Here is a 144,179-nt window from a genome sequence, read left to right as displayed (position 1 = left end):
ACATGTTCAGGTCCCAAATCAAATACACTCCATTACAGTTGGGTTAGCCTTACTCACTGAAGGCTAGTTTTTGAAAGATGAAAACTTGTGTGTTTATCTTGGACTTTTCTTGTTTGTGAACCCACGGAGATTTCACTTTGCTTGAAGGTGATCTCAGATCACATGAAAGAGAAAGCTACTGCAAACCAAATATGATGCAATTTGTCATCAAGTAATGAAATATCTTTGCAGCCATGTAATAACTCACATTTGTGGTAAAAGAGTGGTCACACTTGAGATTCAAAATTTACCTGATCTATGACAGCATATTCTGATAATAAGATGCATTTAAAAATGCTTTAAGTTGTTATTATTATTATTAAAGTCTGTAGTTTATTAATTTTGAATGTGTTATGTTGTATATATCAAAAAAACAATGCATCCTGATAAATGAAACAATTTTAGTTTGGGGTGAATTCCACGACTGCTACAGTACAAAAACATCATAAGAAGATGCCCGGCATGACTTTGCATGTGAAGCAGCCAATTTGAAGACTTCCACAGATGTATCACAGAACTGCCCATTTGGAACTGCCCACTCTTGGAACACACAGGAGTGAAGAGGAGCGACTGTGATCTTTGCAGGTAAAACAGTGAAATATTAAAATATGGTGTTTAACAGGCTTCCACTGTGGTCATTGGTATGTAACACACATTGTGGCATTATGAGGGGCGTGTTCAGTGTGGAGGCGGAGCCCTCATCTAAGGGTGACGCGTTACCTTGATAACCACAGCTGAGGCGGTTAATTTTCGACGACCGTTCAGGAGCATGCTGAACTCTTCCCCAAAGGATCGGTTAGTAGGACTCTAGTCCTGGACCACCGCAAGGGGAGAAGATTACAGCAACAGTCTCGGAGGGGATTGTGGAGGAAGAGTGTAAGGTCGTCTTTTTTTGTTTCTTATTGTTGTCTTTTTCTCCTCTCGTTCTGCTGTGTCTCCTCACCGGGGTGGGCTGAGTTTTCAGGCCTTGCTCTCCTTTTTTTCCAGTCTGGATCCTGCTGTTCCAAGCAGTGTGTTTTTCTTTTTCCTTTTTTTTCCCCCCTCTTTTGCTGACTTTTACTGGTGTTTGCCGTGGCTCCTCCCAAGAACCCGCATTGTGACAACGTGTTGTCAGTAAGCTCTATTTATTGAGATGTGATGATGCACACAGAACATACTTGAAACAACAAAGCTGGTACTGTTCTGATTGCAAAAGGTTCAGGTTGGTTCTGTGGTCCCACTTATCTGTGTGAAAAAGCACACCTACCCAACTTCTCCAATGGATGAATGAGTAACTATAGTGCTTAAAGGGCACATTAGGTTTAACCTCTCTTTACTATGACCTTTAAAAAAGTGCATTCGTGTCATGCTTCTTATGTAAAGTCTTCTACAAAATGTCAAAATGCTTATTACAAAATCCAATGTCTCTGCTTCCAATGGAAAAGGTTGTCCTTTCCACTGACAATTACAGTAGATGACTGTGCAAAGAGAAGAGTTCAAGGTAATGATGTTCTTACATTGGTGTTGTGTGCTCAAAACCTCACGTTGCTGAGAAGCCTGAGGCCCATGTCAGTCAACCAGGCCTGGTGACCTTTGGCATGTCACAAAAAATAAAGCAGATTTACTTTTTAATTTCATTTGTATCAACTATTCATAAAGAAATTATTCTTGTTTAAGTGAACTAATTAGCAGAAACCCATTGTCCAGCAAGTACAATGGTTTACTGTTTGCTGTAGGACAGACAACATTACAGCATGTTTGTTTCACCAAAATCTGCTTGTGTCTGTGTTAAATTGTTTTACAAAACCATGTCATCCTCTGACAGGACAAAAAATACAAAAAAAGAACTACTTTCCCCATCTTTATTTTTGTTCCTAATAATAAAAGTATTTATTTTTTCAGTTATTTTTACAGTACACTAGAGTGTGTGTAGTGTACCCTGTATTCCACCCATAAGGATTACTGTTGCAAATTATTTTAATGCCTCTCAATACATTACTACTCTTCCCAAACGCTCGCCAGCCTCTGAACTGCGAACAGATGCTGGGCTCCAGAGCTGCACCCTCCCCAGACGCACTCCTGTGTCTGGGAAAGATGGAGTGGAGCGCCTGTGCAGAGCTGTTAATCACCAGACACCTCACCTCCCCCAGGAGCTTTACCAGTAAGGTCTTTTTTTGTTGCTATTGCAGGTGTCGGAAGACTAAAAAGGATTGTTTCCATAATTTTGGCTTCTCCCCTGGAGCTTTCATCTTCTGCCATGCCTCCAGTCACAGGCCTCTCCTCAACAGGATCAGCACTGTTGACCAAACACTTCCTGCATCTTCCCTCACTGTTACTTCCTGACCTTGATTGTTCTCCCTCCCCCGTTGTTCCATCATTACATCGTTGTTTCTGTGTGACATCATCTTCAATTAACTCTCGGCCAATCAGAACGCAGATTACTCAATATATTAGTTGGAGGTTTTCAGAAGGAAGGGGCCTTTTGTTTGACTTCAGTCTCGCTCGGCTTTGGTTTTCGGTTTGCTTTTGTTTTTTGCTTCGGCTTCGCTTTGTTTGTGTGTGTTTTCGTATAGCTTTGGCTTTTGTTGGTTTATGTTTGTCTCTTTGTACTCTTTTGTGTTTATCCTTGTTTAGCCATTACCTTGCCCAGACATATTGCATCAACCTCTGTGTTCTTTTGTACCCTGTTACTTGTGTCTATTCTCATTTTCCCTTTGGTATTCGTAGTTCACTTGCGTATTTGTGTGAACTCTTGTGTACTGGGTTAGTTTAGGTTGTTGGGTGCATTTTGCACACGTATTTGTTTTTTAGTATCAGTAACACTTGTTTAGTACAGGTGAGTGCCTTTTGTCTCGTATGGTTTTGGGTAGTCAGTAAAGGTTAGCTAGGGTGTTTGAAGACGTCGAAGAGTGTTTCAGGTTTTCTTTTGTAGTTAGGTTAGCTTCCCCTCACTTTCTTAGCCAGCTCCATTTTTGTTTCTTTTCTTTTCTTTCGCACCACTCTAGTTCCTTTTCACTGTGTGTTATTATGTACCAGTCACTTATTCACCTTAAAATAATCACTTTTGCACCAACCCTTGTTGACACACTTCCTAGTCCCTCACCAGAACTCACCTGCATCCAAAAATCATCCTAAATGTTACACCCCTTTAACTCTAGACACTTGGGGTCGTAACACTCACAATCACCTCATGGTCATGGATGGGCTCCCTGTCCTTCTGCTATCCCTGTCAACACTGTGTTACCCTGCACCTGACAGTGGAGTCTTTTAATGGTTTAGAGATTAAATGACTTGAGAAGATGCGTTGTGGTAAAAACGTACTCCCCCTTGGAAATTGTATGGTTATTTATTTAGACATATTTGACTTTCACCTAGTCCTCACCAAGTCTGAATAGTAGATAAAACTAGTTCAAGTATGTAGCAAGTGTATGTTGAAAAGTTACATGCTGAAAAGAAAGGATGTGTCACCGGAAGAAGATGTCACCTGAATGTTTTGCAATATCCATGTGTGAAAATGTAATTGTGTCCCTTGATTAAGTAACTTGTGTCACCCCTTTAATTACTCCAAATAATACTTTAATTATTCTTTCATGTCACCTGGAAGACATTTTGGCACACTCTACCTTGCAGAACTGCATCTGTGATCTTTGAAGGTTTTCATGAGTGCACAACTACTTTAGGTTCACCACAGTATCTCTATGGAGTTTAAGTCATGACTTTGACTTGGGCCATTTCAAGACCTTGAAATTAATCTTTCTGAGCCACACTGGCATAGATTTACTTATATCTTTTGGATTGTTGTCCTGTTGCACGATCCACTTTTGGTTCGGCTTTAGCTGACGGACAGGAGGTTTCACATTTTCCTCTCAAATACTGTATACTAAGGAATTCATAGTAGACTAAATGATATCAAGGTGTCCAGGTCCTGAGGCAGCAAAGCAGACCCAAATCTTCACCCTCCACAGCCTTGCTTGATGGTTGGTATGAGATTCTTCTGGTCTAAGGTAGTGTTTGGTTTTCTCCAAACATGATGTTTTATATACTGGCCAGGCAACTCCACTTTTGACTCATTTGTCCAGAGCAAATTGCATTCTTGATTTTCATTCAAGTACTGTATTGCAAAGTTAAGCCAAACAGCAATGTTCTTCTTAGGCAGCAGGGATTTCTTCTTGACAAAGGATCCCTGAAGCCTTGGGGCTCTTTGAGGCTTCTAGGAGCATCGTGTTGTCAGATCTTGGAGTGACTTTGGCAATACAGTCACTCCTGGATAGATAGGCAGTTGTTTTGGGATTTTCTTCCTTTGTAGATTATCTTCCTTATCTTGGAATGATGAAGTTCATATTGTTTGGGAATGGCTTTGTAACCCTTCCCAGACTGATAAACAGCAACATTTCTTTCTCTAGAATTGTCACAGATTACTTTTGATTTGGGCATAATATGTTACCGCAAACCTGAGTACTTAAGGCCAAACAGAATCACTTCCTGATGATCAACTGTTCATTTGTGCCTGTTTTGGTGTACCTGATTCTACATACCCTCTTAATTGAGATGGTGGAACTAATGGTGTACTTACTTTTTCACACATATCTGTTGAATCCTGGCTGTTTTTTAGAATAACGAAAAAGTAGAATTTTAGTGTTATTTGTCAAATTAGATTAGTTTTATCTAATATTGAGACTTAGAGATGATTAGGTGAAGGTCAAATGTCTAAATATGTTAAACCATAAATTATTAAGGGGATAACTTAGTTTTTCACCACACTGTAGATGCAGTGCCTCACCATTGCTGCTCAAAGTCTTGTGCATACTCCTGCGGTTGTGTTTTTATCCTATACCATTTTGTGCATTTTGATATTTTATGTTATGCCTCACAGTTCAGGTTAGGAATTGCTATGGCATTTACCAATTTCTGCTGGGCAGGAGATGAAAGCTTGAAAACAAAGCCAAACATTAAGTTATAATTTTAAGACGTATATCAATGCTCATACACTACACTGTACAGTACAGCATGTGGTAATAGTTACTCATGACAGACACTCATTTTCATACGTTTGATTCAGATCATAAAAACTCTACCCCAGATCCTTCCTGACTTGACATTAGCTACAGGAATGCTAGGAACAAATTAGGAAAAAATCCAGCATCCCTGAAGCGGAAATAATTTGAGATTCAAGCTTGTCGTGGACATGATTTATGACCCTGTATGTGTGAATTAAAACATCAAAACAACTGTAGTTATATCAGGAACAATCACCCCAGAGTGCCCTTGGCTCTGTGGGCTGCAGTGGCAAGTAAAGAATTTGATGCCAGCTGCAGCCGATGTTTTCTAACCCTTAAAATGTTAATGTGCACGTTATTGTAAAACAATGTAAACTACATAGCAGAACTCCACGCCAGCTTAACTCTTTCTTCAGCAATCCAATTATTAGGAAGTGAGATCCACAGCGAATTGTATTGAAGGGTAAAAAGCCCCATTTGCTACCAACTCACCCTTCACCCAATGGAGCGACAACCAGAGTTACAGGAAGATTTGTTGTCCCTGTTCCAATAACTGTTGCCCACAAGCTCCTCAGTACACAGTTTTTTCCCCAACGTCTGCTCTCACAAAATTGGAAGCTTTATTAGATTCTTGAAAAGAAAAACTAGAAAAGTTTAATCCCACTAAGGAGACCTTATGAACCCCTGGACAGTGAGACATGAAAGGACAAAGTGATTTTTTATTCCTGACGTTCAAAACACAAAATCTGTGTACTTCATACAATTTCCAGAAGACCAAAGAGAAAAGACATACTGTAAGCACAAGAATAAACTTATTTAAACATGTCTATAGTGCACAATCTCGTTGATCAGAAAAAGCAAGACAGAATCTATATGTGATATGATGCTGCTGGGGGTGTGGTAAGTAAAACCCCATTGGTCTCTACTGGTCTAGAGACTTTTGTCTCCCCAAAACATTGTTGCAGTTAAAAAGCACTTTATTTACACAATAAGCAGAAAACTAAGCCCAGCGCATGGATGGAGCTTCTACCTTACTCAGATTTCTAGCTAAATATCAAGTGTAGCTACTCTGTCCCTGATATACAACAAAAAAAAAATCTTACTATAGTACAACAAAAAAAAGAAAAAGGACATCTTTGATGCAATCCAACTGCTAGCACTAATTTAATTTGGTCTGTGTTTTCAGCAGTGCTGACCTCTTCTTCTTTCCGTTCTCTCCAGTTTTGGTTTCTTGGTGTTCTTCCCTTCTCTCTCGACAGGGTGTCTGTTAGTAATGTTCAGCTTCTGACGGTTTCAGTGTCTTTTCCCCAACAGCATCGCAAATTGCACATATCAGGTAAGTACTTGGCATGTCTTTTTTTATAGTACTTGTAGCTCAATCCTAGTTTAATTACTTCCAGTAGTTTAAGTCTTCACTCATCAGTGGGATGAAATCAAAAGATGGATTTACTCACAATTCCACGTAGCGGTGGTTTAAGCTTCTGTTTTGGCTCGGTACATGTTCCTCTCTTTAGCATCTGCTTATTATCTCTGCAGTTGAGTTATACTGTCTGGTACAAGACACACACCTGTGCCTTGTTCCAGAAATGACAACATCTAAAAAATCTGACACACCTGCCAAAGTAACACTCATCTACTACCACACTCCTAGGGGAATCACCACATAAAGAGTAGGGTTTCACCCAGTATTGAACCTATTAAAAGCCTGTACCCAATGCTTCTTGAAGAAACCCCCAAAAGTAAAAGAGCATTGATGTTCTAAATGAACTAAAATAAACAGAAAACAAACCGAAAATGAACTGTAAGGAAATCCTATTAATTCATATACTTTTAATATGAGTCACCAATTTATGTAACAGATTTAGACTAATAAACAGGATCAAAGGCAATAAAACTGCACAATTATGCATTGTGAAATAATTAGGTTTTATATCAGTTGCTTATTCAGAAAATGCATATTGTTATTAAAATTTAAAATATTGTAATAATATGTTTATTATTTGAAAATTATTGTTTCTTTGAAATACCAAATCAGAAAAAAACTGAAACTGGCCTACTTCTGAGAGATGTTGCTCTAACAATGAAGTTTAACTTCTACAAGGAGTCTAGGGACTACCTAAATAGTCTAAAGAATCCAGGAAACTGACTCTGTAAAAGGCTGTAAAATATCTTGTTGTGGGAGAATCACAACACCAACTCAGTACCATATCCGATCCAGCTACATAAATATTATTATTTAATATTAAAACAGATTAACCACTGTGAATATTCCAGATACTTGAGGCTATTCAGCAGTGACAGAAATGACAAAAGTTTTACTGTAAATGTTTTTCCATTTATGCAAGCCAGAAACGTCGAACTTTCTGCAGGACAGTGCAAGTCCACAGACCTGAAGGATAACAATGAAGTACGTTTAGAAAAACAACCTTCTCAGAGCCTCTCTTGGAGTAAAAGGTATCAACAGGAGAAAACTACAACTGATGCATGGGAAGAGTTACTGAACCCCCACAGCAGTCTGTCCAGAGGCTGATCAGGTCTGTGTGTCAACTCCAAGACTGCGTAAGTGCTCTGGGAGTTTAGATCCAAAATGATGGTGTCACTTCCGTATTGAAAACTTATCACGATTCTTAGTTGGGATTTTTTATTCACGTGTTCTGTGATTTACGTTTGTTATCTGTGGCCAAAATGTGTGATTATGTCCATTAGATTGTTGCACTTGTTTTCTGTCAGTAAACTGCATGTCTATGTACTTCAAATGTTAAAAACAGCAGAAAGGGGTATTTTCAATACTGACAATAATAAGCATGCACATTGGTAATGTGATTCTAGGGATTTAAAAGTCATGAAATTTTAGTAAAATAGTTTCAAGTGTTGCCCAAACCCTCAATTGTGCCCTGTCTTGTTGTAGTTTGCAGACAAGAACAAAAAGTACAGCAGCTTTTCAAATTAAGTGGATTGTGAAGGAGTTTTTTGAAGAGCACAGAGAAGGTGGTGTTTAACCCCTGTCTCTTTTTTGCCTTTCCAACTCCCTGAGCACATTCATCATAGGAAGCAGGGACACGGGGAGTCCCAGTCGAACAGCTGCGGATTTTTAAGTGCTAGCTCATCGACAGAAACTGATTTGTTCCACTGGAGTGAAGAGACACCAAGAGATACCAAAAAATAGGAAACCTACTGTACAAAAAGGAATTAGGAATACTTGGCTTTTCAATTCAGGAAGCAAATATATGCTGTAGTTGCAATATGAGAAATAATTAGGTGGGTTTTTTTTCCCTCTGATAATTGTTAAGTGTTTTTTGTGTCTTCCATTGTCTGAAACCAGGGAAAAGTAAATCTGGATGCTTCTGGTATTTTATGTGACTCTTAAGCCAAAATAATAAAATTTATATGATAGATTTTAGTTTTTTCTTCTTGTTCCATAGGAGTTCCTCTAACAAGATTTTTTTTTACATAATAATTCCCATATTGTCAGAACATCTGACCTTTACAGTTTGTTTTTTCATTTTTACATATGATTTAATTCTAAACATAACGTTTATGATTTAAACACATTTAAAATACTGAATAAAAATCACAACATTTAAGTATTTTATAGCTATACATAATTAGCATCCTTTATGTTATTTATAAAGAAGCCATGATTTTTAAATCAGTATTTTAAGTATGTTTCTGAGAATCTAAGAAACGATCTAAGTGAAGGAAAGCCATTTAACCAATATTATAGCAATTTATAGTTACAAGGATCTCATCCAGCTTCAGTTGTGTTGCTGGACATCCACACCCCTTTGAAATATTAGTCTCTCCTTAAAGTTGTTTGACTATATTCACTTACAGTTTGAATATAGACAGAATCACTGCAGTAAAAGTGCCAATAGGATTAGTAAAATTAAAAAGAGGATCTCGGAATTTATATATACAGGAAAACAAGCACATTAAATTAGAGATTATTAAAGAAGTGGTTATTTTCATATTTCTACAGTCCAGGTTCCTTGAAATGTGAAGTAGAGAAGAGGAGAGAGACACATGAAACCACTTTTACCTTTGTGAAAGGCTTGACGCCAAGAATTCTGCACACAACTGTGAGATGCATTTCAATTTTCTCTGCATAATAACTGTGTCATTATTTAAAATGTAATCTGTAATTGTGCTTCTATGCTACATGTAACCTTTGGTGGTCTATAGTGTAAGGCAATCCTTTCTGTAAATAGGCCTTGCGTAGTTTTTTTTTTGGAAAGAGGTACAAACCATAGCTCATAAAGTCAGTCCAGTTGGCCTCTAGAAGCACTGAGCTTGCAGATCTGAAAGCTTCACTGGGCCACACAGTCTCTTTTGTGGTGGTAAACAGGTGGAAACAATCTGGATGGGATAAGAGCTGTTTTGGCAAAAAGTCAAAGTCAGCTTTATTTAAAAATGTTTAAAAATGACAAAATCAAAATAGTGGGGATTGATAAATACTGTTGATGGTATAACCACCCATATTGCTGCTCAAAATTGATATATTTAATTTTGACCTTCTAGTAATCATTCTGACTATCATTATTACAATAAATAATAATCCATTCTAAGACTAAATCATACTCAGACATTTGGGTGAATACTTTAAGATGCACATCCAACCTTGTCTGCTTCCCCTGTTTGCTTACAGTAAATGATTATAAACATTTTTTCATCTAATTTTATAAAAATCACACTCATCAAGTTTCTCCCATCTTATCAATTGAATCTGTAGTTTTTCCAATTTTGTGGCCTTATAGTGACATCCCTAAATACTTTCTCTGGAGGGAGGTTCAGTTTGGAGGCATGGCAGTATTTGGGTGGTACAAAGCACCTTCTATTTCTTGATTATTGAATAGGCTGACCTCACAGGAAATTCTGGTTATTTTGCTTGCTTTGTAACTTGCTTTCAGTTTTAATTCAATTGTTCAATTATATTTACAGCACACTCCCAACATAACATAATCACAGGCAAAGTTTTACAAACAATAAAATTGTATTGTTACTTTGAAAGCTCCATAGACTTGACGGTTGAGTCTTTGCTTGAAATTCACTTGCCTGATCAAGGAACCTCAGAAAGACAGGTGCTTTTAATCTGAAATCACTGAGAAATACTATAATTGCACACACACAAAAAACCCTCAACTAATTGTGTGGCTCTTTGAGTTAATCTTGTGCACTCAAATTAATTTAGGTTGGCTACAACAAATGGTTTGAATACTTAAATGTGAAAAACAGAATGTGAATGTCTGAGTACTTTTACAATGCACTGTACAGTATAAAGGCTTGACAGATGTATTAAGAGATTTATATATTGTGTTTTATATAATATGTGAATATTACATTCTCTTTCATATATATAACATTAGGAACGTAACGTAAATGTCATTTGCGGTCTCCTAATACAGGATTTCAGAGGTACTGTATTCACGGCTGTGCCAGCTTCCTAGATTTTGGAACTTTATGACGTTTCTCCCTTGTTAATCTGCTTCATCTGCTCACACATATTGGGCTGGGACATAGGATTATCCCCATAAACATTTTTCATCCTTTTGTGAATATTCACAGCGCTCTCTCCTTCCTTTCTGTGGAACTTTATCAACATTTTCCGGTCCTACGCACTCTCCATGCACAGGACCTTTTCTGATTGTGTAGTAGTGACAGGGCTGAACCTCCGGGGAGCAGGGTCACCCCACTGGGCCAAACGCATTCTTCACATTCTCATGAGGAAATCCCTGAACTGGCCACACCTGAGATCCCCAGTTATCTATAAAGGCAGCACCTGAAGCAGTCTTTTCACATGGGAACCTCAGGGTTATTAGGAACAGTGAGGACTTACCCAAAACCCTAAGAGACATTAAAGCTTTTAGGTTTTTAGGATTTTGGCATTTGGGTTTATGTGCAAGACCCCTGCCATACTGTCTAAAAGGGAGTCTTTTGCAGCCTGGTAAACCAGCGACCTGTGTTACTTCAAACAGTAAAGGGGAACTGCAACACCATTTTTATATTTCAGGGTCAGAATGAGTCAGCATTTATGAGTGCATTTCAAACCACAATAAAAGTAAAATGTACACACAGTAACTTCCAATTTACATGGCAAAATAGACAATTTTGTCAAAATTTCCAGATATGCACAGTACAATGTTGTGTGATTCAGAATGAGGCAACAAGACTTCCGGTGATGTGTTTTGGCCTTATTACATTTTTATAAAGCCGGATTGAGAATACATCTCTTTTAATCCAATAGAAATATTGCTCTGGATTTCGAGACAGTTTTGCTGACAAATACTACTCTGCATGCAGATCACACTAGAACATTTCTGCAGTGCAATGTCTACCACACATGCTTCTACATCACATTAGTCATTACAGTGACTAGTGAGCAGGAAAGGCTGCATCACATTGCAATTTGTGGGAACTTGAATGCGAGTTTGCAACAACATGGCGACTTACAATACTTTCACAAAGTTCACGATTTGTCATTTGTAATCCATGATAAAAAACTGTAACATTTTATTATAATGTCAATGAATTTAGTTACTGAGATCTAATTACCGGTCTGAGAAATTTTGACTGCATTCCCTCTTTAAATCTGCATTAATAATCCAGTGATGAGCACAATTCCTCTAAATAGTATTTGATATACATACAGTAGATGCATAGAAAAGCTTTGACATAAAAACTTGGGCAGTGCGTCATTTTAGGTGTGTGCAGTGATGTAAGGAGAAGGTTTGGATTCAGTCCATAATACCCTTATAAAACCCTTTGGTCTGTAATTCGGATGACGCACTGACGCACTCTTCTGCAGCTGCCCTCAAACGCTGCATATTCTGCCTCTGGACGGTTTGTGGGGTTAAGTGTGAGGGGCAAAAGAAAAACACATCATCCTAGAAAAACAGCTGTTCCAGATGTTTCTTTGATTGTGCCATGATTTTGCAAAAATGTGGCAGATGTTGTGTTCTCCTAATCCAGCTTTTCAAGTGGAGCTGTTTCCAGCCTCTTATGCTGATGTTAAACACCACATCAGCTACCAGCAGCACCAAAGGTCATAACACTTTTTCTACAATCCTAGCCCGACCTCTGACAGTTAAAGTCAATTTTATTTCCGGAGGTGAAGCTTGCATTTGGATGCAGTGTTTAACACGGCTGCCCCCACAGCTCAGGAGTATTTGATTTGCTTCTGGCCTTGAGTGTGGAATTGGCATGTTTCTTCTTTGGTCACCTGGGTTTTTTTTCAGGTATTTCTCTTTCCTACCCTCCCCCCTCTTCAGAATACTCATGAAACATGATCCAGAGAGCCTATATAGAGAGGAGAACTATATAGAGGATAAAAGTTACTATCCACTGTATTAATATGATAAACATAACACAATTAGATGTTAAATATAATTATTTTCTGGAAACTTGACATCCCAAAAAGGCATGACAGTAAAACAGTCCCTTTTCTGGTCTGGATGGAGGTTTTATGAAATTAACAAATGGCTATCACCTAGTATTACAAAATTCAGGAAGACCTATTTTTTTTACACATACTGTACTGTACTATCCTAGTTTTTACTTTGTGTGACAAAAGCCAAAACAGTGAGGACAGGGTATACTGTAAGTATGGTACTGCTTTTGGGAACCTGGGGTATCCTACAGTAGGAGGAGTCTGGAATATGGGGTTCTATTTGATTCTATTTTAAAAAAGCCACCAAAATTGGCCACCCACTATTGATCATTATTTTTAAATAAGGTATATGAAATAGCACTGTAAATCTGTGTAAACCTGGAATATCTGCAGTTGAAGATCAGATTCCTAAGAGTTGAGCAAAGCCTGAAGAACACTGTGCACTTCTTATGTCCACTGATATATTAATTGACCAGAGCCTATAATTAGGGGAGAAGTGACTGTACTGTATACAAAGACAGAGCCCTTGGCCTAAAGGTACTGTATTGTCTACGGAGAGCACCAGAGCTTAGTGGTAGTTTGAGGGAGCTGGGAGAGGGATTTGAAAATACTGAAAAAACTTTTTTACCTTTGTACACTTATATACTGACTTAGGTGCCCACAGTGACCAAAATATCTACCGTTTTCTAAATAGTAATCTAATCTCTAAATTTCCACTTTCTTCCCTTTTTCCACTGGTTATTTTTGACAGTCAAATGTTTTCAGCCCCTTGATTGGTTGCTCCTAGTGACAAAGATGGTATAAATGTGCTAATGCACAACTGTAAATAGGACTGACAGGAAGGCTAAAGGGAGAGTCCCTCCCTTCAAAGTGTCATTTCATGTGGGGAAGAACCTGCTCAGCAAGATAAGATTTTTCTGTCATTGTCGGTTAATGTGTTATAGTTGTGTGTTATACACAATACATTGGTTTATGAAAGTATGACACCTTCTTCACACACCTGAAGGACTTGGGTGCAAAACTAATAAGTAATTGTATTTATGTAGCATTGTGCAAACCAAGCAATTCCAGTGTAATCACAGCTTTGCTGCATTTTGGCAGGAAATGGAAAAAAAGAGGATTGCATTTTACTCTATTTCATCCCATAGAAGGGATTAGCAGATGCATGAGTTATGCCCATTTTCTAATGCAGCAGTGCGGATTTGTTCATTTCTCAGTACAGACTGGCTCAGTCCATATTGAGACCATATCTCAAAAAGAAATGGTGTAATGATTTTTTGTGCATGTCTTTAATGATATTTAGTAGCTAGTAAATTTGAATTGCCAAAGGTAACTCAGATATCTTTCATATCTTTCCTTATACAGTATTCCTTTATTAAGACTCACTGTGATGCATTAAATACTAATTTTACTATAACATAATCCAGATTTAAGTGACTTCAGGTGACTTATTCAATATACAGAATGCACTGAGACAAGGAAGACATTAGATTAATAGGCAACAAGTGAACGAACTGTTATGAAATGCCCTTTTCTACTTGCACCTTTGCAGGACAGAAAAGCAGAAGGTATGTCAACATGGTGGTACTCAGTGGATTTAGATCATTCCCTCACCAATATGCTTGTTTACTACAAAGAACCTAAACAGATGCTAAATAATCTGCTGCATAAATTTCACATGCATATTTGTTTGCAAAATCCTATTAGGGTACATTCTAACCCATCCACTTCAGCTCAAAAACCCTTACATCACACTTGGGTACATAGAGCAATCTAAGCTGGGTGGTATTATTTGTTTCTTAACTTTTATTTTTAAAATTATTTTGTAGGGCTTAGTGTTTAAGTCAAGAAAAGCATTGCAGCCAAGGGGATACATAGGAATGCTATGCACAGATTGCAGGAACACAAGATTCATGAACACATTCTGAACCAAGACTGTTGCTGCTGCTACAGAACTATAAATATTGCCATGCAAGTGTAGCATATACAAATGCTAAACAATGGCCAGTGAGCCGAGTTTCTTAGAAACTTGAGAAGATCTTTGTCCTAGATATATGCTTGATTAGAGCTGCATAAAATTTAAAGCATCAACTAAAATAGTATGCCTGGAGTTTTATTGGTTGAGCTCTTTGCAAGTAGCTCAATTTTTACATTTTTATTTTTTTTTACATTTATTCTGCAGTTTCCAAATTGATTCATAAATGTTTGAGCAACTACAGTAGCTAGCAGTCCGAGATGATCCAGACAGGTACTGCAGGTGGTGCAACACTCTATTGTGTTGTGCAAATTAATGAATACTTGTGAATGTCGAGGACCTCTAACTTTCATTTTCATACATTTTTAATCAGTCAGTCCAAAACTACAGGCTAGTGTTATTTATGCATGGAAAAAATCCTACATTCTGCTTCATGATTTGTGATGTCTCATGATTTCTTTATGATGTTCAATGAGAGCAAGGTCTCATTCTCTTTCCTGAAAATATTGCAATTGCTATAAATTAATTATCTCCTTCATTTATGAGTATAGTTTGGAGACAATTTGGCAAGAACATGTCACTCGAACTCGGGGACCTTACACACGGTCTGAATTGGAGTACATTCAGACTTACGATTATGTTTGTTTTAAAATTGTACATTAATTTTATGATGGCATGGAATATCCTCTTGTGACTAGTGTACTTTTTTAGAAGGTGAAAGTACTGCAGCTCAATGAATTTCATCACATTTTTGTACATAAGTGGAAGCTTAATGTGTCTGTCTATATATTTGCCAAACAGTAAAAGCTAGACTAATAATGAGGTGATATGTTCATGGACAGCATTGTTCTGGGGTTGCTGTACCACAGCACTTGAGTCCTAGGATTGGATTTAATACAGATCAGGTGACCCAGTCTTGTGACACAGCAGGAGTGGTGCTGTGTCCTCTCTGAGCCCACAAACAACCGTGGTCAAATCCCAGTAGCAGCAGAGCAGAACTGCACGCATTATGCCTGCTTGGGACTTTTTCCAGGTACTACAGTTGCCAGAGAGTTTAAATTGTGCTTGGTGTCTGTAAATGGTCCCATTGTGTGTGAATCCATACCTTGCGATTGCCTGGCATCCTTATCCAAGGTGTGGAATGCCCCAGGCACGCTGTGCTTCTAGTATAGGTTCTGGGTTGCTGCAGCATTTACTAAGCAGCTTTGTGATATTGGATGGCTGGATCATAGGATCACATCTTTAGGTTCTGCACCTTGCTGTTCCTGGTATCTTGTCTGTGTGTCTCGTCACCAGTTGTTGCACAAATAGTAGCTGTTAAAGCTGATGCTGCAGTTACCCTCTGGGTAAATAGATGAAAACACACTTTTAATGCTGAACTTTGTTAAACAATAACAAAAATAAGATTTGCATGAAACAATCAGCAAGAGCAAATGAGTATAAAGACTTTGTGCAGTGTGATGGGTATGGGGTTCAGGGAGTGATAGTGATAATGATGTCATCAGAGTGGGCCAGCTGGGGAATTTGAGTCAGTTTTTGACAGTGCATCAGTTTTAAAGTTAAGTTCTTAACAATATGGCCTATAAGAGCGAACATAATATTCTCCAAGTCCCAGATGTGAAATTCTGCAATGTCAATTTTCATTTATACCCCATATTTAAGTCTTAGGAACAATAGACTTATTTTAAAAGGCTGTTTATTCTCACTATTGTTCCTGAATGATGACCAGAAAACCCCAGAGAAGCTGTGTTTCAGCCCTGTCTGATTTTTTTTGTGATTGAGGTCTTCTTTCAGAGATACAGGAACTGCCAGTGGCAAGGTGCCTGGCTGTAACCTACAGTGCTGTTCCTCACCATTCCTTAACAGAAGCATTTCTAAAGAATAAAATTTACACAATAACACACAAAGGAGGACAGTACCAGATCTCGCTGTATCTGCAGTTTGGTGAAAATGCTGCAGTAAATACTGTTTTAGAAGGAAGGAAAGGAGCTGGAAAAGAAAAACAGTTACTGTATATCACACAGGGAGTGCTTACTCTGCAGTCTACTGACCTAAGAGAAGCACACCACTCTGCTTCCCAATTTTCTAACAGCCTGCAAATATCTTGCTGTCTCATTCTAATTTAGATTAATGGCTCTATTGGTTATATGTGTCTGGTGAGATTTATGCTGTCTTAGCAGTGGCTGTAGTAATTCACCAGTGACTATATATTTTACTTGAAATACACAAACTTTCAATAAAGGCTGGATGAAGACTTGGGGCTAGAATTGTATACAAAACCCTAGGGAAGATCACGCACTCTTATACATCCAAGCTTAGTAAATAGGCATGCTAAGAAAACCAATAAAAAAGGTCAAAAAGGGTAACAATATTACAATAAAAACAATTTGTATTAACGGTCCCTCAATCAACCCTCTCTTTTGTATTATTGCTTACAAAACAGCATAACATTGATTATTGCAAACATTGTAGAAATGCAACTCCAGATTCAAGCAGAAATGAAGTTAATTTTAGTGTACTTCGAGTCAGCGTCAGCATACCTAGGCTGTAGAAGAACAAGTAAAGATTCATTATTCGAGACACCTGAAGAGAGACGTACAGTATGCAACAATTATTACTGTCTATTACACAATTTTGATTTTACTGAGATAAGCTCATTAGAGGTTAGAAATTGACCTGTTTCTCTGTAATTGTGAACAGAATGAATTTTGTACCATGATTACTTGCAGTATCATTTTGCCTTGAAGACATCGCAGTCAAGAAAGGCCAAAAGAACTCCAATTGTTTTTTAACCATACTCATGTTTTTTACCTTTGTGGTGTGGTGAGCAGTGGTGCTTTGAGTGTGTAGTTTTACCCCAAAAAGATTAGTGAACCTGTCCACAGTATCTGCAGGATTTAAAGGAACAAGCAAAGGTTTATAAGGAATAAATGCATGCTGACACAGCTCCCAACTTGAACTATCTGCAGGATTTGCCTCTTTCTCACTAACTTATCCACACAAAGTGTAGTTCAGACACTGGCCAACGCTATTCATCCTCTCTGACTCATTCACAGGGCAGACACTCATCTGGTCTTTGCTCTGTCTTGTTTCTCTCGTGTCATGCCATTGCCTACATCCCTCCTTTGGTTTCGGTAGCTGCACACACTCTGTTCTTGCCTACTGCTATCTTAACCACTCTGCCCCAGTCCTCTCCCAGTCCCTCAACTCTTCGTATACCCACCCCTGAGACTTGTCCACTGCTCCATCTCCACCAGACTGTCATACCCTCAGTCGTGCTTGTTTCTGGCCCCATGGCAGTGAAGCGGACAACCTGTCGGAACAACCCTCAGCTCCTCAAGACAGTTTAGACAGCACCTTGTCTCCCTCACACTGCAGTGAACTTTCACCACCAGCTCACACAGCACTGTCTTCAGTGACGTCCCTGCCTGACTGCAATGATTCTTTCCAGACCTGCATGTTGTTGACTGCTCGGGATTGTTCTCACTTTGCTCTGTGCCACACAGGCCTAACATGTTCCCATCTTGCTGTTTTTTTTTTGTCATTTGTATTTCTTTACTTAATTGAATCGATTTTGCAAATTATACTAATAGCTCATATGATGTGTATCCCTATTTCTAACATCTAGGCCACTCACAGGACAATAGACAAGGTGAAAGCTTACCCTTCTCTGTCTGAAGTGGTGCATACCTGTGGGAATGCGCTTTTTTGTCTAAGCCAGATGTTTGCAGTGAGTGACGCAGAAGGGGGAAGAGTTTTGCCCTCATATCGGCTTGTTCACTGTATGTTGCTAGCTGCTTACCTCTTCACTGTGCTCCTACTTTCCCACTGCCTAGATTTTGAATGCATTTTAAGGTGTATGGTGAATATAAGGTTAAGAAATCAAGGTCACTAAAAATAGATTGCCAGTTTCCCTGGGTTGTCTAGACAGAGCTATACAGGCTATTTTAGAAAGCTATGGATTCTGAAACTAACTTGACACTCGTTGAGTCAGCAGAGAGAGCAGCCGCAGCTGTGACAGGGGAGTCTGTGCAGATGCAGATCCACTCCCAGGAAATGAGCCGCTACGGTTCTTGTGTTGTGGGTACTCCTTTCAGAACAACAGATGCAGTGGTTTTGGGGTTTATAGGAATTGCAAGTTTGCTTTGAGATCCTGTACAAAAGAAGCACAGTGTTTCGGCTGTGGAGCCTTCTTAGGCTCGCACCCGAAGAAAGCTCCACAGCCGAAATGTGTTTCTTTTCTTCTCTTTTCATCATGGAACAAATGTTTACTTGTTCCTGTATGTATAAAAGTGCATTTAAAGTTCGAAATGTGCATCTCTGAAAAGAACATGCATGATGTACAAACTGATAGTAGTCAAAAGTGTTCCTGTATGTATAAAAGTGCATTTAAAGTTCGAAATGTGCATCTCTGAAAAGAACATGCATGATGTACAAACTGATAGTAGTCAAAAGTGGAGGTGTTTTGCATCACACATAATATTGCAGTATAATAAGGCACTGCAGTATATAGTACTAGTAGTTAGAAGGTCTCTGTCTGTATCAGCCATATGTTATGGTTAAAAACACAGCCACACACTAAGAGGTCAAGAAATGCATTTGGCATAATTCAATTTTGGATATTAACATATCAATAAGTTGGAAACTGGCAATAACGATCAATTGGAAATCTCTGTGTTAAAATAAGAAAAATATGTCTAAGTCAATCTTGCAGTTTCTAATGTGAAAACAATATAAAAATAATTCACCAATTTATATAACACTAGATTATATATGTACCTCATTGTGTCCCTATTTCCAACACTTACACATACTATAGGCCACAACATCCAGGTATTTATTAAACAATTTGTTTGAAAACATCATATCATATTCTGCATAGTGAGTAATCTACAAGGGTATTATTTACTGTATTTTAGGTCTGTTACATTCTTACTGCATTGCATCTACTTGTTATTCATAGAATCAACACCAAGCTTTTTAAATGTCACTTGCACAAAAGAATCTGTCAGTAAGTGAACTGTGGTGTTTAAGTAAAATGTCAGAGACTTGAGGAACTGTTGTCATTGTCAGTTTCAACAATTTGCCTGTCGAATAAGTGTTCACTTTTACAACCAATATCTCTCCTTACAAAATCTAAAAACAGTAATTAACTTGAAAGTGGAAAGCAATTTAAAAATATTTTGGCAAAGGGGTGATTTTCATTTGGGATGAACAATTTACTCGCTGAATCTACCGTCTTGAGATTATTAAAAGAAGCTTGCCAGAAGGCATCAGATGTCCTCTTTTATGAAGTGTAGATAAATTTCTCAATGTTTCAAATCTTTCCTAAAATTGAATATTACAATTTTATACTGTAAAATGTTCTGCTATAAAATATTCGTGCAAAGTTTTGATATATTGTACGCAAATAGAAACAAATCAAATAAAAAATAAGAATAAAATAATTTAAACATTAAATTAAGTCAAATTAGAAGTAAGAGTGAGAAAACGTAAAAGTAAACAGTATAAGTGAGTTGTTAAACACTGGATTCTTTAAGTATGATCAGTACAACACAGGATTCTTCAGTGAAGAGGACGTCCAATCAATTCTCAATGAAATGTTAGGCATAAGCACAATGGGTATTCTGGAATTCTACAAATCAGCCTCCTGAATCTGTCTGCAAACATTCTTGTGAAACTATTAAAAGTCTGTATTGAGAGTACTCTACATGTCGAATATACTGTATAGGAGCTGGGGTAACATATTTCTGTTCACACCACCTGTACAATTAGTTGGCCAACCCTGTGTTATGTTCCACGTTGAACATTTTTCCTAAAATTTTCCTAACAGGCTTTAGGTACTTGCTTTTAAAGACTCTTCATGTGAATGTGCCATTTCATAGAAAGCATGTTTGTTGTGAATATACAGCAGCTTTACAGCATTTACAAAAGTTATAAGTTACAAAGTCCACTAAAGACTGGAGTGGTGCATATTATTTGCATTATTTACTGGCATTGCAAAACTTGATTTTCTGAAAACATAACTGTAACATAGTGCAGTATTTTACAGTAGAGGAAATTAGGGATTTACTGAGCAATGTTAATAATTATCTGAATATTAAAAAACAAACCTTGTAAAATACTCTTCCTAAAATATAACACTGTTAGCTGCTGTTTGTTTTATGGCTTTAATAGTAAAACAATAAATCTTCATGATCTGTAATTATAACCATCTCCAATGTAATCTCAGATAATGATATTTATAAGATTCATAACTTTGATAAATGCAAGATTTATAGCTTTACTATGAGAATCATACATCAAGCAGTGACCGGATCTAAAAGGATGAAACAGCACCCAGTGTATAAAAAACTTGGATTAATAGATCCACACTTCTTCTATTCTTCTACAGAACAAGACCTCTTAACAGTTAGTTGGGAAACATTAATCTTCACATCTCCTTCAACACTTTGGACATAAAAGGACACTAATTCCTCATCTTACATTCATTCTCATTACTAGCACTGTAAGTGAACTTTGGCTTTTATTAGGTTATGAAATTACCATTATGAAAAAAAACCTGTACAGTGCAGTTATTTAGAACATAAAATTTTAACTTGATAATAGCTAATATTAATATTAAAAGTATGCCTTAATTAACAAAAGTAGCAGTATTGGTGGGGTCAATGCAACAGGTGTAATTACACATGTTATCTGAAGGCTATGAGCCTAGAAGGTCATGCAGTTCTCCTGATCGTCCTGTGAAGCAGGTTCTCTGACAGCCAGCCATCCTGACAATGCCTGAAGCACACAGAGGTGGTAGGTGAGTAATACATTGAGGCACAGGGTTCTCTGTGACAAAAACAGCAACTCCTCGTGTTTATCTAGACATGAAGAGCATGGCGCACAAGCGAGGATGGGTTGCACACCTTTCACTTCATTCGATTGCAGAAACGTGGCTCATCTAAAATGATAGAGATTAATGTAAAATTACCATGATTTGGTAATGTTACATTCATCTCCATCATTTGGTCCAGAATGACAGCACAGGTAGAAGAAGAGGAGGTGTGCAGAAGAACATTCAGGCTCTGGAACTAACAGCTAGAGGAAACAAGAGTCTCTGAACCTATGTGGGCAAGACTCCTTAAAAAGCTTAAAATACCATATCAAAGGTATACTGCTAGCAATATGCTATAGGCTATTAAATGTAGATGTTGATTATAATTCAGTACTGTATAATGTATTTGCCAAAGAAGAAGTAATTTTTATGGGAGACTTCAACTTTCCACACATAGACTGTGAAAAAAACACTATAGGAATGTCAGAAGCAGAAACTGAAAGACCTGGTCAATGACTGTTTTCTTACCCAGCTTGTCAGAGTTCCTAAAAAGACAATATGTTTGTATAGATATTGTTTTTTCAAACACTCTAGACAGAGTGAGGCAAAGAGGAGTGAGAGATCCATTGGGGGATCCATTGCAATTATTTAGGTATTATAAAATAATGTTAAGTATATGTTTAAAATGTATAGGATGAGTTCAAAGCAAAAGCTTACAATTTCCAGAAAGAAGACCTTGAAGACATGAGATATTTCATCAAGGGGATAAGATTGGTATGAAAAGGTACAACAAAGCCCAGACAATAGTAGAGGCTGTCCAGCAGCTCTGTTGTTAGCAGCTGAGGGTAGGAGCACGACATCCATGGAGTCATCCTTAATGTATTGGGTGGCCTACACATGCCACATGGCCTTCCCATATTCCCATCCATATCCTCGTACTGCATACAGTATTGCAAACCAGGCCATTCCCCACATATGCCTTTGGCAGATCTTGTATCGAGGCTACTTTGTGCCTTGTGGGCATCTCCCGTTCGTGATGACTGCATTCAGCATGCAAAGTCCTTGACTGAGCTACATCTGCTGCCATACTGAAGAAGCCTCTTTCAAGGCAATTCTCAGATGAGGCACTAAGAATCCAATTTTAACAGAAATTCTGAATGGGTAGACAGGGAACAACTCTACGATCTGGTTAAAAGATCTGTGACCACCTCATTTACTTACATTCAACAAAATCACTTCCCAGGTTAATGATGGCAAAAGGTTTCCTGGCAAAAGGTTTAAAAATGTCAAAAGGTTTAAGATTAAATTAAATTTAAATTATTTTTTTACTCTGATACTACTTAATGCTATACATTGTTTTCATTTTAACAAAACTGTTACACACTATTCTGAGACATTGTTTGCCACAGAGAACTCATCTGTGTCTTCTCTCTTTCCAGTTGGCTTTCAGCTCAGTTTATTCTCCAGAAAAGACGTATTTTACCATATAGCAGCCATCTAATAGAGGTTTATTTCAGCCATAAATTAGAATTATCATTGTACGTTGTACGTATTTCCGTACGTTTTTTCGACCACAGAGTTCTACCTCTCCACAGAACTGTCTCTCTTGTGACAGGCAAAAATGTAATTGGTGTATCACTAAAACAAGACCACAGATGCAGAAACATTTTTTGCAATACTCTGTATTGTTATTGCTTCAGATAGAAAAATTAATTATTTTCATGCATAAATAAAATACTAAAAAGCACTTTTACAGTCTGGTAATTTTACAGTGTGGTAATTATTTCCATAAAAATAAACCCCTAATGTGTGTCTCTTTTACTAATTTACTACTTGGGTTTCTAATTGGGCTGGTTTTGTGTGTTTTAAACAAAACCAATACAATGTAACTCAGGCATTTTGAACTATTTGATAATCAGATGTGTTTTCACTTACAGATTTCCTAAGGTATAGAACTCATTGCAACAAATAGAATGTGGCTTCGATTTGAATTGATTTTCTAGCAATAATAAGGCATTGTAGGTAGTGATCTACTAGAAGTAAATTAACACACTCCCTTTAAAAGTACTGGATACTGGCATTTCAGCAAGCAGCTTCAACAAGGTTCCTTTTATTGTCCACATAGAAACAAACAACTCTAATTGTGGATTCTGCTACAGTATCAAAATGCAAAAAATTAATTGACTGATTAATATAAATTGGGAAAAGTCTTTACAGTGCAGCTAAAAACATAAGAAAGCTTCAAGTGATGAAATGCAAAATAAATGGGAAATCTTAGAAATCAAAAATGCCCAATTAAAACACAAGGTGCTCTAATATTTTTTAAAAATGGGAGCCTGTGATTTTACTGAGTAGTAATTGAAATTCTCACACTGTGCTTGCCAGTAGCTGATCAAACATTTGCTTTGTACCCAGGTGTGTTGAGCCATGATTACGTTATGTAAACATTTTAGTTTTTTATGGTATTTTATTATATTATTCATGTTAACTTAGTTCCGTTTTTTAATGTATATATTTGGGTTTACTACATACTTTTCGGGGCGTTAATTCATGCGCACCCTGGGCGCCACAGGTGGCACGTTCTTCTGGTAAATTCTCAGACCATTGCGGACGCTGATGGGGGTAGGACGCACGTTACTCTCTCTCCAACGAACTTCTGTAATTTAATTTTAATCGATGTATTTTTGTTTTAAACGATTAATAATGTGGCGTGATATATTGGTGACTCCTTTAGGAAGCATGTGCTGCACTGTTAGGTTGCAGGTAATGTTTTATTTGATGAATTAGAATATCAGGATGTCCGACCTTAAGGGTCTGTTATGATTTCTTAGCGTGCCGTAGTGTGCTAGTCTAGCGACACGTGGTCATCTAGATGAGCATGCTAACATTTTTCTTTTTGTCTTTATTGCACACTAGCGTGGTATTGTTTTTTCTGCGAATATTGCGGTTGTATGTTACATTAATAATGGTACTGAATAAGTGTAATGTTTATTGAATTGTACTGTGTTTAACCACGTGTTATATTTTGTTAAGGAGGAAGAGACATTTAATGCGTGCAACGCCCACTTGTTTTACGTCCCATGAGGTGTACCGTTCATTTCGTTATAACTTTCTTTTTCTTTGATATTGTAACGCTTACGGGTTTCGCCGACGGAAAAAAACAGGCCGGAGGCTATGGCATGGGTTGGCAAGACATTTATTAAAGACGCTGAGAAGGGTTACACACGTAGGGACGGGAGATACAGCACTGCACCACACCTACACAGACATGAGGGAAGAGGGCGTCTCCCGCCCTGTCCCACTATATACGGCCCGGTAGTCCCGCCCCTCAGCCACCGTTCCCAGCCTGCCTTGCTTGCGCGTGGGCGCTACAATATCTTTTATGAACCGAATGTCAATATACAACCAAAAAGAAGAGTTGCATTGTAGAATGTGATTACGGGGTATTGGATTATATCACATATTGTGGAGAATAAGTATACTGTGATGATAGATAAAACATGTATTAGAAAAATTGACTATTTATGTGTTTTATTATACCTGTTGTAAATGGTTTGACATTAAGGCGATACATGTGTTGTAGTGTTTAAGTTTATGTATATGGTAGATATTATATAGATGAGATATAATATCAGAAAATGAAACTTTTATTTCTATATGTAATGTAAGTTCAAGTTCACGTTTATTTGTCATTCCAGCCATATACAAGTATACAGTGAAACGAAATATCGTTCCTCCTCGTCCACGGTGCAAATACAGGCAGGACAGACAGGACACTGGCAGACATTGTAGACAGGATACACATAGTGCAAAGTACAAGGTAAAATACCTAATACAATATACACAACACCCTGGGGGGATCCAAACCCTGTTTCAGGAATTGGAGTGGGTGCAAGTAGATTCCAGGGTGTTGAGGAGCCTGACGGCCTGCGGGAAGAAGCTGCTACAGAGTCTGGTGGAGCTGGCCCGTACACTGCGATATCTTTTCCCAGGTGGTAGGAGGGCAAAGTTTATGAGAGGGTCGGGAAGGGTCCTCTACTGTACTGGAGACCCTGTGCAAGCAGCGTTTGTGATAGGTGACAGAAATGGAAGGGAGGGAGGCTCCAATGATCTTTTCAGCTGTTACCACAGTTCGCTGTAGGGTCTTGTGGTGTGTTGCGATTCCCAAACCAAACAGTGATACAGCTGGTCAAGGTGCTCTCAATGGTGCTTCTGTAGACAGTGGTAACAATGGGCAGGGGAAGGTTTGCCCTCCTCAGTCGCTGCAAGAAATAGAGATGCTGCTGTGCTTTCTTGGCTAGAGAAGTGGTATTGAAGTACCAAGTGAAGTCATCTGTAATGTGTAACACGATTGTAATAAGAACTGAGACATATTGTGGACGCTGATGGGGAGGGGGAGACATTTAGAGTGTAACGCCAATGTGTTTTATGTCCTACAAGGGAATAAAACCACAGACCTCTACCTGGTGTCCCTTGGTCGTCATTGACACAACGCAGAAGATGATCACAAGTAGCTTGTCTGCTACAGCTTCATATTGTAACTAAATGAAGCTCAGAATAGACATTATATTTTAGTAGTACCTTCTAAACAATGCTATAAAATTTAGAAAAAAATGAGCATGTTTTGACATCAGAAATAATTTAAAAAACAATCATTGTCACCAAAGCCCAATAATCAAGGAAACAGTTTGTGCCCTGGCAGAAGTAAATGCACACCTGTAACAAATAAATGTATAGGATGGGGCTCCTACTAGAGCTGTAGCATTGTAATATGGATTATCAGTAAATACTTTCAACTATTACTCTCTAATAGCAAGCAGTTTTTTTGCAATGTACTCACAGTGCTGAGAATAAATATTGTTTATAAAGTTGAACAGAATTTGGACAAAGTGTGTGATGGAGGCATATCTTCATTATACCCTGCCTGTATGTCTTTACATGCCTCTGGAATGTATTCCCAGTCGCCGACCTCTGTGACCAGTGAGGAACAGAAGAAGGTTATGCATGCCCCTCAGCTCTCTAATTGAAATGTGATCTCCTTTTCCTCCGCCCTAAAAGGTGTCTGTCTTGTTTTGTCTCTGGATTCTTGGATCAGCACATGAATGTTAATGGGGACAAGTGAAGTATTTTCCTTTTAAAAAATCTTTTTGTGCTTGTAAGAATATATTTTTCAATGCACCTAAGTCATAGGGGCTTGTATTGGCTATTCAGTGTTTATCTTTTTGTGATCGAAAGAGAAAAATCACACACTTCATTAACTTAAAACTGCACGGCACTGGCAGTGACATTGTCTCACACTTGTTTTCAGTAGGGCTCAGATCAGGAGACCTCAGGACTGGATGGACTATCTGGGTACTTGGTTGTGCAGTCTAGACCAGCCTCGATACCAGCTCACCACCTCTTTTCTGTAATGGTCTGAAGCACTGCTGTAGCAGGCAAAGGCCCTGGCAGTATAATCAGAACTGCATCTAGATTAGTAGGGCTACTCAATGTGGTTCAAACATTTGTGGAAATGCTGGGTGTCAGCCATGCTGATTAATGCTCATGTCATCTCCACAGACTAATCCCTTGACTTTGTTGTGTGGAAGTTTGAAGAGCAGAGATTGCTGTGTGGTGTTTGTGTGTTTGTGCACTGGCAAAAAAGGACTAGTTGCATCACTACTTTTAATGCTGCAAAGTAGACCACACCACTGTGTTGCACCTTCAACTGTTGTTACACAATTTAGTCCTTTCATTGTTTTCAAGTATCCATTTGTTTCAAGCTCCTCTCCTTATTATTTGTATCTAACATGCCTGTAATACTGGAAGAGCTCAGGTGGTTTTGAATTGTTCAATTTCAAGTTTATTGTCATTATACTCATATACAGGTATATGTAGTTCAGGTGGGTAGCTGCGTCAGCATGCGTAGGCTGCAAAGGAACAAGTAATAGGTTTATTCCATTCTGAAAAAAAGAAGATAGAGAACACAACGTTTCGGCCGTGGAGCCTTCTTCAGGTGTCATGGTATAACGAAATGCTATTTAGCTAGCTCGATACGATAAGTAGTACAAAAAAACAACAATACAATTGTATAATAAAAGAAAGACGGAGACAACAGGCAGTGTGCAAAACAACAGGCAATGTGCAAAACAACAAAAGGTTACAGGTAATGTGCAAGACAACATCAGATGTGCAAAAATCATACATCAACCGAATGAAATAAAGGATAGAAAATTACGGGGAGTGAGCTTTTTGACATGTGAGGTAGAGGTAGATTTCAATGTGTGTTTGAGTTTTTGGTAAGAAAGAAGGCACTGTGAGGTTCAGATCATAGGTGAGAGGTGAGGTGAGAGAGGCTGGGAGTTTAATAGTCTCTAAGTCTGGTAGTCCGGGCCCGAATGCTTTGGTGCCGTTTTCCAGATGGTAGAGGGTCATACAGTCTGTAGCTGGGGTGTATGGGGTCTTTGATGATGCTTAGAGCTTTAACTCAAGCACCGTCTGTCATAAATGTCCTGTATGGATGGGAGGGCAACCCCAGTGATGGACTGGGCAGTTTTCACCACCTGCTGTAGGGCTTTGCGGTCAGCAATACTGTAGTTGCCATACCACACTGTGATGTAACCTGTCAGTGTGCTTTCTGTAGTGCATCTGTAAAAGTTAGTGAGGATCTGGGGACATATCTTCGCCTTCAACCGTCTTAGGAAGTACAGGTGCTGTTGCGCTGTTGCGATCAGACAGGTGGCGTAGAGAGACCATGTGAAGTTACTGACCCTTTCCACTTCAGTCCCGTTGACGTGGACAGGGGCATGTCCGTTTTGCAGTTTCCTGAAATCACAGATGAGCTCCCTGGTTTTGCTGATGTTGAGGGTGATATCGTTGTCTTCACACCACGTTGTAAGGAGATTGACCTCCTCCCTGTAGGCCCTCTCATCATTATCTGTGATCAGACCTACAACTGTGGTGTCATCGGCAAACTTGATGATGGAGTTGGTGTTGTGTTTGGCCTTACAGTCGTGGGAGGTCTGACGGGTCCAGTTTCATGATCAGCAACAACTGAGACGTCTGCTCTTGTAGTGACTATGACTTCATAACGATAATTGTACAGGGTTTTTTCAATTGTTTCCTGAATGAATTAGATTCAGATGTTGCCCTTGGGGATATTTGGTTCAAAGGAGCTCCTGTTTCTCTGTCTAATTTGTTATGTCATATCACCATTAATCACCGTGAGTAACCGTCAGGCATTCACTGCACTCCCAACGTATAAACGTGATATCACACCATGCAGATCGCAGCTCAACTTGCTGTAACAGATGTGCAGTTCTATTTGGGTTTTTAGCCCCCAGATGAAATGGATAAACACGTTTTGTGCAACATTCAGCAGAGGAGCAAGTCCTTGTTACTTCAATGCAAAAGCAGCCCACAACCCTACTGAAATGAAGACAGTACCATGTTTTTCTGCCTGTTTTGCGGGGGCAAAAATGCATCACCTGAAAACATTTAATTGAAGGGTTCTGCAACAGCAATACAGCAAGAATGGAAAGGCAGATTCATTATGAATTTTTGACAGCAAAGTTGAAAGAAGATTTGAATTGTAATGAGCATTATTTATGGTAATACTCCAGATAAGCCTGCAGGCAGGGATATAACACTGAGTACCGGAACACCTCACACAAGAATAGGGTGAGAAAAAGTTAACTGGACTACAAAATGGCCTTAATTGTATTTTATGTAATACTATGTTTTCATATGAATCAATAATATGTGATGATTCTTCTTGCCTCAACTTTTAGAAATGCTGTCCATGTCACTTGGGCAAAATAAAAAAAAATTACAGACCATATCTTCAAATCTTGTGTTTGTAACAAATTTATAAAATATAACAGAAACTGTGCCTTTTGACCAATTATAATATTTTAAGGTTAAGGAATATTCATTAATCCCATTGTTTTCTTAACATTTAGTATTGCCACTAAAATCCAGGCCAGTGCTGTTTTAAGGTGCTTGCGTTGGATGCATCATGAAGGCACAATTCATCGAAGTGTTGCAGCTCTTGATGTTTTAATGCTACAATATGTCCATGATATTGCACTGCTGCTTAGCTCAAGACACACAGAACCAAAAGCAGATCTCCATGCTGGGCTGAAAGTATAAATGTATTAATTTGAAAGCCATGTGAGCATTGTGGCCGCCCAAGAAGACCGTGGCAAAATCATCAAACATTTGAAGGAGGGAGAGATTTCTATGCCAAAGAGGCTTTGCTAGATTGCTCTATTTTACGAAGTGAGTGAAGTGCCACCTACTGGCCATGTCCAATAGCTGCAGTCGTTTTTATTTTTGTTGTCCTTGATTCCTGTTGTAATGATACTCCATTCCAAGAGGACTGCACTCCTGAAGATGCTGTAGCTGCCCTTATTCTGCTGCATGCTTTCTCTTGATCTGTCTCTATAGCCACTTTTCAGCACTTCTACATTCCCGCTGCTCTTTATCATGCATTAGCCCAGTGTTACCAATTGATAAGATCACTTTATTGGCCATATACAATTTCTTGTATTAGGAATTTGTCTTTTCGCATACCCCAGCTTGCTCTCCATGAGACACACAGACAGGGAGAGAAGCTGGGGGTCAGAGCACAGGGTCAGCCATTTATACGGCGCCCCTGGAGCAGCTGGGGTTAAGGGCCTTGCTCAGGGGCCCAATGGAGTAGGATTCCTCTACCGGCCACGGGATACAAACCGGCAACCTTCCAGCTACAGGCGCAGATCCTTAGCCACAGAGCCACCACACCATGTTGTGGAACTATTAAAACATTTTACGAAAAATATTCTTCATTTCAGATCATGAAAATGTACTATGAATTGTGGTTTTATGATGACTTCATTAGTCATATACAGAATACTATAAAATGCAAAGGAACAAGTAGGTGTATTCCATGCCAAAAAGAGAAGAGAGAAACAATATTTCGTCTGTGAAGCCTTTTTCAGGTGTGAGGGCCTTATTCTGCTCACATTACCTGTTCCGGTCTTGGTAGTGTTACTGCTACAAACTATATAGAGTACCTTCTTATATTCCTTATATCTCAAGATATTTTCCCAGAATGTAAATTTGCGTGAGTCTGGCATTTGTTTCGAACTTGGACATGTTAAAAGTTCTTGTATTTTCTCATAGATTGTAAGCTGGTAATGTACTACTGAAATAATACATAACCTTGCCATTAGCTTTATCTTTCAATATGAAGACTGTGCTTGATGTGTTTGTTCTACATTATTTTCTTAAGTCAATGAAGATGTAAGAATGTGAACTAGGCCATTGGCTTTGTTTGAAACTACTGTCTTTCTCTGTTGGTATATCATTCACCATGTCAGTTTGCCACTGGAATTAGCAATGACTGCAATTTGTGAAGCAGATGTCGCATTTCAGCTTCTTAAAATAATGTGAATGGGTGAATAGAGCAGGACAGTAGTACATTTAAAACTAAACTGTCGGCACTTCTTTACACAAATGGTTGTGGGACAGCTGCCCAGTCATGTCCTTGAAGGCTTACTTTACCAAACTGCTAGATGAGCTCTTTGGGTTTATTAGATACTAAAAAAGTCACTGAACTGAATGCGTTAAGCTGGAGGGTCTGATGGGGTTGTGATGAAAACAGCCTGGTCAGCTGGTCCCTAATGCAACAGACACGAGGTGCACTCGGAGACACTCAGAGGGGAACGTCTTCACAGGGCAGCACCTTGATGGACACCAGACTGCCCTGTATTTTAGTTTAATGCCCCTGCAGCTCTAGTTCAAAATAAGACCCATCCACGACCACCTGTCAATAAGCATGTATGAACTTTGCGGTATTTCTGAAATATTCTCCATAACTGGATTAACTCCCAGCTTCTTACTACAAGCACGTTACTGCAGATTTCCGTTTGCCGGGAGCCTTTTGTGTCTGGTCAGTGGAAAACTGACAGCATGTGCAAGCTGTGGGATTTCCCCACAGGGTGGACAGTGAAGTACAGCGTAGTGGAATTGCACCAAGAAGGCTGCAAGGCACCTAATCTTGGTTTAAAACAATTAAGTATCCTAACGGAGCATGTGACCAGTTGAAAAAACAATATGGAAAGTGAAAACATAGCATCCTGGATAACATCACAGAAACATGTAAATCGTTCTGAAAATAAACTTAGGAAATGCGTTTTCCATTGACGAGTAAAAGACCAAAGTGAACAGAAAAACTGACCCTGTAGATCCATTTTATTTAACATTTTGTGGAAGTGTAAGGGATACAATGTATAGCTTCTGTATAAGTGGACACTTCATTTCACTGAGAATCAGCAGTCATCTTTTGCAGATGTGTGTGGTTGGCTTTCAAGATTTGTACTCTTTTCCTAATTCAAAATTTCTCAGTCAACCCCCTTCAGAGTGATCAGATTACTTTTCACCTTTATGTCCAGCATACAATTGTCAATAAATAGTCATCCAAAATATTTATAAAAAGAACCTTTATGCGGTCATTTCAGTAATAACCTTAGATTCCAGTAAAAGGGTCCTTTACATTTTTTTAAATCACAGAAAAATAAAAAATAAAAATAAATATGAAAATAATTTACAATAAAGGAAAAACAGAACAAAGCTGTAACATAAAGTGCAATTAAAATCAACTTACAAAACAATCAGAAGGCAAGGCCTATTGAAATCAACTTAATAGGAAATTCCTTCATAAACGAAAATAATGATAATAAAATGTCTTGTTTTGTATTAAAACAGCATTAATCTACCTAAAAGCCTTGGATTATATAAGTCAGCTCTTTAGTCATAGCAATATGGTACTGCCTCATAATACGAAAGTTGATATAAAGTAAAAATGACATTTACTAATTTACTGCTAGCATTCTGAAGCAGAGTTTTATGAAACAGATGGGACACTTGTGCTGTCCAACAACTAGACTGAATCATAAAGCATTTCTTTCCTTCAGTTCCAGCACACACTTTACTTTGTACCATTGAAGTAATTTATCCTCTGAAACAAGTCATCTAGTACCCTAGTAATACATCTTCCCACTTTGCGTACAAGACTCGGCTTAGTCACACAGTTCTCGCACTATAATCAGAACAGTCTCTCGGCTGTACAATAGCGCATTCTTACCTATTGCTTTGCAATAGTTGTCAGTATATAAATCAGCGTATCAGAAATCTAGTTTTAATCATGGAGGTTGTAAGCTGTGGCAGTTCTCTTGTTTCAGCAATTTCTGATACAAGAAAAACATTGGCACTGCAGTCCCGCTGCTTTGTTGTTTGCTATAATCATAGCATTATTTTCAGAAAATAATAAAAACTAGGTCTGTATGTTGCAAGGTATAGCAGTCGCAGATGGGTAGCAGAACAATCTGACCAGAGAGGCCTTGGTGATGTGTCCATTATTGCACACACGAGTGGCAGCCAGCGTGCTGGAAAGAGTTTGTTTTTACCATGTGGACAAAGTGGATTCGAGATCTATATAAGCACTAAAAAAGCATAGGTTTTCACCGTGTTACAAAACACACTCTTGTGGTAAGTTTTCTTTATCACATCATGTATTGTATTAGAATGTCGTGGCCCCAACATGGGTCCTAAGTGGAATAAGTACATTGTGCTCTTCTGTGAACTCAAAATATCCACCACAGACCACTTCATGCTAGTTTCCTTTCTCCTCAGCACTTGTGATCCAGAATGTCTTTGCTGTCAGCTTTCCCGTTGAGGGACACATGGCCCTGGTTCAGCGAGGGGCTGGACTGTGTCTTCCGCAGGCAGCTCTCCTCTCCTTCCCCACTGAACAGGCTCGCCTCGATTTTCTCCAAATCATCACTTTCTACCTTTAGCTTGGCCTTCAGGAGGTTAATGTATGTTTCATATCGACTTTTCTGTGGAGGTAAATTAGAAGAGAGCAGTGAGTTCAATAGAGCTCAATATAGAGAACAAAAGCTGGCAAGGTGCAGATTTTCTTACAATGCAGATTAGTGTGATTGGGTGGGGGGTGTTGATGACTGAGAAATAAACAGCCTGAAATGCCAGTGCTCTTTCCTCTTGCCATCAAGTCTTCCAGTTCACATTCTATCACCCTCACAGGCACTTGACGAAAATAAATAGTTGTATAACCAAGTATTAAAGTTTAAAATATCTTCTGAGACATCTGTTTAGTCCCGCAAACTCGCGACATATCCCCTCGTCTCGTGACTTGCCCATGTGCTTAATTGATCTTTGACTCATTTAAATGAATATTAAAGGAGTGATACTGTGACTAGAGAAAAGCTGTAGGATCCGTTGGTTGAGAGTCCAAGATACAAGATTATTACATCAAAATTGATCTAAATTAAGCTTTGTCTCATTAAAAAAAAAATAAGAACAGCAGTACTCTGCTGATATGCATTACCTATTGTACTGACGCCAAAAAATGTAATCTGGTAAGATCAATGCTAAAAACTCTAAATCAATATTGAATCTGCAGGTCAATTAGTTTGATTAAAAATGCGTAGTTATATTCAGTATCAAGGGTGTCAAAATGCCTTGCCTATAGTCCACACAGGGGCATTATATAGATAGATCATACAACTTTAAAGACCCAGAGGTGGGTTTCCAAACATAGTGTGTTTTAAATTCCCAATGCTATAAGCATTTAAGCCACATAACCACTTTGATACAAGAAAAAAAAATCTTAGAAATCATATAATGAAATATTGTTGCATCGTATCTCACTTGTCATATTATGACAATTTTTAACTTGGTAGTCACAGACTGCAGCCGAGTGGTATCCTTCAGGTTGGTGCTGCCTCTAGGCACTAGAGCACTGCAGCTGGTAAACATTAGCTGTATCTATCACTTTATTCTGGCACATCGGAAGAAATCCAGAAAAAAATCTCAATTTTCCTAACACAACAGATTGAAAATCTGCTTTCTGGGTTAACATGGAAGGTGCTGCCAGCGTGTGAATTCTTTTGTCTGAAAATCGAACGTGTTCCTGAACCTTCAGGTGTGCCTGCCAGGCTCAGTTTATTGACTGACCGGCCAGCACTGGAAAATTCCATTCCAGCGACTGGATGATCAATCAGTCACTTAGCCACCTGGTGCAGAGCTTTTTTCTTCCTTTTAACTTGTGATTGGAAAGGAGAAACCTTGTGAATCACTGAACCCTTTCAGCTCACTGATCTTAATCTCCGAAGTACCTCATGCTGGTTAGTGCAATCTAAAATGAGAGACGCATAACCCAGTGCCTGCAGGGCAGAGGCAAGACTACATAGTAAAAATGAACAACCATACTAAGTGTTATTTAACCACTTTATTATTTCTAGTGCAGTGTCCTCAGTGAAATGGACACTGTTGTGACTCGAGGGGTTAGAGACGTTTGTGTGAGAGAGGGAGGGCTCTGTAATCTCCGCGTCACTGGCTCAGTCTGAGTCACGTCACTATCTGACTGTGACCAGGACTCTCCAAGCAAGTGCATGATTGTCCAGAGTGCTGCCCAAGGAAGGCCGAGAATAAATGGCCGCAGGTGTCTGGGTGACACAGCGCCCCCTATGGCCTCCGAGAGTGCCTGCGGGCTTGCAGTGCTGTCAGTGAGATATGCACCTCTCCTCTGGTTGCTGCTGAACCTCCTGTGATGTATTAACACATTTCAAAATGAGTGGCTTGCAAATGAGTGGGACCAGAGGAGTTTGCCTGCACTTCCTCTCTCTCTCCTCAGTTAGGGCTTGGGTTCAAAACCCTTGAGCTGGTCCAAGAGAAAGGCACAACTGGTGATCCCAAAAGCACGGGAGAATCACTTCATTATCATTATCTCTCGAACAGGTCACACAGCTCAAGTTAATACATAATATCCTCTCCTCTACGTGCCTTTATCACAAGTGTGTAAAAAAGAAATGTCAGCCCACCTCAAATATTAGATAGTGCTCCTTCAGTCTGTATTCCTCTGTTTCTTTTGTTTTCAAGGTTTTGTCGGGGGAGTTTTTCCCATGCTCTTCCACTTCTGCAGCAATCTGTTTGAACTTGTTCTCGTGTGACCTCAGCTGCTCCTCCTAGCCAGCAAGCCATGGAAATAAAGCAGAAGTCATGCAATGAGTTACAGTCATCCAGAAAGCACTGTGTGCATCAAGAGTGCATTACTGAATAACAAAAGGGTGGGACTCAGCACAGTGAGCTCAAGTGAAAACTGCTAGTCTGAGGGTTCAGGTGAGTTGGGACTGAGAAAGGGGCATGTGAAATCTTGCCAGAAGTCAGCCCTAATCCCGTGTTCCTCTTTGCCATTGGACACAAACCTGAAGGAACTAGTGTTCCCTGTGCTGCAGGTGCCTCGGGGCCTCTGTGAGCAACAAGAACAGCTGTAAAAGCACGTGATGTGACACATGAGGTTCCAAAATTCCCTCGGCCCATTTCCATCCCCTTCTTCGAAAAGAATCACCTTTAGACTGAGGCTATGATGATAGGGGTGATGGTACCGTACGTGGGACTGAAATGCATGTTCCAGTGTTTCCACCCATTTTCAACAGAATAGAAAAAGGGGGATTAACTGGCTAAGGAACATGATGGAAGTCAGACACCAACCATTCCGGCAGTCCTTTCACCTGACGTACCTGCATTTTGGCCAGTGATCACAGAATATACCTGTCTCCCTGTGTATTAATGAAGATGAAGAATGCAGATTTGACAGGCCGAAATTCATGGAGGAGGAGGATGCCTTTTTGTAAATCTGAAGGATCACTCATCAATCTCTCAGTTCCCTTGTGATGTTGAAGAGTATCCTATAGTTTGTAAAAATGGAACATGTATGATCTGATGGCTAATGTTTGAGTTCAGAAAACTTCATTTTCATACTGTCATGTGTGCTTAGCTTGTACTGTGCTGTTTGTGGTGGAATTAGCAAAGCAAATCTGATGGCTGCTTGCTTGATGAATGAGAAAAAAAAAACTCTCTGTGAATGTTGAAGCTCCTGTTGAAGCACCCATGATTGGCCCAGACCAGGTCAAGAATGCTGACCAATTACATGATCTCCAGATTCAGAGAGACCACCCCAGCGATGACTTTTACAGCCGCTGCCTGCTAACACAGTTGGGCGTCATGGAACGTCCATAATTAACTAGTACTTAGCTAGTTATTTTAGAAAGAATTTGGTATTGCGTTCCTTTTTTGTCTCACTACCCAGTAAAACTGCGGCATAGTCACACTTCAACCCATTCAATTCAGTTTGTTTTTCTTTTCTGTCCACACGGCTCTTTGCTTGAGGTGTCAGGCGACCCCCTCCCTCCTGTCAAGGGCACCCTGTAAAGCGGGTGCGCAATGGGGGGGGGGGGTTGCGACCAGCTCCTCTGCAGTGTACAGCCAGACTCCTCTCCCCTTCCGCCTCGTATCGATCTGGAGATACGGCTCCTGGTTGCCATGGTAACCCTGAGGCGCACGCTGCAATGCTGTCGAGGTGGGGAGACCGAGAGAGAGAAATTCCCCCTCCTCTTATTCCCTGGCCAAGTCCATCCCCAAGGTGGGAGCTCGCGAGACACAGCCTTCCCCCTGCAGCACAGAATGTTTTGCAGCGGGTGCAGGTATGAATTAAAAAAGGACAACATCCCCATTTTGATAATCCAAGATGGCTCTTTCTGCTCAGGCTCTGTTCGCTTCCATGTAGGACAATATAATCTTAGCACATTTCATACACCAGTATTGCTCACCTTAAGGCCAAGGGAGAGATTATGTCCTTTTTCTTCACATTCAAAATAGACAATCTGATTTTTAAATTCTAATTAATTTTGCTGGTGTATATTTTTTACACCTTGTTGGAGTTGTGCTGTTGCAAGAATTTGCATTTTATGTTTGTCAACGTAAAACAGGCTTGCATCATCTGCCTGTATTTCTGGGTTTTGTTAATGAGACAACCTAAAGACAAAGTGTCGTCTTGACATTTTGTTCAGCATCGATGGATCCCTAATGACACTGTTAACAGTGCTGACGAGATAAGTGCAACCTGTGTGAAGTGTTGCATGAAAGACGAAGAATCACGCTGCTATAATACATGGACATGGCAAAAACTAATTTCACATTTTAAGGTGTGCAAGCAAGAAACAGAAAGCTAAAATTCACCTTAAAGGGTTATTTAGCAAATGCTGTTACTTAAATAACAGCAAAATTACATAATAACATGTAAGAGTAGTTACATGCAATCCTATCCAACGGTCTCTTCTCAAGGATTGTAAAAGCAAACAGGCATCGGTTTGATCACATTACAATGATCAAATTATAGTTTCTTATTTATATTGGTGCAAAATAGTTCCAACTTGTCTACTCCACTTGAGATACGTGACAAATATTTTCCTAGACCATATTATCACACATTCCCACATGGCCTCGACTCTCTTCATTTCCAATAAGCTCCTGCCTACCTGGGACAGCTTGGTGGTAGATGATGGCAGAAGTGGCCGGCAGAATTTCTTCATGGAGCCTATGGCTGCAGGGAAAGCCGGGGCCGAGAAGAGGGCAGCAACCAAGTTGATCCTGAGGATCCAGGACATCATCTCCTCTTCACTCCTGCGAACCCCATAACACCAGGATCACTCATGAGCCTCGGCGTGCAGAGGCACAGCTCAGCGGCGTCATGCCCTCTCTGGCTGCACTGCACTAGGGGCTCAGTCACTAGGATTAGCTGTCATTTCACCTACAGTAAGTGTCTTGTTTAGAGTCCCAGGGTGAAATGAAGTTATAAGGTTATTAACAGAAAACACAACACGCATCCATGCTCTGTACTGATCAGTGTCAGGTTAACCCTAGGACACAGCCCTTAAAAACTCCACGAGTCTCGTGGTCAGGTCTGGAAGACCTGTGCAAGCAATGATGAACTGTTCAAACAAGAGGGCTTATCACTCCCCTTGTGACAAATCACAACACAATGGTAGAGTGGGCACGTCAGGTCAGAGGCTCTGCATTCTAAATCAGAGTAATATCTGACGGGAGAAGGGGGGGGAATTAAGTGCCTCTCACAGGGATGAGTTACGATAGCCCAGAGAGCTGTGTCAACTACTTCGACTGGTATGTGGCCATTGTACTTTATCCCAGCTCTGAGCCTCCTTGCAAGCTGATTCGGAGACCACAGAGCCACCTTGGCTGTCACGGTGGATTAGTGCAAGTTCTGAAGCAGACGGGAGGTGTGGCACTACGAGCAGCTCCCCACACACAGCTATGAGGGAGAAGGGACAGGGAGCCTCGCTGAAGCGAGTTAAACGTGACCGCAGAGGGGAGAGGACGCTCCCGGGGGGAAATGAAAAACGCCATTTCTTGAAGGGGTTACCTCTGACTGGGCATGAGGTTCTCAAATGAGATGAGATGGTTCAATACTGGGACTATTTGAAAGAGGCTTTGTAGAGTAAAAAGTAAAAATATATATATATATCTGGACGGGTAACAAGGGAGGCTTTATCTAACCAATATCGAAACAGAAAATATATGCACAATTCATGCTGGTCTAAGTGAAGCAATAATTTGAAACTTGATGTATAGTGTTAATTGGAATACAGCATGACTGTTTTAAGACATTTCAGCAAGTATAAATATTTCATTATAAACTGTGTCCAGAAAAGTTCAAATGTTATGTCTTAAAATGTACCTCTCACAGATACTGCCATTTATGATATGAGTCTTTTCATGTGATTCATTGAGGCTGAAAGTAAAGCACATTTAAAATGTCTGTTTTGCTCATATGTTTGCTGTGAAATTTGTTTAATTTGCACTGAACCGAACAATAGTCTATTGTGGTTCATTTGCACTAAAAACTTTTTACTTTGACTTTAACTATGTTATATTCCCAGGAGTCTCTCTAGAATTTGCTTTTGTTTTTACTCTTCAACCACCAAAAATATTTTTATCTTTTGGGATTTCAAATGACATTTCCACAACACTGCTGCAGCATATTTCTGTGTAAATAAACACAGGCTGAGGGAGTAACTGAGTGCAGAACCAGGCTTTGACCAGACACCACAAACTCTTGAGCCTGGACACCAGTTGCCTTGTTATCACCTCAAAACATAAATATCTTGTGTTACTTCTGCTCAAAACAGTTAATGTTTTTTCTTGAGAAAGATTATGAGTTTGAGTAAAAGTCTCCTTACGGGGCCTGAAAAAGAAACACTCTCCAGTCAGCTGTCTTCAATTTGAGGACGCTTGGTCTCTTGCTGTAGTCTGTGGCCTTTGTTGCTAAGGCGTGGTGAATACGAATGGCATTTTTCAAATCCACTTCAGAAAGGTCTTTGTCAGGCTTATATTCATCCTAAGAACAAGAAAAAAACTTCTATAAATCACAACGTAAATGTACAGTGTAAAGCAGAAAGCTGACATTTCAGGAAAATACCTAGTCCGCTTTGAATCCTGCAAAAACAAACTGAGTGATTTGTTGTCAGCTAATGTTCCAAAACCTCAACACACTGAACTTTATTTTTAGAGAGTTAAACAAATTTTGCACACAGTTCTTAAAACATGCAATGATAAACGCCACATCAAATGCTCTCATCTACTGGGCAAAAAACTCAGTACTACCTTCTGCAGATACAGAATGGTTCCTTTCAGAACAGCATAGAACTTCTTCCAACCTCTTCTTCCTCTTGGCGCTGAGAAGACACACATTACAGGTTGGTTTACAGCTACTGCATCACAACAATGAAAACATACAGAGTACACTTTTTTTCATTTTGAATAATCCATTAATGTTTCTAATAGCATGAGACATCTTTTCTGTTCCATTATCGAGATAAGAAACACAAATCATACCAAATAAACAAGATGTGTTAAATGATTACTATTCTTTAACCCCTAACTTTCACTGCAGTTATAGTTAACAAATGTCACTCTAATTTAACCATAGGTTTAATTAACGAGAGGAAATTCATAGTTCTCTCCACACCACGACTGTACAATAGACACCTTGTCCTTCTCTATTTTAAGGTTAACGTAACTTCTAAAACTTCCATCTCAGATAGGCTACATACAGTGTGTATATATAGCATTTGCTGGAATATTAGCTACATGAATAGCGGCTAGTTAATTACATGAAACAAAAAAGGTAATCTCTGATTATATCTCTGAAATAAAAACTCACTAGGATTCATAATTTGCAGCCTTATTTGCATAAGCCATTGCTTTTGTGCACACTTTAAAAACAGGTGGTGCATACAGTATGTCTTTTCCTTTTAAATACTTGTATTCTTAGATTTGTTTATTATTATCATGAGCCCTGCAAACTGCACAGTAACTCATAGGGGAAAATTCACTTCTGATTGCTGTTTTTTTTTTTTTCAGAAAAAGGAGAAGATTGAGCTGAATCTCCATTTGTAAAGAGGCTTCCTTGTGATTTGTGCCACAGTGATCACTGATGTCTTTGTTCCAGAAAGCCATGATGCAGATGGCAGAGGGGAATGACCTGGTGGAATGTGGACAATGCAATTCCCCTCCCAGTATGTCCTTCTTTTCTGAGTATCTGGTCCCTTGTAAGAGGGTGACAGGTTAGGGCCAGTCCCTCACATGTATTAGCGGGGTCCCCCCTCTCCAGTGAATCCTCTCTGTTTTGTCTTGGTGTATCACCACCATGCAGGCGACAATTTCTGTTCAGTCCCGCTTCATGTGGTACTTCCTCAAGAGAATTAGTTAATTACTACTGCATTTAGTGCTGCAGAGCAGGGCTGATAGTGCTTGAGTAAGCAATCTGAGGAATGGCCGTAATTTACAATTCACACAGCGCAGGACTTTTTCATTTGTAAGCATGCAATATATTAATACTACTTAATACAATTTATCCTGCTGACAACGTTTTAACTGATGCAAGGACAGGGATCTTGCATCTTTATTTCTAACTATACTTTTTACATAGCATCTATATATGCAACAACTGTTATTTACAATCATTTTGCAATATCTTTACTATTAGACCATGCCTAGTAAGCTAAACTTTTGCTCTGAGCTAATATTTTAAAAGAAACATGCACCATCATGAAGCTATGGAGCATTAAGTAAGCTATAATGTACTGTATAATCTACATTAATTATCTTTTGTGGTGCTCATGATGGATGCTCAAGGATAAGTATCAACACTGAAACAACACAATCAGGATACCAAATGAGGTGCAGAAGAATAATAAATCATTTGATGTTTGCAGATTGGTCAGGCTCCTAGATCCTACAGATAAACAGGATGAGATTTAATACAAACCCTTACTGCCAGTAAATATCATTCTAACAAACAATCTAAATATCATACTGGGGTGTATGAAAGTCTTATCTTTCTCTTTAGTCACAACTTACAGCTTTTCTATGTGTTTTATACGCTCGATTCACAGAACATACTTAGAATCACTTGTATTGCATGTGTATGGTTTTGTCCTTGCGTTTAGCACCCCCTGCTGGTAATAAAAAAGACAGCTGGTAATTATTGCTGTGGACCTCTGTCCCTGAGGAAGTCTGCTATATTTAACACCTTCAGGTGGGTAGCTGCGTCAGCATGCGTAGGCTGCAAAGGAACAAGTAATAGGTTTATTCCATGCTGAAAAAAAGAAGAAAGAGAACACAACGTTTCGGCCGTGGAGCCTTCTTCAGGTGTGAAGAACACCTGAAGAAGGCTCCACGGCCGAAACGTTGTGTTCTCTTTCTTCTTTTTTTCAGCATGGAATAAACCTATTACTTGTATATTTAACACCATTCTCTTGCTTCTTAAACATTTTTAATTTTACCCAATATGATAAATACAACAGAAATAGACAGGTGTTATATACCCCCAAAATGCATAAATCAGTTTCAGGTAACTCATTTTGTTTTATATAACTACAAACCTTTGTGTCTCTTCCGTGCATTACCACTTCATTTGTTTGTCATTATGACTGACATCTGAATTCAGAACTGCTTCACTCCTTAAATTGTTATGGGTAACCCTCCCCCAAGTATGTAATATGTCCCTAGAATATACTGAATTTTAGTTTGGCGAAAGATGCACACACAGTAAAGAACAAATATATATATATAAAAAAACTGACACTGCTTTTAGACCCAGACAGCCTAAAAGCTGTAGCTCCCTGCCAGTGGGCCTGCCCACTTCTGCTACCCACCCAACTGTCTCCGAGTACCTGAGCAGATTCAGCTGCTCCAGCTAAACTGATTCCTACTGCGTCTTCCTGTTTTTACAGTGTAGTGTCCCCGTCACTGTACTGGAGCATTAGGATCCACACAGACTGCAGGGTGAGCAGCCCCTACTGGCCCCACTACCACCTCTTCCAGCAACAGCCTCAGCTTTTCCCGGGGTGAAACGGCTGCTGGCAGGGTATCCTCATATAAAGTGGAAAGCGACATAACAGTCACTCATCACTCAGTCAACATGGCAAAAGGATAAAATGCCTCCAGGTGTTTTTTTCTAGAAAATCCTCTACAATCCACAGTGTTTGGTTGTGGGGGTTTAGCTGGCCGGTGGGCGCAGCTGTGCGCTCGGACTCGGGCGGAGCCTGACACTTACTCCTCTTGCCGTCCATGTCCGCGTGGCTCTTGCGGGTCAGAACCCCGTGCTTGTACGTTGCGGCGTTGAGGGCCAGGGGAATGTCGAGGAAGGGGTTGCCTCCGTCCGCAATCCTGGTCACTTTTTTCACTCCGCTCTCAAACTTGTCGTCCACAAGCTCCGACAGGGACTTCCTGAGCTCCTCTTCATCTCTGCAAGAGCAAAAGCCATAAAGACAGAGCTGCACAGGTCACAATACAGATACGAACACCACAGGTGAAACAATACACTGCTGGAAAAGGACTCGGCACTGTCAGCATTACTTTATTAAATAAATTACCAAATAAATAGTTCTGAAGTCATTTATTAACTTTCAGATTAGAATTTCTTAGGTTTGGACTGCTCAAATATCTACAAACTAACAGAGAATTTTATTTCCACGAGTCACCAAGCTACACAGAAGAACTTTCCAGCCTGAGTTGGGCAGAATTAGCATGTATTTTGTTTGAAGCAAGTCTTCCACTCTAAATCAGGAAGTGGTGTCATATCTTTGGCATAGTGAAATTGAATGGGAAAGCTTTTTTCATCATGTTTATGTTGTATAATAATATAAGGCTTTCGGATTTACTAGAAATGCTTCTGCATTTAATATATTTATACACACAGGCTTTGCATGCAAACTGCAGCTACGAGCCTACAGATTAATAAAATCATAGTGACCACTCAATGACAATGGACCAGATCTTGACTAACTTTCCTAACCTTTTCTGCATTGCCACGAAACATGACCAGGTAACAGAGTTTTGTCAGATCAGCCTCCAGCTTGCAGATGGAAGCACTTCAGGAGGTAAGTGGAACCTGCCCCATCTGAGTGTAGCAGGCTTAAAAACTAGACTCACAAGAGAAACCGATGCTTGATTTTCTAAAAGTGTGCAATGAGCATTTAGAAGATTAAAAACTGGCTAGTGAATGCATCTTATATTTGGAATAGGAAGTGCAAGTGCAGTTATAAGAGCACTTACACAGTGCAGAGTGATAACAGAGCTGTGCTACAAAAGCACAAGCAGGGAGTTGCTTGCAGCTTCACAAACCATAGTGGACTGAGGTTTTCAGATAAGCTGAAGATCTATTGCCAAACAAAAGTGGGGGTTTCCATAAAGCAGATCCAGCCAGTTACACAGCATAATCATGGCTGTTAATGCCATCTTAAATGTAACACAAAGCACGATATTTCTAACTGAATAGATTAATTGGGAAGCTTTCCAAATGGTTACCAGCTAAAGTCTTTCATTTGTTTCTCTAGCCTCTAATTTCACTGTACAATATTTAAATGGGTTTGCATAATGTGAGGAAGCTGCTTTCATCAACCTCAAATTCCCACTAATTCTCTGTTCTCTGACAAACAGAATAACAGATATGCCTTTCAGAATTCACTGTTAAATAACATAATTAAATGAATGACAGCTAATGAAAAGCATAATACACAACACAAAATTGATACAGGGAGGACTGATTTATATGAACACGTTTTTCTTGTTAAACTAGCAAACGAAGTCCAAATGATTGAATAAGTCAGGATCGGGGTTTCTTGGCTTTCCTCGAGTCAGGGGCGTCAGTTTTATTTTTATTGCTTACTTGGCATTCACCCTTATCTAGGACAACCTACAGTACAATCTGTCCAATAATAATAATAATAAAAAAAATAATAATAATATAAATTTTAACATGAAGTAATTGTATCAAAGTAGAGGAAAAAAATAAAAACAAAAACAGTGGAGTCGGAACTCATTAGAAGTATAAAGCTTGAGCAGCGCAGAGGGAAAACAATCTCCAGGCAAATGAGAAGGAAATTGTTTCCTAACAATCAGTGTTGAACACCTGCATGACCTACATCATGTTTCCACACAGACAAAAGGAGACAACTTGATGTCTTTTCACATTATAGCAAGTAGCTGTTAATGATTTCTGATGAGTACGGTAAAAAATGCAAACGGAGATGTATTTCACACACACTTCCGGACTCCAGGTGCATTCAATGTGCTCTTAGTACAGGATGTGTCTTCATGCAGAATTACAGTAGGGACACTTTTTATGAAATAATGTTGGAAAGGATACTTACATCGCCCACTCCAACTTTTCATTCTTTATGGAATTGTACAAAACCTAAGAAGAAACAACAAAAAGTGGTAACAGTAAGTAAAAACCTTTACAAAAGGAGAAGGGGGGTATATAGGGGGAGTACATATTTTTAGCCTTATTTTGGAAACCACAGACCACGCTCCAAGGAGTTACAACAGTACGGACACCAAATATTTTGCATCTACAGTAATCACGCTTGGTCCTGTGTGTGGCCGTCTCCTGTTGCAGTGCTGGCTAGACTCATCATTGAAGACGGACACTTCTCTACAAATCCACTCAGATCTGCAGTTACCACCAAGTGCTGTTCTGTATGAATGGAATCGAAACGGGCCTTACCTTCCACCTCGGGCAAACAGCCAAGTGAGTTTGTTTTCTATTCTGTAGGCAGTTTGCCCAGCACACACACACAGTGGAAAACGAGGATTTAATAAAAAGTTATATTTGAGATCCTGTTAGAGGAGTTCTATTTAATTCAGGACATCTTCTATGAAACACGAAAGCTACTTATATGCTGTCCTGTTTATTACATGTAATCACAATTTATTTGCCTTTTCTTTCAATAATGAAAATAATATTATTGCATGTTGAGGACTTAAACACTCGACTCAGAAGATCAAAATATCTGAAATGGTTTGGCGTTTACTCATTCATTTAATGCATATAACGAAATCTATAATTTATGAAGCCTTTACTCTGATTTCAATCAGAAGTCTAACGATACCGCCAATCAGTCTCCAAACCTACAGTTTGACATTCATAAAAACCTAGGGTAGAGAAAACATTAAACCACATTGGTGGTAAGTTTCAGTCATTTAAAAGATACTTATTTTACTCTTCAAGATAAGTTAGACAAGAATGGTTCTAATAATATGTCATAATGCCTAGGTAGTCTTCTGAAAATCCAACAGTTCTTCTATTATGATTATTATTCCTGTTCATTTGTTATTCCTGTTATTCTAGAGAAAATTACTGTCCTGATAAATTAGGACGTCCAACAAAAGTACTGCTACTGATAAAAACAAGGAATTTCAAGAGAGTGAAATTTATCAACAATCCTTCTAACAGAAACAACTTGCCCCGTGAAATAACAAGGATTTTGGATCTTCCAGTAAATGTGACACTAAAAACCACCAGGTCAGGAACATTCTATATGTAGCCAAGGAAAGCTGAAAGTTGTGTTTTGAATGGAATTATTTTATGATAAAGTTACCTTCTTGTGGAAAGATAGCTTAGAAAGCTTATTAGCCCATCATAAAATTTCTTCCTTCAAATAAACACCCAATGTTGACATGCACACATATCTCAGCTAATGATCTTGTTATAATATCCAAAGGATTTAAAAAAATATATATATAAAGCCAACAGACCAAAGAGGGAAATGACTGTGCTAATTTGACTGCCTTTATTTATGCTGGCTTATAGCTGGGGAGCAAGACTTTCCCAGTATTAATGAGCACTTTTGTTAGGATGCATTAATATTGATGGGATGACCAGGTCTTGATTAATCACAAAGTGGTGAAGATAAATATGACTGTCATTAGCACTTTAATAACCTTCCTCTGGTATTTAACTCCTACAGATGTTCAGCTAACATGATCTTTTATGGTTTTTACCCCATTTACAAGGGATATTTATTTTCATTACAACTTATGCAAAAAAGCAGCAGAAGCTATTTCTGAAAACCTAAAAGTATAAACAGCTGACAGAAAGTTCTCCAAAGTTTTACTTAGCTTGCCTTAGTTTTGGGATATAGAAATATACTTAAAGTCTGAGTCCTAGGGAATAATACATCACTTGTACTTTTTCTGACAGTAATGGCTTTAGTTTATTGCTGTTGACGAGCCAGTTCTCTCTCACTGAAATAAATGTAATTTTCAGTAGTAATATTTAATGAAAGATTCAGTATAAATGTGCTAGACAGGCTGAACGTATTGATCAATGAAAGACAGAGAGACAATGAAACCAGAAAAGACAAAATAATAATGATAGTAATTACTTGTTCCCAAAGAGTCAACTTCAGTCATTTTTCTCAAAACCTGTCTTGATTTACTGCAGTCTGTATACATCTTAATCATCTGTATGTACTTCATCTAAACTATATCTGTTTTCAATTTGGAAACTGTGCCATGTCCCTTGTCCCTAGAATTCCCACTGTAACCCATCTAGAAAGGATTTTACAAAACAAGTATACTTCCATGAAGACGTCTATGTCCAATGATGTTAATGCTTACAATACTTATCTGCTCCCATGTCTCTGACTTCTCTCAAGCTCATTAGGTCTTCATGACTTTCATGGTACTGAATCAGTGTAGCCAGATTCCTCTTCAAGTGTCATCAGAATGCATAAAAATTAATCTTCACATGCACTCGAAGAAGGCTCAACGGTCAAAACGTAGTGTTTCTTTTCTTCCCTTTTCAGCAGCCTACCTGATCCTTTGCAGCCCATGTAGCTACCCACTTGAATTAATCTTCTACTCCTACCCTACCCCATCAATCTACTTGAACCAAGAACCAAGCCCTCAAAATGTACGCCTTTTTCACCAACAGAGGATACCCCAGCAGTGTTATTGACAGGGCCCTTGCCCGAGCCAAAAACACCCCTCGGACCATCAACTCAATCAGGAACTCCTGCTGTAACAACCGCATTCCTTTGGTTCTTCCCTACCACCCCAACACACTACCTATCCCCAGGACTATTAATGACACCTTTAACATCCTACAGGATGATCCTCCATTGGGGCCCTCTTTTCTGACCGCCCCATCATCTCATAATGCTGATCACCTAAATCTGTGCAACCTTCTTGTTCAAAGCTCCCTTGACCGCCCTCAGCAAACATCCACACCAGGCACTTTCCCTTGCAACAGAGCTCGCTGTATCACCTGCAAGTACACATCTAACACCACACTCATTCAAGGCCCCTCAGGACAATTCCGGATCACCTAGATGGCATCTTGTACCTCCAGCAACCTTATTTACTGTATCTCTTGCAGTAAATGCCCAGCCATCTACATTGGAGAAACAGGAAGGAGACTCGGAGACCGCTTCAGAGAACATGTCAGGGCTGTGAAGATTAAAGATCTCTCCAAGCCCATTGTTTCTCATTTCACCTCTGACGGCCATGACCACTCTAATCTCTCCGTCTGTGTTCTCTAAGATGGTTTTCCTAACTCAAACATCAGAAAGACTAACGAAACCAAAATTATCCTGCAGCTAGGATCACACCTTCCCCCTTCTCTTAATGACAGACTACTCTTCTAAATTTTCTCCATTCATTGGAAGTTTCATTTCACACCTCTCTACAGCTATTCTGACTTCACACTTCTTCATTGGCCTCTCTTTCTGTCCCCTGCTCCCACCTCTCGCTCCTCCTCTCTCCCAGCCTTTGTTCTCCCGCTACATTACCTTTGCTTACTGCCTTGTCTTTCTCACACCTGAAGAAGGCTCCACAGCCAAAATTGTTGTTTTCTTTCTTCTTTTTTTCAGCATGGAATAAACCTATTACTTGTTCCTAATTGTGGTAATGTAATTAGTGGAGTACAACAAGCATCTGTATTAGGACCATTACTCTTCTTAATTTATGTCAACGATCTAGATTCTGGATTAGTTGGCAAACTAGTCATGTTTGCAGATGATACCAAATTTGGAAGCTCAACATCTGTAGAAGCAGTAAATGAAACTGATGGGCCGAATGGTCTCCTCTCGTTAGTGATATTTCCTATTATATGTCCTTATTAACTGCTTAGTGTTTGATAAACATGTTGTACAGCACATGTCAAAAGACATTCCAATACAGACACTATGGTTCATAACTATTAACAGCGTAACAAGTACCTGTCCTGTTATTTTAATGCTGACCAGACTACACAGCTTTTCTCAGATTTACATCTCCTCTGCTATTTCCATTCAGCTAGGGCTTTCAGTAAGGCATGTTACGGGCAGGCAGTAAAAGTTAAAAGATACAATGGGCCTGACAGCACATTCACAAACAAATTGGGCAAGTGGGAAATAAATCTTCCTAAAGGCTGGGCACAACTGCACAGTACAGAATTTATTGCAACTCCCATTGAATTCAAAATAGAGGATGGTAGTCTGGAAGAAAAACGATGTCTGCAATTAGCAAACAAGCCTGTCTGGCAGGACATCAAGCCCTGTACCATTCCTTACAGAAGAGACGCGTGACAGAAATATATTTCATAGCTTATCAAGTGGGAAATCAATACAAGGGGGGACAGTAAAAGAATCAGATATCTGCTTTCTGGGAAAATGTAAACTGCTTTGTCCTTATCCTCTCAGCATTGAAGTCTTAACTTTCAGTACTGGTAAAGCTACATTTTGGATTTTTTAAATAAATCTAAAATATTTTAAAACATGATGCAAAAAAGAGAAAAGCTCTAGCTTAAATCTCCTTTAGCGGAGCATATTTAGACAGATGCGTCTCTTTCTTGTACTTGGCTGGTTGCTTTTTCCACTGTTAGCTGTGTGTAAAGGAGACAGGAAAAGGCAGAACTGCACTGGGAGATACAGAAGCCCTCTTACCTTTCACTCTCCATGATACCCCCAGACAGGGTTTTCTCTGAGTCTATTATATAAAGCAAACCTGATGGTAAGCAGAGCTGTAATATATTCAGAGCATGAATAAGTAATACCCCACTCAGAAAGGATCCATTTCACCTTTGCCTTTTAATTAATGTTGACCATGCACACAGTACTTTAACCCACCACCCTGCGCAGAAATCTCTCACATATTTGAAGCCAGGCTCCATGTGCACAACCAACCAAGCAGAACCACAAGCTAAAACTGACAATCAATAAGCAATGCTTTAAATGGCACAAAAAAGAGAAACGGAAAACATTCTTGTTTGTAGCTGGAACAATGAGAACTGCTTCCTTCTTTTGCTTATACTCCACGCATACCATTAAGTATTGTGCTGATTTCCTGAAAAAATCTTCTCAAGAAAACCCTTTTGTTTCACTCCAGAGAAAACAAAGCACATGGAAAGGAGCAGGTGTGCTGAAGCCTGGTTCAAACTACCTAACTGTGATGTACAGAGTTAGCACAAACTTGACATTAATCCTAATTTGATAATTGTGCACCTTTATATTACCTTGAACTTGAACTTTATTGTCATATGTAACCGGTACATGTACTGGTACAATGGAATTCTTACTTACAGAAAGAATTCCATTGAAAAATGAATTCCTGAAATGAAATGTGAGTTGTACATGCAGATACAAAGGTCGTTTCTGATCACTCTTTCCATCCCTGTTTAGAGCCTCACATGTTAAGACATTGTTGAAATATCAATTTTATTTTTCCAATATCAGTATTTAATATTTATGGGTATACCATATATTTACCAGTGAGAAACAAATGAAATTGGAGGTTTTCACTGAGCTCTCAAGAGAGCTGCAGACAGAGTCACAAGGCTTCTGTGACAAATCTCAACAGGGTCAAAGGCTCACAGGCTTGGGATCTACATCAGCCCTGTGGGAAGAGCCTTCAGGAAAGACCTCAGAATTCCAGTTGGTGTGTGGGATGTCAGTTTACGACCGGCTCCAGACTGCCAGTTCAGACGCTCATTTTATATGAAAGGTTAAAAACAAGAGCAGAGGGCATTCGAACTATCTAGACACTATATATTCTTAGAACAGCTTTTACAGAAAAGAAAGTACCTTCAGCAGGTCCTTAGGGAAGTCGCTGCCGTCATTGAGACCATCCAGATTGGCTATGAACTGCTGACAGGACATTTTCTTCCCAATATTCTGTAATAAACAGAAGGCACACTTAGCTTTAAGTAATCTCTCCAGAGCAGACTTGCACCTTTTTTAATATGCACCAACAAGAGATGAATGCACGAATAAATAAACAGTGAAATTATGAAAGCATTTCACATTGACTCTCCACCAAAACCTCGTTTGTTCTCGATGAAATTAGCGGGGTGGGCTTGCAACGTAGGAACATGTATGCAAGCTATGTAATGAGGCAACACAGACAACTGGTAACTCACTGTATACAGCAACAGAAATATTTCATCTCAGCAGAGAGAACTCATGCCCTTTGCCCTGTATTAGAGCATCATTTCGCTTTTCTGCTTGACCATTGGTGTTGCCCTCAGAGCGGCCTGCCCAAGGCAGGATGGACTGCCCCCAGTGGGCCAGGGGCTGCACGGTGCCTCTTCCCCCACGAGTGAACCCAGACGGGCAGGCAGGGGTGGGGAGGAGGAGGCAAAGGCACAGCGAGAGTGAGGGTTTGACACATTTGTACAAGTCCCGCCCTCTGTAGTCGCGGGACGTTGCTGTGCTCTAATTATCAGAACACATGGGGTGCTCTGCTGAGGGTGTGATGACACACATAGAAGGAAGACAGTGGATGTACGCTTGGGTGTTCCTCGGCCATATGTGTAGGTTTAATTGAGCTCCCTGCTTGACTCACTTTTAGCTGCACTTCAAAATTTACTCAGCATTACAATATGATTTTTTAAGGCTACAAATTCTTAAAAGTGCAAAATATTCTATTTCTTCTGATCAAATCCTAGTGTTAACCTGGATTTTTAAAAAAAGTTTTCATATTAATTCATGAAGCCCCTGTAACTTACTGCCAACAGACTTTATTACCTTATTTTTGCACAAGCTATAGTACATAGTACTCCGCTCTCTAGGATATGTGCTATTTGTGAATTTAAGGGCCATTTTCATAGGTTTAATTGCCACACAACACTAACACCTGGTTACTCCTGCGGATGAGGAAACACCTGAAAGATATTCTCAAGTACAGCAGTTAAAAGTGACTAAAAGATGTTCACATGCTGTGGCCTGGCTTGCAACATTAGGAATGTGTTTCCCATTCAAGGAAGGCCTGGTAAAAGCAACAGAAATGTTATAGGAATATAGTCATAGTCTTTTATACCACTTTTATCTTGAAGATAAATGGGAAAATGTCTTTTTTTTTAAAAAAAAATCTGAAAATATGATTTAATCAACACCAGTACATACTTGTACATACAGTACAAGCTATAGTATAATCCTGATACTATCAAAAAAAGCAAGTGGTTCAGCATTCTGGGTCAGATTTATCCAAAACTGGTAATGATGCACTGCATGTGGTGAACTGTGACACAATCACTACACCGAACCAAATGAAAGTATGAAGTAAAATTGAAATGAAATGAAGTAAAATGTTTTTTAAACATATAATAAAGACATTTATTTTTAACATCATTGCCTTTCAGAAATGTTTTCCTTATTCCATTTCATTTTTAACAACCTAGAGTCTTGAGTCTAGAGTCTAGGATGTTTCTTAAAATATTTTGCCTAAAGTGACAGAAAGCTTGCTGTTGATACATACACAAGACTGCCACATTAATTCCATAATAAACACAATACACATATATAGTACATAAAAAAATACAGAATGGTGAAAATGGTTTAATTAAACATAAATATAATTTAAAATATATTTTCCATTTTAAAGATGGATATTCAAGTAAAAGTAAGTTTTCCATTTATTGCAAATCCTTTTCCAGATAACTTTAATCTTCGCTTGTACTACTGCAACTATTGGTAATACAATGAGAGCCAATCAGAAGCTACACATCCAGTTTTCTACAGGTCAACCACTAGATGGCGCTGTTCAGTTGCTCCGCTGGCTCACAATAGGTGACCTCACTACTGCCGTGGAAGAAGTTTCTCATGTTATTCGCTGCTGGCAAACACATATAGGCGGCTGTGTCAGGTAGATGCAGGGCTTCCTAATGCAAGTCTTCACGGTTCTCGTTCCAGCTGGACTCTTGGGTGCTTAATGAACTAAAAATGTGATTGATACTTACTCTTTTAAAATTAATTTAAAACATCTAAAAATAAAAAAAACTAATAATTCCTGCAGACTTAAATCCATTCTCAATAACCACAGACTAACTACAATGTGGTATAATCAAGAAGTTTTTGTCTGACTTGTTGGAGGTTGAACTCTCAGTGTTGCATTAACTCACAAAGGCATCTACACCAGTGCTCCACCTTTGCCTTTGGCTTCAACTATAATTCACAAAAACATGACAATTACAATCTGGTGACATTCCTCCAAAAATCTCTTTGCGTCCTGATTTCGTCATTCCTGAGATTAACACAGTTATCTTTTGTTTTGGGACATCAACTAAAAACATGGATTTAGTCAAGTTTGGTCTATGTAGAGGAAACCTCCAAGAAGAAATAACTGGAATTATGTTTGATACTTGCTTTGATAAGAGAGGGTTTCACTGTTGAAGAAGACATGTGGTGTCTGGTGTTCACAGAAAGACACTCATAACACAGCCCTGTTCAGAGCTGCAGGTGATGTGTGCCGAAGCAGAACTAAACTGCACTTACCACCTGAAAGTGGTTATAAGGTGTAAGGATCCAGGAGCAGTCAGGGACAAAGAAAGGATAGAAATTATTAGAAGCAAATGTGCACAGTATGCATTTTTTATGATGTTGGAACACACAGATGGATTAGCCCTGCCCTGCGCATTCCTGAAGCACTGCCTGCTGCTTACAGACATTGAAGAAATAAAAAAGAGAAGATACACAGGGCCTTAGTCACAAAGCAACGGTAATCCTCTTATTCTTATTACTTTTCTTGCAAAAGCAAAATCAAACTTCTTATGTATGAAACCTAGCATGTAACCGTGATTTCTGAATGGATCACCGGAGCTCTGAGATGAACCTCCTCAGCTGTTTATGAAAAGACTTTCTGTGTTTCCTGAGGGCGAAAGCTGGGAAAACTAAAGCACAATAAAAATAAAAGTTTTAAGAAAAGCTTTCTGTATTAGTTAAAAGAGCATTGAAAAAAAAGAATTTAAAGATACAAAGTGATCTCAGATTTTGTACATACATGACCATGGAGATCCGTATTGAGAAGCATCAGAGCACATGTAAGAGTGTGGACACCATCTGCAAACACAAAACACAAAGACATTAAACTCCTCTGCTTGCTGTCCAACTTTTCATAGCGGTAAACATACAGTCAGAGATAACAAAATAACTTGTAATGCATGCAATTCGCCACTGCTGTTGCTAGTGTGGAGGAGTGCAGGTCAGTATGACAAGGAACCATGCTGCTATTTATCTTGACTATAGTTAATCAAATCATTTTGTGATTTAACCCAAAATGGGTTCCATCTCTCTCATTGGAAAAGTGCTGTGTTTGACCATCATGGGGTTAAGAGGAAGGCAATTACAGTGCAACAATAACAATCAACAATGATATGGATGAAAAGAGTAATCATGCTGGAAACAGCAGTGTGGGGCTTTCAGGCTACAATTGTTTTGACCTCCTGTTATTATGGAGGTTAATTTCTTCCACTTAAAGCGAGGGCTTTACAGTCTGAGTGTTCAAACACATTTCTCCTCAATACATTTTTGCTATTATGCTCTTTTCTGCCTGCAGCATACTGCAGATATCTTGTGGAGAGATGCACTTATCCAGGGAAGTATTTCAATAACACAAGTCCAGCGTCTGCTTCTAGCAGTTGCGCAAGCAAGCACGTAATTCCTGAGCATGACGCAACAACTGCCTTCTTAATATGTATGGAAATTACTTAGCACATTTTGATCCTATGCTACTGAGAAGTTCATTAAATATTTCTTAAGGAACACAATAGGTTTTACATGTTGGTCCACCACGCAAGAATGAGTTAATTCAAAGTCAGAATAAAAGCAGGGCTACTGTAGTTGCAGTAATGTGCAGTTTTAGAAGACTTAGGAATTAAACTGGTCTCCAGTGTGATTTTTTATATCAGTAGTGTTTAGAAAGCCTTTGCTTCTTTCTCAAAGCAGAAGTCCTTACAATATTTGAACACTGGCATTAAAGATGTGGGTTGAAGCAACAATCAATTGAGAATAAAGCTTAGCGGCTGCTCTGAGTCACGACCCTTGAAAGAAGGAAGGTCCACTTCGGAATTGTTTTCACACAGAGCACATACTGCTGAAATGAGGGCAGATCCATTTTCCTGTACATTTTAGATCTAAAATGCAAATAGATCTTCATGAAAGCCTTAGTAAAAATCGAGTTAACCTGATTTAATGTTTGACACAAAGCATAACAAAGACATTAGGTACAGTACATTGGGATTATAAAATTAATAACACGATCTACCAGTAAATATCGACAAGTGAATAAGTGCTGAATGTGAACCCTTAGATTTAGAAGCTGAGCTAAAAGTGGGCTGTACATTAAAACAATCCTGAAGAAAATTTGCCTTTTGGATTGAATGCAACTAAACTCCATTGTAATGTTATGGCAGGACCTGACGCAATTAAACCCTTAAATTTCACTGACTTGAAGCTGTTCTGTAAGGAAGAATATACCACAATTCCAAATTCCTTATAGCCAATGTGAGAGACTTGATAGTTACAAGAATTGTCTAGTTGCAGTTGTTGCTGCTCAGAGTCTGGGCATTCTTTCCATTTTAATTTCAAACATTATTTACGTTTATCAATGAGAATTTTAATTCAAATGCATTCCAGTAAATCTTATAAGCTTAAAATGCTAACTTATATATTTCAATGCAGTATATCACACACTAAAATTACAGAGATTAACATGGAGGTTACAGTTAACACATCACAAAAAGGATGTTGCTTTAGTTTCTTTCTTCTCTCATCCTTCTCTTCAGCTCTAACCTCTGCCAAACAATCCTATTTTTATTCTGTCATCCAATCGTCCTCCTCCAGCAATCTTCATAAGCTCTTCGCTTCACAACCCTCCCCTTCCTTCTTGTATCTCATCTGATAACTTTGCCTGCTTCATCCCAAAAATGTTGAACCTCCATGTTACTTCAACACTTCTTCTTGTCAGTCTACTCACTACTCACTCCCTGCCTTCTCCTGTTCCCCTCACAGGTTCTCCCTCCTCCTGTTGCTCTTCTGACACTCTTCTGACGCAGTTACTGACAAGTCCTTCAACACTCGCAGGTTCTGCCTCTTCCTCACCAGAACTTCCACACAGCTTCTTAGATTCTTCAATAGCTTCTATCCACAAGCAATGCGACTGGCGAACACATTTAGCCATGCCCCTCGGACCACACCTATACCATCTACCTCATCATGATTTCTTATTTATTGCACATCTCCAGTCATTGTTTACATGTCTGCATTGTTTACATTCAAACTGTTTACTTGTTTACTTGTATATTGTCTGCTGTTTGTTTGTATATTGTCTTGATGCACTGTCTGCACTTTGTGTTTTTACACTTGTTTTAACAATCGAGAGACTTTCTGTAAGAATTCCATTGTACCAGTACATGTACCGGTTACATATGGCAATAAAGTTCAAGTTCAAGCTCCACGTTCAGATTTCGGTACTGATCTGCCCACACTCCCTCTTGGCTTCCCTGCCTACACCAGCCACGCACTCCAGCCCATCCACGATTCAGAGAAATGCCTTGTCTTTCTCATGCTGCTCCATTACTCCAGACCCTTCTTTGGCTCTCTATTGCTGCAGCATCCAATTCAAAACCCTGATTTTTAACCTGTCACTGTCACGACCACTCCACTCTTGCATATCTTCTGTGTCTTATTTCTCCCTACAATCCCTCCTGCCATGCTCACTAATCTTTTCACTCCAGATTTTCTGTACCCCAGAAATCAAAACTGCTCAGTACCGGAGTTCCATTCAGTGGCTGATCAAAGCTACGCTGTAAAAAGAACAGGTCAAAGTTTGGAAACAGAGAAAGCTGTTTAGAAGAAATGCAATTGATCCAAAGATCTCATCCACTCATTTCTTGTAAGAATCCAGGGCATTGTCTTCATTTGGATAGACAAATACTAGTCACTGCTCAAGTGTTCTCAATTTTAATTAGAAATTATAGTTTTCAATGTGTCCCCTGGCTCCTGTTTCATGGTTTATTTTGAAGACGTCCACCGATCTGATTTGATGAATGCTTTGGAGAATTTTCAATATTTGCTCCATGTCCCCTTGTATGGCCTTCTATTCATGATTAAAAAGGGTAAAAAGGTTCAGTTCTTTCAGCCTGTAGGACATTTGCTTCAGCCCCAGAACATATCTGGCTGCTCTTCTCTGTTCTGATTTCATAGCACCAATAACTTTCACTCTAACTAGTGCACTGCACATTTAAACATTATATCCCAATTTAAATTTGATACTTTAAACTATTTATCTTAATGGCTTGTATACTGGTTTGCACAAATATATTGCTTTTCCACATTGTCTAGAAGATGTAAATATTGTGCTTAGACAACAAATATGATCTCTCAGGTCTCAATTACATTGGTTACCATCTGCCAAGAGAATAATGATAATAGTTTTAAAAATACACTTCTAACTCGTTTTCCCCAGTACTCTTCCTAAATTGGAGCTTTGATTAATTGGTCTAGAGGATACATAGTGACCAAAGCAAACAATAAAGTAGTTTTAACTATACAATACAATAACAATAACGCAGAAAGATATTTAGAAGCAAACTGATGTGAAAGTGCATGTCTTTGAATGGATGTTCAAAGTCATACATTAGGGTGTGGAGCAATAGGGCACGGTTGTGTGATTCTGTGTTACAGCTGATTAGCACATTTCACGAAGACAGATCCTAGAGGTTCTAAATATAGGAAGAGACAGACCACAAAAATGCAACAGAAGGTTTTGCTGAGTACTTAAGAGATGTTCCCATGCAAGAGGTAATTTTCTCTCTCAGCATTTGAATGGAAAACAATAACGAGCAGATTACACATCCCAGTGAGCATAATTTGCTTTCTGAATGGCATAAACTGTCTACTGAGCATATTCCAATGGTCTGTTTTTGAACCTTGCAAGAAAGAGATATGAAAAACAACTGTGAAGACAGAAAATAAAACCACAGCTGCTGCTCAGTGCGATGGCGATTTATAACACACAGTGTAGTGCCACATCTGATTGATTAAGGCAGGGATGCTCAGCTAGTTTTCAAGGGCTACAGTTTCATTTTCTGTTTCAGGGAACCATGAGCTCTCAATGGACTAACTCTACTGGAAATGTAGCCCTCTGCCTAGGAAGTGAAGTGTTGCAGTTATACAAAGAGCTGCAATACCTGATGGCCTATACTCCTCAAGATGTGATGTAAATACGTGTAAATATTTTGATGACGACACAATCAGCCTGTCGTTTTACACACTGTAAACTAGAAAATGTTCCAGTTCCAGTGGACCAATCTTTGTCAACATGCATTGACAATATAAAAAAGCCTAACATATTGATCAGATATATTGTGATGGTTTACAAGCTGACTAGCGGCTAAGCCTTTGCCTTTGTGGCCTCAGGTCCCAGCTGTAGACGTGGGGAACAGAATTGCTGGAAAGGTCATCCTGGTGACGGACTGACATCCTGGCCTCTGCTGGCAACTTCTTTCGGTCTTGTCAATCTTGTTAGTGGTGGCTCATCCGCACCCTGTACTTGACCTAAGTGAGCTCAGACAAGTTGAGCCACCGAAAACCAAGACATTGCCACCCTTGTTTCAGTGAATTCATCCCAATCCTCCACCGAGCCGTATCAGCCAGCTGAGAACAGACTCTCGGCTACCATGAGACCTGGCCAGGAGGTGCCCCTGACACACTGGAAACAGTGCTGGAATGAAAACTAATGGGGTGGGGTGGGGAGGAAGTACAAAAAATATGAAACGGAGAGCGTGCAGTCTTAGCACCTACACGTTTCACCACGTGCTACCACGGAGCAGATCCTGTGTAAAACCAAATGAAGGAATGAGTTCAGGGGAGCAGGAGTTCTGAGTGTTAATACACACAAACCCATGTTGCCCAGGCTGGAGAGGAAACTGGTTCCATCTGTGACAAATCTAACTGCGTGTGGTCACACATCAGCTTCCTTAACCAGGGTTTAGAGACAAGGCCAAGACAGGGCATGGGGACATCTGAATAAAGATATGGTTAGCAAATTGCATAAAACATGATCTATAGCAATTAAAAATAATCCAAGTTTGGATTTTAATTGAGTTTGCAAGATATCGAAATAGAAACCCTGGTGCTTCAATGGCAGCGTTCAGAACAAAAACGGAGACTGCTGTGTGTGCGAGGGGGTAAATTGTTTTATCAGACACAACTGTATCAGAAAGAGAGAGAGGTCGCACTGAACAGGCCATTCAGAATGAAGTGCTGTAATCCGATTCTGCTCTTGAATCAAAAAGAAGATTAACCAGAATAAAAAAATCATTAGCCTACTGTTTCCCTCTCCCAGTCCCTGGGTCTCCCCGGGTTTTTTTCTCTTTCATTCCAACTGAGATTTTAATTACTCAGGATAACTGAACCCTTATGTCGAACTATTTTCTTGATTAGATTTTTCAAACAACAGTTCTCATATCCTACAAAGTTAGACATTTAGAAAGTACAAGCACATACCAGATGCTTATTTGAGAACTCATCTCATTTCAGTGGCCATGTGTCAGGAATTAAAGCACAGGGGAACATGCGGAACTAAGGGTGAGTTTTATGGGTGAGCTTGTTACAGCACTAGCTGTTAACCTATTAAGATGTAGCTACAGGGGAGCCATATTCTATTAAACAAGCTGTGAAGTGATTGGTAACAGTTCTATATTCCAGATTCCTTGGCAATTATACTTACAGCGGGATATTCCTAAGGACTGAATGCAAAAGAGATTTAAGATTTTTAAAAGAGAATTAACATATAGTTCAATTAAAAGTTCAATGAGCCTAAGGAGATCAGCCAAAAAGCACACAGGATATCTGAAGGACTGCATTTGTAAAAGTATATTAGACAGTATCTTCTGTTATTTTAATTTGCCTGTACAAAATATTTTTAAAGAAACTTAAGGGGGTCTGGAACAAACTACACAGCCTATTGTTCAGATCCCTTCAAGAAACATCTGGACAAGACGCACTATCAACCAAATGAGGACAAACACTGAAAGGCCTCCTTTCTGACTTAACTGTCCGCATTCTTGATCTTGGCCCAGTACATAGGGTCTTCATTCTATACCAGTCCTTCATGACTTGACTGGATCGCTAAATGACCTCAGTGGTCTTAATTACAACTGTTTTATTTGAGCTCCACAGAAAAGTGACCTTTATGTTTCAGTTGCTGCAATGTTTGTTATGCACTGTACCTTGACAATTTCTAAAACTAATAAAATAGAAGACCAAGTCACATGTGGTTGTGTTAGGAAGCATTAATCAATCATGAGGTGCTGCCTAGGCGACTGTCGATTTTGAGCCCCGAGGGCGGGTTTCTGCTTAGATGCACCAGACTCGGTGTGAAACATGAGAAGCAACAGGAAACCATACAGAAAGAAATAGGCGGGTAAGAAGTATTGCACCATATATCAGGTCTGATTAAAATGTGTGGCTAAAACTGCTGTGATCTCATTCATTTTCTGCACAATTGTTCTGCCACCAATACATGCAACAATAAATCTGTGGTAATAGGTGACGCAATTTCCTCCTAGGGACTGGGGTGTTGTGAGTTATTCTTCCTTCCTTTCTTTGCTATGAGTGCTCTTAACACAGCCAAATTTAAGGAAACAAGAAAGATCAAATATAATAATGCATACTAGAGTAAACATGACCACTGACAATATATATCTGCGCAAAGACTTAACTAATTAAAAATATCAAATGCCAATGTTTCAGATCTGACATGTTACAGATATCTTTACAACAGATATATTTATCACAGCAAAACTAATAAACAATATTGCTTCAAATGCTTCCAACACTTATATCTTTTTAATTGGCACCTCTAAAGTTACATTAAATAACAATAATTACTTGCATTTATACGATGCTTTTCCACCCTAGGAATGAAAGTGGGGAACCCTGCTATCTCGCAGAGATGTTTAACCATGGCTGCTCTGAGACACTCTCTAAAGGTGTGGTCCAATCTGTTTTCTGTGTGGCCAGTGTAAACCATAAACCACTTTCAGCAAGAGACACTATATACTAGACTGCTGGACAAACAAGATGCCTTCTGAGCGATACTGAGAGTGTCAGAGGTGCAATGTAGCCTGCTGGATGTGCATATCCAGGTGACAAAGCCACTTGTGTTGAAACATAGCCAAGACCTTGTTTTTATTTTTTAATTTTACTTTTCGTCATGATTTAAATATAAAATCTTGTATTAATCAATATCTGCTGTTCACACAAACCTTCAGCAGCTGTAACGACTTGAATCAGGGACTCAAATGTTACAAATGTAGAAACACCGGGCACACTGTTATAAGACCCCAGTGTGGAGTTTATTTTCAGAGAAAAACCTGCTATATAAGTCATCTATACAGTTTATGCTACTATATATGTCAGCTCAAACATATATTAATAAAGATGGTTTAACTTTAAACTTAACTTTTATTTTTCTCTTAATTACTCAACATTTAAAACATCCTTTAAAATATCTATTACATAATCAATTTCAACCTGCAGGTAATGGGCTTACTTTCAGCTTGATAAACATCACTGGAAAATATACTTCCTTGGCACTTCACCACAGTCTGGATTACTGTGATTCATGGAGCACACTCTGGAAAAAGCTTGTAAATCCCCTGGAGTCCGACTGTTTAAATACTTAAATATATATAACGATGTTTGCAGATTCAGGGTCAGTGAGTCTTTTGGAAAATGAGGCAAACTGATCATAACATCAGTAGTTCTGCATCATACCAAATGTTTCAAACTCATACAGAGGGGACACTGGTTCCATGCACTAAACACACATACTGTACAGTACATGCCATAGTGCTGCAGTGACCATATGACTCTGCTCACCCGGACACTTTGAGACCAGAAGAGAGCTTCTTAAACTGGGGGACATTCTTTTGTACATTCAGCATTAATCCTTTACTGAAAAGAAAACTGACGATTAATGTGTTATATGCAGCAAATGTGATGCAGGTCAGCCATTCACTCCTCCTGCCAAATATCAGACCTTTTTAAAAACTGAAAAATGTTATCGATTTGTTTGGAAGAGAACAGCTGATCACTACTTCCTCGTGGCACATGTGCATTAATCAGCCATTTCTAATCTAGAGAGAGGCATAACGCAGAATTCCTCCAATTTCAATAGCTCACAATTCAGAAGATAGGTGATAGGAGCAGGTCTCATATTAGTGTGTTATATAATCACATTTGCTTGCCATTTAACCTTTAAAGAAATCAAATGTACAAAAACAAAATATTACAGGGAAGAGCTGGTCTTCCCGCACACACTGTCTGACTCCATTCCACATTTCTAGAGAGATGAGCTCCAACCAGCCCAGGGAAGCCTTGGGAGTCTTGACTTTTTCCAAACGGACCATTGAACAGGCGAACAGCATCTAGTAATCCAGCTGTTTATGTACATTAATATACAACACAGTTTACAGCCTTCAATGAGTATACCTGTGTAACCAGAACTTCCATTTGTCTTTAAAATAAACCTTCCTGCTTCTCACAGCCAGCACCATTACACCATTCACTCAAATCTAATGTTAAAGACATCCTTTTCATTATTCTTTCATGTAGCTCTTTTGAATGGCTGTACATTGGGCTATATGCAACGCTACCTACATAGTGCAAAAAACAAAGAATTTGTCTGCAGATCACATCTTATTTCCTTCCAGGCAAGGAATAAACCTCTTTCAGTAGCTTCTAGTATAACAAATGTGTTCCAATCCCTAAAGAATAATAAAGTGTCGCTTCTGGGATTGAACAATATTGGTGCTTTTTCCTGTGCTTTAACCTTTGGCTTGGAGTAATGAGAACTGCCTTCTCAACCAAGCTAAAATCACTTTTCTATCATTAAAAAAAAATCCCATCATCCCGGGTGATTCACATCGCCCAGAAACAATAACAGTGCTATGACAGAGATGTTAATATAATCACAGAGAGACATTTGCAGTTTGATGTTGACTGACAAAACAAAAGAGAGCTCTTTGGCAGCCATATTACTGGTGAAGTGCAAGAGGACACACATCCCACTCCATGATCCTACCTAGTTCATTCAGCCGCTGGTAACTTGCTTTTTGTATATTTCCTTTGCTGACTTACCTCAATTACTGCCAAACGGTACCCTAAACTCACAAATGAAAACCCTTATCTCATAAGTAAAACTATAAATGCATTCTATTATTTCAGCGTACAAAATCAAAAAGCTCCAATAAATGAATGTAGTCAGTTTACCACAACATTCATATGCAACTGTTTCGTTTTCAAAACACACATCTGCTTGCAATTCAGAGCAATCAGTGCTAATTACTTTTAAATGAGTGCATGTAAATGTGATATCTACAAAATTCTTCAAAAATTCTCCCAAATTAAAAAGTCTTTAATTAGATGTTAATCATGAATAAAACCAGCCTGGTGTGACTTCAGTAATGCAGAGAAAAAACTTTGGGAGACGTGGATGTGGAAAAAGTTACGGTGATGCAGTTCAGTGTGAGGATCATGACCCGAGACCGACAGTACAGGTGCTGTTACAATGAAATCGAGGAACTCTTGAGCTGTTGACCATTTTAGTGCAACTAAATCTGAAGCAGTAGAAGGTCCAGCCATTATTCACATACTCATAAATGAGAATGGCATTCAAATTCAGAAGTTAACTTTGTAGAATGTACCCCATAATTACATGTATAATTTGTTTCAATTTTATATGAAGGAAATTCACATGCTTAAATTTCTTTATCATAATTGAAATGAATTTCAATTTTTCAGAATTTGAAAAAAAACTGTTATTCTGACTATTGTTTCGCAGAAGAACAAGAACTGAAATTCAAGATATGGTCATTGTCAAAAAAAGATGAGGTGTTTTGTGGGTGATGAACAAGAGGAAAACAACATGACTCAAAGCATAGGTAACGTCTGCATGTTCTTTACTGACAGTGTTTTGCCATGAGAGAATTAATTAATGTGTTAATTAATTATTGGAACATGGTGTAAAGTTTGGTTCTGCAAAAGAGGGGTGGATTGAGAAAGGATGTGATAAAGAAAGTTTTGCTGGATCCTCTCAATGGCAAAGTGCAGGAGCATCTGACATAAGCTGGTTTTCTCTCTGCTCTTCTGAGCAGCGCTCACCTTCTGAGGTCATACCCTCTGGATTGCAGCAGCAGTATCGTCTGGAGAAGTGGATCAGAACTCGCTCCCTCTCCTGCGTCTCGCCCATCAGGGGAAAAGCTTTCAGAAATGTTCTGCACAACAAGAGCAGTGAACAGGGGGGATTCAGCAAAATCCAAAACATTTCACACACACTAATGTTGAATACCAGATTCAAGCATTATTTCTCGCACAGGGTAGTTTAAAGAAACAAGCAGCCAAACCAAGTGATGTCAAACTGTCAGCAGGATATTTCCTGAAAAGATTTGATGACACTCATGGATCAATAACCTCCGATTTATGTAAAGTTCTTTATGGTCTTATCATGCATGATACTCTTCCCCTGTGGTCAGACTTTCCATACCGTCAAATACGTACAGGACTCTCTCTCCCTGCACTTCATATGCACTTCAGAAGGAAGACACACAGAACAAAGCTCATGGGTTAAACTCTCCAGGTTTATTAAACCAATACATTAAATGAGCATAAGTATTAGATAAAAATTAGTCTGGTTACAGTTTGGATGTTTTACACAGAACTGTAACATTGTGAAGGTGTTATGTTTATTTATCTAATAAGTGCTTCTAAAGAACAGTTATTTTACATATTAGACATTACCACAGAGTACTGCACAGAAATCATATTAGAGATTCAAAGGAATAGAATGAGTGGGTGAAGATGTTGTGAAAATTAACAGAAGTGGACAGCAAAATTAAAAATTAATTCTTGTTTTCGAAAAGACTATCTTTTTACAAAGCAAAATTAATTATATTTGCTTGCTATATATATGACAAAACCATCATGGGGAACATAGAGTACATGAGAGAAATTAGTTCAGAACACATTCCATTCTTTACTTAAATTAGAAAAATAAAACATTGTTTGCCCTAACCTTCCTACGTAAGTGATTCTTCAATGTCTGGGACTATTTGAAGTCTTGAGACTTAATAATACATATTAAAATTTACTCTATTAAATGTTTTCCATGAGGTTCAGTGCAGAAAACAGGACAGACTCCTGTGTTCAGGTCCTCCAGGCGACTACTAGGGCTCTAATAAGTGCCAAGGGGTTAAGAAAAGATCCAATGTAAACTTCAGCAGAAAGAGCAAAGATGGAAGGAAAAGTGAGAGAGACATCGGCTACAGCATGTGATGGTCACCCACCTGAGAGCTCTGTCCAAGGACATGCCAGTGAAGTCGAAGAAGCTAAGGTACTCTGCTGCAACCAACCGGCTGAACTCGTTGCTGTGCAGGGAAGCACGGGAGACTGTTAGATCTGTGCAGTGCACACCTTGACTTGTGAAAAAGCCAGAGAGACAGATCACCAATCCACTTTGAGACTTGGAAATGAACTCAGGGCTAAAATACTGTACATCCCTGAACAGAAAAGATCCACAGAAAAATCAGTTTGAACTGCCCTTCCGTGCCAGAGGAGCCTTAAACACCCAGCACACTTGAGCTCACAGTTATTCTGAACGCAAAAGTCGAATATAAGACAAGAAATTCCTTTAGCAAGCCAGACACATCGGACGGCAGTCATCGCCCTTTGCTCCTGCAGGTACCACACTTACTTTTTCCCAAGATGGCGGGCAACATCGCAGCGCTTAAATCCCTCGAGGTTATACAGCCGCTTGGCCAGTCTTCTGGCAGCCTCGGTGTCGGCCTTGCAGCCATTGGCGAGCGTATCGGTGCTCCCGTGCTCCAGCTGCTCCATGCTGCCCATCTCGGAGTCCGAGTCAGAGAGGACATCCTTCAGGTTGGCATCACTGCAGCAGCAAGATGGACAGCAAAGGTCACAGTTCTGTCACATTACTGCGAGAGAAAGCAGGTACCTCTCTCAGGAAGCCCTACCCCTCTCTAAAATCTACTAACTACCTAACGGGCATGTCATTACAGCACTCATTATACATCCGCTGGCCAAACTCGTAGGATTCCCTACTCTCTCAGCGCAAGGCAATGTGCCGCAGGAGACTTTTCCACCTTCCCTGGCTGCAGTGATCCCCAGCTCTCAATCCTACACAAGTCTGCTGGGACTCGCAGTGCAATCCCACACACTATCACCCTCGTCACAGCTTTAGCTCATGGTCGGCCTGACAAGTTGTAACCTTTCCTTGTTCTTAGGAAGCTGGAGATGAAAAGAAACCTATAAAACCAAGTTGGGCAGCTAGAAGGCAGGGATGCAAACCTCTTCATGTGCTGAGGTTTCTAACATTCGGACCCATAAGACTCATGGAGATATTTGCAGAATGTAGTCAATTTAAAAATGAACATGCACAGTTTTCAACTACTAGGGAACATGCAATGGGACACCATATAACACAAAAGTCAGTATATCTGTTTCACAATTAAATTAAGTGATTTATTAGTAATTTAGAATTTGGGACCAAAGTCCAGGTACCTTTCAGCCCTGAAGGATCAGAGGTCTCTTGACTGAACATTTGCTTCGGTTCTTCCCAATCTTTAGAAACAGGTTGCCTATAAATTGGCAGATACCTGGTTTGGAGTAAAAGTAGAACACTGCAAGCTGAGTTGATTAGCATGTGAGAACATGCTGTCCTCTCCATACCTTGACCACTCAATATTTATGCAACAGTTGCATTATACTGTATGTACAGTTTTGGGATCGTAGTGCACAAGATCACACAGATTCCTTGAGCTTATCATCTGTATTTAGGCTACTGTATATCCTACTTTTAAAGAGACAAATCTTGCTTAGGTTATCCTGTGCTGATCAGTGCGATCAGAGAACACAGTGATCTACAGTATAAGTCACAGTCCTGACTAGTACTGAAGGCACCTTGCCTGACACCTTGTCCACTAGCGTCTCCCTCTAACAATCAGTGTCTTTGACATCAGTGCTGTTTAACATTTAAGAAATAAGAAAAAATGTATCTACAGAACTATGGTGTTTACATTTTTTAAACTCATTTTAAACTGAAAACTTTAAAGTAAGATATCCACAGTCATTTACAGTATTGGCTCAGTATGTGAAAACAGCAGTACAGGTATGTGAAAAAGATAATAAAAATACAACTACACATCGGTATCTGCAAACATAAAGATATGAAGAAAAGACACACAGTAAACAGAAAAGGTCAGGTGATGGGTTTTCCTGTGACCTTTCCGGTTATCTTTGTAAATAAAAGTAAAAGTTTGAAGGAGTGCTGACAAACTGAAACTCTTAATACCATGCCGACCCCCAAACAGTGGCAGAGTTTACAGCAAAACCATGGGGTTTATCTGGCTGTCAACTGGGGAGGCAGTATCAGCAGCGGGTGGTGGGACAGCCCTGCAGTCTGGATTGAGACATATACCAACTGACAGCACTCAAAGGGGAAACGATTAAAAATACTGACACCCCCCTCACACGGAATACTGAGCCCTGCCTCTGTTAATCCCGAGTGGCGGGCATGCCATGAGGCCCCTCCGCAGTCCTGCGGGCGGCACTCTCGGAGAAATCCTCGTCTCCGGGACGCGCGGCTGGCACGCTCTCTGTCGGCGTGCTCTCGGGGGAGGAGCGGCTGTGGAGAAATTCCCCCTCACCGCTCAGCTCTGCAGATGGTACTTAATCACCTCACTTCTTTTAAATGGGATTTAACGGCTGGTATATTCAAATGGCATGTCATCTAGCCATCTAATTATTACCCAATTACTTTCTTCCCCATCTCAAACAACCCGCAGTTCTCATTAGAGCAGCCACACTAATGGAGCCTCGCAGCACGCACATCTCCTGGTTCTCACTTCTAAAGGAAGAAGTTTTCAAAACAATCATTGAACTTGTTCTGTTGCTTACAGCAGTTAAAAGATGTAAACAAGTCTCAGCTCGTCTCAGTCTAAGCTCACTCCATTCGAAAATTCTCAAGGCAAAGACTTTTGCATAAGATTTATTGCTGCGTCTTTCTGTCATTTTTCAAGATAAAAATATCCTAATATGCATGTCAACACAGAACACGTCACCAAAACTGACTGCAGTGTTTACATTACATTCCCTCCACAGCTACCACTGCATGTCTCCAGGCAAAAACTACTCAATCTGTGACACAACTCTACCTGTGGCACATCAAGAAGGACCTGGCCTTGCTGTGAACACTAGCCGGCACAACAGCATAACTGGGGCCAAACGTCAACATTGCTGTGGTGAAACACAACTCATGTATCCCTGGGAAAATATCACTAACCAGCAGTATTAATCTGAGCACATAAGTACTGCTACAAAATATATCGTATTGTACGTGTAGAAAACAACACTACATTTCTAAAATATCATACCAATATCACATCTATAATGGCATATAAACACAATATACAATAGTGAAGTATATATAACTGTGATTAATGTGAAAATGTCTGAACAAGAAGAAGTAGAGGAATTAATAATGACAATCAATGGGATAACGCATACAGCTGTAGTACTATGAAAATAATAATATCATCCTTAGACTATAGCGTTTCTCTGGACACTCCACTCAAAGCGCTTTACAGGTAATGGGGACTCCCCTCCCCCACCACCAGTGTGCAGCCCCACCTGGATAATGCAACGTCAGCCATAGTTCAAATACTAAAGTTACCACATATCAGCTCTCTTGTTTTGGAAAGAGAGAGGAAGGTAACTCTAAGGTGAATGTCTTATACCAGAACTGTCCGTACATCTGTTGTGATGTCCTAGCTCAAGCCCAGTGCTTGGTGTTTTTCAGCAGTTCCTTGTAGTGACATTCTTGGGTCTGTCAAGTATTTCATGTTACTGGGAAAGACTGTGGAATGGGTTTGGGGTTTTGTGGCACTGAAGGGGAAGCAAGCTATTTTGGCTTTCTTGTATTTCAATTAAAGTATTCAGGTGTTATACGTCATTAATGGGGCACACGCTGGCACTGTATTGAGACTTATTTTATTCATGGGTAAAGCTGTCCTTGTTTCCTCCTGGAGTGCACGCCTTTACCAGCACTGCTTCTAGAGGATTATAAGATCTCAACGCGTCTGCCAGCACTCCAGTTGTGGCCTGTTTCAGGATGGAGGGCATGTGGTTTTTGGAAGGAGGTTTACACTAGCTGCAGGCTGTATTATAAGCAGTTTTCAGCTGGGGCATGAAGAATTGCACTAACAGTACCTTGAACGTACACAAGCACTGCAGTAGCCATACCAACCAGCTGTTGATCTGGTATTGAATTTACGTGAATTGCGGTTGCTATAATCTCATTTAAGTGAAGTTTTTATTCATCTACAGTACCTACAATTTAAAATTTCCATTATTTTGTAAAATATTTTGAAGTCTGAATTCCACGAATGACCAATGTCATCTGGTTACTCTTTATGGTAAAATCATTAAGCGTGTTGAATTGTTGTCAGTTCCTAAAAAGTATTTACTGTAAAAGGGTTCTGAAAAGCCCACCATTTCATTTTTATTTAATTATGCAACATCATCAGTTTTTGGTTTGTTACTAAAATAGAAGTTAAAAATGATTTTTTGACAGACCTACACACCCTTAATCACTAGATTTAGTTTTCACAACTCATTAATGCACTTAATACTGAGGTGTGGGTGAGACAGGAGTCCCAGCAAGCGCAGGGCGCAATGCGAGGCTGAACTCTGCGGGGCGCACCAGCCCATCACAGAGATTTTCAAAGCTTATAGTTTTGGCAAATAAAATCCCCAGTCTCACAAAGCGTCTGTGAAGAAAGGTAGAATCCCAACAGCTGTTTTGTGCGTAATGTGGTATGGCCATGGCCGAGTGTGCAAATAATGGCAAATTAAGCATCAAAAGTAAAATTAAATATCATGTTAAGATACTGTGATTGTAGCCGTGTTTGGAACTTTTCTCATTCTTATTTTTGTAGCCTTTTTGGATGCTAAGTAAAAACAGAAGTGCCATACCTATACCCCTGTAAAACGTTCAGGACATTTAACAAAGGTTTCTTTATGTCTATTCAGTTAAGATTCTGGAATGTGTCTCGGGTACGTCTGAATTTCTTTAGATGACGAGCGTTCCAGGCCCTGGGGACCTAAGCCAGAGTTCGCCGTGATGGGAGTGGCTGCGCTTGCTAGTGGATATATTGTACAAGTCTTCACTGTCTTGACTTCACTTGAACTCTAGTCTCTCTTTTGGAATGGTATCGTAGTTCTTACAGAATAAAGTGTTCTCTTTTTAGACATCAACATTTTGCTTGTGTGAGACTTTTCTTACAGTTTTACTTTCAGTAGGGAAAGTAAGAAGGGGTCGCTCACCCTGCAGTCTATGAGGGTCTTAATGCCCCAGTATAGTGACGGGGACACTATACTGTAAAAGGCGCTGTCCTTCGCATGACACGGAAAACCGAGGTCCTGACTCTCTGTGGTCATTAAAAATCCTGGGGCGTTTCTCAAAAACAATAGGGGTGTTATCCCGGTGTCTTGGACAAATTTCCCCCTGGCCTTTACCAATCATGGCCTCCTAATAATCCCCATCTATGAATTGGCTTCTTTACTCTGTTCTTCTCCCCAAATCAGTCTGAGCAACTTGTTTCATCTAAAATAACAGTATGTGTTTCATAACTATTGAAAAAAACTACTGAGCAACAAAATCTATGATCCGTTTAGAATGTTCTGAATAATTATAACATAATTGTGTTTCCTATTACAGCCCCAGCTGAGAAGAAAAAAACATGTATCTGTCCATTTCCAATGAGCCTCACTCACTGACCAAACAAGGCAGAGCAGAAGTCACACTTACCAATGCTTCTCAAAGGTCTAAACTGCAGGTTCCCCAGGGCACAGGATCAATCACACACTCTGAATGGAGCTCGGGAATCCCCGGAATATTGAAATAAAGATAGGTGATCTCTAAAGTAGTTAGAGACCTGAGTTTCTACTGGTCCTGCTGAAGAACATTAATAAGTAGGCATACTGACCAGTCCTTAAGGAGGGAAGGAAAGAAGGAGGAAAGTTAGCATGGCCTCTAACTTTTCTCTGTGACAGGATAAGAGAATGTCTGTTCAGCAAAGATCAGTTCTGTCCCAGTACCAGGCCCAGCCTGACCCTCAGTAGTTTTGACCACAGAATTCACCTCCGAGCTCATCTGTGTCACGAGATCTCCTCAACTACAGCTGACAACAAACTGCTGTCTGACATCACTAGCAAAACGAATCCCAACCAAAGCTGTGGAACCAGGCTGTTCTGCTCAGTCGGTCTTTTAACCTCGTTCCCAAACTCTTTTCCACTCTCAGGAAACACGGGTCCAACCTCAGGCGAGGAGAACCCAAAGCACTCCAGTCGCTCCGCAACAGAGATGACATTGTCCTCAAAGCATCAAGGCAGCTTGCCTTTCACCCCAACATCCTTTCGATTCCCCGGTTTATCAAAGAAAACTGCCCTCAGCTGCAGCCCCCAATCATCTCACGCAGCCTTCTTGTCCAGAGCTCCCCTCACTGCCCACAGCTACAGTCCACAAGAGAGCTGCATGAGCACTACGTGACCTGCAAATACATACTGTATGCAGCATCACACATTTACATGACCAATTTAAATTCGCTCAGAGAAATCTTGTGTATCTATATAATATGATATAATTTACTAAATTTCTTGCAAAAAAATGTCCTGTCACTTACATTGGCGAGACAGGAAGAAGACTGGCTGAATGTTTCAGAGGACATGTCAGAGCAGCGAGGATGAAAGATCACACCAAGCTGATAGTTTTCCATTTCACTGACCTTTCCGTCTGTGTCCTTTTACAGGCATTTCAGGACTCCTGATACAGAAGGACATCAGAAACCAAGACTATCCTTGGATCACACCTTCCTCTTTCTCTCAGTGATAGGCTAATTTCTTTTTAAATGCTCTCCATTGATTTACAGGTTTCAGCTTTTCACACCTAACCCCCAGATCTCCTCTTGCTTGGACGCTCTTTCTCACCTGCTCTGTGCCCATTTACACCTAGCAGGACCTTTGTTATCTATCTGGTTTGTTCTTTGTGCTTCATATTTCTGCTACTGTACCTCTCTCCCTTACAACTGACAAACAGCCAAAATGTTTCAGATCTTTCTACTTTTAAATGGGGAATTAAACTTTACCGTGGTCCTGTGCAGCCAATGCACACAGATGTAGTTCTTGACTCGGACCTTGTTCATAGTGACCTGATCTGTTTATTGAGCAGCAATCAGCCCTTTGATACATTGTAACCCAGTACTGTAAATTCCTTTTAAAAATGGTTGGGTCCACCATTAGTTTCAGCAGTGATCAGACTGAAATTCCAGGTGGAATTTACATAGACTGCAGAGACAGATCTAATACACACAATACACATTGCTTAAGCGTGTCTATAATTACAGTAGCTGTAGTAATACCATTATCAAAGCTCTGGTGGTAATGAGGATAAAGGACTGATAAAGTGTGGGAAGGTATGGCTAGCCACAGCTCCAGCCATGAGATGTCATAGCAAAACAGAAGCAAAACCAGAGAGTGCAAACACCACTTATTTACCGGAAACCTTTCGCAAGAATAGTGGCAGTATCTTCTTTGCAGAAAAGTCAGCTAACATCTTTTGATATTGACATTAGCTGGCTTTCAGAAGGCTAACATGACAATTAAGGTCATGAATCCGAAGGTCATTAATACAGTTTGTGAAATACTACGGAGAAGTCCACATTTTTCCTAAATAAAGTGATATGATTAAAATAACTCAACTTTGCTTGAAACCCTGCTTTAAAGGTTGAAATCCTTGTTGAATTAAGTTAGGAGTTGTTGCATTTTCAACTTTTATTTCAACATTTTTAATTGGGAACTGATCCGTTCGCTATTTAGATCAGCATTTTGTTGTGTTTAAGGCATTCCAGATGTCTAATCCTTACTCTAATTGCATGTGTTACAGTTAATGTGCTAACGTATTAATTAATATTTTTATTAGATTCTGCTGCATTTGTTATTCCACAAGGACTTTGCCATTTATGTCTGAGAGATTTCAAATGCCTGCATTCCTAATTAATTTTTTTTTTCTGCGCTCCTCTTTTGACTCTTGCAGAAACTGGTTTCATAATTGATAAAACTGTTTTGCTAATGGTTTACTTATTGTTGGGAATGGTTTACTCTGCCATTGACTTTTGTCCCTAATTGTGTGCATTAACTGTCAACACTGACCACTGCAGGCATTGTGCAGACACTCAGCAGCAGTGCAGTGGCCAAAGTCCCAGAAGAATTTCATAAGAAAGACAATCCAGTTAGTTTTTTGTTCTACCTGCCAAGCAATCCACGGATGTCGTTCAGACATTTCTTGAAAAAAGCCAGGGATTCAGCTTCCACACTGTGGTTGAGAAGATTATGTCATAGTCTTGCAAACCTTTTGGGTAAAAAGTGCCTCCTGTTCTCCATTTTAAATTCACTTCCCTGTACGAATCCATGTGTCTGGCCCATGTGTTTGATTTATGTTTCACTGCTGATTCTGAAGAGGTCCTTTCAGATCGGCTTCATCAATACCTTTCAGGATTTTAAATATTTGAATCAAGAGCCCTCGTAGTCTTCTCTGAAGTCACATCTTCAAGGTCAGCATTTCCAATCTTACATTTATAATCTGTTACTTGCATTTCTCTAGAATACATGTTTTCTGCCAGGTGTTTGGCACGTTTTCTCATTTTTTCTTTGTGTTTTTTAATTTTCTTTTATGATACACAGAGTGTTTACCAGTATAGTAATTATACCAGCATCTAGAGCATTGAGATAAATTAGGAAGAGCAGTGGTCCTGTACAGACCAGTGTTGGTACTCTATTTATTACATAATACTTACTGGAGCATTCACCCCTTATCTTATCTGTTCCCTGCACATTAACCTCAGTCCAAAAACCTGCATTATCCCCAATGCTTACCACCTGCAACTGAAAATTAAAATCTAGCATGTCATAGGCTCTGTTTGTATTCCCAGACCCTATTCGTTAAATGCCAATTTAATACTGGTTAAACCCTAATGTTGTATTATAGGAATTCTAGCGCAGGGTAAATTTGATTCCCTTATGCTTTTTAAGGAAGTGTGAGGTTCCATCTATACTTCACACTCTTGTAAATGCACTGCTTCAGTTTTCAAATAATATAAAAACATCAGACTTCACTGCCCAAGGACCCAGCTTACATTTAAATTTTCCAAAAACATTGCCTTTTCCAAGCATGGCATTCATTTCATCAAACCAGGAGCAGGTGGACATCGAATGTTGACGTTTCAGGAGACCATTGAAATAGTTAACGTAGGTCAAAGGTTCATACTTTTTAAAAAGCACAGTGGTCCAGATTCTCAATGTCATTATTTTTCTACTTAATCAGTATATCAGTGTGTTTAAGACCTGATCTGCAGTTTCATTTTTCCAGAACCTGTTGGCTCTTGATCACCTATTAAAAATGAACTTATACACGTACATTATTTGACATGCAGGTCATGTGTCTCTTTATTAACAAACATCATTCTATGTGAATCTTTTTTTAAAAAGGTAGTTAGAGTCTCCGGGATCTGTCCTTACATTAAACAAAAAGATGTAAAAAATAATGAATGAGTCAAATGACCAGGTACATCTCAAACTGCTAAAGCAGTTAGAAAGCACAAAATGTTTTGGGAATTTTATCAGTGTTTTGTTATTTCTGATATGAATATTTTCTTGAATTATTATTTAATTCAACATTATACAGGTATCCTTCTTTGGAATATTTCTGGGGCTTTTCTATATACTGTACACACTTGCAGCTTTCATGTCACTGCATGCAAAGCATTCAAAAACAGAATGCTTTTGAACAGAACAGAGCAGGAAAAAGAGAATTCAAAAACACCTTTGAAAATTGTTCAGCTATTGTATGCTATTTAGTATTTAAGTCTGGGACTGATCCCACATACTGAAATTTGACTGGTCTCAGTTCAGTTCCTTTGACAGACTTATTGTATTGTATATCAAATAACAGAATCACTGCATACCTGTACAGTCCTTTCATTTGGAAGGATATGAATGTTCTCAAATTTCTTTCTTAACAAGAGACAGTTAATTAGATGTACCCGTGTACAGTAGGTGATGTTCCACCATTTACTTTGACAAACCACCTACAGTATGCTGATAAAACAGAGAAATCCTACTGCAGCACTTCACATTGAAAAGAAATATGGGGCAGCACATTATTTAGATGTTATCATAAGGAAGGTGTCACTGGGCCAGTCCAGCCTTTTTGGACAGTGCTGAAGTAACTGATTGATCCAGTTATTTCTTCATCAACATACCTGGGTAGTTGGTTCTGAATTCCCACAACCCTTTTACATTAAGGTTTTGCTGAAAAAATAGAACAGTGCAAGAACAGGAAAAGGTTAAAGTACTAGTCATTGGATATTTGTACCTTACTGTAACAAATATTTGAAATAGGATGATAAAAACAGAATACTGAAAAAATCACGTTTCACTTGTTTTGATCTGAAGCACCAATTGTTACACTCCCTTCTTTATCATATAAACTCAGAAATGCTTTTTGGTCCACGTTAAGTTCATGTTTAACCTCTGCACTGTTCTGCACTTTCAATTATTCCATTCTGCATTATAAATGTGCTGTTAAGGTATGACACGTCATTTATTGCAGTGTTATCACAGGTGTATCCAAAACAGCAGAAATCTCTGTGCTGTACTATGCTCCTACTATACTTATTATTCCATGTAACTTAAAGTACTACACCTTAAACAATCATATTTGTTAAATGCATTTTAACACAGGTGCATTTTTGGACCACACCATTCATTTTATATCCCATCTGGCCAACTTCAGCCGCCAGGACCACTATAACGTGCATTAGGTTTTCATTAAAATCCCAACACGTCGTCATCCTTGCGACAAACTATGATACCAGCTTTCTCTGAACACCAAGAGCTTGGCATCTTCAGAAGCTGTTGTTGTACCCCCACTTCACAGGAAACAGAGCATTCTCTGAATAAACTGAAGACCGCTGGATTCAGATCTGTGTGTACACCAACAGCCAATGTAAATTTCCTATAAATAAAACTTCAACAGGAAGTATACAGCTCTCTATAAAAAGAGAAACATTTCCTACTTCTATTCTTTGAACACGTCAGTCACACTGATACATTTGTTCAGGATGTTTGTTTCATCCTGAATATTGAAATCATAGTATTTCCATGCCAGTATACAAAGGATTAGTTTTGTATACCTGGGCAGGTTTCACAACAGTTTCTTAGCAATTTCAGTGCTTTTCTTTTGAATTTTGGGAATTTTCTGTATGTGTGTTCCCTGTGCACTCTCAGATCCAATAAATACTGTTTAATATGAAACACGGTTACAGTGAAAAGCTACTGATTCCACTCCTAGGCTTTTTCCTCCACCATTAGAACAGGAAACAACATGTCACTGCAAACCACACTAACCCACCTATAGGAGTGGTCAACTGAGAATAATTCTATTGCCTGGGGTCAGAAGTCATTCACTGCGCCAAACCTATGGAAGGTCATTCATTCAGAATGAGTCAAATACTGGGAGAAAAGAATTTACCTTACGGAAAGTCATACCCACTTTTATAAGACAACAATACTTTATACTAAAGAAAATATGTGAATGAGGTGGGAACTAGGGTGGATATATGTTAATTTCACACTTCTAATGTGAATATTTTATCAGTTTTTTACAGTAGAGCTGTATTCATACAGGTTCCTAGATTCCATCAGGAGGAGCCTGAATCAATTGTGCAGCACTAACTCCCCTCTCTATTGTAACCCTTCTTCAGTCTTACGTTCCTAAATACAAGCATCACAATTTCAGTCATTATGTAGTGACATAGTTCATTTTACCACTTACACTTAAAAGTAAAGTAATAATAATAATAATAATAATAATAATAATAATAATAATACAATAGCTTTCAAACTTATCTTTAACATAAATATCTTGAAATGAACTGAATCCTATTTCAAATAGTTTCAGAACGTATTTCTAAGTGTTTTGAAGTCTTTATCTTCTTGGAACATGACATGCTGCCTAGTCAGTAACTTTCCTTTCTAAAATAAAATACCTTAAGGACTTACACTGCTGTGGAGAAATCTTTTCCTGTTCTGCAATTTCCAGTAAGTGTTTTTCCTTCTTTATGCAGGCACACATTTATAGGATTATCTTCTATGGAAATTTTAGCCACTTAATTTTAACCAGTTAACAGTGTATCCAGATAGATCTGTGTTTTCTAGTACAATAAAAGCCACCTTTTAGCTTTATGGTTGTGCAGAGAAGAACAAATGTTGTTAATGAGCTGGAACACCTGTCAATGAGTCAATTAGATCTGACTGGTAAATGTAGTAGCTAATCAATCACAACACTGCATTGTTCATGTGCAGCTGACCTTGAACTGTTATAATCAGGTTTCTGAATGTTCTGATCAATGTCAATTACAGATGCAAAATGGAGAGCTTGTCTTCTTCTTCTGTGAAAAGCTGAATTCTTAATTTAATGGACAAGTTATAAAAAGGAATTAGTCTCCAACAGAGAGAAGGGGGAAGGTGTGCAGCTTATCATACCTCTCCCGCTGACCTCTCTTTGCTTGGACACTCTGACTTGATCTGTCCATTGCTCAGCTGAAATCTTTCAACTGTTCAGTATGGAATTAATAATAGTTCAGTAACTGAGACAGTTCACTAGACATGATACGTGCAGTGGTCTGGCTTGAGCACTAGGGCATTTTCTAAGGAATCTGTCCACTGTTGTGTACAAAAAGAACAAAAAGAAACATGGTGCAGTTTAGCTATTTCAGAATGATCAATGATGCAACAGATCTAAAAAATGAGTGAATTGCATTGGACAGATAAGATGGAACAATTGTCTTTTTTTTAGTAATTCAACGCTACCAGAGGTATGCACACCAAAAAGGAAAAGCCAAAAAAAGAGAAGCTGGTATCAAATGTCAAGATAGAGCAATACCACAGTATGTCCCAATACTACCACCATATATCATATCAACTTGTTTCAGAATGTTTCTCCACTCCAGAAACTTCAAATGTATAGTTTGGACCTGGAAGCTTAAGGCAGCTGCTTTCACGACACCATCAATTACAGTCCAGACATTTGTCACAACAACTTCAATCAGTGACATTGACACAAAAACCACAAGAAAGAGAGAAATGGTGGGAGTTAGAGACTTGATTCTCAGGAACACAGCAAGTAAGATCTGCAGCCAGGATTCTGGACCAGCAACAATGGAGTCATGGAGCCAATATGGTCAGGACAGCACACAAGCTCCTAGCGGGGCAGGAGAACCAGTAGTGGTTGTTCACATTAGGACAGATGACACTGGCATCAGCAGCACTCTTTCTCACAAAACAAATTCAAATTTCCTTGGAAACAAGGTGAAGAGCACAACCGAATTGTGGGTGTTCTCAAAGCTCCTGCCTGCACACCACACATGGCAGAAGATACGGTAAACCGAAGAAGACTTCAGCATTATAACCCACTTAAAATGGGTTAAAATGTTAAGAGAACAAAAATGGCACAGCACAGAATCAGCAGAAAATGGACAGCAACAGTTTAAAAGGGAATCTGAGAGAAGGACAGAAGAGATTCATGCAATCACAATCAAAATTAAGAAATAGAATTTAGAAAATTTAGGTGTCTCAAATGATTTAATAAGTATTTATAAAACAAGTACACTGAAATAAGTCACTGCAAGCACAGGTAAACAAAAGGACATGAGAAATGCCAAGAGATGGTCAAAAGAAATACTGTAATGGAGGGCAAAATAAATGTGGTTAATTTAAAGTTTTTCAGTGCTACAACAAAAAAACAATAAAGGATAAAGTAAAGGATCATAGAGATAATAATGGAAAACATTCAGACAATAAAAGGAAAACATTCAATGTGTTAAATGAATATTTCATTCAAGTGCCTACCAAAGAAGACATTAATAACATACCTCATGCTGAAGAATGAAATATCTATACCACATATTATCATATAGAATATTCCACTTATACATATACACAGTAGAAGTGGCAAAAGCATCTGCGGTACTAGAAGCACAAATCTCCAAGGCTTTATGGTAATTGTACTAAATTAAATGAGCTATTTATAGACCACTAACAAAACTCGATTTTCAGCAGTCACTCAAGACAGAGGAAATCCCCATTGACTGTAAAACCACTAACGCAGCATCTGTGAAAGCGATATCAAAACTGCATAAAGTACTTATATCCCAATTATGTTGTACATTAATTATCATAATAACATTCAAATAAAGATGAATTTTTAAATAGAAGGCTGTAGACCTGGTTAACAGATCGAAAACATTGAATAAAAGGGATGAAAATGTAAGATGGGAAACGCTGAGCTGGGAAAAGCTATTCACGGAAAAGATTTATGTTATCACCATTTTCATCTTCTGGACAATGTGGAGCAGAAATAAAAAGGCAAACAGAATTTTGGGATGCATGGTTAAAAGTGCAAAACATAAATCATATATTAAAGTGATGCAATACACTAGTAAGATGACATATAGAATATTGTGTACAGTTTTGGTCACCAAAAATCAAACAAAAAAAGATATTGGTGCTCTGGAATCAGTCCCAAGAAAAGCAAACAGATACATTAACATTCCTGACCTTAAAAGCAATGTGTACAGTCAGGCTAAAAGAAACTGACTAGGATGACACCTGATTCAACTAGTGACAATTCTCAAAGATACTGACAAAGTCAATCCAACAGACTTCAGGCAGAATCAAGACTTAAACACAAACCGGAGGACACAAGTAGAAACTAGAGGGAACAGGAGGCATGTTTTTTACGCTAAGAGTTTAGGGAATATGCAATCTTGATACCCTGGCTTCTTTCAAGAAAACAATAGATAAAATCCTTGACTCAATTAGTAACCAAATGGTCTTGTCGTGACCTTTCTTCTGTTTTCATCTTGTTTCTGGGAGTTTATTTACCCTGGTCAATCCACTTCCTGAATACACATCAGTAGAAATGTTTGACAGTTTTTGTCATGCTCACTCCTGCTCAGATACACCTCTCAGATGCAATGTGAGACATTTCTTTTGTACTGTAAGTGTTACCACATCTTCTATTCTTTCTGCTGTGGCAACACTAATTCATAGGTCAGACCAACAAAGCTCTTTAAATTTTATATATACATTTAAAATGGGTAAAGTCTTAAATAGTAAACTTCTCATTGATGTATCAACTATTCTGCTGCATGCCATTTGATCTTTATTATGGACAATTATGGAATATTGTGGACAGTCAAATACAGTTTGTACGTTTGTTTTTTAGTTGGATTACTATCTCAATTAGTTTCATATTCATGATTAACTTACTAAGATTCAAAAGAGATCATCACAGCACAGATGGCTGCACATTGATGTGCTACTGGTCTACAATCATTGTTCTACTGTACTTTGGGCATTGCTAAGTGATGAAAGTGCAGTGTTGTGTTTAAATAACTTATAAATGTCTGTATCTACCATTTATAACCAACATTTCCTACTGCCCTTTATTGCTCTTACTCTACCCTAAATTACTCTTCAACAACTTCAACAAGAACAATGAGGGAAAATTAAACTGCTTCACCAATCAATCCCTGAAAGTGTCTTTGTTATTTGGATGTTAGGAAAGCAAATTACTTCACTTTGTTCCATAGATACACATGTAATGAAGAGACTTTTATAACTTTTTACAAAAAAGCAAAACAAGAACTAATTTGTGACAAAGGCTTGCTTCAAATTCATTACAGAGCTATTAGTAAAACGAGTTTTAAACTAAATTTACAGTAATATTACATCTCATTGCCTAATGTTGAGAGTTAACCTCCTACCATACTTTGTGTGTCTAAAACAGATAAAGAAACAGAAACACAGTACTTCAGTGGAAAATACAGCCAGCTTAAACTTAAGTTTAGAATTTCACAATATTTTGGTTCTTCACAAAAATATGAGAATACTGTACTGTATAGTCCTTTTATCAGAATTCATGGAAAAGCTTCAAGCCCAGCTTGAATGAAGCTTTTCCATGCGGAAGAAAGATGCCTCAACTAATGGCATTCCTTTAGTAAGTCCCTTCCTAAAAGATATGTTTCTAGATGTAATAAATGAAATAACCAGGAGTAAGTAGTCATCATAACTGAATTCCTGTATGTGCCGAGGAGTTAGGGATCAATTAAATCAACAACCTAAAGACGCACTGTACGTTCCCTTATACAAGTTCACTTTAACAAAAAATAAGAGGAGGGGCATATTTAGCTTTGATACAAAAGAATGTCCAATTAATGAATTACAAGGAAAACAAAACAGTCTACCCTCTTCTCATAATGTTTCATAGAAACTTAAGTAGTACAGTGTGTATTTAAAATGATGATATATATATATTGAATACATCTGTAGTTGTAGTTGAATACAACTGTTGCAGATCAACTGTTACCGCTATGATGTTGAACGTCAACGTATGTTTGTGTAATGGCGAAGGCTTTAGCTGTAGGTATGCATCGTTTTCTACTTCAGCAGTTATTCAGTAGTTGCTGGCACAATACTGTACGTGTACTGCACTTGTATAAGGAGAACAGACTGAGCCCAGTTCCCAAATACTACCAGTATTTGGTTGTTGTCAATCATAGGACAGTACTATAACCTTTCTTGTGCAGCAGGAGAATTTATTGCAAAAAAACTGGTACTAAAACAGAAAAATAGATGTATCTATAAAGGTTTAGTAGGAGTTTCAACCTCAGCATTGCTTTTACTGTCAATATTAAACCACAGTGAGACACCTTATCGCAGGCAAAGTCTGCTATCACGAGTCCACAAACTTTTGTTTAAAGTTACGTTTAGATATCTACGTTTAGATAATATTAAAACTACTGTGTTGTCGTTGGGTGTCCCAGGTGATTTCACAAATTGGTCTTATTGTTTCTTTAATCCTTTCCAATGACACAATTAATCAGAGCCCGAATAAAGGTTTGAAGTGAAGCCACATGACTTTTAAAAACCGCTTGCTATTCAGCAGGCAGGATTAGCCCGCTCTGTCTTTTAGACTGTCAGAATAAAGACACTTACAGCAGTTCCAAGAGAAGGTCAAAGTGCATATCGTATTCATCGCTCCACATTCTGGACTGTTTCCTCTTCTCTAGACCCACAGACAGGATAGCCAACTCCGTGCCCACAGGTCCGCTAAATCCATTTTTGCTTTTATCTGCCAAGAGCTTAAAACGCCAGCCATCACCTTCTTCGTAGTTTTCTTTTTATATTTACGGGGGGAAATGAAAGTATTGTTAGCTTCAGTGCGTTTTTTTCTGAGCGGTTCCTGGGCTGAATGTGAATGCACCGGACTGGGTGTGGACAATACACCGCTCGCTCTCTTTCCTGATGTCGAAAGTCTGGAGCTCCGGACTCGCTCTCAGCCCGGCGAGCAGGCAGAGGGGAGGAGCAGAGGAGCAGCACATTAAACTTATTAAAATCACTGGATCACAAGTTTCATTTTTCCATAGACTCGCAACTGGCTGGGCCCGCAGAGAAGTGGTGGGTTTTACCTACCAGTGTGTGCTCCGATTCAAGCGATACAAATATGCTTGTTATGCTACAGTATGTTTAATGTTTTTGTTGAAAAAAAATACAGCATCTCACAGAAGGTTTTTTTTTTTACATTTCACGTCTTCATCCAATCAGATTCAAAGAAACAGGAGCTTATAAATCTGAATGCAACGCCTGTAGATATTCATAACAAGACACATCCTGCCGATGGTCTGTTTTTTTTTGCTATGAATTCTTCTAAGTTGATTTAGTTATGCTTCATAACGGGCTGTCAAAGAAAAGATCTTTCGCTTGGTAGTGTTTTACATGCTGTTTCTGGAAGGGAAGGAATGTTTTCATAACACCGACCTGATGCTAGTGGTTTCCTGATACATCTGCTTTAAATTAGTTAACAAGAACTGAGAAAGCAGAGGCCCTATGGCGAATAGCAGGATATTGTCTCTAATGGTTTATTTAATTAAGAAATTCCAGGGCAGTTTCAGGTCTTGTGCACTCTTAAGAGGTTTTGTGCTAAACTGAAACAGGAACAATAAAATGGTTAGATTTTAATTTAATCATGGCAACATTCTTGCAAAGTTCCAGGCACTGTGAAGCAAGAGCTGAGCTTTACTGCACACATGTAACAAGCCACACATGCAGAAATTATATCCTCCTTGAGGGGGGACTACAACCTACTGACAGTGCTAGAAAGGTCCCACATGTGCCCCAGCCCTGAGAGTGAGGGCACGCACAAAATCCATAGCATGAATGTTAAACTAGCTCCAGTGCTATTGCAGGATCAGACTCCAGCCAAAGTCTTGTTGGCACAGCAATCCACAGGGTGCAACAAGGCCCTCAAGAGTGAAGTTAACCTGCAATAAGGCTGAGAATATGTCACCGACTTCTCACAACCAAGTGCTTAAACACGACAATGCGAGTTCAACCATTGATTGGGTGTAGCTTGAGACGTACTCTAAAATGACCATTTTTAATGCCAGGTACAGCATATCTCTAGGAAGCTATTTTTCCACTCGACGAATATCAACTTCGGAGAGCATCCTGTTTGTCAATGCCTGATTCTGAAAAGGTTGTCTCTTTGTCTCCTCCTGAAGTGATCACTGCAATGCCCTTGCTGGGATTTCCGATAACACATTGCAGTTCTGTAGATCTTCAGATCTGTACAGTCAGATTCCTGAAAGGGGTCTCAATCTGATGTTTACATTACATCTGTTCTGGAATACCTACAGTACATTGGCTTTCTACTGAGTTATACGTAAGTTTTAAAACCTGCTTTCAGTTTTAAGGCCTTCAGTTTTAAGGCCTGATGTAATGGGTGTACAATTCTGTACACCCATTACATCACTAACCTATTTATACAGTACTCCTATAAATAATCATCTGTCCTCTAATGCAAGACTCCTGAGTTCCCAAGACCAGACAGCAAACTGTGATGGTGACAGAGCCTTCAGTTCCAGTGCTCATAGCCTGAAGGAGCTTTTCCAAAAGAATCCAGATATCCCACTGCTCAGATTGTTTTGATTAAGCCTTAAAACCCATTTGCTAAAAGCTTTTTCTTTACAAAAAGCTCAAGGTCTCTTTTTAAACTTCATTTGCCCCTAGTTTCACAGTACAGTATGTGCAAAGATCCTGGAAACATTTAAAAGTAATCCATTGTGTGTAATATTTTATCTTCCTATCAACTTACAAAACATCATCATTTTATTCAGTATGCAAGAATAAGAACTGACACTAGTGCTCTTTTTAAAACTCTGACTATCAGCAAGCTTGAGATTTCCTAAAGAGATCTATATTTTATTACAATGTCAAAATCTAAATATTTAGCCCTCCCACAGATCTTAAATCCCTTAAAATCTCTGTTAGATATCAGCGTGCAAATTGCTAAATCAAGACATTCTAATTACTCAGTTATATAATTTGTTTGGCATCTCTAACTGTTAGCCCATCATACTGCTCTTAAATGGTTTCCAACACAACAGACATGTATTTGCCAGGGTCAAACCTGAATGGAAGAAAGCCCAATTGTGGCTCAGAAAGACTTCAATAAAGATAAAAACTTTCAGGACAAAACAAAGATTGCACATCAGTGAAGGAAGAAGAAAAAATAAAATATATAGTCAAATATATAGTAATTTCTGAATTCACAAAATAATTTATTACAATTTGTTTTAACATTATTGCCCCTTCTTCCGAATACAGTATTTAATAAGGATTCAATTTAAACATCAGTAAAAACTTGAACTGGAATCCATATGGCACACTAGATATGCATCTGGGCTCCTATGCTTAGATTTCATGTTCATGACCTGACTCGAAGCTTTTTTGTATTTGCAGAGCTTGACTCATCTCATAGAACCACACAATCAGTGCGGAATCTCTGACTCATGTGACTGTCCTGCCCAAAAAGCCTAAAAACAGCCAGAGGAACAAGAGACAGAAATCGTGACAAATTCAGCAGCACCTTGACCATGATCAGATAAAAGGGAAAAATATAACAAAGAAATGTTTTTTCAGATAAAACAAATAAAAAGATAATGAAAATATTTTACTTTCATTACTCAACAAACCTGTTTTTTTCCAGTGCATGAAGAGTAAAGCACATATTCTTCTCATGTGCTCTTAAAAGTGAGAAAGAACTACTAGAGAGATGAAAGATAAAAGTTAACAAGTTAGTAATCTGTGTAGTATACAGCATAAAGCATCTGTGGCGTGCTCTGAAAATTTCCATTTCGATATTTTAAATGATATTTTATGTGGAAGAGGAAATGGAGAGAAAATGAAAGTCAATGTATTCGATCCATAGGCAGAGATTCAGTTGCCTGACCATAAACTGTACATCACTGAGAACAGGAATTTGCAAACTGAGACTGGTCAGTACTGGGATGGGAGTCCTCTAAGGACAATCAGGTGATGGCGGACCAGTAGGACCAGTAGGTGGCACTCTTCCACTGTACCTGACAGTGCTCCAGCATGGTGACCAGGGACAATGAGCTGTAGGAGGTGCTGCCTTTCAGTGGAGACATTAAATCAAGGTCCTTATTACTTGGTCATTAAAGATCACACTGTACTGTTTATAAGAGTAGGGATGCCAATGCCAGTGTCCTAACTAAATTCCACATCTGATCTCCTTAAGACTACACCCTAATTTTACAGGTGAAGCACTTTCCCTCGTCTAATTCATGTGCTGAGTAACGAGTCAGCCACACATCAGTGGATACAGTAGGATGAAGTGTGTCGCATCATGTACCGTATGTAATCCATCCATCTAGATGGATTCTTTAAAGGGACAAAATAATTAGCTCAATATTTCTGGAAACTATATTCTTACAAATCAATAGTTACACTATGTATGTCACTGTGAGTGAGAATGGATGTAGATGAGAATGAGACATGGCATTTTTTTATTCTGTTAAATGAAACAAAGTCATCTCTGGTTGAAAAAAAAAACGGCCACATGGGCTGATGGGTTATTGTTCTTGGCATTTAGTCAATGTAGCAGACCTGCTTCACCAGAAACAGAGCTTATGCAGACCACATATTACATCCTATACAGTAGTTCAGACATTATCTGCACTAAGCCATTGGCATTCCAGAATGAAGGCGTATAGTACAACTGGCTCTCATACTCAGTGATTGGACAGGTTTGAATCATTGAGAGTTCCCTCAACTTGAGGTGCCTCTTCAGTCACCTGTGAGTTTGCAGTCAGCGGAAGCTGCTTCAGTCCTCCTTCAAATGCTAGTTCTGCTGTCGGAGCCAAGGGAATTGCAGTGAGAGAAATGGCACACAGCTAACAGTGATTGCTTCAGAGGACATGCACGTGGTCCCCATGACCGCCTGATAAAGAATTGGCGATTCAAACTCATTGGATATAAAATGAGAAAGATATGTGCCAGTTTCAAATTTTAAAAAAGTAAGCATAGCACTGGCCTCCTTCATTCTTTAAATGTTTCAAAATTGTCTAAAGAAAACATTCCTTTTTCTAATGTAGAGAAGTTCAATGTTGAACTATTATTAGCTTTTTGCAGGCTCTTCTACTTTTTTTCTGCAAAAAGACAGTGGTCTTGTGAGTCGCAGTCACTTACACCTCCTAAATAAGCACCGGCTGTCTCTAACACTGTAGCTCACCACAATATCACATGTTTTAAAACAACTTGATTTTCCCAAGAGCTTGGTTTATCTTTAAACAGGTTCAGTCAGGAGATCCCACATGATTAGTTGTTTATTAGAACAGAAATGTAGCTACTTTGCACTGTTGCAGTATGTTCTTGGCCTTTGCCATTGCTGTTAGAGGTACCCATGTCCAAAACACAGCTTTCAAAAGCCCTGGGCAGGGGATTAACATGCCAGTAATTCCATCATGAGACAACCGAAAAACAGGTGGAGGATGAGATGGAAAAGGCAAGCTAGGATGTTTGCTGGAGTGTACTGCTTTAACATAATGTTATACATTAATCAGTAACTTATTTGGCTGACACCAAAGCAACATACAGTATATTCATCCACTTTCTAACTGCTTTATCCAATTCAGTGTCACAAGGGAGCCGGAGTCTTTCCCAGCAAGCAACGGGCGCAAGGCAGCACCCTGACCAGGACACCAGTCCATTGCAGGGCTCACACAGACACAAACTCCTACCAGGGCCAGTCTTCCCAGAAGCCAATCATCCTACCAGTATGTCTTTGATCTATGGGAGGAAACCCGAGCACCCAGAGGAAACCCATGTGAACACAAGGAGGACATACTGTATAAACTCCACGCAGGCAGCACCTGCAAAGCAGCAATACTAACCACTGCTCCACCGTGCTGCCCTCATACAGTATACAGTAACTGCACCCATTTATACAGCTGGGTATTTTACTGGAACACTATAGAAGAAGTATTTGCTCCAGGGTACAGCAGCTGTGGCTCTGTGGTGCAATGGAGAGCTTGCTGGACTTCTAGGCTTTGCTCGGATGAAGTAATTCAAAGGTTGTGGGTTTGAGTCCTGCCAGTGTCGCAGTGGGATTTAAACAAGTGCAGAACCCCAATGACTGCTGCCACTCACAGGCGCAGGAGATAATTAATCCGCGTCAATGGAACTACTTGCTCTTCAATACAACATTATTACAAATGCTTTGAGGACACACAATATGAAATATTTATGGGATTAATTTAATGATTTAAAAATGAGCTCCCTAACTGAACTGTGGGTTTGCATGATCTCTGTCTCAGTAACACTCAGATCTTTATTTAGTGAATACAAGCTATGAAACAATTGGAAAGTGGGTCTACAGTATGTCTTCAAAGAACAATTATATCTGTATTTTATAGTTTGTTCATAAATTAAGCAAAAACAAAAGTTGTTACAGTGAAGAACTGCCAGAAAAGCCTTTTTCTTGCTGCTTCTGACTTCAGTAGCTGTCGTCTTCATTAGCATAAGAGGATTACCGGGAAAGAAATTCTGACAAGGTGTCTTTGCAGCTGCTGCTTTTCACTGCCATTGACAATAAAGGACGAAGTAAGGTGTCTTCGAGATAAAAATGGTAAACTTCAAGGCAGTGACAGGAAAACTGTTGATGTATTAAATGAATATTTTAATTTTACCAAGGAAGAACTGACAGCATGTCTCACGCTTTAAGAAAAAGAGTTCTCATAGCATTAGCACAGAAAAGACAGATATTATACGATACATATATTATATCTATAGGTAGTAGAAGCACATACTGTATGATAAACAATTCTCCAGGGCATGATGATATTGTTCCAGTCCTACTTAAGGAAACAAAGATGTTATACATACCTGTAGGCTGTTAACAAAACTCTTTTGTAGTTCACTCTGGACAAGGGTAATACCCATTGACAAAAAAAAATATAAAGGAGTGCCTGTCCTTAAAAAAGAATTGCATAACTGAAACAAACAATAGAGACCAGTAATTCTTACTTATGAATTACATATGGAAGTGAAAATCAGGACTAATCTAGGAAAAAACTCACTTAGAATATTGTGCACAATTCTGGTCACCATGCTGCTATGCTACATGTTGAAATATTTTAAACTACAAAGAACTGCATTTGAAAATATAAACAAGTGGCATGTTTTTTTCTGTGGGTGTCTAGAACGAGCTACAGAGCCATGTTGCTGAGGCACACAGCATTAGTGAAGAAATAGCTGGAAGAGATCCCCGGTTCAATTACTAGCAATCAAATGAGCTAGACAGGCTGAATGGCTGCTAACATTTGTAATTTTCCTCCTGTATTGTTTTGTGTTTGCCTCGGTAACAGATGTCTTTGACCTCTGCGGGCAGGCAGCTGAAGATCAATCTAAAGCTACAATACCTTGAACCAGCTTTGCGAATTTTAATACAATTATGTAAATGAGGAGCAACAGGAAATTCATTATCAGCACATCTGGAATATAGCAAATACACTGGCTGTCTCTCTCTTCAAAGAGCATACCGTGGGCATCTTTCTCTGATTGAAAGTGTTCCTTAGTTTTACAACAAAAGAGTCTTATCTTCATCCACAAGTTTTCTTGGACTTTCTGGGAGCAAAAATGGAAGTCTGGCTGAAACGTGTGTCTGTGGAAACAATGCCTTATTCAGCTCTCTCACTGGCAGGACGTAACTGTGTGCTTTGCCTGCCACATCAATAGCACAAGGAAAACACACTGTCTCTTATATGCAGGTTTGTAAAAAAATACTGCCGCATTCCCTGAACAAAGAAAAACTAAATATTTCCAAGAACACAGGCACCACCAAGAAGAAAGGAGGCAGCTCTTCAGCCCTTTAGCATTGACTTGCATTTAGAAACGTAACTGACCTCAGAGTAGCTGGTTCCTAATATATCACAGCATGCTGGAAACAACAACATCTCTTGGCTTGCTGCTTACATTTTTCCTCTCTCTGTGAAGAGCAGTGCTTCCTCCTATCATGACTAGATTTACTTTTCCTGTTTCCATTTTTATCCCCCTCTGCTCTGCTGGAAGAATTACAATGAAAAAAAAAACTAGGTTTTCAAGACCTAAGGTCAGGCTTCCTCTTTCCTTATGTTGCAAATTGGTACTTTCTGGCTTTATGACATGGGAGATACAGTACATGAGGAATGAACTTTGTGAATATGACCTAAACAGGACTCACTAGAGCATTATTATAACCTCTCAGGAGCAGTATTTAAGTGCTTACCCTGCACACTATACTAAAGCATTGTTTTTGCTTAATGTCTGTTTTTTTAAATCACTGAATCTGCATGAGCCCCACTGATGGCTTCCCAGTTCCAGCTTTAACATGTAATCGTGACCTTCATCACCCCCCTTCCACACAGTTTTTCATTCAGTTCTGCTAGAATTGCCTTTCATTCCTTCAGCTCTCTTTTTATTTCTAAACTTAAACTAGATCTCATTTCTCCCACCTTCATACCCCCAGCAAATCTGATCACTTTAATGCATGCTTGCCCGAGTCAGAATATTTACCATTGCAAACACAGTTTCAGTGAACGAGAGCTTCCACAGTCGTCTGCCAGGGAACAGCAGTCAGGCTTTCGATGAACTGTGTTAGAACTGCAGGAGAAGTGCCTTCAGGTCCCTAAGACCTGTCAGTCCTTTACTCCTAAATGAGGTAATTAGGCAGCCTGGGCATCTGGAAAAATCTACCTACTAATGTGCTGCCATTGATCAGCTGAAACAAAAGCGTCTTGATGAGATCCTAGGATGAATAAGTATGAGTAACCAAGTGAGTGAGTTGGCAATTACTCTCACATGCACTATATGTAAAATACAGCTTGAATATCCATATATGACTATCATATATTTTGCAGTGGAAATATATAAAAAACAGACTATAGCTTTAAAAATATTTTCTCATGAAGGATCACTTTAAAAAATCATAATCTTTATCTGCAGCTAGTATGAATGCTGCCGAAGCACAGAATCCTATAATCTAACTCTTCTTTCACCACCACTGTGATGCACTGATTATCGACATGCTCTGCATAATGCCTGTGCTCTCTTGTGGAACAAGCTAAGGCCTGTCACTGCCCATGTCTTCTAAAGTGAGGTGAAAACTGCATGGATACAGTATTTACAGTATACTGAAAAACAGGAAAACACAATTTATTGTGACACCACTGAATCACAGCAAAGCTCTGCAGTGACTTAACACTACAGTTATTGATCTGCATTTCAAAATCTAGGTTTTTTAACTGCTTTAGACAAAAATAATGAATACATTCTAAATGAATAATCATAAGAAGCTGGGGTATTATTTTGAGACTGTGTTGATAATGACCTAACAGGATATGAACATTATTCCCACAGCAGTAATTGTGCCATTTTCTGGCATTTTCTGGGAAATCAGAACACGTGGGGAAAAGGCTCTATACTGCTCATATAACATGCTGGGCCGACGTGCTTACTGACTGTTTTCACATCTCTGATTACATTATTTTTACCAATGGTAACTTTTGAATCGTCTTGTCTAACCAATTAAGAATGTGGAATATTGTGTTTTAACTACAGCATTTTTCAAATCTTTCCACTGGCCTAGGGATGTGGTGCAGTAATTCCAATATAACTATCAGCATATTGTACATATTTCTTGCTTTTATATTCCCAGATATGTGCTGTAATTCATTCATTTTTTAAAAGTTTCAGTTCACTTTTCAGCTCTCTCTTGTCAGATCTTTAATTAAAGGCTGTTAATTGAGCATAAACAGAAGAATCCCCATAGCTTCTTATACAACTAGGCAGAAGCCTCCCAGTACAGGAGTGATTCACGCATTGAAGAGAGGATACAGAGGGTGTAAGAAGTGTTCCAACAGCAGCAGAGACAACCTAAAGGAAAAATCGTCAGGTGGAGCCACTCCATCTACCAAGCTTGGGCAAGCGAGTGCATGCCTGTGTTTGTGTCTCTAGCAACTACAGAGACACAAACGTCACCAGAGCTCAGATGCTGTTGGATCTTACAGATTCTCTAATCTAGAATCTCCACACAACACACCTCTCCTGCACTTAACAGCACTTCACATCAAATTTTTATACTTCCGCAGTGATTCATGTCTTGGCTGATGACTTAATGTGACTCACAAAAAAACAATATCTATCAAATGTCAAATCAGTCAGATAAGTCTAGACCAGCAGCTCTTCCCAATTTCGAATATCCAGCTATGTACTGTAGGCACTATTATCACAATTCAGAAAGACAAAAACTACAAAGTTGCACTTTCTTGGAAAAGTCTGCAAACCCGAAAGAAGATTTTGGTATGTTATAAGAAAGTTTTGATTAAGTGTAGCAGAAGTTATTACCTCTTCTATTCCTTGGCTATTATTACTGTTGATAATAATAATACATCATCCTTTAGGCTAAAAGCATACCAAAGTGCTTTACAAAGGAGGCACATTTAAAATACTGACAATAAAAGAAATTACTTAATTTTTCCAATGGTGATGATAAAATGATGATGATGATGAAAATCTAATCTAGTGATTTGTTTATCATGAGATTCAAAGTTTAACTCAATCAAAAAATAACTTCTAAAATCACATCTTATATATCTGATTAAAAGCCAGATTATCATTTTACTTTAAATGCAGAAACTGTTTAATCAGATTTTAATATCTCCAGGACTCTCAAACAAAACTAAATTGTGTCAACAGAATAAAAATAAAAGTTCAACCCATGTTTAGAATGTATCTTAAATGGTAGCATGTACTTTATAAGGTAAATAACCCAACCAAGGAAATATCCCTAAGGAACACTACAAATGATATAAAACAGTCTTGACACAGATTTAGTTTTCCCTAAAGGAGATATAAAGTTAGATATATTCTGAAGTCATCTACAGTATCAAATGCAGTACTCAGGTCGATTACTAAAGTGGATATAACATTTGAATTGACATGCATAAATCATTAAACCACTTTGACCACAGCAGTCTCTGTGCTGATTGGATTTTCTCCAAGATTGTATCCCTAAATAGGAAATGATTATTTTTTTTCAAAAGCCTTGGCTACAAAATGAATGAAAATTGGTTTGAAAATACTCAGAATTCTGCAGAACCTACATTTGTACGGGTTTCACCAGAGTTGTCTGAAAACACAGCTGGAAACGTCATTTGTTCATAGTAAGAACATCATTACAAAAGGCTTCCTTCAGAAATTTCAGAGGTTCTGGATCCAAAAAACCTTTTCATCTGCATTCATTTCACTCTTCTTCGCCAATCAGTGAAACTTAGTCTGTTGTTGACTCTGCATGAGAAACATGGATTTTGATCAGTGGAAAATGAACCAGAGGGGACAAGTGAAAACAAAGTGGAATTGCATTTAAATCTGACCAAGAACAGGGAACACTTTTTTACAAACAGTCTTGTGGGATTATCAAACAAGCTACCCATCCATGTTGTTGAAGCCAACACCCTGGTTTCTTTCAAGAAACGGCTGGATGAGATCCCTGGATCAATTAACTACTAACTACCAAACGGGCCACACAGGCCAAATGTCCTCTTCTAGTTTGTAAGCTTTCTAATGAGGAAGAGTAGCTGAGCGAGTTTAAAATTTCATCCTGCTGTGTCTTAAAGATGCCCTGAGATTGTCCCTCAACTACCTGGGTGATAAGCCTGTTCCAGACACCCACTATTCTTTGAGTAAACTGACTTTTCTTAAGTTATTTTGTTCAGGTTGTAACAATTTTTCTTTTTTCTTATACTTCAATAAAAGCTGTTTCAGTGGATGTGGAGATTTTCACTGATATTCTGTGTGGACCAGCAGGCAGGGCTCTGGCCTCGTAACTGCTGTTGTACCCTTGATGGGCCCTTGAGAAAGGTACTCCACCTGAATAAGTCCAGTGCAATAGCCATCTGTATGAATGGATGCCAATCCAGGATGCTTTGAATAAAGGCATCAGTCAAATAAATCAGTAACTTCTGCCTTACAAGGTCTTTTGTCAGGAGACAAGATAATAGTGATTCAAGGTGCCCAGCGTTGTGAAGAGAAGAAATGGGGCAGGGCAGGGCAGGGCGAGGCAGGGCAGTGGCTCTGTGGCTAAGGATCTGTGCCTGGGCCTGGAAGGTTGCCAGTTCGCATCCTGTGGCCAGCAGAGGAATCCTACTCCACTGGGCCCTTAACCTAAACTGCTCCAGGGGCGCTGTATAAATGGCTGACCCTGCGCTCTGACCCCCAGCTTCTCTCCCTGTCTGTGTGTCTGATGGAGAGCAAGCTGGGGTCTGCGAAAAGACAAATTCCTAATATAAGAAATTGGCCAATAAAGTGATCTTATCTTAAGAACTTAGTCTCAAGAACAGCTGGCACATGGTAGTTAAACCCAACACCTACACCGTGAATGACCTGTTGTCATCTTTTCACAATTCAAACATTATTGAAAGTGTACATGTGACTCAAACTAGAAGATGAACCTCATATAAGATGCAATGATGAATAAGAATCAAGTCCGGAACAACAGAACATGAACATCTTGCCCTCAAGAGATAATGAAATTTAAAGTGTGAGCATGGCTATGAGTAGGACCTTCAACCTGATGAAGTAATTCATAAAACTTTAAATCTCTAAACTAGCAAAATCCTGTCATAACCAGCAAAAGATATAGACAGGAAGTCAGCAAATTCAGAAAGAAAGCATTGATTGTATTCTGAAGGGTAATATTGTTACAGAAAGAACTGAAGGCTGACTATTGAGTGTTAAAGATAAAGATTCAAAAATAAAAGTACTGTACCACATTTTAGTTTCGGTTTACAGTAGTAATCTTTTGGAAAAGTACAAGCAGATCCTCCCCCTTGCCCTGCTAGGCATGATTTTCGAAAACAGCAGTAATTCAAGGGAGAAGGCTCAGAGAGATATGATCATTGGTGTTGTACCAGGTTATAAAAACAGAATAAAAACTCCAGGTTATTATCTACAATAAAACTTGATTAATGAGGCCCTATTTGATTAGGGCTTGGCACAATTAACTGGAAGAGATGTAATGGTGTTTAAGATTATAACTATACTGTTGAGACTGGCAGTCTTAAAATACTGATTCTCCTACTCTGTTTAAGATAACGTCAGACATTTTTCATTTCAATAGTCTCTTCCGATTATATACCTGATTATACAGATCTCTCAGGTCTTCTGTTTAATTAATGTGAATGGTTGGTACACCATGCCATCTGTGAAATTATCATGTGGACAATCACTTATTCTGACATCTACAGGGCAAATATATAGTGATCTGCAATCACACGGCTTGACTGAATCTCGTCACACTAAAAACAGAGACACTGTGCTCAGCTGCTTCAGTGACACGTTTCATCAGAAGCCTGGAGCCATTAAATTCTGCATCTTTATTTCAATTAAGTTTGCTTGTCAAACCATTGGAAATAAAAATACGTTAAGCAATATCATGTCTCCCTCTCTCCCTCAGTATATCTATTACAGAATAATAAAACTTTACCACTGTAATTTTTTGCTTTTACTTCCCTTTTATGATCACTTCTGGTCTAAGCAATTTGTATTATCAGTTTGCTTACAATTGCTTGGCTTATGTTCAATTTAGTGTATACTGTTTAAATGATAAACAATACCTGAACAGGGATACTGAACATGTACAGTAGCTTATTGTATCATATACTCAATATGCTCTGGATTTGGTGTGTATATTTTCTGACTTTGTTTTGTGTCTTTTCAATCTTGCTTTAACACATCCTTTGCCACTGTTTTTGAGCCTTACTGTAGGTACAGTGCTAAGGACACCAGGTTAGAAACCTGAGTACGAAATGTGAATGAAAATGTAAATAATTATCAGTGCGGACCACCGCGCCTGTGGTACCTACAGCAGCTCACTTGCTGTTTTATTATACAGTATATTGTGTTTTGTGAGGTCCGAGTGAGGGGCTGCATAGGAACAAGTCAAGGTTAAGTCTGCACTGAAAGCAGAAACAAAACCACTGTCTGGGCTATGGAGCCCTTTGAGGTGTGTGGGGGGCAGAGGGAGAGAGCAGGGATATGAAGCAAGAGGGGGCAGGGAGTGGGGGGGGGGGAGTGGTTATGGAGGTTTATGATTATGTTGTAGCAAGCTTTCTAAACCGCTCTGGCACACGAACACAAGAGCAGGAGAATGTAGGAGCAGTGTACCAGAGGCAGTGCGGGAGAAAACACTCGTTGATAGGATTTAAACAATGAAACCATCTGAAATGCACACATGAACTTGAGGACTACTTTAATCCTAAAGATGAGGTCTTTCCTGTATCTGTGTGCTACAGGTGTTGGGATCATCTATCTCAGAGGCAATGGAGCAGTGCAAGAGGTTAATCTAATCATTACAGTATGGTAACTTTGTGCTGCCTGTCACCTAGTGGACAAGCTTTGTAATGACAAGGTTATTATTACTTCATGTGGGATTCGAAATTTCAGAGATTACCAGGAAACACAGGTCTAACGAAGAACCATTTTTTCCTAATCCAGGCCCTCGCTCCACATACTGCCTGCTTCTTTGTCTCTTTATTTTCAGTCAGGTTGCCCTTAGCAACAGAATCGGTTAGCAAGTACCATCACTGAGAGCAATGTGTTCCCATGACTCCAGGACTCAGACACAGGCCTGTAGTGGAATTCAGAATTACTCCATGCAGTTTTCAGCATTTTTGCAAATAACTGTGCTTGCAAATCAAATATGTGCATCAAAACCAAATAAATGATAGATCATGACATTTTTGTGGTATTTTTTTCAAACTTATCTAAACATTTTAATACCCCTTTGATGCTTTTTTGTGAAACAAAATTCCACATTATATTTTTCTGTTATTGGCACATACATCATTTAACATTCATGCATTATCATTTCTTATATTTGAATCACATTTTTTAATATTACTGGGAACATTAAATGAAATACGGTATAGATAATATGAGCGTCTGCTATGTGATATACAGTACCTAGCTAATACTTGACGTTAGCCATTGAAGGTCCACATTCCATCAAGGATAATCTTAGCAAAACCAGAAAAACCACTTGTCACATACAGTCATTTTTAAAAATTGCAACAAAATGATGTGTAGTAACAGTTATCTACTATATTGGAAATACATTTCAAAGTGTTAAAACTGAACCTAACAAATAATTACACTCATTACGGTAGAGACTTATAACTAAAGTTAAAAATAAATTGGAAAATCAAAAGTGGTAACAGTTTTACCGAAGATAGTCAGCAGGAGTTAGGAAAAGGCAAACAGTGTAAATCAGGACATTAGGCTGGTTTGAAGAAACTGCTGCAATACTGGACAATGTGCCATAAGAGAGCATTGGAATCTCACCTGGTGGCGATGTCAGTGTAGGGTCAGCTATGAGGGTGCAGGAAAACCCTGCAGTTGTGCTTCTTAAGGAAATTAAAAGCCTGGAGGAGTGGCAGCACTCATAAAACAGACTCCACACAGTACATCATTAAACCCTCATCTCCAAGCCAAAACAACCCCACGCACCGTTAACTAAGAATTACCCACATTTCTTGAGCCGCATGTTTCCCCCTTCAGGCCCATCACCCTGTCTGTTCGCAGGTCATCAGACAAAACCTCTCCATCTCACAGAATGACCTGCCAACCCTCTCATACTGCCCACCGCCTGCTCTGCATGGCCTTCATGCCCACAGATCCCTTTGAAACCCACTGTGTCGCCAATAGCACACCAAGGGCATCACGTCTGTCTGAAATAAATCACACACATGGCGTCTGTTTCAGGAAGTGCTCTGACGATAGGCTGACCATTTCAGGACACATGTCAGAGTAGCGGCAGTGAGGATCGGAGATCTCTCCAAGATGACAGTTCTCCGGTTCCTCCTATGTGTCATTGCACAGGAATTCAAAGACCTCTATGTCAGAAACATATCTGATATCTACATTCATTCACAGATTGCTGCCTTCCACACTTCCTCTAGAATTCATCTCTCCCAGATTCCCATCCCTTTAGCTCTTTTCATCTCCCCCTACTCCCTGCCCCCTCCTGCTTCTTATCCCTGCTCTCCCCTTCACCCTCCCCACACAACTGAAGCCCAGACAGTGTTTTTGTTTCTGCTTTCAGTGCGGACTTAACCTTGACTTGTTCCTATGCAGCTCCTCACTCAGACCTCACAAAACACAATATACTGTATAATAAAAAAGCAAGTGAGCTACTGTAGGTAGCACAGACACAGTTCTCCACACGGATCATCACTTAGCTTTTCATTCACATTTTCATACTTTACCCACTGTACCCAAGACCAGAAACAGTGACGAAGGCTGCATTAATGCAAGGTTGAAAAGACAACAATCAAGATAAGACACAATTCAGATCTGGAGCAAAGAGGCTATATAATGCAATAAACTACTGTACAGGTTCAGGATTCCTGTCCAGGTTTTGAAACCCAGATAGCATTTACACATGTACATCATCATCATATTTTTGACATTCTGGAGATGATGGAACATAAAAAATGTGCACGGTCATGCTGGAATAGCACTACACTGTCAGGATACAACTTTTTGTAATTAACATCCTTAGAGAGGGAATTCCTGCCATTGTCTTTTGCTGTTTCATGTCTCTTTACCTCTCTGAATGAGCAAAACAAATAGGAAGTCCATTAGCCAAAAGACGAGTTGTTGCCAGCACAGCTTGCTGGGCTCACTCCTCTCACTCCTTTCTCCCTCACACCAGCCGTCTTCCTCAGCGGCCGTAATTACAGCAGTCACAACAAGTGACGTATGCATCAACCCTGCGCAGGAATACACCCGCGCAGAAAGAAATAGCTTGCACATTGTCCAAATGCAATAATAAAATGTCCAGAATTGGCAGCTGACAGAAATAATAATGATTTATCAGAATGAATATGGAGAGAGTATGACGTGTGAAATATGCAAGTCTTAAATACAGACATACTGCACCTGTATTTACATACTGGCAATAACACCCGTATACACACACAGGCACCCCTCTCAGGCTGCAGGCTATGTGAACGGTGAGAACAGTGTTGAGTCTGAGGTGGAAGGGGCGGATTCCCCAGAGGTTTAAATACACCAACACCCACATCAGAAGACTCAGAAAATGCTTTTCGCCCCTGTAGCTTATAGCCATCTCCAGTGGTGCCAGGACAAGACAGAAAATAACTTATCCATGCTCTAAACTCTAAACATCATCATCATTAATGCTAAATTGCAAGTCGAACTTCCTTTTTAACAATGTACAAAGTAACACACTTAGTTAGTTCTTGAATTAAATGTTAATGTTGCCTGTCTTAGTAATTGTAATAAAACTTTTAATGCAAAACAACAGCAATTAAACGTCAATATGTCTGAGTATTCCTACAAGACGTCATTTGTTCTGCTAGTCTTTGAAGGGTCAGATTGTTCCATTGAGCATTCAAACAATATTGCAGAAGTCTAATCTTTCCTCTATGGTATGATGCAATGAAGCTACTAAGCTTTTGGACATTATCTTACCCCCCTCTGTTTATTTAAATATGTCACACATAAAATTGTATTCACAACCAAATCCCCCTTTAAAGGAAAGCAGAGTTAAACATTAATTGTTAATCCAACAAATTAATGTACGGTTCTGAAAATATAATTCTCTAAATGTAATTGTTACTGAAAAAGAAAGTAGTCTTCACACATCAATAATCCCAATATCGATATGGACATAGACCTTTATTAATTATTTAATTGATGTTATGCCAAGTTAATATAAGGTGCATTATTTATGAAGCCCCAGTCTGTCTGCCCCAGGGGAGCCTGAGAAGGTGGACTGAAGGCATTATCTCCTCCGTCAAATACCAGATGAAGAAAAAGCTCAGACAAACCTGTCAGGTCTGGCAGACTAGTCTTCCAAGAGAGCTTTGTAGTGGTTTTTTTTTATTTGGTTTTATGTATTCAGATTCACAAACTTAAAACAGTAAAAAAACAGATGTTAATATACTCAAAAAAAGGTTCACATCATGAACAATGATTTATACAGCTACTGCCCTTACAGTAAAAGGTCTGAGTTCAGAGCTTGACAAAAACTCCTGTTTGCGACCACAACACCACCCATATACAAAACAGCCAGCAGTCAGGAGTGTTTTTTGTATTCACAAGGCGACATCCAAAAAACATTGACAACAAAAAAAGACTTCTTATGTTGCTGGAGTTTTTTGATTGCAGTTTGCTTGTATAGTTCTTGTTATTCTTTCCTATTTGGGATTTGCCAGTGGGTAATGTCATTGTTGTAAATGTCTGTAATATGTCTGTAGATTTTATATTAATGTTATTTTTTGTTTTGTTTCATGTGAATTTCATTATTTTATTTGCTTTGGCAACACTGATTGTACCCATTGGTCATGCTAATAAAGCACCTTGAATTGAATTGAATTGAATTGAAATTAACTATCTCACTACTACATAGTCAAAGACCGTATGAGCCCAGAGCCAGGGTCACAGGAACCCGTTACTCACATTGCAAAACAAGTACAGACCTAAAACGTTGAACCACAAAAGAACCCAGTCTGTGAAACACTGAATGTAAACAGATATATACTATACTGTATTTACAGTACACATTGTTATTACTGTTGGCACTTCTGCTGCCTTGGTGTACCAAGGTTAAAAACCTCAGTAAAATTAATGAATTCATATTTTTTAAATGCATGCAATCCAAATATATTTTAATATACAGTACATACACTGTGTGTACTGTATATATGAATATAGTACTGTATGTGAAGGTATATACAGTACCACACAGCCAAAAAGATGAGAAAAGGAACTAGAATTGTTACTACAGAAAACTGCCACTGTCAGGAGATTACCTTGCTAAAATGTGACATTAGAATGAACCACGTTTATCTGCATTTAATAGTGAAAAGCATATTATTAAAGACGAATGCACTGTATAAGGAGGACGGAGGACATGTGAAACTCTGAGGACAAAGCTAATTTCCTCTCCCTTTCAAACTAACTGATACAGTATGTCTGCAAAGAAACTCATTCGTAGCTTTGATGTCTCAGACTACACATCTGCAGGAACCCTGCAAAAAAATTTACACCTGCAAAAATAATCCCCTCACAAAAGTACTCAGGAAGAATAAAAATGGCATGTGTCCTCTTATCCTTGTGAATTGGCCCATGTATTTGCGGTTTTAAACACCTGACGTGGCTGTGATTCTGCCACCGAAAGCCCTCGAGCTGGCAGCACACAACAGTTGTCATTTTGCATAATAAACTGCACATATCAGTACTGTCATACTTTAAATGAGAAAAATACATTAAAACTCTCAGATACAGTATTTTAAAGTGTTATATTCATACCAGACTTTCAGCCTTCAGTGGCAGTTTGGAAGAGATGAGCTCTTTATTAATAATAATACATGGCTACTGAATAGTGTATTAACTCAAAAACAAGGTATCCTTTATACACTCAGAGAAGCTGCTGGACTCTTGGATACTTGCCTTACAGTATAGATTCAGTAAATACCTCCTCTGCCCTCTCACACAATTCTCCTTCAGGTCAGCTCCTGCAAGCCGCCTGCTTTCTATTTCACACATAGCGAGGGATACACACGCCATTACAAACTTTTACCCATGGGTCTATCCTTTTTTTGCTCAGCAGTTCTGTGTCAGAGAGCACAATAACAAGAACAGAACATGAAAACATTTACAAATAAGAGACAGCTATTTGCCCTTTTTTGCCCAAGACAATATAAGTTGTAAAATCTTTCTAGTGCAGTATTATTGGGATTTGAATCCTGTGCTTTTCAATGTACTGTATATTCTGTTGTATTGAGAGCTGTAGTGAGTATCAGCTTTCCTACCTCAGTAAAGTTAAAATCCCAAAAATCCAAACATTAACATTTCTTTCATGACTCTCAGTGTGTTAGCAGATGTAAAATTAAGCAATAAACTTAATTTCTGAGAGATTAAATACAGCATGACAGCTGTCCTGCGGGCAAGTCTTTCAGGCTTCTCTTCAATAGCATATAATCAATACTTACTCCTGTCAGTGCTAATGGAAAATTGTGGGAACAATTAATTTTTTAATTAGTGTCAGTAGGTTGAAAAGACATTTTACTGATATTAAAAGCAGCTCTATTAGATGCAAATATGTTCTTGGGTTCTGCTTCACATGGTTGCTAACAAAATAAACTGACAAGTGCATGAAATTGATTGCTTCCCTGTCTTTTGTTGGCCTGATATAAAAAAACTGCTGGCACTGAAATATTTTGACAAAAGTGAATCACTGCTAATTTCAAAAGGGGTACTCAAAATAAATGAACACAGTTAATCTTTAAAGATATTGTGGAATAATTAAAAAATGCAGTAAAGTTAATTTAAATTCTCTCTTTTGTGTCTTTTGTGGACATACAGTATAGACATTGTAGTATGGAATGCTGATAGTTCTGAATCTATGGAAAAGCAGTCTGAAAAATACTCAGATTCCCAGACCTGTTAACATTAATGAATTAATGTGTATGAAACCCCTTCAGTAACTAGAAACCAAGACTGTGTTTCTGCATGTATCCACACTGTATTCACGATGAAAATAAGAAGTTACCTTTATGAATATATAAGAAAGACGAATCTGCTTGTACAGCCACAGGGGCACCTGTCCGCCCTACCTGACGGAGTTGGAGATCTTGCTGGTGTCGTCCGCCGTCGCCTCGTTCTCTATGTGAAACCCGTTGGGGATGACCTTCAGAGAGGACCTGCTGAGGACGTTCTCAGATCTGCTGCTCGTTATGGAGTGACGCAGGGGGCTCCCGCAGGCCTCCTCAGCACACCGTCCGGCCATCGTGTCCTCCTGCCCCTGCAGCCCCTCCTGCTCTGCCTCCTGCTCGCTCACGGTGCTCAGCTCCAGAACCTCTTGCTGCTGGGCCACCAGCTTCTGCTCCAACAGCTCGGGTCCGTCCTTGACCCTCTGCTGGATGAGAGGGGTCAGCGGGGCCTCGAAGCTGACGCAACTGTCCGTCTCGTCGGTCAGGGACAGCACGTCGAGTGAGTCCAGGCTGCTGTAGTAGGTGCCCCTCATGAGGTCCGACTCCACGATTCGCTCGAAAGTAGAACTGAACCCATCCCGGTTGTCCCGAACCAGGGTCCCCTCTTTCTCCGCATCAGCGTCCGTCTGATTCTCTGCTTTCCTGCAACAGCGGGAAGTGTCAAGGTGAGGCCTTAGTGCCCAGTTAAGCCCTGTGCATCTGTGCATCTCTGTTCCAGCAACAAACAAACCAAGCCACTCCACTTGCTTTTTTGACACATTAAAAGAGCACATTTTTTAGAAAATTCCCAATGATTAAATAAATAAAACATTCAATCTTTAACAAAAAAAAAATAATAGCTCTCCAAACATCCTCTGCCCAAATATATAATAAAAGTTACACTCTCCTGCCCATAGGAATCCAAAGTAAATCATGTACATGGATTGTGCATGTAGTACAAACAGGTTACAGGGAAACAGGAAGAAGAGAGCAGTGACCACAGGAGTGCAGAGGTCAGCAGTGGGAACCGCGCTGTGGGATGACAGCTCTACCTAATTTAAAGTAATGATCCAGTCTCACACAGTCAGTCACCCTGTCAAATATACAGAAATAAAAATGCAAACACTCTTCACAACTATTATATAGCAACATATACATACCATTTGATACTGTGTATGTTGTACTGTATATGTTTGCGTTCTGCAACTTGTCTCTATTAAACACAGAGATACCTTCAGGTGTTCAGTCTCAGATTTGTATTTTACCTGCTGATGACGTGTTTGGCAGCTGGCAGCCATTTTGGCTCTGCACAGTCCTCAGCAGGGATCTTAAGCCAAGATGGCCGCCAGGTACAGAGCCCTCCAAGGGTCATAAAGCACAGCTTTTGCATTCAGGAAATTAAATTACCATATTGTATTATTAATCGGATTTTCTTTATTTTAATCATTAGTAGATTTGTATGGTGATGTTACAATATGTAACTGTGTTTATTGTATTAATTTGTGTTAGTCAAGCCTCTATAATAAGAATATTTTCAAATATGGACATACAGAGTCTTTGCACAATAAAAATGATAGCATTAATAATTACTATTTAATTAAATATAGCAGTATACATACAGTATGGATTATTGGGGTCAACACAAGGAATCAGCAATGAACTACAATTTCACAAATTGCAATCTAGGTAGAAGTAAAATAAGCTGTCAGAAATAAAATGGCACACAGGACAGACATTAGTAATTACAATCTCTTGGGACCACAGTCTGGCCACACACAGGGAGACGACTCACCCACTGACCCAGGGCCCTGTCGCAAGACAGAGGACTCTAGAAATTCCAGATCGAAACACCGGGGAGTGTAACGAAGTATCAAAAATTGAATTTGTCCTGATCATTATTTTCTGGTGTCTTCTTGCTTACACGGAACTGGAGAACACCCTAAATCTACATTTCTGTCCTGCTGGCATATAACCTTTTCCATCTTTCCCTAACAATGTCACGGGCTCTAACGCTGACAGTGACGAATGCATTCACTAGAGGTCTGGACAGGAGTCTCTCCACACTCTCTGGGAAATCTTCACGCAATGGCCTACCTACTGTACTGTAGTAGATATTTTCTACTTCCCACAAAGACAGGCAAGAAGTGTGGGGGATACAAACTGCTTCCAGTACCAGACACAAATCCACAAACTTTTCTAATCAACACTGTGGACATTTCTTTTCCTTTCTTTTAATCCATATGGGAATGTTAATGTGAAAAACCTCTAAATGGCTAAAAAGCAGTGCAGGACTGTGTCATAAAGTTTAATTATGAATAAAAACCACTGTATTTCTTGCTAAGAATTCATACCCAGAGCTGTTTCCTTTCTCTAGCTTATTAATTATTTAGCTTTTAAATAATTAATTTTAATATTAATTTTAATTATACACTCCGATAGGAATAACAGCACTTGCACCTGATCTATAAGTACATTAGAAATGAAGTTTCCCAAATGCTGAAAATGTACTTATGTGATAAACCATTTTCTAATCACACTGTATTTCACAGCACGTGTTTACGGTGTGTAATGCTATTTCAAGAAAGCAGATAAACAATCTGTGATTTGGAGCTGTTTAAAGAAAGGAATCATGTCACACTTCACATCAGTGTTTCCAGCATTCATATACAGTGCACAGTCAAAAGAGGTTATTTAGGACTGCAATACTGAGTGAGGTCTTTATTTAAATATAAGCGAAGGGGTCACAATGACAATAAAACTAATTCTTGTTTGTTTTTTCTATTGTATACATTTCTGTTTTTCTATATATTTTATCTGAAGATACAGCTACAGCAAAACCTAAGTAAAAACTGTTTTGGTCCATTTCACAGTTAATCTACTTGTTTAATTGTCACAAGACATTTTAAAGGAAGCAGTTTTGACAGAAATAAATGCTGAAAGCTGCCAGCCCTAGAAATCACTGCTTAAACCAAGAACCACCACACAGAGGGGAGTCAGCAGTGCCACCTCCTGTAGCCAGCTCTCCTCGGGCCGGAGGAGCTAAGCAAGCCTGGTCCTGGTCAGGAATGGTTGTAAGTGCTGGTGGACGAGGACGAAGAGTTTCCAAAGACACTACGTGGCAGGAGGTGCCAACCTCTGCATTATATGTTATCCTATTGTCCTAGATACTAGGTTGTTAAAAAGCTCATGTCTCTGCTGCTAAGACGAGGTGTGTTAACCCCATTGTCCTGGTAAATTCTAACAGCCTGGCCTTCCTGCATTTCCCCCTGTATTCAAGTGATGAAGCAGTTTCTCAGTTCTGTGCAACTGGGCTGCGAGGCACAGAACGGGTACAGTAGATGCCCAGTTTGGTGCCACACTTCACTCATGGATGAAGTGAATCGTTACCTATAAGTAAAACACAATGGGATCCTTTGGGATGTAAAGTGCTACTGTATATACTTTTAAGAAATTACACAGTCATTATTAAACTAACAATAAAAAGAAAACAAGCCTGGAGTATGCTCATGTAGGATCCTGCAGATATGAAGAAAGGCTACAAGAATGAGCAGCAGGGCCCACATATTCAGAGTCAGACAACATGAGCTGAAAGGCACAAGGTGAAGGACACCTCCTCCTAGCGAAAAAGACATGTGAGGGATAATGGCTGTCCAACACACTGAAAGACTGTTTAAGAACAATTACTCACAGTGATACAGTCCCACAGTCATCTGGCTACAGATCCATGGTATAAACGGACCCTTATGCAGTATCATTACTATTCTCTGCTTTTCAATTTAGCATTAAGGAAAAGCTCTGGGAGAACTATTGCTTCAGGCATTTAATGTATTTCAGGTATAAGCTGTAGAGCTGCTTGCAGACAGCACCTTACAAATCTGGGGGATAAATGCTTCTCTGCAACAGACAGATCACATTCCCAGCTTCAACAGAGGGGCCTGCCTGTGAATTACATTATTCTCTTTTTTTCTCCTACTTCTCTTGTTTTCCTCTTTTCTTTTTTTTATTTCTCTCCTCAGTATTCACCCCTGTGGCTCTGCCCAGAAAAAAAAATAAAGTTATTGGCCAAAATATACAATTTAGAGGCATTTTACTGCACTCGACACAGAGTCATATTTTCAAACATGAGTTTATGTTGCTACGGTTCTCAAAAATATAACCCTGAGGTTAGGTTTATTTTTTAAACATCATTCTGAAGTGTGGACAATATTCATTCACACTGAAACAAGTCCAAACAGCTTTAAATAAAAGCAAATAATAACAGAATCAAAGCCTGTAGTCTACATTCAGTAAACAATTCATGTCTTCTCCACGTACTTCACAAACAAAACTGTACAATGCCCTGATCCTCGATGCCACCATCCAGAAAGCTAATGGCGGACCCTTTTTCGGAGATGCTTCCAACTCGGTCCTGGAGATCAATTCAATTCACTTTTAATAGTTTAGAAATTTAGCTCTCCTTTTTAAAAAAGCCTTCCTACATACATTAAGAATTAAAAACTGTATTTCTATACTGAACTATGGGAATCTGCAGTGTATTATGGCATTGAGCAAGTAGCTTTCTTTGAAAGCAAATATGTAATTATGCCTGTGGGATTTGATTTTTTTTCATCATGTACTATGTGTGTGTGTAAAATCTCATTACTTTACTGTGGAGTCTGTCACCCATTTGCCCACAGTAGACGTGGAGGGCTGCAGTGTTCAAACAGAAAACTGTCAGGGACAAAGATTACATTTTCCCAAGTTCAAGTCCAACTGGAGACTTACAATACTGACATTTTTTTTTTTCTCTGGCCCATTTTTATGGGATAAAATATACTTCTTTCGTGCACATATGCTTTAATATTATATTTATTAATTCAATGAATATATTGCTAATATAGTTCAGGTGGGTAGCTGCGTCAGCATGCATAGGCTGCAAAGGAACAAGTAATAGGTTTATTCCATGCTGAAAAAAAGAAGAAAGAGAACACAACGTTTCGGCCGCGGAGCCTTCCTCACCTGAGGAAGGCTCCGCGGCCGAAACGTTGTGTTCTCTTTCTTCTTTTTTTCAGCATGGAATAAACCTATTACTTGTTCTATTGCTAATATAGCAAGGTACAAACTACTCCGGTGTCTCTACCTCCACAAAAGAGCAGACCCCATTTAGGAAACTAAATGCAGGGTCCTGCAGACCTGCAGGGTCACTCTTCGCCAGAATCAAGCACTACAGGCGTGGCTGCTCTCTCCCCAGCTACTCTACCGCACTGGTTCACACTTGGCCTGGGTCTGCACTGACTCTCTCCATTTGTGCCACCAATGACAAGGTGCTCTACAATCCGAGTAAGACTCGCAAAGCTGCATGAATAAAGTGGTACGAGACCACCATTATACAATGGCTCACTGTTTGCAGTATCTTCTAGCCTCCCATACTTCACTTGATATGTGTTTTCACTAGTCACATTGCCATTCAATTACAAAGATATTAATACAGTACATGTAATTCATAGGGACAGAGGTTTGTATGATTTAAGCATTGTATTTTACCACAGAAAAAAACATTAAAAAACAATAAAGAAAGCATTTACTAAAAACTATTAAATCTAATAGTTTTCTCTCATAACCAGGAGTTAAGCCTGGCTTCCAAAATTATTATTGTTTTGCTTATTGAACAACACTGCGTGTATGGCTGACTGGCTACTAACTGGATTTGCTCTGATCTGTCAGTGCTTAATATGCTATTAAATGGCTTTAGCAATTTATTAAATGGCTTTGGTAATATTTCCAGTATTTATATTATATTAAAAAGATGATAATGGCAATGTGTTTAATAGCAGCTCATATCCAAATTAAAAAACCACGTCTCTGTGCTGGCGGTGACATTACCTACTGTACATTCAGTGCAATGGGAGGTTAATACATCTTGGGTCTCCCCCAAGGATGAACGGAAGATCAGTAGTGAGGTCATTTGCTCGTATTCATCCATCCGTCTTAACATCCATCCATCTCTCATCTCTCAGTTTCATGCCTATCTACAGGAATTACGCTGTTTCTTTCATTACCTGCTTGGCTCATCTTCAGTCTGAGTGGTCTCGTCTCCAGCGGTACCACTTGGCCCTTCTCCAGGAGCTGCTCTGTCCCTCTCATCCCCCCTGTCTTTCAACCTGCCATTCATGAGAGGCCTGTCAGCCACCTCTTCAGCTCCGGATTCCAGGCCGTTCTGTGAGTGTGAAACACAAGAGCCCCTGGAGGAAAGCCTGCATTCTTTACCCAGTTCCTCTTGCATTTTCCCTACATCCTGCCCTTCCTTTCTCAGCTGCGATACTTTGTCTCCTAGCGTTCCAGTGCTCTTCTCCGACGTGTCGCTGTTTTGTTTCTTCCCAAAGCTGCGTCCCGACTCTGCCTCCTCGACGCTCTGCCCCAGACCTGCCTCGGCGGTCAGGATGCCGGCATGACCCTCAGAAGAGCCTCCATTTGCAATGTGATGTGTGCCAAGCGGCCGCAAGGTACTTTCAGTTTCCAAGACCAGGGACACAGTGCTGTTGTTTTCTTCATTCATGTCAACTCCTTTGGCAGATGAGGCTGCGTCTCTCTGGAGTTAGAGAATAAGGATGTCGGCTGGATCCAGGAACTGTTAAAGATATTATGTCTGCAAAAGGAAACAGATGAGACGTACTTTAGCACATGCAGCACTGCAGACAGATCTTAAGCAACCAAAGGAAGCAAAAACAATATACAAACAAAATATGCCGTCAAACACCATCCTTTTTAGACAAAGTTGAATTGAAGCACTGTACCATCACGTCCAAGCACTCAGAAAGTGTGATGTACTGTATATGCTGTATGTTTTCAAACACACACTACTCCTGTCCTCCAATTCTACTTCCGTTTTAAACAGAGAGCATTTAAAAAGTGACTTGAAAAGCAGAGACAGCATCTCTTTAGTAAAGTATACTGAGCTGAGACAAAGTCACCCCAGACTCCAGACCCCAGGTTTTCCTTCTGTAAACTCAGACAGGCACTCCTTGACTCTTCTGCTGACCCTAGAATCCAGGAGACCACAAAGAAGACAAATGTATCAGTAAAGTGAGAGCTACTGTAGAACGTCTTGTCATAGCTGATCTTGTTGTTTTGCTAGACCTCTAACTTGCAAATCCGGGCCCCATGTTAAAGTGGTGACTCACTTGCTTAGTTGGTGGTTTTACACTTAACAGGATCGTTATTTCTCCTACAAGTCACATAAAGATGGAAATGCACATTTACACAACGTCCTCCTGGAGTCTTTAACTAGCAAGAGGGTAAAAGGTTTGATTTAATTCAGCCATACAACAAAGGATCAGTATGTACAGTAGCATGGCCCTGAGCTCTGCTCCTGACACTGATATTGTTTTTTATATATTCTGGATGTAAATTTAGTGGCACTCGTCGTCCCTTGTCCCTGTTATTTACTTCCTTCTCTTGCTGGTAACAGGAGTGAGATGCAAATTTAATAAAATAGATTTCCAAAGCAACAAAGGATAAATATAACAATATTAACTGTGGGAGCCTGTGATCAATTCAATGTCAATTTCACACACCCTTAGGTGGAAAGGAATTAGTCGTGCATATCACAAAGCTGAATTGTTCATAGGCTAACTGAGAAGAAGGTACTGTAGAATCAGCACTCAGGAGCCAACAACATATAGAAGAGCTCCTCTATATTCCAGCTGCTCGTGTTCTTTCCAGAGTGTATGGATTTGCATGAGGAAAAAGCTCAGGCACATGGAAATGTCCCCACTCAGAGGTGATTGTTCCCTGTTCCCCGGAGGATGACACACCAATCCCTGCAGGCCTGTGATATTCTGGGGCTTCTGCAGATGGTGCACAAGGGTCCTTTGTGCACCCTAGAGGCTTCAGACACAGCCCTGTCTCCCCCGAGCAGCTGAATTGCAAGCAGGCACACGCACCTCCTTCTGCTGGACTGAACCTGGGTGTAACCCTTTAAGTGTGTTATGTGGGACTGCTCAACACAGGGATGGTTACGTTTCACTGTCTTGTGCATAACCTGCATATAACGATCTTCAGGCTAACTCAATATCTATTATTTAAAACCTATTATAGATAGATTATCTCTCCTGATGATTTCTAAGAAGATATATATGAAGTAAATTCCTGGCCAGAATACTGTAAACGGTCCATAAATATATGCTGTAGCTGGTTAATTTAAACTGTCTATGGAGAGTAGGAACACATTTATTATTAACATTTTCAGTATGTTTAATTCATTTAATTATTATATAGTATTCTTATTAATCTGAAAGCAAAATTAATCTGATGCCTTTATCCATGTTGCATTAAAAACAACTACTACTGTAGTGTGAAACTGCACAGGGCACTGATGTACAGTATATACTTTATATCATACAAAGATCACTCTTTTTTACATCCCATCTCATGCATCCCATCTCCACCCACCCAACTCCAGTTTTGCAGCACCCCTTGTTCATTCCTCACTCTGCATGGGGTTGCAGCCTCATCATCCTGTTGCCAGGACTGGGGCAAATCTCACTATACATGAACACTGAACAAGCAGCCTCTAATTCATCTCTTCCCTCAGTGTCATTAATCCTTGTGAAATAGTATGAACCTGCATCAACATGCAAACTGCAGAGGAACAATTCATTTCATCTTGAAAATATATATATTTTACTTTTCAGATGGGAACTGACTTTGTTCCATATTTAAATGTCTGTAAATGTATATTATTACATTTTTTAAAACAATTCCTTCATACAGGAACTGTGCTTCCATTAACAGCACAAGAATGATGTTATGATATTAGTACAAATTAGATATTTTAAAGCACACAAGTTGTATTGTTTTAACAATATTAACAGTAAATTTTAGAGAAGTGAATTGTAACATTCCGTTCCACATCTTTTTTTCAGTAAAACAGTAGCAACTAGCAAACACAAAAATCGATATCACACTAATATTAATTAGCATTTTCATTCTCCAGAGTATGAGCTATTTTGGTACAATTTATATTGATTTTGCTTTTGCTAATCATAGTGGGGCAAGGTGTGTCATGTTCAATTTTCTGTCTGCATTATCATGAAAGCCTTGCTAAAGGTTTGACTATATCTTACTGATTGTTATATCCCTATCGAAAAAATGGTCTTGAGGGACCAGAGCCTTTCAGTGCCAAATTGAAAGGCAAAATGCTGAAAAGGCAATAGATCTTAGAATGTGCAGGTCTTTGGGCTTCCCAGGGGTCATTTAATATGAAGTAAAAGCCAATATCTGAAGGCAGAGCATTCTCTTTTCCAGGACACCATATACAGAGCATCGATGTCCTAGAGATATGGGAGGTGACATCGCAGTATCAGTGAGGACTGAATGCCCTCGTGTCCGTGAATGAAGCGCGTGATGTTAGCGGGAGATGACCTGTCACACAGACAACGAACGACAGCCCCCTGAGTAAGGTGAGTCAAGGGGCTGCTGGCGTGCCAGAGGAAGGGCAGAGAGGTTTTGTTGAACAGAAAAGGAAGTAAGATGCCTCTCATTTATATAAAAGGGAGAGGAGGTAACCAACCGTGGTAGTTTCTTCCCGAATGTTCGCTCCGAACTCCATTTATTGTCTCTGTGATCGGTCTTCGTGTGTGTGTGGACTGACTTGCGTGTAAGACCATAACAACAGAGTATGTTGTAACACAAACATAAAAAGGCAAAAAGAACAAAGAAGTCATTTTAATCAACTATATAGCTCATTGATTAATAAAGGGACCAAGTACTTCTAGAATAAAACACATTCCTTATTAAAAAAAGGCCATCTATTATCCAGAGGTTCATGAAGGTCAATTGATTTGCATGTAATGTGAAAGTGCCCATTAGCTAAATTCCATGCATACACCCAGTGATGAGACGCATAGGCTACACCTTACAGCACACACCAATCTAATTATTTCTAAGAACACAAAGGCAGGAATGTGATTGTACAGTATGATTAAAGTTTCTCTGCACACTCCTGAACACATCACACACCAAATTATACTGGTTACAACCATGTTTTTCAGTTTCCTGTCAAGCTTATCCTAGACCATTTCCAATGAATTAAGGTCAGGCCATAGATGAGGACTGCGGTTTCAGGCCCATTTATTCTTTATTTCTTGGGTCAACATGTGTGTCTGATGTCTCAGTCCACGTTACAGACATTGCATGACTTATGCAGAAGTGCAATATAACAACTGTAATATCAGCCATTAAGAAGGACATACAATCTAACCAAAGAGATTAATCAGTTTATCCCCGAAAAACCTTGTCTTACTCATCAATGGATGCATCCAGACAGTGTGTATCAGAATGGCTAGCAATATATTTAAAGCTGCTGAATTCAGATAAGAAAGGTCATGCTGAAACTGCATGTGACATCCGCACCAAAGCCATCTAGAATATTGCCTTTCGTTCCGGTCACCACATTATGAAAAAATATATTTCATCACTGGAAAGAGGCCAGAGAAAGGTGACCTAAATAATATTAATACTGAAAGTAGGTTATATACAGTACATGCAAGTATAGTCAGGCTGACCAAAATGTGGTATGTGCTGAAACAGACCATTTTCAGTGTAATTCATAAGCATTAGAAAAAACAATAAAACTTTAATATGTACAGTATATATTTGTTTTACTATTTAATAGTCAGCTCCACGTTTTGTCCCAGCTTCTGCTCCAGGATTTAAAACTGCCTTTTACAAAATCCAATTCTGCAGAGTCAGCATCTCTGTTTGAGAATGAAACACCCCCTCCGCACCTCCAGCTGAGAATCAGATCTGTTCCGATTCTTAATGATGTTAAATTGGAGTGAAAGCACCAGCAATTACCATGAGAATGAACACAGACCTGGGGACACAAGAACCCTTCTAAGAGCCCTGCAGCAGGACCAGTCCCTTCCTGGGGATTGTTATTAAAGTGGGACAAAGTGAAAGCTTTGCTCAGCAGCTCCAGCTAAAGGTAGAGCAGTTCTATGTAGATATGAATTATTTTGACTGCTAGGTGGTTAACAGGTGTAAATATAAGGAGGCAAAGAAATTATAAGGAAGAATTCCTGTGGTATCACAACACTGCATAATAACAATCCAATTTTTAAAGCTAATCCACAGCATCAACTCCACAGTATATCATCTGCAAACACTTTAGATTTAATATGGACTTAACTGAATATAGGCAAAACCTACATGCAAAAAATATTAGTCAGTTAAATTGTTAGTACACCACAAAAATCCTAAAATGGAAGTCCTATATGTAAAGTTTACTCTGCTATAAAGTAAATTCATTCTTAAAAAACATGAATATTGTGACCTGAAAAGACCATGTGTCTAGCATTAAACAAGCAATTGAAATCACAATCCATGTTAGTTTGTTACAATCACTTTAGTTCAATGAGATAACAACCTGTAACAAATAATGTCAATATGTTTTCACCAGTAATTTGTTTTCATCTAAACATTTTAGAAAAAAATGTCAATAAATCAATTTCTTAATCATTAAGTTATAATGAAGATTGTTAGACAGACACTGATCATGGTCATTTTAGATGTTTTTTATGTCCACTCTCTCCAAGATTTGAAAGGATCTTTCCAAGGTAATCTGCCATTATCTAGGTCTCACAAGGAAAAATGTTATTTTTTACAGCCTCTTAACACAGCCCTTTAACTGACAAACTGGCTTCTCGCCAGTCATTCCTCAGCAGCCAACATGCAACTACAGGACACTGTATTCTATTCAGCCAAACAGATGTAACAGAGGCAATATTAAGATGTTAAATTTTTAAAATAAGCCTTTATAAAAAAAAAATAGCAACCTGTTAGTCTAGCTAATATAAATATTGCAGGAACATGTCAATCATCACAGGGGGATTATAAGCTATTAATTCGAACAATATAGAAAATGACTAAGAAAGAGCATGGATTATATCGAATCACTACAGATTTTGCTCTAAATCCTAAATATGACAAATTACATAGTTAATTAATTTGGTAACAAAATACTATTGGGTTAGAAAGCATTTTCTGCATTTTTCCTCAAACTCAAAACAACATCAAAATAACATAATCAATGAGCCGGGCACATTTTCCTTGGGAGAATGAAAAAGGTTTCCACTGGCACATATGGAAGTTCAGGCCTCCTGATCCCGTCTCACTCCCTGACTGCTGTGTGCATTTTAATGAATTAAACACAGACTGTAGCTGTCAGATGTGTGTGCGAAACCCTTCACTCCTGCAGCCAGAGTGATAGATCCCTGCCCACACAAACACAGATCTCACTGAGATGAGCAAACCCCCAGAGAGAGGTCTCTGCAGACTGAAACAAAGCTTCGCAGCTCTCTGTTCACTTACAGTGGCTTCTATCAATATTTAACATGGTAAGCCACAATTAAAATGCTATATTCCACTGACCACTTTTAACCCACTTCAAGAAACACATATTTTCTAAAATGGAAAATTAAAATACATACTTCTACCTACAGTATCTCACCACTTCTTAACTTCTCAACAACAAAATTGTTAAGAATGCCAGTAATTCGCTGTTAAGATGCATTTGTTAGTCATCTACCATAAACTGAATGTTAATTTAACGAGCCCCTACCCCAACCAAAACATGAATATATACATTTGGCATCTGAATACAGATCACGAATGTAAAGGGTTAATTAAAGTTTTGGAAATACCTATTTATTATAACAGGGAAACTTCAATGTAAAGTCACTTAAAAGGGCATTGCGTCACCACGAGCAGCCCATATGGCCAGTACGCGCTGTAGTAAAATCTACCAGAGACTTCAGTTCTGCAGGAGGTACACAATGCCAGTCCTCCGTGAGAAAGTCAGTTAACTCGTGCCTATGGAGGTTGAAAATGCCACTACTGGCATTATTCTGGAGTGCTGACTCCTATAATGCTGGGCCAGCATGTCACCAGATCAAGTGTCTGCGTTTGGGTAGACTGACTCCATGACTGGCTTGCACAACCTCTCCGGGCTCCTATGATGATACAGGTGGCCAACTTTAGCACTCAAACCACTGGGCAAACACATGTGCTCTATGGATGGAGACATTATCGTCCTGGGCGATACTCCTCACTGAAGGAAGGAAGTGCTACAACATGCGTTGAGGATGCTCACTCAGTACTATTACACTTATTAGCACTGGCCTTGCCCTCTAAGGGAATGAGAGCACCCAAGATCATGGTGTAGGATGATTCATCTGATCACATCACACGTCTCCACTGCTCAGTGGTCCATTGTCCATGCTTTTTATGTACCTCATGGACTCATAAACCTATTTGCAAAGCCTTTAGTAGATGTTGCAACCATAGGTTTCTCACAGTGTAATGCAAAATACTTGTATTCCTTTCCACTTCTTTCATATACTGTAGGCTCACCCCTGGTGTGTCTGTCTGTTTTTGTCTGTGTGTTTTGTAATGAACTGTCACTGCTTGTTGGGATGGGCTCTGGCTCTCCCTCTTGACCCAATATTGGATAATACAGTTTGAAAATGGATGTATGCAATACCTAGTGTACTACCTGCACTAATAAACATCTCATGCAGAGCAACAGCTTGAGGATTAACTTTAACCTGATTAGTGTAAACATTTCTTCAGACTTGAAAGCAAAGCAGACTGCCTGGTAAACACACATCCTGCGCCTTTCTGATGAAGCTGTAAGCACTCGGACAAACACAGATGTGAGCTTCAGGCGATGAGCAACATCCGCAGAAACAGCACAGGTGACTGGTGCTAGACAAATGTTCGGCAGAGAGACATTTTCAGCTAATGAATCCAAAAAATTAACTCTTTGCATTCTCAAATATTATTTCCATGAACTAGCATGGAATGGAATTGTCACTTTATGATACCGCTCACTACGCTTACAGTATATCACTCAGGACATGAATGCCTCCATGCAGTATCAGAACATGGAAACATCCACCCCAACACTAATGAAGTATTTGTCTCCTCCACAGTGTGATAAGGGCCACAGCAATGCAATGATCCACCAAACATCCTTCCATTACACCATTGAAGATTCAGAGATGTTACTGCATGTCGTGCAAACTAAGTGAGCTCAGACAATCGATTCCCAGTTATCCGTCATGCTGACATCAGTCTCCATGCATAGGTGTCATAACCCTCTCTGGCCAGTAGGGGTCACAGTCATTTACAGAAAGTTAACCCTCAACCCGAACAGGTAACACTGCTGGACGTCTTGTCATCCTGGACTGGTAAGAAATCACACTGCACTTGGCATTTCATTCTCATGACGCAGTCACTCACACCGGAAGTTACACCAAAGTGTAAAGATGTACTGTACAGATCTGGATGCTTCCCATGTAAGGCGGGTGATTTGATCTCAAGACCTCAAGTCTGTAAGCCAGATGCTGTGCTATTGCTAGATGTGAGGACGATACACAGACACACATGCAACAGGTCTCTCGGATCAGCTGCTTTCTCCATTACATTGTAGCTCTCAGTTTTCTTGCAATAACCTTAATTTATGAATCATTTTGTACAGCTGCCCAGAACAATCTGAGCTATACCATCTCATATCCTGAAATAGTACTGAAAACATCTCTGGTGTGCTAAAGAGGAGAAGTCTATGCAGTGCTGTACAACACTAAAGACATTATTATTAAAGACATCACATATTTCAGTCATTGACCTGCATTAAAGCATGTCAGATCTTTCTGAGAATGCTATTATATGAGTGACTTTGCAGTGTAGTAAATATTACTCAGTATTGGACCCTGCAGTGTTATCCATTGCTTCTTCCAGAGAGTAATTGTGTTTATTAATTTTAATATTAAGTCTTTTTCCATATATATTTTATTCACTACGTTATTGTGTTACTCTTTAGTACCAACTAGATATTCCCACTTCAACCCCATTTCCATAACTGCAATTTGCAAGTCATTTCAAAGCTTAATTTTAACTGTATAATTCTTCTTGGCAGAATCATTAAGACATCTGAGACCTCTAAAAACTCAAAAGGAACATTTTAATATTTAAGCTGAAATATCATATTAAAATAATGTGCTTCTTGATGGGAAAGATGTTTGTTTTCAATTTAAAGAAACCTGTTAAGCAATAATTTCTCTGGCTTTATTCTTTTTCATTTCAGATAAAGGGAATAATTTCAAAGCTCCTTTTCACCATATTTTAACAGTTTCTTTATTATGCTAAATGCTACAGAAAGACAAATTACATATCAATCTAACCAAGCTATGTTACACAACCAATACAATGAATAATAATACATATTTCTGTGCATTCCCTAATCTAATCTAATATTCAAAGGCATTAACGCCTGGCACGACAGTCGCAACAGCATTGTCTCTGTAGACACCAGCTGCATATTCATGAATGTCTGAATCCCCCTACGTAGTGTTCCTCTCCATTTACTGCTTCATCACAGTGGAATATTTTCAAAGCACTGCAACATCCCTCATTTCTACACATTCCTGCTTTCTCAAACACATTCAACAGTTATGCAACATGAGTTTTGAATGGCTAGTTTTGCAGGAAACTAAGTAGCAGCCTCAAATTACCTATTTATATTAAAAGTAAAAAATACTGTGATGTGTGTAAATTATTGATGTTAATGCGAATCAATAAACATAAAATATTAGCATAAGGCAGTAGATTAAGAGAGGTAGACATCCTAGTACAAGTCCAACAGTAAAAAACAAGGTGAAGTGTCTATGTCTATGAAGTGATTATGTCTGGAGGCACACATCTCAAAATGATTTTTTAAAAATCGACAGCATCCTCACGTAGGGAAATTCAGTGCGGGTTGTCTCACCCTACGCTATGTATTCTGCAGAGATCAATAGGTCAAGGTTTTGTTTTTACATCTTGATAATCTGGAGTGCACTGTTGTAATGGTAAAAAAATATTTTGTTGACAAATACATTATATGTATTTCTAAGATAAAAATGATCCATCCATCCATTTTTAGTCTCCTTGTCCTGGTGAATGTAAATATATAATCTCTTTTCTCGTTCTGCACAGGCACTTCCTCATTTTATAGCCTGGCTCAGTAATGTGATTCATGGTAAAAAAAAATCTTATTATTCAGTAAGCAGGAGATTAGTATTACAGATTATGAGTTTCTGTACTCTTCTCTGGAAGTTAAAGTTAATCCTGCACAGTCTGCAATGGGTACTGAATTAAAGCCTCAGAGAGAAGAAAAACAAAAATGGAGAAACGGCCCAGTCATCTCGGGCTCCAGAACCCGCTCAGCCAGAGCAGGCCTGGGCTGGGCCATTAGCAGGATGGGCCTGGGATCCCATCAGTAGGACAGTGGGTGTGTCGGATGAGGGCGCAAGTCCTCATCACTCTTGCGGAGAGAGGAAGCGATTGGAACAGTGTGATACAGGAAAACAGAAACTGATGACAAATGTTAATGAAACATATTGTATGTACTGATATAGTAATTACTTTGTGTGTTATCCCCTTATATTTGGTCTCGAAATGATTATCAGTCCTCAGGTATGGAAGCAAAATTAGCCTGGAGCACATGACTTAAGCTTTGAGTTTTTATTGGGATATTTTATACACACATGGGCAAAGCATATTAAATATGGAGAAAGACTTTGATAAAGAATTGATAACCTTGAATTTATTACTCTCTTTGTAGACTGTAGTTTTCAAACTGTCCTGACCCTGCTGTCCATTGCCAGATAATGTTACACAATAAACTCAGCTCTTACTTGCTCACTATACAGTATGTTATTATACACTAGAACTCTTTCAAGAAATACATACATGGAGTACAAATCCAGGGTAAGTCCTTTTCAGGCTGCACACACAACACCTGTCTGGTTGAATACTCCTTAGCCTTCTTACCACTCCTTTGTGTTCTTCATTGACTTAAAGTTATATAACAGTCCAACATTATGGACACAACCAATTGAATCCAAGCCTTGACACTGGGGACCCATGTCTGAAATCTTTGATAATTTCCATCCAGTTCCTTTCACTGAGTTCATAGGGAAACCAATTACCTTGATCTCTCCGTTTCATCATTGTCCATTGTCATAGCTGCCAGAGATGGCTGCCACACAAGAAGGGACTTATACGGTCGAGCTAATTGGAGGGACCTGGCAGAGACTTCCATAGGTCTGCTATTAAAGCCTTTTGGAAGGCAGAGCTCTTTAAACGCATGCCAAAGAATACCCAGGAGAGAACTCTAGAAAGACCTACTGCAGTTGCTGCCTCTCTCATTTGATCCACTGCCATTTTCTCATCTGAGCACACAGGCAGAATGAGTGCACCAGGGCTCAGCACTCAGGCGGCCATGACAGGAAGCTATATGGAGCGTCACTAAAAGATCCCAAGCTTCAAATTGGCAGATGTTCCCATTATACAGTTTTTCCCTGGGACTTTATATTGTGCATCCACAGCAATTAAACCAACAAATCCCAGTTTGATGCCACAGACCTACTCATCTCAAACTGTGCAGCCCAGAGTTTTTTTCAGCTGGAGAGCAGCAATCGGCACAGCAGTTTGATGATGAGAGTCGAAAATGAAAAGAGCAGCTGGGTACAGCTAAGACTGAGATGCAGCTAAAACAGACTAAACCAACATCAGCTGATATATTTGGACATTTTTATTAACAGTCTCAAATCAAATGCAACAACACGTGTTTTGCTCGCATTTTACTGTAAAGTTTTCGCACCAAAATGATGTTCCCTTCCTGGCAATCACACCTGTACATGAATTAAACATTCTTCAGTGCTGTGTCACTGACTGCTTTAGCACATTCAGTTCTAATGATCTCCCACAGCATGGCCAACGCTTGTTCTAACCTCTGTTCTCAACCACTTGTCAACTATTTCAATTGCATCCACTGGTATCCAGGATGGCCAGTGCAACAGTGGCCTACTAGTAACTTCTGTATTTCCAATTTGAGTAATTCAGGCTCAGAGTATATTTCCGGTCATTAGCATGTTAAAAAAACAAACTCTTTACCCGCTTAATACCTTAGTGAGTACATTATTTAGGAATGGAATGATATAGGTCCTTCAAAATCACAAATTCTGTTAACATTTATTAAAACAAACTGAAAACAAACTTACTTAATTATAATGCCTCCAAATTCCACACAAAAAACACAGATAGTTCGGTCAAACGCCAATTAAGGAGAAGAGGCTGATGCAAGAAGCCAGCTTTATAGGGGAAACTCTGCTGGCCCTAAGTGAAAAACCTGTCCATAAAGACTAAAGAACTAATTAAGGATGAGAAGGAAGCTGCAGTATAGACAAAAATTAGGTCAAGGGCCAGATATGAAAGCATAAATTAGCAAGGAGCGTGATATACAGTATGTACTGTACCCCGAGCACTGGATCACCGTCGTCACGCCCCCCTGTCTGTCAACCCGTCCTGATCCTCTTCGTCTCCTCCCCTGATGTCCTTCTCCACTTACTTCCGGATTATACAGGCTGCATAGGGTCCTGAACTATGCTTCGCGGGAGCCTGGACCGGCTCCCGTTACACTTTATTGTCTGAGCACTTCTTTGCTTAGACAAGATCAGGACAAATCAAAGGGTACAATACCTCAATATTGTACAATGATTCAATGTACAATAATACTAGGAACATCCACCAATACTGGCACAGCATCAGTATCTGCATCTGTTTACAGTATATTCTGACAGATTTTGGGGCTGCCTTCAAAGAACAAAAACTTTCAACGATGGGTAACAGATGTTGAATGGAACTTAATTCTCAATTAATCAAAGACATGCTTAGCCCACTGAATTTGATGCAAGCAGATCAAACGTATTACGTAATGCACTGAAGCTGGGTCTGGATGTGTCTGAGTGCAAGAAGTGGCTGTTTAGCAGGTCATTTGAGCATGAACCCTTTCTTTCATGCAGGATCCTCAAAGCCATGCTGGTTAAGGGAGCTTCTGTGTAAAGAAATCATCCTAGGCAGGTGCTGTCACTTTTTGTGACACGCTTGTGGCAAGTCCCATGTACGCCCAAGTGCTTCAGAGTCTTCTGAAAGATTCTTTCCCTATACCAACAGAAGGGCTTGTATCATGGGAAACTGATGAGCTCATCTGTACACTGCATCTTCTAGGACTTAATAATGTTTAGCTTCTAATAACAAAAGCATTATGATAATGCGTCTAAGCTTCAGACCTAAAGCGTTTCTTGTTTTGATGTCTGATGCATCTCTAACTGAACGGCAAAATGTAATCACATATAATATAAGTTGTTAGTGACTTCAGCTGACTGGAGAGTTCATAATTCCATGTTCTGCACATTAAACTCAGCTAAGTGAATTGTGATCTCTGAAAATGTTTTGTTATACAGATGTGTTCTAATCCATGTATAGAAATGCAATGTTTTCCAAATTCTGTCCCTGACTCCCTTCTGACTCTCTGCATACTTTTTGGAACCTCTGGTGTTCTGCCCTGCTGATGAGACATGAGGTCCTGCAGTAGCCGCCTCTGCAGCAGTTTCCAATGTGTACGTCTCTCCTTTAGCTCTCTAAGCCACTTTCAATAAGTGCATCTTCTAAATGACTATTACTGCTTTGAGCAGGTCAAATGTTTTTCATGAGTGGTAAAGGGTTGCTAAATTCCTTCAATGGCAGTAATAAAGCATTATGTTAAAAATGCATATTTAATCTCAAACTGAGATCTTGCAAGCTTTCATTGCTGAAAGACAGGTTAGAGACCTGGACTGAAAGGACTAAAGAGCCACATTTTGTGTGGGCAATTTGCCTAAAGGCTTAGACTGCATTCCATCAGTGAAATTGTTTGTAGTGTGAAAAAGGCTTTGGACATGAATGTTCAGGTTTTTGAAGCATCACATCCTTGCTTTTAGGGAAATTAAAGTATCATGTAAGAACAATATGCAGATTTTTTTGCTTTGCAGCCAAAAAACAAGCATTTGTGCTTGGAATGCTTTAGCTATTATCTTAGCAATTTCCGTTGCAGTCTAAAAAGTTTGGGAGCAGCATGTGATTTTCGGCATTATCCAGTGGGAAATTAATGAGGAACAATAACTGAACCCCTGTGGCAAACCAACATCTACAAACACAGGATTACTCATCTGTTTTCAGGCTCAGTGTGGGATTATCTTTACTTCAGTAACTGAACCACTAATTGAAAGCTTTTGCATTCAAAGAGTTGCACTTTAAAGACATGCAATTACTGTTGTATTAAGTGGGAAGCTCTTCTTGGCATTCAATTCAAATAAAGACAAAAATAAAAACTAAGTAAGGGATAAGATACAGTAGATACACATTTCTAAATGATAATATGTACTTACATACAGTCCATTTTTCCCACAATGCACACATATATAAGTTAAATCCAAATTTAAGAGTGTGCAAGTTACTAACAACAACAGCCACTGTGTACACAAAAATAAATTATATAATTATATTATCTAATTATGTAATATATAAATTAATAAAGAATAATAGAAAGATCAGCACAGCACTTGTACAGCACAGTACTTCATGTGTTACAGTACTTCCCCCTGTGTACTCTGTGAAGAATGCTGGGCAATGAACTTTCAAGCTTACATGACCCTGTCTGGCATAAGAAATGCAGCAAACATCCATATCCTCACCTGTCCTAACCCTTGTTAGTGCTTCTTTTTCTCTTGTCATCCAGGAGGACTTGCAGCTTTGCTTGTGCTCCTCCTCAAACACTAAAATTCATTCGGCTGCTGGTAGATGCTGGTAAGTGATCCCAGCATCTCATCCAGCCATGTCCTGAAGAAAGCCAGGTTATAATCTTCAGCAGGGCACCTTGGTCTAGGTATCTTCTACCAGCCTTTGTCTCATAAATACACTCTGTCCCTCATTCCCACACCCATTCCCTCATTCCCACATCTGAGGGGGCTCCAGAGCAGACATGTTCTTTACTTATTCCACAAATGGAGATCTTTAGTCACTTGACAACAGGGGATATCAAGGTGACAGGGCAGCCTTCTTCTGACAGTGCTTGAATATGAGTTAGTGAGTGCGCAGTAATGATAAATGAGGCTTAGGTTCGGAAATATAACATTGAAATCTATGAAGACTTAAGGTTTATCTTTCAGCATGACTGTGGTATGATTCAGAGTTAAGATGGTCCATGTTTAATCCCCATCAGTACCACCAAATGAGATATGAATACTAACATAAGCTTTGTGCATTAGATGTCAAATTCTGCTGATTTGTTGGAGAGCAGGATTTGCACATACAGTATTTATTCCCAGTGAACATCACATATAAGAATTTAAGACAACATTCAGACAAAGTCCTTCAGATTTAAGACAAAGGCTTGGAGTAAATATTGTCAATAGCTTCCATGCAGAGTACAGGGTTCATTTGGTTGTGCTTTTTGCCAATTACATTCCTAAGATCGAGACCCAGAAGTCAGAGTAGCAGTCCTTGTGCCCAAACCGCCATTTTCAGTGGGCAGCACAACAAACAGGAGCTCTAGACACTTTGTGTGACTTTTGCCCTTTTGTCACTATGCAATGACTGTCACGGATGTCGGAAAGGCATGCCATGGAATGGCAGAAGAGCAAAAAAGACCCTATGCGTAGCGGCAAAACAGAGATTAACCCAAGCTCAGGAAGTCAGACGATGTCAGGTAGAAACCTATGCCCTCAGGCCGCGGAGGAGACGACCTGGTGCTAGGCGGGTCTCAAGACATCCAGACCCCCAATGCTGAGCCAGGATTAAAGGGTGACCCGGAAATATATAGCCCCATACTAAGACACACCGGAAGGACAAGCAAAGCACAGGGAAACTAGGAACAGGACAGAGTAGGAGCGCCCTCTAGCTGTAGAGGGTGTGACAACGACTTTGTGTCCGACCATCTAATTATTCCTTAACACAATTCTGAATAGATTTAAATCACACTTCCATACAAAAATACTAATCATTAAGTACTTTCAACTGTGCTTCTTTTAAATGTTCCAAAGGAGGTGTAGAGCACATACTGACTAAAAATCCACCACTGATTAGCTGATTCAACAATGTGGTTGTAGTTTGAAAATAGGTCAGGGTTTCACTCTGGAACTGTCAGGCTCATTTCAAAAGCACACAGCATGATAGCTCTTCACTTAATTACCTTTGTACAGCCTGTCAGAAGGCTTCAGAATCATGCAAACTACTTAATAAGCTTTTATCATTTCTTTCATGATTTTAAAGTCTTTCTTAGACATCAAGTCAGCATACAATACAAAAGAAGTCAATATTTCATTAATTTTGTATTTTACAAGACTGAGGAATGCTGTTTTTAGACCTCATTATATACTATAGGCAATTCTTGGATTAACTATTTAGTTTTATTTTAAGACCACATTTAGAACACTGGGCACAATTGTGGTCACCAAAACACAAAAAAGTTAGTGGTGCTCTGTGATCAGTCTGGAGACATTTTTTAAATAGAAAAAAGGAACCTGATTCAAATATTGAAAATCCTCCAAGCACTGACAAAACCAACCCAAAGGACCTTTCCAGAATTATAAACAAAACCCAAAACACAGGACACAAGTGGAAACAATGCAGACATGCATTGAAAGCTAAGAACTTTCACAGGGTTGTGACAGTCTGGAATCCAGCCATGTTGTTGAATAACCAACTGATCATAACCGTCTTTGGTTGATGCATTGGTAAATTACATCAATATAATTACAAGAAATGTGAGATTATGGTTTTGTGAGCAAACAAATGTCTTGTTTTTTCTCATTTTAGTACAAGACAGCAGCAATGCAAGGCCTTATACATCTCAAGTCCTTTGCTTAGCTCTAGAGCCCTGCAAATTCCTTGAGAACATTGAACACCCTGAAAACAATGAGACATGCAGTCTCCTCCAAACTCTGATGATGCTGGTCTTTGAAACTGTTGCAAAGTACAACAACCAGCTGATAATTAAAAAACATGCCCTAATACAAGAACATCTGAAGTAGAGAATAAAGTTTAAAAATGAGAGGAGCCCTTCGACCCATGTGGCCCATTGGGAAGTCAGTAACTCACTGATCCCAGGATCTCATCCGGCTGTTTCTTTGAGAAACCAGGGTATCAGCTACAACAGCATGGTAGCGCCACCGGTTCTGTAAAAATATTAAATGCACTTAATGATTGTAGCTGATACCCTGAGAAGAAAGTCTGACAGAAGAAATATACCCTGAGAAGATGTGAATACCCTGATAGAAGCATGATACCCTGAGAGGAAGAAAGATATGCAATATACTTGCCACCTGAAGAAGGCTCCACAGCAGAAACATTGGGTTTTCTTTCTTCTCTTTTCAGCATGGAATAAACCTGTTACTTGTTCCTTTGCAGACTACGCATGGTGATGAAGCTACCCACCTGAACTAAATACATAAACTGCTAATAATTTTCTCATGTATTTTTTGCAAAGGTTTGAATTATGTCTGTCATTACTGAATAGCAGAATGGTGTTAAAAATGCTTTAAGCAGATGTTCAATGCTTAAACCTCTTTTATTTGCAAATTCCAATTGATTTACCTGTACATCTCAATAGCTCAAAGCTACCATTATACTGTATATAATGCAGCTGATGAAATCAAAAGTTCTGGGATGTTTTAGAAGCCATGAACCCCCATAATATCATTAAAGAGCTCAAAACACTTGCATGAATAAACAAGAAAAAGAATATAGCAAAGGCAGTTTACACAAGAGGTGATGAATGGGAATGGTTCAAAGCCAGAAAGAGCAATTAGAAGAGACTCCACAAGGACACAGTAATGGAGCAGACAGTTAGACACAATGCCTGAAGGTGCAGCAGGAATCGAGATGAAGTGGGGAAGAATGCATGAACAAGGTGAGCAACTAAAAAGAGATCGAGGCCGCAGTGAAAGAGCTGACTGTGAGTAAATGGCAGGCTGGTGAAAACTACTCATGCAGCAGCTGCAAGGAGCAGAGATGAGGTCACATGGCATGACTGTCGCGAATGTCATCGAATCCTGAGAAATGAATCAAATAAGTGTGATGGGACCAGTTTTAATAGTATCAGTAACTGATCTAAAAGGTGGGAAAATACTCGCAGGTAGAGCAGATCTACCTGTAAAAAATGTGGGGTTCAAGGCAGCAGAGAAAACACCTGAGGATTTCTAGAAGGTAATACTGCAGCACAACGCTGGAAGTGAGACTCCCAGAGGTTTTTCTTTTTCACACAGAACAAAGCAATGTGTAGCACTTGTGAGCCTATCATTCAAAATACAGATGTTATTAAAATGCTACTGATATTGACATTATAATAGTAGGCTGTGTGAAGAACACGGACTCCATGGATTTCAGTTCACATACATACTGTGTACGTAAATACTATGTATAGTATATAATATAAATGAAAACACCAAGCAATAATGGAGCGATGCAATGAACCTGTTGGGCACCCTATAGGCTTTAATAAAGAGCCTTTTCTGTCTTTGCTTTGATCTCAATGTCCTGTCAAACCCAATTATATTCCACACCTATTATTTTATACTGTACCGAGCCCACAGAGCTCCCACCTTCAGCCAGAACAGTAAAAAAAGTATTATACTGACCCAGGAAGGGAGAGCTGGTGACAGAAGCAGTGCTGAGCAGCTTGGCTGAAGATGTATTTTCTTGTTTCTAATAGATTTTAACCCACAAATAAACTGAATCTTAAATCAAATGAAACATTTGACAATAATCTCTGCAAGTGAGTAATAAGTCATATCTTTTCAACTTTCAAAGAAAAGCAGCTGTAAAGCCTTTCAATGAAGTATCCTTAAAGCAGATTCACTTGAAACATAGCATAATGTTCAGGAATAAAATGCTTTGAAGCACATGTAAAAGTGACTTTTTAAATAGCATTTTTAATATATGTGTCAAGAATACACAACTGTTCTCTAACCAGATCAACTGGCAAACAGATTATGCAGTACAAGTCATTCTCTAACGTGGTAAAACACCTTGTGTAGGGTGATGTTCTGAATATTGTAACGGCCATTATCAGACTAATTATTTAGATAAGTAAGAAAAGCAACAGGCTTTGAAAATCGATGCCATGTTGTTGCCAGTCCTGAGAATGTAACCCCACTACACAGCTTGAGAATAGTGAAGATGTGCTCTGGGAGATGGTTATGGCTGAACAGACAGCAGACAGAAACTGACATGATGTGTGGAGTGTGTCCAGCTGTGATCAAAACCCAGGGACCTTCTGAAGAGATAGGTTTTCTAGAAAAACCTTTGGAGAAGGTTGTTTATTTTTTATAAAAATCCCTAAATTGTGTATATATGTGTAATAGAAAAAAATACACTTCATTACTGTTCTGAGACAAGTGTTAGCAATACTAGTAGTTTCTTATTTGCTGTTTATTTTTCAAGCATAAAATATTTGTAAATCTGTTATGTAGGCAGAACACCTCAGGACAAAGGATCGTATTACACTTCTGCTGACACAAGAATTTTCTTACCCTGGTGAGACTGATATTAAAGGTTCAATCCCCAGTTCTGATTGAACTTGTTATCGTTCTCTATTAACACTTCCTCCAAGCTGATACAGTATCCCCCAGGGATTCCCAGGCTGGAGTGCTAATTCAGTGCCACTGGGGTTTCAGACAGCAACCTCCCTATCACAGAAACACACCGTGGGCCATTTTAGCCAGAAACGATCCCATTTTGCAGACCCAGGTATGTGTATTAGGTTCATGTCTAAGTCAAAGCATAAGCCATTTCATACGGTAAATAACAGAATAACAACTGGTACAACGTCTACCCTGTTCACTCATTTATCACCCATTTGAAAACAAAGACATCAAGACTTTGACTTAACACTAAAATAACAAAAAGGTCAATACTGGTATTGTGGCTGTTAATAAAACTACACTGAGAAGCAGTAAAAATGAAACAATTTGAACTAATTGCACCTTAACTTTATAGCCTCTCAGTACATGGATAATGGAAGTGGAGTAATGAATTTGTGTTTTTCAAAGAACTGCAACTTTCATTAATGTTTAAATGTCACAGATGTTGCACATTGTTGCACTAGACTAGAAGCCAAGGGTAGCCCAAGAAATGGGCTCAAGATCTTCTTGAGATGAGATCAAGAGATTCATGAGAATGTCATCCTTTAACTATTAGTGTATCTGTTTCCAGAATACACACTGCGGTCTTCAAGGTACTGTCATTATTTATATGCTATAAGTTTCCCTCAGGATCAGCATATGTGGCTGTTTCAGTGCAAACCAAATTCCATGGTCACAAACACAATATCCATACAGCATTCGTCACAGCTAGCCACAACATTGTACATGTCCTAATCTTCTCCTTGGACCAACATCCTGAAGGCATCTTTTCTCACAGATAGGAAAAGTGAAATCTGGGACAGACAACTCTTAAAAAGCCCTGTTTCTGCTACAGACTCCCCTTTTCAGGCTTGTGTGTTCTGGCTTGTCTGTTTTATATGCTAAACAACAGACTTCTGACTAATGGTTTAAAGACCTTTCAGCAGCTGGGCAACCAGAAATCATTACAAAAGAGACACTGCATACAATTAAAGGCAGACATAGCCAAAAGCAGAAATAATTTTACTTTTAAATATGACTTAAATGTACATTCATTTTCATGGTGACCTTTATATTGTCAGAGCCATGTGGCATAACTGGAAACACAAGTATGGGATTTTCTTCCCGCTACTCTAATAGAACAGACACAATTGTTCCCTTTCCCAAGTTAGCTAGTTTACGGTTCTACGTTTTCTGGGCTGCTTTTCTGCTAGAGGCTTTCCTGCTCTGTTGTTTATATTTGGCAAAACTCTGTTCACTTCTGGAAAATAATCACAGGATCTGTTTTCAGCTCAAATAGAATGCGGGTCTAGTAGTTTACCAGCTGAATGCATCTCAAAAAGGATAACAGCATCCAATAATCAGATGTTCTGTGATTGTTTCTGGAGTATTTCAGTGTAAAGAGTTTTGGCTGAACCCTCTTGGTTAACAGGCAGCCATTCAGAGAGAGGAGTTAACCAAGGAGGAGCAGCAAAGGTAGAGATGGGGCTGAGGAGGGATGAGTTTGATATAAATGTGAGGAGAGGTGCGTGCAGGAGTGCAAGAGGAATAACAACATCCAAGAATCAGATGCTTTGTGAATGTTTACTGAGTATTTAAGGATATTAAGTTTTGGCTTAACCTGCTTGGTTAAGAGGTAGCCTCCTGGCCATAGGATTTGGAGGCTTGACTCCCAAAAAAGAAACAAGCGTCTAGAGGGTGCTCCTACTCTGTCCTGTTCCCAGTTTCCCTGTGCTTGTCTTGTCCTTCCGGTGTGTCTTTGTCTGGGGTTATATATTTCCAGGTCACCCTTTCCTCCTGGATCAGCACTGGGGGCTATGGATTGTCGTGAAACCCACCTATTACTAGTTTGCCCCACGTCCATGGCCTGAGAGCATAGGTTTCTATAACGACATCTTCTGACCCCCTGAGCCTGGGCTAACCTCCATGTTGCCCCTTTTACCGCTACGCACAGGGTCTCTACTGCTCACCTTTGTCATTCCATGGCATGCCCTTTCCAACATTCAAAACAGGTACTTGAGAACCCTCAGTGGAAAAGCCTTATGTTCCTCTCTAGCTGCAGAGCAGCTGGAGGGACTGGCTCGGCTGCACGAATCTTGAGAGCATGAGGAACCCAGGAAACCCAAGAGGCCACTGGCTCTGCAGCTGCTTGCAGTCCAAGCTCAGAACTGCCTAGCAGCTCAGGCACAGCAATCTAGGCTGCTGTGCTCCTTTATCTTCATGGATGTTGATTGTAACATAAAAAAGCATTATGCTGTCATCACGTTTTTAGACACTAAAGAACATTGAAGCAAATGAAATAGACAGCTTCACAGTTGCAATTACATTTCCTTCATCGTGTCAGTTTTTAAATAACTCTAATTGTTCCTCATTATTATATGCATGTTTCATATCTGGCCACAAGTGTAAGTCTCTATAACTTATTTATTCTTTAGATCAGTTGCATTGCAGTGACTTCACTGACATCTTGCAGTATCTGCCTGAAAAGCAGGACAGCCAAGTTCCTGAAGTTCAACTCTGAATCCTGCCAGGCCTTGGTGATGATGCTGAGCCTAATGGAGAGGTGTCATTGAAATGTAGGAAGGAACGCCTGCTCACGTGAATTCCAAAGCCACTGTGAGTCACTTGAGATTTTCTTGTTTTCCCATTTTTTATGTAAAAAAATTGGCTCTGCTAATGACAGGATCTGAGAGCTAAGTAAATTAACACAAAGAAAATAATATTTATTTCTGCCTGTTTTGTCATTTATAATTATGAATTCCGATGATAACATCTAACGGCAAATTACTTTGCTTGACCTTGTCTGGCTATTAACCAGACAGATATGTAGACCGAGATGCATCAGAAACAAACACTGGGATTAGTTTAATTGCTTTTAAAAGGAATGGGAATTTCTTCCTTTGACATGAACTTTTCATGTAACATTTATTCCTTATTGCTCACACACACATGCAAGATTAAGCTTGACAGGCTCAATTAGGATTGCAAACACAACTGGGCACTGTAGAATAATGGAGAATTATTAAATGGAAATATTTTAGGTCACAAATATTTAAGTTGTAAAGAATCAAAATAATTAAGGTACAAAAAAATGTATGATTATTTTCCTCGCTTACAAAATCAGGCAAGTGTGTGTTGATGTTTTGCGTTATGGGTTTCTTTGTGTGTGTGTCTATGTGGACAATAGAGATTGTAAGTGAGTTTGTTACTAGAATTGTTAAACATTTGTATAAAAGAATAATGAGGTGCAGATTTATAGAGGCTCAGCAATAAATCAGTTCTCGCCACATCAGGCATTTCAACTGTATTCACTGCCTTTAAGCAGACCTGAAAGTGCTAGACAAAATTAACACCCATATTGCATATAGAACACAAAGACCAGAATACAGACCACTGAACGGCTTCAAATCCAATTCTAAAGTAAATTGCATCAAATTCTAAAGTAAATTGCATCAGTGTGGTTTGTCAGAAGTGGGGACACTGTTAAACAGATTAAGTTTTTTGTTCCTCTTCCATTATACCAGACTTCTATTCAACAGCAGTAGTCAAACTGAAATCAGTATACTATTTTCTTTTCTGAAGCAAAATGCTTAGATGCTAATGCTAAAATCAAGCCTCCTACCAACACAAATTACTCCTCTGTGTAAATTACATACTATTGTATGAAGTTCCAGGTACCACTGCATTAAGAGTACAGTAACAGTAAGCAGAATCTTTGACTAGTGCTTGCATTCGTGAGTCTTAACTCACTAGGGTGCATATCCCAGAAAATGACATTTACTGTATTTGGAGTGTTTTAGGCAATTATTAAATGTAGACTATTATATTTAATGGTTTTATTTGTTCAATACTAAGATTTAAAATGTTGTTTTCCATTGTCTTTTAAATGACCTTATAAACATTTTATTTACAAATTTAGTGTGAGACAATGGGAGATGAACAGTGGCTGGAAAAACATTGAGTAGAGATTGCTCATCTGTCTGTGTGCCTCCCAAAGCAATCTGGCACCCAACTGCATTCACACAACACGTATTTTTCATAATGTACCAAACACTCCTTCAAGCTGTCTGGCACATGAGCATGTTATGCAGCTTAAATTAAGAACTGGTATAAACTGGGGTTTAAAACTAACTAAACTAAGTTAAAACTGGGGTTTGAGAGGAAGGTTAGATTGTAATCTTAACATCTTCCACTCTCTTGTGTGCGTATATACTGAATATCTCCTTCCAGACTTCCCTTTGCACATTTCTCTCACACTCCGCCTCCTCCCTTGTAGCAGCTCCCTGGCTCATTCCTCACGAAAGTTGGGGGGGGGGTTCAAAATCTACATCAATCCTACCTGTATCTGATTAAGACTGCACATCATCTGCAAGGCTGCACATTGGCAATAAAGTCTGAGAAACTACAATCTACATTAGAACAGCTCTGAAGTATTATGTATCCAGGAAGCACGTTACACAGTGAAAAGACATGACAGGGAATGTGACTGTAAGTGATGATATTAGACTGAGAAGACATAAAGTGAGGTCATGGTTGTTCTGTTGACATTAGAGACCCCAGAGCCCTTTTCAGAAAAGGTATGGATCTGCCCAAATACCATCTCAGTTCAATAAATTTAAATTGTTGTATTTAAATCCCCTGTATTGATTAAGATTCACAGATTTTCCCTCAACATTTCACTGTTGCTTTATCTCCCTATTTACAATTCCTAATGACTTTATTGACATTAGGCTCTCTTGTTAAATGACTTTTTTAAATTAACAGAATAATTTTAACAGTTTGAACTTCATTGAAATCCCTTCTTAAGAAAAAGCTGCACACAGAAAGCCTTCACCTCTTCCTCCAAGAACAAACATTTTAATAACCTCTGGGATACATAATGCAATCCAAAGCAGACTCTTACTCAGAAACAAAAGGTTAATTTCTTGGTATAAGCAGAGAATATTCTGGACCATTATGAATTTGTTTGAGCAGATGAGGAAATGTTCATCCTAAGACTTTGCCGAATTGAGAGAAAACCTTCCAGCCATGCTGTCCTCATGGATTATCCAGTGAAAATTGATGTTAATATTTTTTGTCATCACAAAGAATCTAAACTCCATAATTGTAAAGCAGTTCAAACTAGCCATTTAATAGTCTTACATCTGACTTAAGATATTGTTTTATTTTAATTTCACTATCAGCTTTCCATCACCCCTCTTCCATGTGATATTATTTTTAGTATTCTGTAACAATAGCTTGCATCTTCCATACTGATAGTAATTTAATATCACTGAGAGCTCTTAAGTAAAAGAATCTTCAATCTTTGACACATCTGATAAAGTAATTATTCTTGTTTCATGTTCATATAGATATCACAACCACACAACAGAAAATGGTTCATTTTAAATGCCAGTTGGCCAGATTTTGAAACATAAAGTTACTTGTAGTTTCCCCAGCATGTTCATTATTTCTTTACTCCTGCAATCTGTTTGATTTTTTACAATACTTTTATATTTTTGTAATTGTTATGAAAATAAGACTGGCAGTATGTCTGACAAATCATGTACTTTATATTTATGTTACAAAAACAGATTAATAAAAATTGTTCTATGGCAATACCAAGCTGCATAACACACGCCTTGGTCAAGTCAAGAGGCAGCTGCTGTTTAGGATTGGATCTCTAGGGCAGCAAGTGATGTCAGCATGCTACTGTATGTTTCCTAGATCCAAGAACCTCATAAAGCCATTTCTATAAAGATCACAGAGAACCACAGCATGGTTTTGCAATTTGTTCCAAATGGCTGCATCTCTTTACTTTTATTTTAAAACTGCTGTGGTTTCCATTGATCAGAGTTCGTGGCTATAAGGACGGCAGCCCAGTTAGACAAAACTGCTGAAATTACAGGTGATTTAAGATGACTGTCAATTAAAGAACAGAGTCAGAACTGCCAATTTCTCCCTCTCACACACTGATGAGGGCAGAAGTGACAGATTCAAACCCAACTTCTGTTCAAATCTTAAGAAATTCCAGTTGGAGGCTTTAGAGAGATGTATCTGCACATTTCTAAATGGCAAGTAAGGATATTGTAACATAGGAGATTATATTTAATTTCACCTTGGCTTTTAGATGCCTACCTTCAAAGGCACTACTTCTGCACTTGCTTTGAAAGGTCCATCTACCAGCCACGCTAATCTGAGCAGTGGGGATTCAGCCCAGCAGGCTGGAGAACTGAGATTCTTTAATTAAGGCAGATTTATTTCCTTATCCCCACAGATTTAAAATGTGCATTCTGAAGACTAAAGCGAACATACTTGAGTTAACTTTAAACAAAGCATCATTCAGCTGGAGAACACACCGGTATACAGTAGTTAGACAGACAGGAAATACAGCACTTCTTCTTGTTCACAAAATGTAAAACAAATGTCAAAATACACTTAAAAACCTTTGACATGGTGTTAAATCTCTATTCAGGGCTGTAAAGTGACCTATACAGGTGGAAAAAAATGAGTCAAAAGCCTCATACCCTAATAAATCCAAATTAAAAAAATATAGTACAGATTCAGCAGTTCAGTTAGAACCTAATAAATGAGATATAGAGATTAATTGTATCAGAGATTGTTCGGTTTAAGGAGGAGGAGGCAGAACCCTCCTCACTGTCACAAGGAATGAGCCAGGGTGCTGTTGCAAGGGTGTTGATGAGGAGGAGGGAGAGTGTGGGAGAGATGTGCAAAGGGAAGCTCAGGAGGAGATATGTATTTATACAGTACATAGGAGTGCAGAAGCGGGTGAGATGAGGACCTTCCTCCTGATGTTCTGTTGAAAAATCTATTTATTCCAGTAACATATTACCATGATACGTTCATATAAACCATATTACCAACACCATTTACAATAATATTAGTTTAAGACCTGCAGTGTTTTGAATTCAATGAAACCAAATTATAGCATTAACAATAAGAAATTCTGCTGTTCTCATTTGAAGAAATATAATATAAAAAAATCAGTATCTGATGAAAAAAAGAGAATGATAACTGCCAATGTATCTTTTGCTACTGACTGTTAGCAACGAACCACAGAGTCTCTTATGACTGTCACTGTTCACTCACTGGGCTCACAATGGAAGAGCCTGTCAGCTGTTTTGAATACAAAGTCAGGGTTTGGATCTCATACTTGTGACTGGATTAGAGACCTTCATGGGTGTGCAGAAATACAGGGACATCAGCACAAATGGAGCATTTCCAGTACTGATTGGTACTTGAGCAAATATAGTGAAGGGGATGAACTTAATCTAACCATAGCTCCAGTACTTATTAATTTCAATAATACTGGCACTGCCAGGCAGGATCAGTTGGTGTACATTCTGGTAAGCCTAAAATGAACAGTAATTCATCTCAGTCACTCTGAAAACCAAGCCACATTTAGGCTATACAGGAAGAGCTAAGTATTGGCAAACACAGCACAGTAGACTCTCTGCCAGTGCTTTGGAACTGAGAGCAGAGAGTCTGCTCTTAATGCTAACCACAGTGATTATGGACAAATTTCATGCTTGAGTGGTGGACAGTATAAAACTGCCCCTCATCAAGTGGAAAACATGTCTTACTGAGGAAATTGTAGAAATGAGCAGTGCTTTGGTGCTCTCAAACAAGAAATTCAAAGAGAAAGACTTTCATTAAAAGAGTCCAGACCTCATGTAAAAAACTGTGTTTGTACTTTCTTACTAATTCCCAAAAGGTCAGACGTTTCCATCTTAGTAAGAGCTCCATCAAGTGTTTCTGATTAGACACAAAATGCCAACTAAACTGTAGCACCATGATGACTCACCAAGAAAACAATAAAAAAGTTAAATGAGGCTGTCCTTCTGCAAGGTTTTTGGAGCAGCAACTAAACACTAGCTAACAGATAAAGAATGTTAAATTTAGCAAACAGTAATGTCCAAAAATGATTAATATCCTTGATGAACTGTAAATAAAAGTTGATTTAGCATGAAATTCCAAATGTGCATTCTGCATTTTGGATACAAATAAAATAAACACAACTTGCCTTTCTATATCACTGAAAATTGACTGCTAATGAAAAGCCATGATTAGAGGCTTAAAATGACAGGATTTTGTAACTAATGTACAAGGTATGAACACAATTGATCAATACACTCCAGAAGCAAAGAATTTAGTCTTTGTAAGATTTTTAGCAATGTTACAAGGAAGACCTACTGACACACCAGATACTTTTCCCTGCATCCTTCACTCAGCTCCATGGACACACTGTCTAACTCATTTTATTAGAAGGTGCTCTCGCTGATGGGAAAAAAAGTGTTAACACCTTGTAACTTGATCTCCTCAGACCTCAGTGTCTGGCTGGTGCATACTCTGAGAACTGTGGAACACAAAGGCGATTGCTTGGATAACTACATAAATACACTTTTCTATCATGTACAGTGCATAAATGGGTTTTTAGAAACCATTTATTTTCCTTTGTGCAGCTAATACAACTAATGGGTCTTAATTCTGGTACTTTCTTTTAGAGTTATTTAACTGAGAATTTGGAACTCCATTGTCATAGTTATCTGAGCCTGGTCAGCATTAGGACAGGAGGCCTGACCCCATACTAACTGCAGAAAACCACAATGTTACTGTAAGGGAATGCACTAATCAATTTCAATTTCAATATGGTTTGGGGAAAAAAGCATTAAAATTATCTTTTAATTAAACCAAAAGCGGCATACTTCAATGTCTGTACAGTATGGTGAAATGTCTTTTGACAAAAGCACTTCCTAAAGAGTCCTGACACATTGCTGGAACTTATTCAGCAAAGCTCACTTGTGGATTCCTCTATTAACTGTTTTACAGATATGTAACCGAATCAAACCTTTAGACTGGAAACATTTTGGCAATCAGATCTTAAACCGTTTCACCAGTAAATAATTTATTCCAGTTTCACGCTTTATTTAGGATAAGAATCATTACTGCTCAGCAGCAGGGTGTTGCTGTTGAGCAGTAATATGAACATATCAAATACCTTTCCACTGCTTGGCCTACTTTTAACAGGAAAGAAGGGGAATGATTTTAGTACTCACAATTCCCCACACTGCAAAAATCCTGTACATGGCATAAAATGACCTTAACTATGGGCTTAGCTCAGAATAGGCTCAGGACAGAAGAGAAAAGATTAATGCTCTGACTTCACTAGCTCGTCTCTCACCTGTGGGACCTGATTCTAAATTGAGAACACTAAGACTGAAATGAATTCCTTCAGAGGCAGTGGCTAAATAACTACTACTGCAGACTCAACAAAAACCTTAAAGAACAATAGGATATAATATAATATATACTGTATAAGTTATTTTGTCAGTGATTTAATTTTCATTTTGTAAAAACAAATCCAGTTTATGTATTTGTTTCATTTTGGAGTTGATAAAATCAAAATCAAACAGGAATCCTTAATTAAAATACAGTATTTAATTATATTTGACATTGATTTTCTAATTTACGGTGAATAATATGCACCACACAATTTTGACTGATGATAAGAAATAATGATGCCTAAAAATGTGTTTTCCTTGAAGGGAATTCATTTTCCAGTACATCTTCCATTTGCTTTGTAATATGGAAGTACAATTATGTAAAGCCATAGATTAAAAATAAATAGTTCTTAATAACTGCCATGATATAAAGAGTATCACAGATTGAATTCTAAAAGAAAACAGATGGCTTTTTTGTAGCAGAGAGGCAGCAGGAACAGGAACACTTCAAGTAGCATAAAACGAAGGGCCCTTGGCTTGGAAAATATCCTGACTGACAACTGACTGCCTTGTGCACACGCGTCTCATTGGTCTCATGTTCTGGACTGGAATCAATCAGAGAGCGCACCATTTTACTACTTCATCTAATAAACGTACAATGCTGCATCATGCGTGCATGCTGGGTTGCACCTGGGTTGGCAATATATTTTGTGAGTGGCTAAAGTACCGTACTTCAAAACTTTAACTTAACTGCTATAAAAGTTTTCTCTAAACTCACAGCTGTGTATTTTTTTCCATTCAGATTCCCATTCATAATTATGTGTGCCATCCCACGCTCTGCTGGGCGGGGTTCAGCTGCACTTCCCAAAGACAGAAGAGGACCCAAGGATTCTCTGGAGTTACAGCAGCCCTAATGAACACAGACATCGTCCCTGGGAGCCAGTGCAGGAGAAGCTGTTCAGGGTGAGGGTCAGAGCAGGAGACTGCCCTAGCATTACCTCGGCTGCCTTGCCCAAGCAGGAATGGCTGGCTGTGTGCCTCAAGTCTGGTCCAGGAGTGTGAGGAGTGGGTTTATTTCTGTAAAGGCAGGCTTTACTGACATGTTTGATGCAATGAAATATGGGCAGCAGTCTTGCAGGAGAACAGAACAAACAGAACAGGTTAGGAGGCATCGTCTCATATCATCACAGCACCTGCAGCATGTGGCCATAAGATCACCCACTTCCCCGCAAGGGGAATATCATTCCCTGGATTCCACACCAGGAAAAGCCTGTAAAAAATCTCAGCCGTTCCTCCAAAACACAACCCACCCATCAAGTTGCATCTATTCCTTGGGAAGCTTTAGCAATAGTGTTGATGGTGTGTTGCGAAAACACATGACTACGGCAGGAGGTGCGAGGAGGAGAACTAAGAGGGAACCAGAAGAAATCTGCTGGCTATTAATACTGATACACCTAAGAGGGAAAGACTCTGACCCCCTCTACAGGCTCTGCTTCACCATGAGGCAAGGTGGGGCAAGACCACATAGCTGACTGATACAAGGCTGCATCGTTGGGCACCAAGACCAACTGTTTTTGATTTGGTCTATGCAAAAATACCATTTCAATAAAAGGCCTCATGACACAAACTTACAATAAAACTGAAATACAGAATTATTGTAAATATTATTGCTATGAGTGTCCCCTGCGATGGACTGGCATCCCATCCAGGGTGTGTCCTGCCTTGCACTCGCTGCTTCCCGGGACAGGGTCTGGCTCCCCTGATCCCCTGCAGCCCTGATTCAGTTTCAGCTGTTAGAAAACAGATGAATGGATTATTGCTATGAGTTATATAATATATGAACGGAGCCAGTGTCAAGGAGTCCTGATTATACCATCTCCTGATCTGGGTTTCCTGCGTTCCTGAAGACCGCCCTCGCATCTTCGACAAAACGATGAAAACTCCTGACCGAGTTTGGTTTTAGTGCAAGACAGTGTTTTATTTTGTGTGTGTGCCGGGCTGCGGTTCGTCTGGAAAAGGTGGATCTATAAATTCATCCAGTTTTCCTGCTGTCTGTGGTTTCTGCAGGAGAACCGGTAATACAGATTCCCCCTCTTTATGCTTTTACCTGTTCAATAAAAATCTTTCAGTGGCTATAATCTTGCTTGCTTGCATCTCACTTAGCTCCCAGGCTTGAGCACAACTGTTTCTTTGTTTCATTCCTCATCACAAAAATGTGTTTACTGTACATATTTATTTTTTTTATTGCATCTCCATGTGCTGAACACTGGCACATTCATATAAAGTTTCAGAGGTCATTAAGAAATTAGTGACCAGTCTAAAATCCAAAACCCAAAAATGACCACTGCCAGAACTGTCTTTCTGTATGTGGTCAGTCAACCAGCGGAAAAACTTAAATACTGTAACTTCTGATATTAGCAATGTTAGTTAAAGGTCTACAACCAGGAAGAACCTACACTTCCCAAGAGCATAAGATCGTGAAGTTCATCTGCTTGCTGGTTGGGTTTTGTATAGCCATAGTCCTTGAAATGCTCTTTATTTTTATTAAGTCTGTTTGTTTTTTAAAAACGTATTTACCTATTTTTCTTTTGCTCAACTTTTTCAAGGTGATCCTAAATCAAAATTCTAACAATATAAAATGTGTTTTCGGTTTATAAAATAACAGTAGTTGACACAAGCTAAGGTATACTGTAAAATGAAACTGGCATTTTTAAAAATATATAGGCACGTTTACGGCAGTGTTGCTGATATTTTCTCTTGCAGTCTGTTTAAGAACATCTCACAATTTATACACCCTTATTTGAAGATTTTACTGTGCATTACAACGCTGTTCTGATTTAAGATCGACAATTGTGGAAATTTGCCAGTTTTGCTGATGTTAGAATTAGAATTCAGTGACACGAAATGGATCAATATCGAGCAATATGAAGTACACAGGATCAATGTGGAAGTGCGTGTGTGTGTAAACAGTGCATCCACTCAGTCTGCTCCTCAAACCACCAGTTATTCCTGGAAAGGGTGCTGGAAGCTGGAGTGTCTCCCGGAAGCATAGTGTGGAAGGTGAGAGCCGATCCTGAACGGGAAGCCAGCCTGTACGGGCGGCAGGAATAAGGCAGGACGACAGACATCACCCCATCTCTCCGGCATGTTTCTGGAAGGCAGGTGGAAGCCAGAGCACATCCACTTGAGCACAGGAAGAACAAGCCCCACACCAGAATCGAACCCAGGACCAGTGAGTCCTGAGGCAGTAGCAATAACAGTTGCTTATATAAGGATCGTTTAAAATATACACACCCTGACAGTGATGTTCAAGCAGACACACTGATCACCTGTAATAGAAGGGTAGGGTAAAAATATATAGTGCAGTATATCAGTGAACAGCAGCCCATGGGTATTTTATTTTGCAAATGTTCATTTTCAAAACGTTTTCTTCTGGAGTTAACAAAGAAATTGTTGTCTTTATACATTATGCGGCCACATAATTTATTGATGCTGCATTTCCAACTTCAATTTAGAGAGCAGTGCATTCTGCCATAATGAGCAAGATGACCTACTAACCTTATTCATTAGAGAGTTACTTACATGCAGTACAGTATATGCAGGGGTAGATAAGTAGAGTAAGGTGCTTGTGCATTCAGTTTTGCTATACAGAATATATTTACCGTATATATCTTATATGTTATACACATGCATATACACATATATGCATGCATAGTACCGTATATACAGTAGATATATTTTAATAGAAACATTGACTGAAATAAAACAATAGCAGCATCCCCTGCTACTGCTGCAGTTCAGTCACCCTTCAGTCTATTAATTTAGCAGCTAGCACACTTTTCAAAAGCCATACATCAAATCATACCTTTATGCAATTTAAAGTGAATTGCTAGTGCTTGCTAAAAGCCATGGAGCATCATTAATCATTTCTATCAGTCACGTTTACAGCTTCAAGGTCACACACTAGAATGTATAGTGTAACCAAACATTACAATAAGGTTTGCATGTAATACTTTCAAGCATGTTTTCTGCAGCGATGCGCATTTCCCCGTAACGTTGATATTTTCACTTTAATTTACCGTCGTAAAAAGAGCCAGTCAGACAAGGAAGAAAAGTGAAATTTGGCACCTCGTGTCTAGCCTGTCTTTCTTTTTTTTCTAAACGGAGCTGTCTGGCTGTCTGACACCTCTATTTGGGCTGCTTTCATTGGCGTTTCTTTACGTTGCGAAGGGTAACAATGGATTGCCAAGCTTCATCACAGGCTAGCCGTCTTCATTTGCCCTTGTGTTATATGCACAGTCTGCTCCCAAAATTGATTAGCAGTACTATAAAATTTGGCTAGACACGTAAATATAATAATTAAGACCACAGGGGAGGGGAAGCACTCAAGCTTTTTGTTAAGAGGCTGAGTCCCGCTGATGCACCTGTTCCCCCGAAAAAGTGGACTCTCCACTTCGGAAACGACACCCTCCCGGAGCAAAAACCCGAACCGACACTTGGGGGAAGAAGTGCTACAGGACAAAAACATTCATCAACTGTACTCGACCAGAGCCGAGATGCAGCCATATTACTCAACCTCATAGCGCGGTCACCATGACAACGGGATGATTTGGGAGACATACTCAGAACTGAATTGATCTGATAATACAGCTGTTTTTTTGGCTCTCCCCCCCAGATAATCCGGCGAAACGACTCTGAGCCGTATGTATTAAGCGAACCAAAACGAAAAATGAAGCATTTGGTGTGAATAAACAGCGGCACGTTAACAGTATTCCCAGGCAGAAATTATGAAGTGTTGCATGCTGGTAATGTACTCTACATAAAAACGCACCCGAACTCAAGAGATGTTAGCGTTTTAAATATTGCATCTCTCGCTGATGCTTATTAGATCCCTTACTCAAAAACAGTTGAATCAGATTGAAAAAAATCTACATTTAATGTGCATTGTGCTACTCAATGTATTCCCAGTTCTTAATCGTTTAACCCTAAAAGCAAGACAAATAAAAAAAACTACATTAAAAAATATGGACCGTCTTCTGCCACACGTCATTTGCATTAAAGAAAATAAAATGCACTTACTCAAAACGAAGAGAGGCCGGTTTTCAGAGCAGATCTCTTTTCTCCTTAGCCATCCATGCAAAATAATCAGAAAAGGCTTCGTGTCCACACTTGTCCCATCCCCCAAGCCTCTGCGCCAAGCACCGCACGGTAGCGTCTTGATTAGACCTGCACTCCGACCACTTGCCTGATCCCCAACGCTGCACGATGACCAAAACCGTCCTGCAACCGGGGTTTGGGGGCTGACTCTCACTGGAAGCGGTGTGGTGGACTTGTGTGTGGAAACCAGTCTCCCGACCTCCCCTCTGCGCTGGCTAAGAACAGCAGTGTGGTAGCACACTGAGCACGTCTGAAGGAGCGCAGCACAGATTGAGGTGGTAACTATCTGGAAAGATTATCTGAATATGAATTCAGTCTCCAGGGAATTAGTTTGTTTCTTACCAAGGCTCAAGGCAATGGTCACACATGTATTATATATACTATATATGCATTTCATTTTGCTAAAAAAAAAGTTAATCTCAGGGTTAAACAAGCTGTTATACCTTAAAACCTATGGTATGAAACACATCACTTTCCAAGTTATTATTTTCTAGTTGTGTTTTTAGACTATGTGTGATGGACCTTTTTTTAATTTAAAAAAAATCTGTAAAAATGCATGCACACTGTAAAGTAAAATCTGGCATCAGGAGATATAATATGTTAGGTGTTAAATTTGGATTTTGTGAGCAAACCTGGCAGTCAGGGGGGTCAGATGTTGGTGACACGTTATGATTACAGAGGGGCCATCCTTGCTTACTAACAACCAGTGCTTACTGGAGAGAGAAAGCACAGAAGCACACCTGTTTGGTCACACCTGTACCTGCACGCCTATAGTAAATGTGCTAAAGAATTAGAACACAAGAAATGTTCCAGATACAGGAGGTCTTTCAGTCCATCTGGCTTATTAGGTTGCTTAACGATCAATGAGCAAAGAATCCGATTTCATTTCATTTCATTGCATCATGCTGAGTTCAAGCTTCAATTTTACACCTAGCAAATACATTTGTGTCCAGTTGCTGGCTATCCGTGTAATTTTTTTTAAAATGTAATTGTTCTTAGTTTTGATCAGTCTAGAATCCTTTTGTGTTTGTCTTTTAATGGAAGTGATTAACTGAGGTTCGAGAGGGTCAGCAATGAAAATCAATCTCACACACCTGTTCCTAATCTCCATCACTACAGAAATCAGCTCTTTATATTGAGCACAAACTCCTCCCTTCGTATTCATCTCCAGCAGCCCTCCTCCTCCTCATCTCCACCTCACTGCTGCCCCTGGGTTCAGTCTGACTGGGGTTCGAGTCTCCTCTTCCTGTGGCCAGGAGGCTGCCCCTTAACCAGGCAGGTTAAAACAAACATATCCCACCAAATAATCCAAACGTTCACAAAGTATTCAGTTCCTTGATGTTATTGTCCCTCGGTTAATTATCAGTATTTCTATTATTAGGTATGATTTATATTTATATATTTCTAAACATGTTTATTTTAAAAACAATCTTTCTTTTTAAGACAGGGTCTCAGTGGGAGAATAGTCAGAGATGAGCAATCTGAACATTACCCATTACAGAACCACAGCATGTTCACTCTCCTAGCTCTCTGAGGGCTGTTGCCCGTATAAGCAAAATCTTAGCCATCACATGATGAAATTTGCATGATTCCCAAGTAGATTCCCAAAACCTCTCCGGAGTCCACCAAAACAGAGAGAGTTTGCAGTCTTCAGTGTTTCCACATAAGCTTTGGGCTGAATATAATTTAGTTCTAGGATTGCAGCTGCTGGCTATGAGCCACTATACAGTATGAGAAAACAGTTAAGCTCGCTTGACTGTTCATCCCTTTGAAAGCAGATGGTCCCATCCTGATGTGAGATATGTAATATATTTGACAGGACGATGGCATTATTTGAATGCAAAAAAAAAGTAATTGTCACTGTTGATTGTTTAAATATGGTGTGTACAGCCACAATGTTTATAATTTATCGCTTAAGCAAATAACACAGATTTTGAAGGCTTCCATGACTGCTGTGGAGACATTTACGTATTACACTGAAACATGAAAGGAAACAGAAGGCGATGAAATATGAACAAGCATCAAGGGTTCAAAATATTTCAGCCAGTGTGTTATCTGCATTATGGCCACACAGTTTCATGGTAACCTGGAGGCAGTCACATAGTCAGTGCAGAACAGGGACCAACAACAGCCCACAGTATGGTGTCAATTGCAATACACTGAAGGATTCTGGGTAGTCTGCCAGAGGGTCTGAAAGGTAATTTTAAAAATAATCGCAGCCTTTTGTATGACCCTTCACATCTTTGTTAAACCACACCACTGGAATTACATGATCTAAGTTGTGCACTGAAGGGCAGTGCTGCAGAGAGATACAACCCATTACAAATTTACACGTACATGCGAAAATATCCAAAACAAATTAGAAGTAGATGGGGCTCCTAATAGTTATTAATATAATTTTAACTTCACTCTAAAGCAGTAAAGCAGTAAAACAATATAATTCATTTTACATGTGCACATCACATGTATGTCAGCAAAAGGTTTTCATCTGTTGCTACATGTAGGGTTTATTTTGTGATTGTGCTTTGATTAACACTAGGAC

At 39.2% G+C, this 144,179-nt stretch overlaps 1 protein-coding gene across 1 annotated transcript; it reads right to left on the bottom strand.

The window, feature by feature from the left end:
* Positions 1 to 31,393: 31,393 nt before the first annotated feature.
* On the bottom strand, positions 31,394 to 141,889 carry psd2 (pleckstrin and Sec7 domain containing 2). Its single transcript, XM_088933030.1, has 15 exons — positions 141,560 to 141,889; positions 107,775 to 108,361; positions 101,881 to 102,399; positions 65,397 to 65,591; positions 64,990 to 65,070; positions 63,809 to 63,921; positions 53,640 to 53,698; positions 50,447 to 50,536; positions 44,753 to 44,796; positions 42,655 to 42,845; positions 39,699 to 39,769; positions 39,275 to 39,432; positions 37,556 to 37,700; positions 35,060 to 35,203; positions 31,394 to 33,055 (listed from the first exon to the last, which is right to left on the bottom strand). Exons 2-15 carry the CDS (start codon positions 108,269 to 108,271, stop codon positions 32,846 to 32,848), a joined length of 2,517 nt encoding a protein of 838 aa, XP_088789156.1. The 5' UTR covers positions 108,272 to 108,361; positions 141,560 to 141,889; the 3' UTR covers positions 31,394 to 32,845.
* Positions 141,890 to 144,179: the final 2,290 nt, after the last annotated feature.

The sequence above is a fragment of the Atractosteus spatula genome, chromosome 14, assembly GCF_055471065.1.
Source record: "Atractosteus spatula isolate fAtrSpa1 chromosome 14, fAtrSpa1.hap1, whole genome shotgun sequence".
Taxonomy (NCBI): Eukaryota; Metazoa; Chordata; class Actinopteri; order Semionotiformes; family Lepisosteidae; genus Atractosteus; species Atractosteus spatula.
The sequence above is the reverse complement of the archived record's forward strand: the minus strand, read 5'-3'. Positions and strand labels throughout refer to the sequence as shown.

Coding starts and splice junctions, on each gene's coding strand:
- psd2 (XM_088933030.1), bottom strand. CDS start 108,271: ATGAATGAAGAAAACAACAGCACTGTGTCCCTGGTCTTGGAAACTGAA. Junction 65,592..101,880: donor AAGATCTCCAACTCCGTCAG/GTAGGGCGGACA, acceptor TTGCTGCTGCAG/TGATGCCAACCTGAAGGATG. Junction 39,433..39,698: donor CCATTCTGTATCTGCAGAAG/GTAGTACTGAGT, acceptor TCTTGTTCTTAG/GATGAATATAAGCCTGACAA.